This window comes from Notamacropus eugenii, chromosome 3 (assembly GCF_028372415.1).
Source record: "Notamacropus eugenii isolate mMacEug1 chromosome 3, mMacEug1.pri_v2, whole genome shotgun sequence".
In the NCBI taxonomy this organism is placed as follows: Eukaryota; Metazoa; Chordata; class Mammalia; order Diprotodontia; family Macropodidae; genus Notamacropus; species Notamacropus eugenii.
In genome coordinates this window covers 379,130,136-379,274,314 of record NC_092874.1, presented here as the reverse complement: position 1 = coordinate 379,274,314, position 144,179 = coordinate 379,130,136, and the positions used below count along the sequence as shown (strand labels likewise).

The following is a 144,179-nucleotide window of genomic DNA, read 5'->3' as shown; positions in this document are numbered from 1 at the left end:
TCTGTAACAAAAAAAGTCTGGGTAACATATTTTAAGAAATCATAAAAGCCATTCAGCTTTATTAAAACCAGAGGACAAAGTAAAAATAGAAAGTGTCTACTGGTAGCCTAATAAAAGAAACCAAAATATGAAAACTCCCAAGAATGTCATAGCCAAAATCTGGAGCTTCTAGGCCAAGAAAAAATATTGCAAGCAGACAGAAATAAAGAGTTCAATTATAAAGCTACCACAGTCAGTATCACACAAGACTTGGCAGCCCCAAAGATAAAGGAGAGGCAGTCTTGGAATATAATTGCTTTTAAGAGGTAGAAATTAGTAAGGAGTGCATTTCAGATATGGGGAACCACTTGTGCAAAGGCATGAAGGTAGGAGATGGAAGGTGGAACATTGTATATGGGCAACAACTAATTTACTATAGAGGGAATAAGATGTATAGATATGTGGAAAGTTAAATGACGTGAGACAACAGCTCAAGAGATCACCATCAGCCCATGTGTACTCAGTACTAGTGAGCCCAATATGAACCTTAGGGGTTACAAGAATGGGGAATATCTATCTTTATAAGGATCAGAGGATGCTTCTGGGTGCTTCTTAGAGGAAGTAAGACTTGAGATAATCCTTGAAGGATAGGTAGGATTCAAATAAGTGGAAAGGAAAGGTAAAGATATCCCAGGCAGGGAGAATGATGTGAATAAAGGGGCTACAGTTAGGAATGTTCACGGGAGCCTTTGGGGACAAGGCAGTGGGACAGCAAATAGATCAGCCTAATTGAGGGAAGGGGAACAATTGGAGAGGAGGTTATAACAGTATGCTGGGGGGGTAGGCTGAGGAGAGACTTCAGTGCCAGGCTAAGGTAATTTCAAGCTGTTATGGGATTGTGATCTTGAAGGAACCTTAAAGATCATTTAACCCAAGTGTCATGGACCCTTCAGAATCTCAGTGAAGTCTTATGGACCCCTTCGCAGAATGATATTTTTAAATAATTGAAAGAAATGCTCAATTTTTGGTAAGAGGTTAGTGAAAATAAGGTTGCAACTTTTTTTTGTCAAGATATTAAGAGACTCTGTTTTCCAGAGCTAAGGCGCAGCAAGCAAGCTGTGCCCAGAACTTGGCATAACAAAAATCCTTTGCACTTATCTTCTGGAATTGATGGTCCCCGAGTTCAGGCAAGCACCTACAGGCCCAGACATGATGCCCTGCTATGAAAGGACTTTTTGTCACTAGACAACCTTGCCTCACTGTTGCTGGCATGTCTCGCTACTGTTGCTACACTACAGTGTTTGACTCTGTCTAGCCACAAGCACATAAATCAAGGTTCAGCTCCACTGCCTCTGGTCCCCCCAACTGGGGTTGGGGGGGAACCCAGCACATGTGTCTAATCTGCTTCCTTGCTTGCAAGCCTTTCCCTCACTTTGATATTAAACTTCTGTTTGACTCCTGACTCTCCTGTCTCTAGCCTGCTCTGTTCAGCTCTGGTCATCAACAGGTTAGGGGCCTGTTCAGTCTGGCTAACACTTTGTATCCAAGTCCATAGACCCCTTGTAATTTATCTTTGAATCCTTTGGAGGTCTGTGATCCTCAGTTTAGCACCAATTGTGTCCATTGACAGATGAGAAAACAGGTAAGGAGAATTAATGGCTTAAAACACAAGGTGATAAACCTTACCCAAGAAATGGACTCTCCAAAAATTAAAATGAGCCAAGCAGAAATCAATAAGCCCAGGTGTTTTTAACCTTAACCTGGGGAAGAGGACAGGGAAGGACATGTGTGGATGGTGGAGCTGAAATCTCTAGGTTGATAAATGTCCTTCACATTTCCTTCTGCCAGAGACCCCTGTGTTTCCACACAGTCTCCTTGAGCTTGAAAGGGTGAAGTTCATAGGATCATCCACAAAGAATTTGAAAGAAACTTAGAGGTCATCGAATTCAACTCCTTTTTACAGATGAGGAAACAGAAGCTCAAAGACCTCTCGAGTACCCAAGGCTACTCAGGGAACAAATTATAAAACTGGAATTCAAAACCAGGTTTGCCAATTCTAGAACATTCCTGGATTGCCGAGCATTTCTCAGCCACTGATGCTGATGAGCAAAAATTTGGGGCTATTTCTTTTCCAGTTTTTCAGATCTTGAAACCCAGGGAGCCTGAGGCCAGCCAGGGACTAGAGTATTTGACAGCATTTTTTTTTTTAATTTTTGGAACTGAACCTGTGTTTTCATATATGGAAATTCCAAAGAGGAAATTCCCTCCACCAATGCAGACCTATACCTGCTCTGCGACTTAGAGAGTTGACTGGGGGCAGAGGACCTCAGAAGTGAAGTCACTTGTCCAGGGTCATACAACCAGCATGCGCCAGAGGCAAGGCTTGAACCCAGGCCTTCCTGAATCCAAAGATGAGTTTCTGTCCACTGTGCCACATTGTCTCTCACTGCTTTGAGGACAACACGTCAGCTTTTTCACCACACATGCTCTCTACCTACACCCGTGGTCTTCACCATCTGAATGTGTTGGCCTGAACCTATTTCCTATTTAGTGACTGTTAAAGAGGAAACACTGACATTGCCTCAGACAGTCGTGCAGGGATTCTGAGCCATTCAAAGCCTTCTGCCTCCTCTCCATCTCTGCCAGAGCCAAAGCACACAACCGGCAGATTTCTCAACACCTCTATGGGCCCAGCTCTTGATGGTGACAACATCTGAAGGCCTCACCTAGAGAAGAGAGGACTTAATTTTTTTAATCCTAGGACTTTAAAATTCCTCCCCAGGGGATGTTGGTTTCTCTTAGAACTTCTTTCTGGGGAGGGACAATGGGGATTTCCAAAATGGGAGGCTGATCAAAGTTGGCCCTCATATCACACACACACACACACACACACACACACACACACACACACACACACACACACATCTGACTGGCTCAGTCCCCAGCCTGTGACCCCAATTTTAAACCATGCTTTCTTTGCCACTCAGTTACAGAACAACCTACACCACAAGATAGCCCTCATTTGCCTACTGACCTTCCAAATTCCTTGGGACCTTCATTTATAGTCTATGGAAGAGATGGGGCTCTGGAGTAGTGCTTGGGGGAGGCCAAAGGTCTTCAGATGTTACGAATGTCTTCGTCAGAGATAGTCTGGGTACCCTCCACCTCTTTATCACCAACCCTCACTCTCTGGTGCTGACCCCCTCTAAATTCCATGGCGAATGACCATTTCCATAAGTACCTTTTCTTTCTCTCTCTCTCTCTCTCTCTCTCTCTCTCTTTCTCTCTCTCTCTCTCTCTCTCTCTCTCTGTCTCTCTCTGTCTCTCTCTCTTTGTCTCTCTCTCTCTCTCTCTCTCTCTCTCTTTCTCTCTCTCTCTCTCTCTCTCTCTCTCTCTCTCTCTCTCTCTCTCTCTCTCTTATCTTTATATGTATTTATTATCCTTTTTCATCTGAGGCCCCCACTCTCCCTCCTCCCATGATGTGGACATTTTCCCTTTCATGGACCCCTGAGGTTAGATGGTCCAGCTGGGTGATATGGAGGCCCAGTTCAGTGTCCATCCTGTTTAAGTTCCCCCCACACACCCTGCAGCTTAGTTTTCAGACTCATTTCCTTCAGGCATGGGAAGCCCCTTTCCCTCTTACTGGCTTAGCACCTGTTGGTGTCTCACACACACACACACACACATACACACACGCACACACACACCCCTCGCTTTCTATCCTGTGGCTAAGACTTACAGTTTAAAGACTTGCCCAGGGCCCTAAGAACTCAAATTGATGTGGCCATGGGACCTGGACCCCTAAAAGCCCCTGAATTTTCCCACACTGGCATTTCCCCTGACGCATCTAGCGCATCCCACTCTGCCTAGATAATAATAATATTGATAATCCTTTTAACTGGTTTTTCACTGTGGCTCTCCCACCACTTAATTCCTTTCATTGTTGGCACCTGGACCACCTCAAGCAATTTACCACTCCTTAATCCCATCCAGATCTCCTCACTATCTTTTCTTATATATAAGTACCAATCTCACCCCCATTAAATTGCACAGATTTACTAAGAATCCTTGCCTGCTTGGATTGGCAACACAATAGCAGATTTACTACAAATCTTGCGGCCTTACTGGTGTTATAATAAAACCTCACTATTTTGAGCAAAAGAAGGCTTGAATGGCTGAATTCTTTTGAGGCAGACCCCCTGTGCCCTTGTATTTTGGGGTTCCCAGCACTCCAAAATACAGCAGAGTGACTTCCGCAGGGTCACATGGCTAGCAAGTGTCATGGCTGGGCAAGGTCAGTATTTTCTACCTTTGCAGGGTGTGGAGGGATTTAGAATTAAACACTGCCATAAGGGGATAGGATCAAAGCTACCACAATCAGAAACTGAAGTATAAGACTGTGGGAGGAAGAGTAATAGGGTGGAGAAAGCACGCTGAATCAGAGTGAGAGGAGCTAGGTCCCAATTCCACCTCTACCACTTCCCCCCGTATGAACTTGGGCAAATTGCTTAATGTCTCTGGGCCTTCTCTCCCTCTATAAAATGAGGGGCTGGCCTAAATGACCTCCAAGGTCCTTCTCAGCTCTTAATCTTTGATCCTACAAACAATAATCTCTCACATTAGCATGACACTTCATACTTTCAAAGCTGTTCTGCTTATATTATTTCATTTCATTCCCACACCAGCCCTGTAGGGAAAGGAAAGAAGAGATTACCATCCTCATTGGACAGATGAAGAAACTGAAACCCAGAGAAGAGACGTGACTTGCCTGTCCAAAGTCTCAAAATCCTCACTGACTTGTACTCAACAATAACAATAGCTAATTTTATATAATATGTTAAGGTTCGTCAAGTGCTTTCTATGCATCGTTACATTTGAGCCTCATAGCAACATTTCAGGGTAGGTTTGATTATTAACCCCATTTTACAGATGAAGAAACTGAGGCCCAGAGAGGTCAAAGGATTTGCCCATGGTCACACAGCCAGTAAGTGTCGAAGGCAGGATTCAAACCTCCATGTCTTGACTCCTGGGTCAGTGCTCTTTCCATGATGCCACGCTACCTCCCAACCATCACCAACAGCAAAATTCCCTTATTCCACAGGATAGCTTTAAAAACCTACAAAGGGCCTGTTACTCCTTCCTTGTTTATAGACAAAAGTGATTTCCCCTACCCACCCACTTCTGCATAGCCCCATTAAAAGCAGAACTGCTAAAGAGGACCTCAAGTAACACAATTTTTTCTATACTTACTTTTCAGGAAAAATAGGTAAATGACAAGAAAACCAACATACTAACAGTATACTAAAAAAATCTTTAAAAAAGAAACAGCTTCCAGCTATGGAATCAGAATGCAGAAGGAAGCAGAAAATTTTTTCCTGTGTTACGTTTTGTTTTGTTCGGGTTTTTCTCATGGTTTCTCGCATTCATTTTAATTCTTCTATGCAACATGACTAGTGTGAAAATGTGTTTAATAAGAATGTATGTAAGAACCCATATAAGGTTGCATGCTGTCTCAGGGAGGGAGGAGGGGAGGGAAGGGGAGAAAATCTAAGAAATCTAAGAAGTGATTGTAGAAAACTCAAAACAAATTTTAAAAATAAAAATAAATTTAAAAATGTTTAAAAACACCTTCCAGTTTGTGTCCCAGAAACAGCATACAGACAACCCAAGGACCTATACCTTTTCCCATTCTTCTAGAATCTCAGCCAAGGGGCACCTCAGAGGTGAGGTATCTTGGTACAAGCATCCCATCTACATACGACTGGCACAGGCTTTTGGGTGTGACCCCTACAGCAATCCTCCAGGGAAGCAAGCTTTGTGGAGAAGGAACTTGCCACCCCCACTACTGACTGCCACCAATGGGACAGGCAAGCCAGTCTAGCTGAAATAGCAAGGCACCCTGAAGGAGAGTCAGAAGGCAGTATGTGCCAGCTAGGTTAAACCACTGTCACTCCCTTAACCATCTTAGAGAGTTATCTGGGGATGCCTACAGATGAACAGATTTGCCAGATCAGTCAAGATGTAGCAAAGATGGGACTTGTCTCCAAAGGTCTTCCTGATTCCAAGATAAAATCTCTATCTACCAAGTCACACTGCCTTATTGGACCCTAACCCTAACCCTAAATGCTCCAATGTTCCTTTTAAAATATGGCACCCAGAACCAAACACAAAACTACAGATATTATCTGAGTAGGGCAGAATACAGAGAGACTATTCTCATTCTTATTCTGGCTCTTTGAAAATCTAGTCTAATTAGACCATAATCTAATCTATGGTCAAAGATTCCATAAATTTTTTTAGCTACCACTTCACCCTCTTTATTCATGTTGTTTTTGGTCAACTAAACCCACTAGGTCTCCTTCATATCAGCTGCTATTAAGCCAGGTGTCCCTACTACTTCACTTGTCCTGGACAGTGTTCATCCATGTTCAAAACATGAGTCTAAAACTCTGCAAGCCCTGACACTTCCATGTGCTATGCTTACTAAGATAGGAAAGAAGTCTGAGACATTCAATAACATTTTCAACATCAAAGGATTCAAAAGGGAGATGTGGGGAAAAGTCCCGGAGTTAAAAAAAACATTTCGATTAAACAAAATTGACATCATGATGCTTGGGGCAACTAGGTGTTGCAATGGATAGAATACCAGGCTTGGAGTCATTTTCCTGAGTTCAAATCTGGCCTCAGACAGTTCCTAGCTGTGTGACTCTGAGCAAGTCAATTCACTCTGTTTGCCTCAGTTTCCTTATCTGTAAAATTAGCAGGAGCAGGAAATGGTAAACCAGTATCTTTGCCAAGAAAATTCCAAATGGGGTCACAAAGAGTCAGACAGGACTGAACAATAGCAGAAGGAGGGGCAGTGAATAGCACCAGCACTGGAATAAGGAGGACCTGAGTTCAAATCCAGCCTCAGACAAGGCTGGATTGATACTTACTAGCTGTGTGACCTTGGGTAACTCACCTAATTCCAATTGCCTTGCCTTCCCCCCTCCAAAAAAAACAGCAAAGGAAAAAAAAAACCTTGATTCTAGAATAAGATGACTTTGTTTTAAATCTCAGCTTTGCACTACATATGTGACCTTGAGCCTTATTTATTTCATTTGTAAAATGACAGCATTAGACTAGCTAATGTCTTAGGTTCCTTCATGCTTTAAATCCTATGATGTCTTTCTCCTAGTGTATATGTGCACAAAATATTGCATCTTCCTCTATAATTTTGCTTTCAGTCCCAACTAGATGCAGAATTTATAGTGGAGAGAATATTAGATCCAAACATTTCTCTCTGTCTCTCTCTCTCTCTGTCTCCCTCTCTCTATCTCTGTCTCTCTGTCTCTCTCTGTCTCTGTCTCTGTCTCTCTCTCTGTCTTTCTGTCTCTGTCTCTCTCTCTGTCTTGCTCTCTCTCTCTCGCCCATTCCCTCTCTGTGTTTCCCTCTGTCTCTCTTTCTCTCTCATACATGAAGAAAAGGAGAGGAAAATGACTGAACAACTTATGCTATGTGAATGTCATGAATGTTATCCCATTGTATATTCTACGTGATGGAATATTATTGTGTCACAAGAAAAGATGAACACAAGGAATTCAGAAAAACATGGAAAGACTTGTATGAATTGATGCAGAGTGAAGTGAGCAGAACCAGAAAAACAATATACAGTAAGTACAACGATGTAAATTAAAACATCCCTAAAAAACAACTGAAGTCAAATGAAATACAGTGAAAAATCTTGGCTTCAGAGAATTATCACGATAATGGAACACACGTCTCTTCCCCACAGAAAGGTGGGGGACTACAGAAATGGAGTAAGAGATATACAACCAGACCCATTGTGATGTGGGTTGCTTTTGCTTAAACATTTTTCTGTTTTACAAAGATTAGTTTATTTTGGGGTAGGAGGAGGATTTAAGGGCCAGACCATGACTTAAAAACAAAAGACAAAAATAAAACTATTTTTAAAAAGAAGGCAAAGAGACCTAGCCTTCATTCTCTCCCAATCTTTATTTGTTAGGTGGATGAAAAGCAGAGGATGTGGGAGCTTTGTCACCAAGCCACACCCCTCTCCTCCACTTCTCCCTTCACTCACATTCATAGCTGCTCTCCACTCTTTTGCAGATAAGCCTGCCCTGACTCACCCGGATCTGGCTGTATTGAGTCTCTGGACTAAAAATATGGACAGTCCTCTAAGAGGAAACAGGTGGTCTAGGATCCCAGCCCCCATTGTCCAGCTAGAGAAGCCCAAGTTTAGATCAGAAGACCTAAACAAACTGCTAGGAAACCTTTCCAGAGAAGTAGGCATCTGTGCCTGCCCCTTTCTGCCAATAATCTCTCTGTAGACCTGTGCTCTCCTCTCTATAATAAAGGTAGAATTAGAGTCAGGAAGACATGGGCTCAAATCCTACCCTTGGACACGTGTTACTATATCATCCTGGGGGAGTCACTTACACCTCTCTACCTTCAGTGTTCCAATCTCTAAAATGAAGGGTGTTGACCTTGGTAGCCCCTAAAGCCCCATTCACATCTATGATCTATGATCCTTCCAGCTTGGACATTTTATAAGTCTCTCTAACTCTCTAACCCTTCTGAAAATTCAGGCAAAGTATTCATTAGCCAACTGTTGACTTCATCATTTTTTAAATAACTGGATTTCTTCACCAAAAACTTTCTCCAATGCTTTGTAGCGTTGGAGAATACTGGGTTCTTAAAGAATATGCCTTTGGACCCAAGGTCTGGAGGGCCCCATCAGAGAAGGAAAGTCTTAGAGCACAGGAGGGACAATGGGGCTGCTTCTATTATCCAATGACCCAACCCGTCTGGCTAAATTGGGAGAGCCTGGTCCCTAGAATGTTGGCCTCCAAGGGATGAATTTTAAGGTTACAGAAACTCAACCGTCTGCTAAGAGACAGAGGAGATTCCAATATCTCTTCAATGGAGGGAAAAACTAAGCAGAGGAAATCAAGTCTTTTTTAAATATTATAAGGCAATAAAAAGAGCAAAAGTGCAGTCAAGTGGCTCAGCGGATAGAACACTGGTACTGGAGTCAAGAAGACCCAAGTCCAAATATGGCCTCAGACACTTACTAGCTATATGACCCTGGTCAAGTCATTTAACCCCTGTTTGCCTAGAAGGTAGCTAGGTGGCTCAGTGGATAGAGTGCTGGACTCAGAGTCAGAAAGTCGTTATGTTCAGCCATTTCAGCTGTATCTCACTGATTGTGACCCCATTTGGCAAAGATAGTGGCATGGTTTGCCATTTCCTTCTCTAGCTCATTTTTACAAATGAGGAAACTGAGGCAGAGGTTAACTGACTTGTCCAGGGTCACACAGCTAGTTTGTCTGAGGTCAGATATGAATTCAGGAAGATTAGTCAGGAAGACCTGAGTATACATCTGGCCTCAGACTTGACTAGCTCTTTGACCCTTGGCAAGTCATTTAACCTCTGTTTGCCTTATTTTGCTGCAGAAGAAAACGGCAACCCACTCCAGTATTCTTGCCAAGAAAACTCCATATGGGGTCAGGAAGAGTCAGATGACACCAAACTGGACAACAACAACAAAGAAAGAGCAGGAGACTTGGAGTGTGGAGCAGTGTGGGGGGAGTTTGGGATGCTTCTCAGGGATTCACTTCCCTAATCTGTAAAAAGGAAGAAGAGGTTGGAGAAGATGACATTTAAGGTCCCTTCCAGTTCAAATCTATGTTCCTACTGGAGAATAAATTAGTCAAGTTAATCAACTTCATGATTTCTAGTTTTGTAAGAGAAAAGAAGAGTGGCTCTGTGAATCAAACCAGAGGCTTGTGTTATATTTAACGGTGCACTTGAAAGAACACCAGGCATTCACTAGTACCGCTAGTTGGTGCCATAGAGCACAGAGCCCCAGACCAGGAGTCAGGAAGACTCATTTTCCTGAGTTCAAATCTAGCCTCAGACCCTTACTACTCGTGTGACTCTGGGCAAGTCACTTCACCTTGTTGGCCTCAGTTTCCTCATCAGTAAAATGAGCTGGAGAAGGAAATGGCACAAACCACTCCATTGTCTTTGCCAAGAAAACCCCAAATGGGTTCACAAAGAGTCAAACACAAGTGAAAAACGACTGGACTGAATGGAATGAATGAACAGTGAATTTGTAGGGAGAGAACCTGAGTTTGAATCCTGACTTTGCTATTTTCTACCTGTATGATCTGGAGCAAATTACTTAACTTCTAAAGGAAACTGGGATTGGAGTTAAGAAGCCCTGGATTTGATTTCTACCTCAGACACTTACCTAGTAGTTATGTGATCCCTGGGCAAGTCACATTAACTTCCCAAGTTTCTTTTATCTCTAAAATGAGAAAGTTGGATTTAATGGCCTCCAATCTAATGCCAATATCCAAGGAAGTTTTTTGGTTTGGGATATTTCCTAACCCTCAGACTGTACGGGGCTCCTTCCCTTCTCTTCTTTGGTCTACTGTCTCTGCTGCTAAATCCATGGGTGCCTTGGGCAAGTCACTTCTCTGTGTGCCTCAGTTTCCCCCTCTATGAAATGCGGGGGTAAGACTAAATGATCGCTCGGATCCTTTCCAGCTCTGACATTCTGCGTACTCCGAGCCCCGGCAGTAGGGCTTACCTCCCGATGCCCCCTTCTCGGGCTAGTCTTTCCTTCCCCTCCAGCTCCGCCACTCCCACCTGCTGCCAGACTTCCCCTCCCCATAGGACATCGCCCTCCCTCTGCCCTTTGCATGTAAGCCACTTCATGGCCCCAGCTTTTTCTCCCCTCCCCCCGGCCCCCCGTTCTGCTCTATTTCCAATTTGCTAGCTCACTTTCTTGCCTTGCTTTATTTTTAGAGGCAGGAGGGCCCGCTTGCACAAAGAATGATTCACGTTAATTACAGGCCCCGTAACTGAATTACATCCCCAGGCATGGGCTGAGATGCCAGGGAGGCAGGAGCTGTGCAGAGGAACCCAGCCGCGCGCGCACACACGCAGCCCTAGACCGCTGGCCTGGGCTCCAGCCTCCAGACCCCCCGAGGCTCCCAGTGACCCCGGGCCCGCCCTCCCATCCCTGCTGCGGATGGCCACCAGCCCAGGAGCCGGGGCACATACACGCACTGGCACATGGCTGCGGCTGCATGCGCAGCTTGTCTGAAATGTCCCCTCCTAACATCCCCTCTCCTGTCCTCACTTCGCCTCTGTGTCTGATCACTCAGAACTAATCCGATTCTGGGGAACGCTGGCCCTCAGACAAAGCCGGGAACTGGCAGATCGCTGCCCAGCCTTGGCATATTAATGACGGCTCTATTTCCATAGAAGTTTCCTGGGGGCCTCAGGTTACTCAAGTAGATGGAAGGCTAAATTGTTGTGTTTTAATCCCGGCCACTAGCCCCTTCCCTTCCACACCCCTCCGTGCCCTCCCACCCCCACTCCCTGCCCACACACACACACCTACATCTGCAATTTCATCAGTAGAGCCGAGGGCAGGAAACCCTCTCTGCTAATGCAGCTGGGCACCTTCTCTGTGTAGACATAAAGGGGTCAGGTAACTTGCCCAGGGCCACTATGTGTCAAAGGTGGGACTTGAACCCAGACCTTCCTGGTTTTGAGGATAGACATATCACTATGTCACTCTCCCTCCTATTTGCCCTGCCCCAGGCCATAGGAGATGGAACTAATGTTTCCCAGTTTCATAGATTGAGTTGGGGCATCTAGTCTCATCCTCTCAGAACAGGAAAGTGTAGAAGGTTACCAGACTTATCTAAGGTCACATGGGTGGTAAATAAGAAAGGTAAGATCTGATCCTGGGTCTTCTGATTCCAAATCCAGCATTTCCTTATACTGTGCTACCATAGAAGGGAAGTGGTTTTCCCATAATCACTCAGTGACAGAGCTGGGGCTTAGGATCATCAGTTTAGAGCTGAGTGGCACCGTAGAGTCAGTCACGGAGTTCATCTCCACCAAGGTGGCACAGGGAGTTAGCACAAAGCTGGAATCTAGACATAAGGCATCAGACATTTTTTGCTGTTGTTTAGTCATTTTTCAGTCATGTCTGATTCTTCGTGACCCCTTTTGAGGTTTTCTTGGCAAAGATACTGGAGTGGTTTGTGCCATTTACTTCTCTAACTCGTGTTACAGATGAAGAAACTGAGGCAAATAGGGTTAAGTAATCTGTCTAGGATCACACAGCTAGGAAGTGTCTGAGGCCAGATTTGAACTGAGGGAAATGAGTCATGTTGACTCCAGGTCCCACACTCAGATGCCCCATCAGACTCTAGAACCAGTATTCTTTACAACTATACCAAGGACTCCTGAAAACAGAGCCAGGGTTTTTTCCACTAAACCACCCTAATGTTATTTTTTTAATTGTTGTTTTAATTGCCTTTCCTGAAAGGACATAAGCACAGGTCTGAATCTTCCCTTCAACCGGGAAAGAAATCACACCCAACCCCATTTTAGGATCAAGGAAGCTAACCTTGGGCAGAGCTTAGACAAGGCTCTAATCAAATAATCAATGAATATTATTGGATTGTAACTACATGCTCATCCTTTAACTAACTGCTGAGTGGGGAGGGGAATGGGAGGATACAAGGAAGTATAGACATGCTCCCTTCCCCCAAAGGACTTAATTACAGTCTAGTTAGAGACACTGTTGACTAGTGCTAAACTGTGTGGTGTGGATTACATATGCAAATGAGCAAGGAGGAGGGCATTTTGGACTGAAGTAGTCAAGGAAAGACTTGATGGAAAAAGTAGGATCTGAGCTTGACATAAAGGAAGGCATTCCAGAAAGGAGAGCAGAATAGACAAAGGTAGAAATGTGGGAATATGTATGGCGCTTGTCACTAACTCTAAAGAACCAGGGTCTGAGAGGGACAGAGGGCTGGCTATGTAGGGTGGAGCCAGGTCATGAAGATCTTGAAAACTGAGCAGAAAATTTTCATCTTGATTCAAAATGCTATAGGGGACCACTGTGGGTTCTTGAGCAGCGCAGTGACGTGAAGAAAAAGAATATTTGGAAGAAAATTTATCCTGACAGCTGGGCAGCTAGTTGGTGCAGAAAATAGAGTACTGGGTCTGGAGTCAGACTCATCTTCTTGAGTTCAAATCTAGCCTCAGACCCTAGGCAAGTCACTTAACCCTGTTTGCCTCAGTTACCTCATCTGTCAAATGAGCTAGAGAAGGAAGTGGCAAACTACTCCAGTCTCTTTGCCAAGAAAACTCCAAATGGGGTCACAGAGAGTCAGACGTAACTGAACAACAAATTTTAACAGTATCAGATGGATCGATGGGAGAAAAACTCTAGGAACTAGTTAGGGATTAGTTAGGAGGCCACCGCTGTTGCTCTGTTCCAATGGATGGAAAAAGCTTCCCATCATCTTCACAAAGCCCATCGGGGAGTGGCTAGGGAGAAAGGAAGGGTTAAGTCACTTTGAAAAGCACCAGGCCGGTAACATTACATGTGCAGCTCACAGGCTAATAAAATGATGTTCATCTTCTTGATGAAGCCCTGAGGGCTGCTGCATAACCCATTTGTAAGAAGATAAAAACCACAATTAAAAGTCTTCATCTCTGAGTGCCGATCTAGGGAGCCATCTAGCACAGGAGGCTCAGGTCCTGCTGATCCTTAGTCACAGCAGGACTGGACTCCTCCCCCTTGGTCCTGAGGTCATCTCCCAGAACCCAATGGTGGCCTTTGTTCCAGGACGGTCCTAGTGCCTGCATCCAGGCTCCTTCTCCTGGTGTTTCTTTGGATCACTTAATATCTGTGGCAATCAGGGTCTAAGCTTTGGAGTAGGGGGCCCTTCGAACTGTAACTGTGTGACCTCGAGCAAGTCACTTAATTTTCTCATCTGTAAAATAAGAAAATTGGCATGATTCCCAAAGACACATGCTGAAGTCACCTCCTGACAGAAAGGTGACAGACTAAGGGTGCAAAACAAATCAGATTTCTTAGATTTGACCAATATAGAAATTTGTTTTATTTGACTATACATGCTTTGTTTTCTTTTGGGTTTTTTGTTTGTTTGTTTGTTGTTCTTTTTGTTGTTCTAAGGATTGACTTTCTGGGGGAGGGAGAAAATGGATTTTAATTTAAAATAATTTTTTTAATGAAGGGGTGGGCTGCATGGAAGCTAAGGTTCCTTCCGGCTCTACCATTTCAACAAGAAGTTCTAGAATTGACTTCCAGAGGGAGTCTGTTGTTGTTCAGTCATGTCTGACTCTCCATGACCCCATTTGGGGTTTTCTTGGCAAAGATTCTGGAGTGGTTTGCCATTTCCTTCTCCAGTTCATTTTACAGATGAGGAAACTGAGACTAACAGGGTAATACAGCTAGGAAGTATCTGAGACCAGATTTGAACTCAGGAAGATAAGTGTTCCTGATTTCAAGCCCAGCACTCTGTTCACTGTGCCACCTAAATGCCCTAGAGAGGAGTCTAGGAAGCTCTAGAAGCCCATATCCCAGAACCTCACATTTGCCTTTGTTCCAGAATAAGCCTGGTCCTGAATCCAGTCTAGAAAAGCTAGAAATCTATCCATGAGTTCACAAGGTCCAGGGTAGGAAATGGAAGGTATATAGTGAAAGCCACATTAGGGGGTGGGGGGAGAGGGGGGAGACAGAAGAGAGAACCAGAAAGTAGAAATAAAAATTATTATTTACAAGTGAAGCAATCAAAAACCCAGGAAACAAAGACCTCTGTCACTTTCTTCCACTTAACCCAAGGGCTCAACCCCATGGATCTAAGCAGAGCCTTATTTACATTGGTAATGAATCTGCTGAAGGCTGAGGCTGAAAAGGACAGTCAGCCTGGGCTCCAGGCCTCTGGCCTTAGAATTTCTAGCAGGAAACAACCCTCAAGAGTGATCTGGATCCTAGGCTCCTGCTTTTGGCAAAAGGCTATGGAGAATGTGCATCTCTGGACTTTGTGGTTGTGGGAAGGGAGGAACAGGGACTCTCTGTAGAATCATAGTGCTCTGGGTCCCCAGGTCCTGAGATCTCTCATCAGAGCAAGGAGCCTGGAAAGCTGTCAGCCCCACGCAAGCCTTTAGCCCCTAGAGACTGAAGAGCTGGTGTCCCAGGCCCTCCACCGTCCCCCTCTCTCCTTCCAATGTTTGTGTTTCCATAAGGGGGCCATGGGTCAAGCTCCCACAGGACAAACCGTACCCAAAGAACCAGGAATAGGACAGATAGGTGGCCAGCCCCAAAATGGCATTGTATCATGGAAAGAGATTACGGGATCATAGATGTAGAACTTAAAGGGACCTCAGAGGTCACCTAGTTCATTTTATAGATGAAGAAACTGGCGCCCTGAAAAATGAAGTAATGTACATCAGAGGTAAGATTTGAACTCAGATTCTCTGATTTCAAATCCAGTTTTCTTTCTGCTTTTTCATGTTCTCTCCCATTCAGAGGACCCCAGTTTGAACTCTGACTTTGCTAATATATCTGTGGGACTTGGGACAATTTTCTTTGCCTCTCTGGGCTTCAGTTCCCTCCTAGATAAGATGGCAGGTTGGACCAGGGGTGGGGGAACCTGTGGCCTTGAGACCATTCAGTCAAAGGGCTTTTCTTGAGGACCTGGAGAGCCACATGTTCCTTGAGGCCACAGTTTCCCAACCCCTGGGTTGGACTATACAAGGTATACTGAATAAAATATTGGGCTTAGATTTAAGAACACCTGAGTTCAAATCCTGCCTCTTACACTTATCAGCAGAGTGACCACTAGCAAATCACTCTGGTTCCTCATCTGTAAGATGAGGGGTTTAAACTAGATGGCCTCTGGGGTCCCTTTCAGCATTAAACCTATGATTCCATTGTCTTCTGATCTCTAGGGTTACAGGCACAATGAATGGGCCTCCACTGGGCCTGGAGTCAGGAAGACCTGAGTTTGAATCCTACCTTATGCCCTTACTGACAGGATATGGGATCTGAACCCTAAAAACACAGCCCAGCTCCTGAGCCTTCTGACACTGCTCCACCTAGATAATCATAATCCTTTCAATCCTTTCATTGTGGCTCTGACCCAGCCCCAACCTTTAATTCTCTCTTACCTCTGATCCAGTCCAGTCTTTCATTGTCTGCTACTTCCAGACCATCGCAGGCTATTTCCCGCCCTTAATCCCATCTAGACCCCTTCTCTGTTACTTCTGGATCACCCCAAGTTATTAGCCACTCCTTGATCCCATCCAAATCTTCCTACAATCTTTTTCCCTATAAAAAAAGCTGCTCTTGTCCCTACTAAATGCGCAGATTCTTAACACACCCCCTTTTATTGGCCCACAATAAACCTTGTCTCTGACTGAAAGAAGGATCAGATTCTTTCAAGGCAGACTCACTCTCTTTTCCCTTGCATTTTGGGGCGTTTAGCACTTCTAGACTGCTACAAAAACTTACTGGCTCTGAAACCCGAGCAAATCTCTTAACTTCTCTCAATTTCACTTTTGCATTCGCTACACAGGTTTGTTGTGAGGATCCAATGAGGTGATATCAATTTGTGAGGCACTTTGTAAACCTTTTCTGTTTTTGTTCAGTCGTGTCCCACACTTTGTGACTCTGTAGATACTGGAGTGGTTTGCCACCTCTTTATCCTGTAGATTAAGGCAAATAAAGGTTAAGTGACTTGCCCAGGGTCACACAGCTAGTAAGTATGTGAGGCAGGATTTGAACTCCAATCTTGCTGACTCCAGCTTTATACACTGCGCCACCTACCTGAGTCCTTGAGAACCTTAAAGTACTGTATAAGTGATGGTTATTATCTAACAATCTTTTCTAAAAAGCCACGATCTTACGACTAATCTCTGAAATCTTTACGGAAACTAGGGATGAGCTCACTCAACTGAGCTCACTCCCCACCACCATCGTGACCTAGGCCACTGACAAATTCCCACTAGACCAGTGCAAGAGACTGGAGAAGACTGCCGGCAAAGGAAAAAAGCCTTCCTTCTGTTGATGCTGGGACAGCCTGTCCCCATGGTAAGGCCAGGAATAAGAGTCAAAGTCTCACAGGGACCGCTTTGTCTGGGCCCAGATGTTAGACAGAGAAAAAGAATTCCCCCTGAAATACACACACACACACGTTTGTATGTATAAATACATGTACATATGCATACATACATACATACATAGAGATCTAGATAGATATCTATAACTATATAGATTTATATACCTATGTATCTATGTAGATTAGTATATTTATATAATGCGTATTTATTATATACAACTTCATATTATATTATATTGTTATTTTGTATTGTGTTATATTGTGTTACATTGTGTCATGTTGTGTTATGTTTGTTACGTTGTATATTATAATACCATACTATATTCTACTACATAATGCTATGCTACATAATATTATAGTATGCCATATATTTATATATATTTTATAATACATATTTATTTTTATATATTTAGAGCTACATCTTTATATTATCTATATATATTTACATATATATATTTTATTTAGTATACCATGCTGACTTTATAAAAGAGAGACAAAGAGAAAGAGATCCATCTATATATCTAGCTACATCCATATCTCTATGTATATCCATTTCTATCCACGTCTCTATATCTTTATACCTGTTTCTATCGCTACATCTATATGTATCTACACATCTGTAACTATCTATATCTACACATAGCTATTTGTCTATGTATCTCTCTCTCAGGTGAAAATCTAATTAAAGACAACCAGAACCCTGGAGCTGTTTGGAGTCTCTCTGATCAAAGAAGGGGTCAGGGTAGGAGGCAGTAAAGGAAGAGGGGCACAGTGTGAAAGTGCCATTGGCTACCTAGCCTAGGGAAAGGAGTTGAGGGTGAGTCTCTGCCAATATCTGCAGCCTCTTCTTTTAAAAGGGCTACCTCGTGCCTTTACATGAATCCTGGATCTTAGCATCCTAGATCTCAGAGCCATGTAGTCTATCCCTTTCTTTTTTATAGATGAGGAAACGGAGGCCTGAGAGACACGCCTAGTCCCAGCTGCCAGGCCCTCTTGGAAGGAGCCATTGTGTGCTTATAGGATCCTGGGTCTAGAGTTGCGGTTCACTCAACGGACCTCTGTTCAACCGTTTTACGTTTACAGATGGCCTAAAGAGGTTGAGGGAATTGCCCAAAATCACACAAGAGATAAGCACTAATGGCAAGATTTGAACCCAGGTTCTTCGACTAGAGATAGTGCTTTTTCAAGTGTTCCCCTCTGTACCTCACAGCAAGCAGTGGCAATCCTAGAATATATCAATAAGTGCATTAGGTAAGGAGTCAGTAGAGATCTGGATTCCAGGCTAAGCTCTACCACTGTCAGCATGACTTTAATTGGAGCCTCTGTACAACTCCTGATCTCTGAGGTCCCTCCCAGCTCTGGGAGTTGATGAATCTAATCCCTACCCTCCCTGGGCCTCAGTTTCCTTCCTCTTGAGATAAAAATCTCTCTAAGGTAAAAGTGTCAAAACAAGATCTCAAGACACAAAATTGGTGCAAACAGAAAGTTTCAACTGTGAAAAACTCTATGAAATACCTGTGGACAGGTAGGTCTTTCTCTCTTCCCCAGATGCATGCAGGTCAAGCAATCCCACTCATTTCTGAATCCCACAGAAACCAACCCAGAAGCAGCAGAGCAGAGAAGTTGGGGTCATCACCTTTCTCTGGGACCCTGGAAGCTGATTGCTCCTAGAACTAGACAGCGGATCGCAGAAACATAGGGGCATAGATTTATAGAGTTAAAAGGGATCCAACTCCTTCATTATTGCAGTGAGGAAATTGAGACTGATCAAAGTTAAGGTAAGGGTCTGAGGCAGGATTCCAACTCAGGTCTTTCTGACAAAAATCCAGAGCACATTCATCTGTTGACCTGAAAACTTAGTTAAAGAAAGGCAACAGGCTGAATGCATACGTTTTATGACTTAATTAATTAATCAATTCCCTATTAAAGAAAACGGTAACATAATGCATTATGGAGCCAGAAATGTTCTGGCTACCCAGTGCAGAAATCTTCTGGCTTATATACATTTTGCCGTGAGAAAGGAGTTCTCTTAGATAAACACATTGCAAACAAAGTGGTGTCAGTTGGGTTTTATGATCCCAAGCTATGGGCATCTTCTTTCTGTAGCATGTCTCTGTGATTTAAGATAAGGAAAAGGTCCCATCACCCAGATAACAGACATCCTGTCCTAAACAGGCCTTTGAAGTTGTTTATCTTAACAAAGTTTGACAAAGCTGAAGTCACACCCCAAGGTATTTGTGTTTTTCTCTTAACACTAGGATGCTAGAAGAAGGGTCTGATAAGGAAGTCCCATCTGCTCATCAAAAGGCATCCTCTAAGTTAAACAAAGGGGACTATTAGGTCCAGGCTCTTCCTAATTCAAACTTTGGCCCTTATTAAAGTCTAACATTTATACTAAATATTATCACATCGCACCATGCTAAGTTAGACCTCTAAATTCTTCTGAGACTCACACCTTCCCATCTTAAGCAGGCCACCAGGAGGAGGAGGAGCAGATCCATACAATTTGCAGTGTTTCCTGCCCATGGCCGCAATCCAAATCAGCCCTCTCCAGGGCCCTGGTCAAGTAGCAGGAGTTAAGGGCAAGGAGACAAGACCCAGGCCTTACCAGCAGAAATACCTATCCAGAGGCTGTCTCAGGCTCTCTTAGCAGCATTAATTCCTGTAGCATTCTGATCTGCCTGCTGCAATCACATTTCCAATCACCCAGAGAGGCCCTGATGACCCCAGGCTAGGGAAACCTCTTAGAGATGTAAGTGGTGTTGAACAGTTTAACTCTCCTACTCAAAAAGCAATTTACCACCAGAATAGACTATTTGGGGCTGCAGATACGAAAGGAAGTGTTGGGGGAGGTGGAAGGACAATAGTGTCATTTAGGAAACAAGGCCTAGAACAGGGATTTCTGGGTGATTGACCCCATCCCCTCCCTTGGGTATAAACCAGGCTCCATTCTTTTCTTCTCATGGGCCAGATTAAAAATCTCATGTAAGTCAGAGCTCCTCAGCTTTAAGGTTTAGACTCTGTCACCAGCATTTCTATTGCCTGACCTTGGACAGGTCCCTTAACCTTTCTCACCATGCCTGCCTACTTCCCAGGGATGGTGAGGATAAAGCTGAGGTGATGAGTGTGAAACCTTGTTTAAGTACTTAGAAAGACTGTCCTGCAAAGGACCAGAGTCTGGTCATAGATGTAGAGCTGTAGGGGATGGCACAAGCCATCCACTCCAACTCCTCCCATTTTAAAGATAAGAAAACTGAGGCCCAAAGATCGGCACAAAGTCACACAGGATGTAAGTGATGGAAGGGATTTGAACACAGGCCCTTTGACCTAGCCAGGGTCACACTCCCTCTCAAGGGTTCGTTGTCACTCTGAGGTCTTGCACGTAAACATCTGGGCTACCCTTTTGTCAAAGTCTTTCTCATGACATGAAGCACCCAGCTACATCTGCAGGGATTTTTTTCCATTCTCTTGACTAGAAGCCTCCACCCAGGAAATCTGGAGTGACATTTGCATGGTGTACAACCCAGTAAACTGGGGCTAATTCCCCACTTGGAGGCACACAATTCATAGGATTACAAAAAAACTTCATTGTTAGAGTTAACTAATTAGTGCAATGGATAACTTTTTAAAACTAAAAGCATTTATAGAAAAAGACAACTCAGTGTCACACTGGACAGAACATTGTGCATGGAATCAGGTAGACCTGAGTTCAAATCCAGATACTTACTAGTGGTGTGACCCTGGGCAAGTCACTTAACCACTGTCTGCCTCAGTTTCCTCATTTGTAAAATGGGTTTAATAATAGCCTCTACCTTCCAGGGCAATGTAAATGCTAGTTATTACCCTTATTATTTTTTTTTTTATAAATAGTATTTTATTTTTTCCAATTACATGCAGTTAAAAGGAGTGAAATAAAAGAGATTCCTGAATAAGCCATTTGTTCCAGATACATTTATATAAGTATATGTGTATATATGTGCACATATATAAAATATATGTATATTTATACAGATGTATATGTACATGTTCATATATATTACACATACATAGCCATCAAGTAACTTTGAATTCCTCCTCCATAAAATAAAATTAGACCAAGTAGTTGGACATTAAAGTCCTTTCCAGTTCCAACTTTCTAAGTTCTAAATTCTCTTCTAGCCCCAGACTTCTATGTTCTAATATTTTTTTCTTCTCTAACATTGTGTTCTAAGGTTTTGTGTTCTAAGGTTCCTTCTAATTCTAACGTTGTATGGTTTGAGATTATTCGCAGACCCAGCCTTCTATGTTCTAAGCATGGAGCAAGGGAGAGTTCATTGACACTGGAGTCAGAGTGCCCAAGATGGTATTACTGCCTATCTGAACTTGAGTAAGACATTGAATTTCTCTGAGCTTCAGTTTCTTTTTCTGTAAAATGAAGGTATTAGATGACATGGCCTGTGAGATCCCATCCATCTCTAAATATATGGTATCTATAAATTACCAGGAGCATATCTCTCATTCCTGATTTTTATACCACATAAACTCCCAAAGTGGAGGAGGGGATGGAGCTAGAGTCAACAGGCAGAAAGGAACATGTGAGGACCCACCAGGCCAGGTGTACTTTCCCATTCCAATTTTCTACAGTCTAAGGTCTCTCTCAGCTCTTATAGTCTAGGATTCCACGATTGAGTGAAAATATGATTTGTATCATGCCTTTTTGCCAGCAAGACACAAAAATGTCTTTCCTTTGAACAGACCCTGGTACGTCCTGGGTGACCCTGTTCCCTAACCCTCTTCAGAGAATCACTACTCTGGGCTTCAGGCTGCAATGGATATCTCAAGATATCACAAGTTTATAGGAGGTAGAACTGCAAAGAAAAAGAAAGAAGGATGAGCATTCCCTCCATTCAGCAAAAATCTTCTTGCCAGCATTCCTATGATGCATTTCTAAGCCTTATTATTCTCCACTGCACTGATGGAAATTGGAGTCAGTCAATCAAATTGTTGCACGGCTGACGCCTCCTTATTGACCAAAGATAAAAAACATAAATCTTCAGCCATTTACTGAGCAGCCTGTCTCTCAGTCCACTCTCTTCTTAAGAAATGGGAACTTTGGAGGCGAGGTTGGCCCTTAGCTGGCCATGGGAGAGCACTCGGTGGTTCAGTCCAGCCATGAGAATACAGCTGCTTCTGAATGGATTGCTACCTTTAAAGGGGGCAAAGAACTCCCAAAACCAAAAGGAAAGTCTCATTCTTAATATGTGATATGGTAAAAAGAATACTATCCTCTGTGCTTCCCCTCCACCCTCAGGTACATTGAGCCTTACCATGTACCCTACCAATGTACTGTCCACGCTCCCAAGGCCTGGTCATCCACCACTAAGGATCAGTGGGTACTTCCATCCACTTTGCAGCTGAGCCCTCATAAATGTGGTGTCTCCACCACTAGAATGTTCTTTTTGAGAATGAGGACTGCCTTGATTCCCTCTTTGTATCCTCAGCATACATATACATATCTCCATGCTCAACACAGAATGCATACTTCATAAATGGTTTTTTTCATTCATTCATTCATTCACTGGAGGAATACTATTTCTATTATTATAATTATAGCAATAATAATTATTATTGCTATTATTACTATTGAGCAGCTAGAAGGCATAGTGAGTAGAGTGTCAGACTTGGAGTCAGGAAGACCTGAGTTCAAATCTGCCTGCATGACTCTGGGCAAGTCATTTAACCTCTGTCTGCCTCCATATCCCCAATTATAAAATGGGGATAATAATAGTGCCTACCTCCCATGGTTGTTGTGGCACATAGTAGGCATTTCATAAATGCTTGTTTCCTTCCTTCTATCCACTGCGCCACCTAACTGTCTATATTAATACTACTACTTGTATTAGCATTATACTACCAATTATATTACTACTTGGCATTAATTATACTACTAATTAGCATCATATGACTGATTATGTTACTAAATTGTAGTATGCCGCTAATTAGTATTATGCTATTAATATAATACTTCTAATATAATACTACTAGTATTCATGCTAATACTACTATTAATTGACCTTGGTCATTTGTATCTTTCTGAGCCTTGGTTTTCTCATCTATGAAATGAAGAGCTTGAACTAGCTGCTCTCCAAAGTCCCTTTCAGCTCTAAATCCTATGACATCACGCAACTACCACAAAAATCCCCAGGAATCCACTATTCCCTCTACCCTGCAGGCCCACCTCCATAGGGCCAAAACCATCAAGGAGAATTTTCAGGTTCTTGACCAGGGGTGGGGAACCTGCAGCCTGGAGACCACATATGACCTTCGAGGTCCTCAAGGGCCTGAATCCAAACTTCATAGAACAAATCCCCTTAATAAAAGGATTTATTCAAAGGAGACTGATCCTTCAGATGTTTACCATTTAGCATAAGCCTGGGAAACTGAACTCCAGAGAGAAAAACAACAAAAATCCTACCTTGTTTGTACTTACTCTATCAAAAAACATTCGATTTGGCAGAACAAACCATCTTAATAGCTTTCTCCCAACAGGATGTCTCCTACGATCATGTCAATATTATACTATACAAGACTTCTTAAAAGATGTAACATGTCTCATTTGATGATTTTCTTACCATGTGTATTAACAGAAGCCTAAAACAGGGAGCCGTATGCTTATGGCCAATGTCAGTGGCATGGAGGAGATACAATAGAGTCCAAGCTGAGGAGGCATTTACTATACATAACAACATCTTCCAGATGACCCTGTTTAACATAGGGCTTATTGTATCAAGCCTCTGGAACATTCTAGAGCCTTCTGGATAAGAGCTAAGTACTCAAAGGAGTTTGGTCTAATTATAAACATGTTATATTAGGAGTATTATAGTATATTCCCTCTTCTTTCTCATCTTTCAGCATGAATTAGGAAAAAGTGACAAAGCTAGAATTTGATTGGCCCAAGGATGGGGCAAGGTTCAAGCTAAGTTTTTCTTGACTATTTCCTGGTAACCTCTGGCTGTGCTGACCTGGTTTCTTGAAGTACTGACCTAGAGGCATAAAAGCTCCCACCCATGCAGGACCAAGGCCCCTCCAAGTTGATGGATATCTGCAGACCACATGAATCACCATCTCCTGTCCTGATGACCAGATAAAGTTTCATATGGAGCAAGGAGGAAAATATCTATAGAAATTATACTGCTGTAACCTTATCCTTACTATGTTATCATTAAGTAAACCTCCTTTGGTTAACTGTCAAAAAAAAAAAAACAAAGAAAAAAAATAAAATAAAAGGATTTATTCTGTAAAACTTGGACTCAATCAAAAGGCCACACCCAAGGACCTAGAAGGCCACACGTGGCCTGGAGGCCACAGGTTCCTCACCCATGGTTGATCAACTGCTAATTTCAACTTCTTTTTTCATCCTCCAAAACAGAGCAAAGCACCTTCACAGTCTTGGGGATTTCCATCCCAGGAATCTAGTTAGACCCAGGAGAGGGAGACAGGTTAGGATTAGGACAGCAGAAGTTTCTGACATTAAAATATATGCAATTAGAAATGTATATAGGAATATTAAGCTTAGCCCCAAAGAAGTGATAAGAAAACAGATCTTTCCCTCTTCCAGCTAAGGTAGGGGACCATGGATGTGGAACATTAGATATACTGTCAGGTTTGGTTGCTGGAGTGACTAGTATATCTGATTTGTTTTGTCTTTTCCCTCTTTTTTCTTCTTATTAGAAGGGATAGCCTATTGAAAAGAGGAGGAGGAGGAGAAATATTCATAAATGAAGGTGATATAAAAGCAAAAGCTACTAATAAAATTGTATGAGACATTTAGGCGTTCCTGTTAGCATTATATTAATATGAATAGTGTTAGACATGGAGTCAGGAAAGCAGGAGTTCAAATACTACCTCAAACACTTACTAGCTGGGTAACCCCAGACAAGTCATTTTAACTTCACTCAGTCTCAGTTTCCTCATCTGTAAAATGGGGATAATAATAACACCCACAGCACTTTGCATATCTTAAAGTGCTATATGAATGCTAACCATGATATTATAGTCAGTGTGGCTTTTCCTCCATCTGCACAAATTACAATTCATCCATACTTTCTCTTCCTGAACTATAACTTATTCAGGGTGAACAGGATTTTGACTGAGGGTACAGATATCTAGGGATATTCAGGGAAAGGGGCATTATACTTCCTCTCCACACCACCCATCATTGCCACACTTCCATTCAAGGCCCTCTGCTGTCCAGCACCACTACAACTTGTAACCACTTCCACGACCCCATTGGCCCCTTCTCCTAGAATCCATTTTCCCAAGCCTCACAGGGTAAGGGATGATCTCTAGGAGATGGGACCTCACTCCCTTTAATTCATATCCCCCACCTGCCTCCCCTAAATTAAATTTGCCTTGGTTTCAGTTCCAACTCTGATAATTTTCTCCCATGATTTGCCATAAATTGTCCATAGAGAATCTGCCCACCTCGCTGGAAATCTTCCTTTAATTGCTTTCAGGATACTAGCAGGTCCTTTGAGCTGTTTACCCTCCCTGAATCCTTACCACCAATGAAAATACCTGACTATTACCACCTCTCCCCAGGCTCAGTGCCAAGTATCTGTAGCCCTAGGAGGAAACTGCTAATGCCTGACTCCACTGTACAGTGAGCAGTCACTGGAGTGAGCAGAATTCCCCTGGGGGGTTTTCTTCAACTGGGTAATTGTTAAATGTAATGTTATATACATCTCACAAGCTTATGGCACATTTCTTGAAACATATATTATAATAAACACTGGGAAGACAGACCAGGCTTTCTAAAGGGTCTCTGGAAGCTCAGTGCTGGCACCAATCTGGAGAACAGAGTGATTCTATCTGTCCTTACAAGCACAGGATTGATGGGTAACAATTGTTCTTAACCAGAAAGAGAGTAAGAAACCTTTGGGGTTTGATTGGGGAATCTGGGCTTTCTGGTCAACCTAAGTAAGGCCTGACCAGCTCTGTCTCTAGGCAGCATCAAAATTGTCCCCAGGGAAGCAATTTGCTTTTAAACTCCTTAAGGACAAAACTCTCAACATGCTTCACACCCTTTAAGGCTTAGCTTCAATCCCCTCTCTTTGATGAAACTTCCCTCCCTCCCCCCAAACAGAAGTCCTCTTTTCCTGACCTGAAACCTCTGTACTTCTTATAATATATAGTCCCCGTTTCACAAGCACCCAGTTTTGGAAGTAGAAGGGACCTTAGAGGCCACATAATCCAACTCTCTCATTTTGTACACAAAAAAAACTGAGGCCCAGAGAAGTTATATGACTTGCCCAAGGTCATGCAGGTAGTAAGTGAGGCTTCTCCCCTCCTTTTTGGGATAAGGATCATGTCATTCATTTCTGTATACCCCATATGGCTAAACACAGGGCCGTGGCTGAATGAACAATCCTCTACAATCTACCTTTCGTCCATATCCTCTTATATTTCAGTCAAATTTTTTGTCCCCCTAGAAATGTGTTCCGTGCTATTCCGTCTTCAGGCCATTAGGACTCTTAAAAACTATCTAGTGAAGCCAACTCTTTCAATTTACAAATTAAGAAACCAAGTCCAAGAAAGATTACATAAATTTACCAAGATCACAAAGGGAATAAGGAAAAGAAACAGGATTTGAACCTAGGCCTTCTGGCACAATGCTTCTTACAGTAATCTGCACTCAGAGTTGTACCCAAACCAGCTTTACCCAGCGAATCAATTGTTAACTTTTCAGTATCAGCATTTTTGTCTCAAAAATCAGCAATCACTACAAATCAGGACTTGATGTATTGTTTTGTTGATTGTCTGGTCTTAAGAAGTATTGGTAATGCAGATTAAATTTAAAAGCGTTTGGACTTACATTTTCCCCTCAGAGGGCCAGGTTACTAAACATTTAATAGAACATATTGCTCTATAAACATGGCTTGAGCCCAGCAGGAGTGTGATAAAATGGTCATGGAATAAAGTCATTTCCAGACTGGAGGCTTAGTGAGGCTAATAATACAAACTGGTATTCATATAGCCCTTTAAGTTTGCAAAGTGCTTTTCTTCCATTATCTCATTTGAACCTCACAATACCCCTGACTATACTGACCATGCTATGCTCCTTCTTGCCTCCCACCCCTTTTCACTTGTGGAATTCCTGCCCTTTCCTTAAAGTCCAAATCAAATGCTACTTCCTTTGGAAAGCCTTCCCTGTCTTTTCCCTCCAGATCCCCTATGGAACCTTGTACCTCTTTAATTGGCTTATGTATTACCAAGTATCAGGAGTTCCAGTGTGGGAGACAGGGTACTGGAACTGGAGACAGGACAACCCAGGTTCAAGTCCTTGCTCTGTCACCTACTGACCGTGTGACCATGGGCAACCCCTAAGTAGCCCAGGTGACTTTTTTTTCTTTTTGGAGGTAATCAGGGTTGATGACTTGCCCAGGGTAACACAATTAGTAAGTGTCTGAGTTCAGATTTGAACTCAGATTCTCCCAACTCAGGGCTGGTGCTCTATCCACTTCTCTCTTCCCATCCACCCCACCGCACCCCCTAGACTTTCTAAGACAGAGAAGTTACAGAAGAGTTGCTATTGGCATTGTTGGAAGGAGTTTCTATACCAGGGTTTTCCTGCCCAGTTCCAGACCAAAACCAAATCCTTATATGTCTAGTGTAGTTAATACTCTGATCCCACTACTAGACTACTTGTCCATGAGGATAAGATCTATGCTGCATAGGTCCAGACTGTGCAAACACTGGGCATTTTAAAATGATGTTTGACTTGAACTGGAGTGAACCAAGACTTTTTTCCCGTCCCCCTTAGGGCACTGAGGCAGTGCTAGGCTTATGGTAAGCACCCAGTGACCGAGTCCTCAACATTCCATGACCTCTGAAATGTGAGAATTGCTCACAGAGTAGCTGTTACCACCTTCTTTCCTCAGCCACTAGGTTTAAAAAAAGACTAGACAAGTCTCTGGCCTCATCAAGGAACTTTTAACGAATGCGTTTTCCACTTGGGCAGGATCCCTCATCTCTCTGCCTCCCACTTCCCACGGGGGCTGTTGCATTTTTAATGTGACTTGATGTGGCTATTAAGGCTGTAACTGAAACAGAGAGTCCTCACCCAGCTTTGTCAGATTTCAGTCATCCTGAGACACTGATCATTTCCAGCTTCTCTGATATAAGCCCTTCCTGAGGCCCCCTACCACCTCCTCAGTGTCCCTCTGGCTCAAAGCCTGGCAGGGAGATTAGATTTTCCTGTTAGTCTCTGCAGAGGAAGCTGGGGGTGGCAAAGTAGGTGGCTGGGGCCCCTTCCTCCACGGAACCTTCCAGGATTTCCTCCCTTATCTTCACCCCTGTTGAAACTGATGTCTTCTTCCTCACATTTTCTTATATCACTTTGATAAAATACACCCTCTCTCCCTCAAATCCACTTTCAGAAATCCCCAGCCCCCAATCCTCTCATTCTCAGCCTTGGAAGTAGAATAGGGCTATAAGTAGGATAGGGAAGTGGGAAAGTGCTTGATTAGGAGAAAAGAAAGATTCTAGACATAGCCAATCTAGCATGGTTGTTCATCCATTGTGTGACCTCAAGGAAGTCACTGACCTTCTTTGAGTTTCCATGCCATTCACTCATCTGTGAAATGAAGAGTTAAACAAGTCCCTTCCAACTCAGCTGTCCTGTGGTTCTAGGATCTCTCCACCTCTATGTGGGAAAGAACCAAGGGGCTTATCCTGCAGTATCTGGATGGAATCATGGACATGAGCACAGGAACCAGAGCTAGAAGGGACCTCCGAGGTTAACAGGCCCAACCCCACATCTTATAGTTGAGGAAACTCAGGCCTAAGAAGGTGAAATCACTTTGGCTAAGGTCACACAGGTCATACAAATGCATATTCAAGGTCACATAAACATCAGATTGGGGAGGAGAGGGGAAGGGAAGAGGGAAAGGGGAAGAAAGGAAGGAGAGAGACAGAGGGAGAGGGAGAAGAGGTAGAAAGAGAGAGGAGAAGGGGAAAGAGAGAAGAGAGAGATAAAAAGAGAGGGGAGAGGAGAGGGAGAAAGGGGGAGAGAAAGAGGGAAGGGGGAAAAGAGGAAAGAGGAGAGAGACAAGAGGAAGGAGGGGGACGAAGAGGGAAAAAGAGAAGAGAGAAAGAGAAAGGAAGAGAGGGGGAGAGAAAGCATTTAAGTGCTAACTATGTGCCAGATACTGTACTAAACTCTATGAACACAAAAACAGGCAAGTCAGACAATTCCTGCCACCAAAAGCTTTCATTGTAAGAGCTGGGGAATCCAGAGGGCAGAGTAGCTGGAATCAATGAAAATATTTGAACCCAGATTCTCAGACTTAAATCCCACTGTACCATTCTGTCTGCCAAGGTAGAGTAAAATACCCAAGAATCAGTTTCCTTTTCCATCCCATGACTCCTTTGGGTTTGCTTTGGTCTCTGATTTCCTCCTGGTTATTAGATTCCTAAGACAAGTGGGGGGATATTAAGGGCAGAGAATGGGGCATGAGGACTCCAAACCCAGGTCAAGTCAAGCCAATGGGGCTGCCTCCCCTTAGCCTTCCTTCCCTTTAGCTCAAGGAGCCCTGTCCTTTCCACGGACTATGCCACATAGCCTTGAAGATAGATATTGTCATTATGCTTAATTTGCTGAAACCAAATACACTGTCTTTTTTAACTACAAATGACTGTGTATCCCCAAAATTACATTATATCTATTTTGTACCTACTTACACCTCACTTGTACCTACTTACACATGTACATGTTGTTTCCCCTGATAGAATAGAAGTTCCCTAAGGGCAAGGACCTCTTTTTATCTTTGTGATTTTGTTCAGTTGTTTCAGTCAGGTCCCTCTCTTGGTGACCCCCTTTGGGGATTTCTTGGCAAAGATCCTGGAGTGGTTTGCCATTTCCTTCTCCAGATCATTTTACAGATGAAGAAACTGAGACAAACAGGGTGAAGTGACTTGCCCAGGGTCACATAACTTGTATGTATCTGAAGCCAGATTTCAAGAGTCTTCCTGACTCCAGGCCCAGCACTCTATCCACTGTGCTACCTAGCTGCCCTTATCTTTGTGTATCCAGAGTCTAATGCACTTCCTAGACACAATAAATACTTAATAAATGCTTGTTTGTTGATTAACTGAGCTCTGAAAAATAACAGTAGTTCACATTTCTTTGTCACCTTGAGGTTTACAAAAACAACTCCTCAAGCTCAGAGGAAGAGTTCTTTCTAGATTTGGAGTCAGAGAACATGAGCTCCAGTTCCTGGTCAGCAATTTATTAGCTGTGCAACCTCAGGCCAGTGACTTTACTTCTCTGGGCTCCCATTTCCTCGTGCATAAAACGAGGGAGTTGGATTCCATGACATTTCAGCGCTCTTCCAGTCTAAATCTGATGATTTAGAGATGATAATGAGACTCTTTGCCACTGTCTTGAGGAAGAAGCTTTGGCAAAGACTCCAATAACTTGCTCCCCATTCAGTCTTTCCACTTTCTCCCTTGCTGTTGCCAGCCCACACTCTTATCCTAAGCCCTGAAGTCACTAATGATTTCTTTCCAATCTATCTCTGTCCCTTTCCAGGCGTGCTTTCCATCACTGGAACAGAACTGAGGCATGAGAGCTATTTTCAGGGGCTAGAGAGTGTGAAAGCTAAAGGAAAGATGGGGAGGGAGACCCTAATCTAATGAAAACACACCTCAGTTTCTTGAACCAAAAGCTTGTAGCCTAGCCAACATTCTACTACCCCCCCCAAAAAAATTCCTATTCTTCCCACCTACCCAAGGGGGAGGGGGATGCTCCTCCAAACAGTCCTGCCTCCTATTTCCTATAATCCCTTGGAGGTTATTATAGTTCATTTCCTCAAGCTTCAGTCACCCAGACAATGAGGAACTGTCTCTCTAATTACCCAACTTGATGGTTTTGTTCGCACCGTGTTACAGCGACCCCAGCTCAGCAAGCTGGGGATGACTGGCGGCCCTTTGTGCAAACAGTACCAGACACAGCTCCATTTCCCCATCCCCTTCGAATACCAGGTCCCCCACTCACCCCCTGCTTCCAAACCAAAACTCTTCCTAAAGCAAGAAAGGGTCCACAAGGTTTCCTGCCTTACCACTCCTGCTCATACTAGCCTTTCTATGGGGGCCAAGGCAACAGGAGGAAAAGGAGAAACTGATCAAGTCCTAAAGATCCCATTGGGAATCAGAATCTTGGAACCTGAGCCCATATAGCATGTCAAAGCTGGAAGGGACCTTAGGACTTAGAACACAGAAGGTCAAGGCTAGAAGGAGCCTTCGACTATAAATCCTAGAGTTAGAAGAGAACTTAGAACAAAGGGCCATGGAACGTCAGAGTTGGAAGGGACCTTAGCAGTCCACAAGTCAGGAAGCATTTACTCAGCACCTACTATGTGCCAGGCACGGTGATAAGCATACAGGACCCAGAATGTCAGAGCTTGGGAGAAATCTTAGGTTCCTAATGTAACAATAGCTAGCATTTAGATAGCACCTTAAGATTTGCAACATCTCATTTACATATGTATATTGCCTAGACATGTATCTCATTTACATACATATTTCATTTACATATGTGTATCTCACACACATATCTCATTTACACATGTATGTCTCATATACATGTGTTTCATTTATATATCTATATCTCACATGCATGATTTCATCTGCATATGTAGCTCATATATGTGTATTTTACCTACATATGGATATTTCAATACACATATCTCATTTACACATGTATATACCATACACATGTATTTAATGTACACATGCACATCTCACATGCACATTCTCATTTGCATATGTATATCTCATATACATGTATTTCATTTACATATGTATCTCTTGCATGCATATATCTCATACATGCATATCATTTATATATGTGTATCACATGCATAGATCTCATTTACAGGGAGAGTTATTATTATCCCCATTTTACAGATGAGGAAACTGAGCCTGAGTGAGGTTAAGTGACTTGTCACACAATTTTATCTTGCCACTGGCCTCCGGTGACTCTGGAGGACAGAGGGAGGCTCATGACACTGCATAGCTTTGCCTCACTTAAATCCAAGTCAAGACATCACCCTCTCGATGTCACTGGTTCTCTTTGAGGACAAAAAAGCAGCAAAAAGAAGCAGGATTTGAACTCATTATCAGAATTAGAAGAGACTTTAGAGATCATCTAGCCCAGGGGTGGGGACCCTGTGACCCCGTGCCACCTGTGGCCCTCTAGGTCCTCAAGTATGGCCTTTGGACTGAATCCAAACTTCACAGAACTTCACAGAAAGCTTGGATTCAGTCAAAGGGCCACACTTGAGGACCTAGAGGGCCATAGGTGGCTCCAAGGCTGCAGGCTCCCTACCCCGATTTAGCCCAAAGGTTAACTTTTTCTGTGTGTGTCATTGGCCCCTTGGGCAATCTGACGAAGCCTACAGACCCCTTTCTCAGAATGTTTTTAAATGTATAAGATGAAATGCACAGGGATGCAAAGAAAACCAATTATACTGAACTACACTTATCAAAATATTTTTTGAAAGTTCATGAGTCCCCAGGTTTAGAACTGCTGATCTAGTCCAACCCCATTCTTCTCCCCATTTTACAGAGAAGGAAATTGAGGCCCTAAGCGGGAAAATGCCAAATAGTGACAGACCAGGGATCTGAGTCTCTGGATTCTCTTCAGAGTATTTCCTAGGACAAGTACAAAGCCATAGGCAGAGTAGGTAGCTGCCTGTGTGCAATGATATGAGGCACCCTAGGGATACTACTTACATGCCATCTCTACCTATATATTTTTCCCAAACATGAAGCACATTGACTGAAATTGTACCCAAAGTGTCATTCCTTTAACTGGCCTCCTCTTTAATGGTGACACACACACAGCTACTCTCAGACACACAGCCTTTTAGTAAGAATGAATTTATTAAAATACTGCAACAGGAACTTTGGTTAGGTTGGAGAGTAGAGTGAGAACTTTGCAAAGCTGAGGACAGGGCAGCAGAATGAGGGAGGGAGCAGAGAAAGGGGAGCCTGAATAACTCAAGGCAAATTTCTCAGACTTCACAACCAAATTAAACTATGCTCTGTCCCCTCAACGATAGAGCACCAGTGCAGGAGTCAGGAGGACCTGAGTTCAAATCTCACCTCAGACACTTGACACTCACTAGCTGTGTGATCTTGGGCAAGTCACTTAACCCCAATTGCCTCATCCTGGGTCATCTCCAGTCATCCTGAGGAATATCTGGTCACTGGATTCAGATGACTCTGGAGGAGAGGTGAGGCTGGTGACCTGCACAGCCCTCCCTCCCTCAAATCAAAGTCAACTTCAAGTCATGTCATTATTTCTCTGATGGCATGGTCTTCTTTGGCAATGAAGGATGAACACACACAGTTATCCCCTTCACATATGGGGGAGGGAGGTGGTTAATGGTGGGACACCCTGCCATTTGGAAAATTCACATAAAATGTTTTTTCAGTAAGCATTCAGTAAGTACCTACTATGTGCAAAGCACCTACTAAACACTTAAGACAGAAACAGTCTCTGTCCTCAAGAAGCTAACATTCTTATAAGATTCCCCTTATTCAACAGATGAAAAAATTGCTTTAATCACTTGCCAAAGTGCACACAAATAGCATCAGAGGCAAGATGTGAACTCTGGTTCCCCTCGCTCCTGAGTCCACATTCTTTTAATGCTGCCTGTCTTACTCTATAATGGTTGCAGTTGTTCAGTCATTTTCAGTAGTGGCCAACTCTTTGTGACCCCATTTGGAGTTTTCTTGCCGAAGCTACTGGAGTGGTTTGCCATTTCCTTCTGCAGCTCATTTTACAGATGAGGAAACTGAGGCAAACAGGGTGAAGTGACTTGCCCAGGGTCACACAACTAGTAAGTGTCTGAGGCTGGATTTGAACTCAGGAAGAGGAGTTTTCCTGGCTCCAGGACAGGTACTCTGTGCACTATGGTGCCACCTAGCTGACCCATATGTTGTAATACTATGTGTTACAGTTATCTGAGTAGGCACTGTGAGGTCCATGAGGACCTGGCCTATTTTATAAGAACTTTGTGTCTCCCCCAGTATATAAAATGTTGCTTTGAACACATTAGGTACTTATTAAATGTTTAATTAATTTAATAATAGCTAACATTTATTCAATACTTTAAGATTTACAAAACACTTTACAAATATTATCTCATTTGATATTCACAACAACCCTGGGAGGTAGGTGCTATTATTATTCCTATTTTTACAGACAAGGAAATCGAGGCAGACAAGTTCAGAGATTTGCCCAAGATCACACAGTTAAGTCTAAGGTTGGATTTGAACTCAGGTCTTCTTGATTCCAGGTCCATCACTCTACGTATTGCACCACCTATCTGTCCAAAATGCTTCTATAGCCCCCATTCCTCTGTCCAGACTCCTTCAGGAAAGATGCGCCCACCTTGCCCAAATATGATATACAAGTTCCCTCTTCTTTCCTCCTCACTCCCAGCTCCCAACTCTCCCTACCTCCTCTGCTACCACCCCTTTTAAGCAATGAAACTTAATGAAAATTAGGGAACACATAAGGCCATTGATTAGGAGACCCATAAAATATACCATTGCCTACTCCTAGAGCACATTAGTACAAAATCCTGCATAGAAACCCTGGTCTGAAATCTGGGTGTCATGCTCAGATGACAGGAAGGGACTTGGAGAGAGGAAGAACAGGTGATGTCCTTACCCTTTAGCTAAATCACTCACACAAATGTTTTCATCAGACTAACCAGTGGTCACTAGGGAAGCACAGAAGGTCTAGTCTTAATGAACTGGATTATAGGAGAGATGAATTTTAATTTGTGCATTAGGGAAGGATCACCAAGGGGTTAAGTGAATCTTGGTCAGGATTGGGTTAGCCTTGACACTCAGGAAGGACCCTGTGTACTGGCTAACATTACTTAACACTGATAGTCCAACTGAGGCTTTGCCCCCCAAATCCAGCTTCCCTCACCCCTAAAAAGGAAGAGAGAGAGAGAGAGACAGAGACAGAGAGACAGAGGGAAAGAGAGAGAGAGAGAGAGAGAGAGAGAGAGAGAGAGAGAGAGAGAGAGAGAGAGAGAGAGAGAGAGAGAGAGAGAGAGAGAGAGAGAGAGAGAGAGAGAGAGCGCATCATTTTTCCCATAACCCTCTGGTCCTCAATTCCCTCATCTGTAAAAGGGGACTGGTCAATTGCAATTAGCTACATCAGCCCAGGGGTACCAGACAAAAGCTGGCCTCTGCTGCCTCCCAGAGGCAAGAAAGGGAACTTAGCCTAGAGATGTTGATTATGCAAAAACATCTTCCCAATGCATCCCCCAAGACTGATGCAAGACAGCCACTCTAGAGTCTTACACACACACACAGACACACACTCACGCACACACTATTTCACTCACTATTCACGCATGCAAAACATAATATATGCATATCTAAAATCTTGGAGGGCGGGGGGCAGGAGCTGCACCTGCGATTTCATGATTGTAGGGGATTCCCAGGATGGAACCTCACTCTACCCAATGCAGATGCAGAAAATCAACTGCAGCTTAGTTTTAGATTGCCGCCTGGGGCACTCAGAGGTTCATGACTTTCCCAAGGTCATACAGTCAGTCTGTAATTTATAATCTCAAGGAGCTGTCTGGGGCATTGAGTGGTTAAATGGTGACTTTCCTGAGTCACTAGCTAATCAGTAACTTCCAAGCCTTCCAGAGTTACCTGAGGACACTGATAAGAGATATGACCACCCATGATCACACAATAAGAACATGTCTCAGACAAGACTTGAAATTTCTCCTTTCCTCATACTGTATGCATACATGTATCTGCGTATATATGTATGTCTAGCACAAAAAACCTTCCAATCCCTGGAGAATCCCTGGGTCTTTCTGGCTCCAGACTGCTTCTCTAACACACACAAAACCATATCTATAGGTGTGCATATTTGCACGTGCACATAGGCATGTAGGGCAGCAGCTTGAGAGGGACCAAGATTCTAGCTTTGGCACCTGGGGATCCTCCCACATCTGTAATCCTACAAACTGGGGGAGGAGAGGAATATTGTAAATAGATGACTGGTTACAGGAGATAAGCAGCTCCTCTCCCATGTGCTGACATGTCTTGGGTGCTTGGGTCTTGGCCAGAAAAAAAAAAAACCTTCTTTCATCTTTTGCATTCAGTGACTCAGTCCTCCCTCCTTTTCAAACTCACTTTGTGTGAACTTTCTAATAAGTTACATTACCTAGAAGTCATTGTCACCCAACCTGTCCTTTTCACCTCATTTTTTTTTTTTGGCAAGTCAATTGTGGTTAACTGACTCACCCAAGGTCACTCAGCAAGTAAGTGTCAAGTGTATAAGGTCAGAGCAGAACTCCAGGGTCAGTGATCCATCCACTGTGCCACCTAGCTGCCCTGTTCCCCTCATTTTTCCTCACATTTCTGCTTCAAGGCTTAAGGATGAAGAAAGTCGGTTAGCCAACCAACAAGCATTTTTTAAGTATTTACTATGTACTGAGCACCAAGGATTCACAGAAAAGCAAAAATATGATCCCTGTCCTCAAGAAACTCCCATTCTAACAGGAGAACAACATGCAAATGACTGTAAGCATACAAGATACACACAAGGTATTTAGAAGGGAGGTAATCTCAGATAAAAGGCTCTGGTTGGGGTGGGGATGGACCAAGAAAGGCCTCTTGCTGAAAGTGGGATTTGAAATGAGTCTTGAAAGAAGCCAGAGAAGCCAGGAGGCAAAGGTGAAGAGTGAGAGATCCATTTTACAGAGAGTGAAAATGAGGCCCAAGGAAATAAACATTTGGAAACAGAATGACCAATAGAAAAAAATCTCATTAAAAAATACATGTGTGCCTTGTAAGGATATTTAATAACCTGAGAAAAAATTTTGAAATGAAACTGTGAGACCAGAGACAAAAAAAAGGCAAGAATTTTGGAGTTAAGTGGGATGAAGTTTGGAATTATAGTTAGATAACAGGCATAGTTATAGGTTTGGCACTCTTTAGTTTGCAATGATCAGACCTTCCCAAACAAGGGTATGGGGTGGCTGCTCACAAAGATCTCACTTGGACAGGTGAGGAAAAGAGCCTCTTATCTTGGGGAGGAGAGCAGACTGAGGTCAAGAGTTTGGGAAAGGGTGGTGAAGCTAAAGAATGTTGGACCTGAAGCCAATCAATCAATAACATTTATTAAGCACCTACTATGTGCTGGGCACTGTGCTAAGCCCCGGGGATACATAGAGGCAAAAGACAGTCCTTGAGCTTGCACTTACAATCTAATGGAGAAACAAGATGTAAACAAATGTACACAGTCAATATGCATTTAGAAGGTGCCCTACTACGTGCCAGTTACTGTGCTAAGCAGTGGGTTCAGATCTTTTGATCCTTACTAATTGGATGACCAGAGCAGAGGCATGGACTAGTGGCTAGTTTGGAATCAGGAAGACCTGAATCCAAGTCTTGTTTCTTGACAACACACAAACTGTGTGAACAAGGGCAAGACTAAACTTTCAGTGTCAAGCAGTGCTCTAAGTTACAGCCAATTTACATTGATGGGGGGAGACTCCATACCAAGAGTTTCCCCTGGACCAGACCCCTACCCCAAAAAGGGCATCAATGAGGTCATTTAACTTGTTGGAGACTTGATTTATTCATCTATAGTTCTTATCTCACGGGACTGCCATGAGGATCAGATAAGACAACACATGTAATGGACTTTGCAAACCTAGAGGTGCTCTGGGGCTAAACAGGTATCTCATATTCTGACAGAGAAATGCTATTCTCTAAGTCTGGGGCAGAGGGGTAGAATCAAGAACTAGTACCTCTCAAGTCTGAGAAGTCCAGAACTCTCAGAACATGTCAGGGAAATGGATGGATGGATGAGTGGATGGATGTATAGATGGATGGATGGGTGGATCGATGGATGAGTAGATGGATGGATGGATGGATGGATGGATGGATGGATGGATGGATGGGTGGGTGGATGGATAGATGGATGAAGAAACATTTATTAAGTACATAGCTATATGATTAGTGATTAGTGATAACCAGGCACACTAAGCTCTGGGAGATACAAAAACAAGCCATACACTCCTTGTTCTCAAGGAACTTCTAATATGAGAACACAGTACTTAAGTGCTTCAGCTGCAAGCCAGGTGGCACAGTCTTCAGGGCATATCTTCTTTAATGTCACCATATTTGCTCCTGATGTTGGCTCATTTGGCAGTGCCAAGGCCAAAGGTATTAAGAACATTTTTTCCCCCAGAGTACGTGCAGAAACATTTGGCATGTCACATCTCCATAAAGGTTCCTTTTCTGGATAAGGCTTCTTGGAAACAGGTTGCGAGCAGGGATGGTGGTTTAGGGGACATTGCTATTCACAGGGCTCTTTGACTCAAGGTTCCAGGCTGCCTCCATCAGGGTCTGAGGGGAAGGGGTACTGAAGGTGATGGTAGTTTGACATGTCTGACAACATGCTGCCTCCTGTGCCTTCCTCAGGGTGCTCTTCTCCAACTACCTTGGCCTTCCTGTCCCATTAGTGGCAGTTGGTCGGGGGAGAATAAAACATATATATGGGAATGGTAACCAGGGAAGAATGTTTTGAATAAGGAAGCCCTGATAGGGCCCTGATAGCAACTAAAGTCATAGGATAGTGATTGGCATATCCTTTCTGAGGCTGGAGTAGTAGGGGTGGAAACAGGAGGTACCATGGCACAAAGACAGGCCAGAAGTAGTACAGTGTGTCTGAGACTGGGCAAGATAAGGTGAATGCTCACCCATCAAAGTCCAAGGTCATAAATCACAAATGATGATTTTGCAAGTTAGGTTGTAGTATGGAGTGAAGCAACAGGAAGAGCCTTAGTACTGCAGAAAGTGCACTGGAATTGGGAGAAGACCCGGGTTCAAATCCTTAATTAACCTATTAGTATTCCATAATTTGAGCACTACGTGAAGCAAACAGAATTCTCGTTTGGGATTTCAGAAGTTTGAGACCCTCCTTATAACATTTCCTAGCTGTGTGGCCCAGAGTAAACCAGCTAACTTCTGTTTAAATTGTGTAAAAAATCCTATGTAAAATGGAAGGAGGATGGGATGGGCTCTAATCCAAGTTTTTTTCCAATTCCACATCTATGAACCACTGAAATAGTTAGGAATCCTACATCCAAATCTCCCCTCTGACACCTAATCAGTTGTGTGACCCTGGAGAAGTCCCTTAACCAGGGATATTTCCATATCTGTAAAAGAGGAATGGAGCAGCTAGGTGGCCCAGTGGATAGAGTGCCACGACTGGAATCAGGAAGATGTGAGTTCAAATCCAGCTTCAGAAACTAGCTATATGACCCTGGGCAAGTCACTTAACTCTGCCTCAGTTTCCTCATCTGTAAAATGAGTTGGAGAAGGAAATAGCAAACCACTCCAGCATCTTTGCCAAAGAAACCCCAAATGGGGTCACAATGAGTTGGACACAATTTACATTGCCTAACACAAGTGTGTTGTGAGGGAGTCCCACTGCAAACTTTTTAAGTGCCACAGGATTGTGAGCTAACATTATGACGTCTCTCCTGAGGCCCTAGACCACTTAGCTTCCAAATGGAAACCTACATGCACAGAAGAGCATTCTGCTCCCAGTACCTGAAAGCCCCCGGGGAATATGGTGGAAGGGGGTGGGAGCAGAGAATTGGGACCTCATCTCTAAAATAAAAGGCTGGACTAGCTAGTCACAAAGGCCCCTTCCAGCTCCAGCAGCCTATCATCTTTTGTCTTCTCCCAACAGTATTAACTCCCTTGAAAGGGATGGCACTAAAGGGAAATTCTCAGGTTGTTTTTCCAAATAAGTATACCATCCCAAGGCCTTACAAGGATGTAGTTTTTCTGTGACAACCCCTGAAGAAAAGAAAATATTCATCCATTGTAGTGGTTAAAGACATATGCACACACAGCCTTGTTCCTTTTTTTTTTTTTTCATTTTTATTGAAAACAGCAACCAGGTTCTAACCAGTTCCCTCTCAGGAAACAGAGAGGCAGGGACCAAGGCAGTGGGATGGCTTTACCTCTTTAGTGGGACAGGTATTTTCAAAATTCTGCCTTTTTTTTTACCTTTTCCCCCTTAATTTTTTCTTTTAAAAAAATGTTTTTAACAATCCACAAAGCAAATTATCCACAGTGACAGAATACATCCCTTGATAGTCCATGGCACCTCTCCCACCAGCATCCACAGGGCAGGAGCTGGGTGTTAATGGGCAGGGATTCATCTGCCCCTCACTCTAGCCCCAACCTCCTCTTTGAACAGAGGCCTTGGGGGCTCGGTGATGTCCCCATCTATCCCCATATCACTGCCAACAGGCAGCCAGACACTGCCATGGGGCAATGCCTTGTAACTGAGTGGGCTAACACCCCTGGTGGGGAGTGGAAGGCATCTAATCCATGCAAGAAAAAAATTGCCAAACCCTCAAAGCAAGAAAAAAACAAAACTCCAGATAAATTAAAAAAAAAAATTAAAACTCAAAACAACCAGGCAAGTTAATAAAGTTTACGGCCAGACTTCACTTGTTAGTGCAGGTGGCTATCAGCAAGATACCTACACATATTTCAAAGAGTCAGGATGGTTTGCACATTTACTCTTTTTTCTTGGGGGAGAGGGGGAAGGAAGGAAGAATATGGAGACAAAAAAAAAAAGGCCTCTGTTCCATTCCCAGGACCACTGGAAACATTCAAACCTAGCTCAGATGGGGAAGTTCCTGCAGCTGCAACGATTGGACTACATTCCTCTCCAATGAGTCACTTAAAATATTCCTCTGGATCACATAATCCCTAGAGACAAGGTGACCCCCTACCCTTGAAGAGAGGGCAAAAGACTTCGCTTTAAATGAGGGAGGGGAGAGAGGAAGGGGAAGGAGGGAGGCTTGTGGCAAGACTTGAGTCTATTTGTTGGGAAGTAGGTCCAAAAAGAGTGACAGACCCAAAGAATTAGGGATATCCCACCCCCACCCTGAGGTAGCCATCTAAATCTTTTCAACTACCATGTGAACATCAGCTTTTTGACCAAGAGCTCAAGCCAACTTTACAGCATCCATACTATACCTCTCCCCATCTCCACCCCCAGCAGCTTCAAAGATAGTTAGATATTTCCTCAAAGAAAATCACTGGTCCTAATGTTTACTTCCACCCCCACTCCCCTTGAAAACTATAGGCAACCTGCAATAATTCTGGCTGGACAGTTCCTCCTGGAGCAGACCCCTCCTCCTGCTCTTTCTCACCCCCCAAGGGAAGTTCTCAGCAGGGAAATGAGGAAAGACTTCATGTAGAAGGCTGTCCTTGAACTAACCCTTGAGGAAAGTTAGGGTATCTAAGAGATGGAGGGACCAGGAAAGGGGATGGGAACAACCCTCTGGTATTCACAGTAATCAGGCATGACCCCCCAGAGCCCATCCCCCCAGGAGGGGGGGACTATATCTGTCACCACAAGGAAATGGTTTTAAAAGTTCATTATATATAGATATTAAAAATATAATACAACCTATGTTCTGCCTCCCCTATACATTTACTGTTTACATAGGCTCATAACACACTTGGGTTATCAGGACAAAAACCCAAAAGAACCTGATCGGATCCCCAAGGCTGGTATGGAAGAGATGGTTTGGGAGCGGATCCTGGAGCAGCTGAGCAAGTCCTTGGGCCATGATGGAGAAATTATAAGATCTTTGAAAAAGCACTAGAGCCTGGCACCTTGTACATGAGGGGGCCAGGATCAAATCCTCACCTCCCATACCCATTACCCCTTGTGACACATCCACACCCTTGGGCTCTAGGAAATGACGTGTGCTAGAGGGAAAAGGACAGTGGCATCAACTGGCCATCAAGGATGACACATCGTTGTTCAAGGGCCCTCTCTCTCCCGAGATAGTAAGCTAGGACGGGTTTCTTCCCATAGCCTTATTAGAGACATCAAAGGCCTCTCAGCCAACGCCATCCCTAATAACTCAAAGCCCTCCCCTCCGAGGGTAGGAAGACCAGAAACAAAGCAGATTTAGGGGAGGGAAGGGAAAATGGAGAGTGCTAGTACAGAGACAGGAGCTGCTACCACCTTATGGATAAGAGATATCAGGAGGAGGACAGATTTCTGCAAGACTGAAAGAAAAAGGTCTAGGGGAAGTACTGAATGAACGAATAAATGAACCAAAAAAATTGCAGAGCTGGTAGTCCCAGAAACTCACTCTACTGAAAACATTGGGCAGCTCTGCTTACTGGGTCAGTGTTCTTGGCACTTGGGAAATGGCACATTACAAGACCTGAAGGACCTGCCCTCTTTCCTTCAGAACCCACCCCCCCTCACCCCAACATCTTAACTCCTCAGGCCTCAGTTCCTGGCTAAGCAAAGGACTGTTTTTTCAGGCCCCAGAAGTCATGGCTATCTCTCAGAGAGTCTTGCCAGTGGAGAAATTCCACATGCCCAACGCTTCTGTGGGAATAGTGACCGAACATTGTCCTTGGCCTAGGATTTCCATGGTGTTGGCTAGGTAGCTCTTTTAGGTCAAAGATACACAGGATGACATGAGGATACACTAACACCGTGCTCCAGGTTGGAGGTGGACAGGGCTGGGGACTACGTGATCTGTGCAAACCACCAAGAACGTCGTTCCTCATTTCTGTTTTCCAGGGAGAGGGGAAGAGGGCACTCCACAGGGCAGTAATGTCCTTCTCCTATGAGTCCTCACCCAGGATCTCCTTCACAAAGGCAGCGATATCTGTCTCTTTGGTTTTGTGCAAAGTAAAGAAAGGATGCTCCTGTCAGAGATGAAAGAGAAACCAGGCTGGGTTATTTCATTACTGAACAACATCCTCCTTCCTCCAAATCTTACCATCCTTCACAAACCTTCCTCAATGGCTCCCACCAATGATGGTTCCTCTTCCTGATGGCTCACTGTACTTACTCTCTAAAACATACGTTCTAACAAGGACATCACTCTACTGAAAAACAGCGTAGAGAAAAGAATTCATCTTGGAATCAAGAAGACTTGGGTTCGATTCCCACTTCTGACACATACTGGATATGAGACCCCAGGTGACTTTCTTCATTTATCAGGGCTCCAGGCAACTCCTCAAAACCGTAAGTTTCAGAGAAGATACTAACTGAGAGAGGGAGGCTTCTCCTCCCTACATTAAAGAAATCTAGTTCCTATCCTCATCTTGTATTTGTATTATTCCAGAAGAGCAGTGATATAAAAAATCTCTGGGTTCCAATGGTGGACCTCAAGGCAAAATGCCTTCCACACTCAGAGAGAGAAATATGGAAGTCACTCACATAATGTAGCAGATCATGTTTGTGTATGTGTTTGTGTATCATGTTCTGATTTGTTATACGGATTCTTTCATTTATCTTAGTCTGACTACATAGCATGACTATAGTGAAAATATACTCAATAGGAAAGTATATGTAGAATCTATACAGAATTGTATGCAGTCGTGGGGAGGGAGGGAGGTAGTGGAGGGTGGGTGGGGAGGGATAAAATCGCAATTGTATGGCAGTGATTGTTAAACATTAAAAAAATAAAAAAATTAAAAAAAAAAAATCTCTGGGTTCAAGAGCATGTTGGGGAAGCCTTCATCAGCAAAATATGTCTAATAAATAATACATGTGCTACTGGGTTCTTGTCAGAATCTCCTTATGCAGCATTCCGTCTCCTACCTACATCTGACCTTGGTACGGGCTGACCCTCCATGTCTGGAAGACTCCCTCCTTCCTTATCTCTCACTCTTAGCTTCCTTCAAGGCTGAGTTTGGTAGCCCTACTTACAAGAGATCTTTCCTGATTTCTGCTCCCACCCAAATTACTTAGTATTTGTGGGTGTATGTGTATGTGTATGCATCCCCCCACGCTGTTAGTATTCTGCTCCCACCCAAATTTGTGTGTGTATGTGCGTGCGCGCATGTGCATGTATGTGTGTAAGTCCAGATTACCTGACTAGAGTGTAAAGTCCTTGAGGGCAGGTATGCTTTCCTTTGTATCTCCCAAAAGCAGGTGGGACACTATGCTGACTAAATTAAATAGCCAAGTCCCTTTTCCATTCCCACTTCCTCACAGCTCTACAAAGCCAAGAGAGCAGGAACTGTCCCCTGACAGACATCTCGGGAGCTCCTACTCTTCCCCTTCCTCTGACTGCAATTACTCTTGCCCATCAGTCTGTGCAGCATAGGGGATCTCCCAGGCCCTGGAGAAGCAGCAGCCAATTCCAGTTCTAGGACCCTCCAGGTAGGAGTGGAGAGCCGTCAAGGCTGCCTCTCCAGCAGACTCAGAGACGTATTTGCTCTCAGAAAACAAAAACTAGCTGTTGGCAGTTCCCATTTCCTAAGTGCTTTCAAGAACCCTTTCCTCACAATAACCTCATAAAGAAAGGGAGCTTGAGTATGATTCTTTCCACTTTACAATAAAGAAAACTGAGGTTCAGAGATGTCACATGACTTGCTCAGTTATATGGAAGAGCTAAGGAGGAACTGAACAAGTTCTGCCGCTAAGATCAGCCTTCTTTCCTATTCTTGAGAAGATGACCCAGGCCTAGGCTGTTCTTAGGGTTTCTGCAGATCAAACTAATCCCCTTACACATGGCTAAAATTTCAGTCCCTTGAATTAAACAAAACTTAAATGGGACAAGCCTTCTGAGAAGGCAGGAGTCAGTTCCCTCAGTGAGTTCTCCTACCTATGGCACCATCAATTCAAGGCCCCATAACCCACAAACTAAGCTCTGACAGTAGGAAAAAAGCTAATATCCACCATTTTCCAAGCTGCAACCATTTTAGAGTATGGCTCCAGCTGGCATCATTCTAGCTGTGGCACCACTGATCCCAGGAACACTGGCTCAATGGATAACCCATCTCTGGTGCTCAGCTATATCAAAAGTAGACCAGGTGGGAGGGTTTTGTTTTATCCTGTTCCCAAAGCCAGAACTGAATCCAGTCCTGGTGCTGGCTCATGCCAGGAGGCAACCAGGTAGTCAACCAACTACTCCTGAGGTCCAGGCTGTAGCATACGAATTTTTCCCTCAAGCTTATGTAATCTCCACATGGACTTGAGGAAAGTCACTGAGTCACTAAGCATGCCTCCTCCTGTCCCAGGCCACTTCCTCCCAGAGCTAATTAAAGCTTTGGGCTTTCCAGACCAGTGCCTGCTGACTTCCCACTGCTAGCTAAATCAACAGTCAAATTTTCCCAACAGGAATTCTGAGGAACACCTAGGAAAGAGGTATGCCCCTGATACCTACAGCAGAGGTTGCTTTTATCTAAAGAAACCCACCTCTTGGAAAGGGAAAAGCAGAGGTATATACTTGGACATGAAGGTGAAAGAAAAACAAGTCACTGATAAAAACATATTCAAGGAAAATAAAAGAAATCTGCTCTCTGGCCCACATTCTACCCCACCCCCACCCTAGGCTAAATAGTTCATTTAAACACATTCTGAGTTGGCTGGTATTCCTACAACTCCCCAACCGGATCTTGACCTGCCTTGCAGGGCAATCATTGCCTTTGATATCCAGGGTGATACCATCTGCAGCGTTCTTTACCCTTCCAAAGTATTGCTTTTGCATCTTCCAAGTTGATTCCTGGGTACTCACCATTAGCTGCAGGTAGCTCATTCGCTCTGCAGGATTCTTCCTCAAGCTACAATGAAAAAGCAGGACAGACATGAACCCTGAGCAGGGGATGGAGAGCAGTAGATCATACATTCATTTCCCAGCTCTTCACTGCCCACCTCAACTACCCTAAGAGCCCAGAGTGATTTTGCCTGCCACAGCAGGCAAAGAAGAAGGTAGCCTTAGGTAGGTAGTAGGTAGAACAGATGCTGGAGCATCCAGGAAGCTCAGTACTCACCAAACCAGACATGCATTATGGGATATCCCCTGTAGAGGACATATCTCCAGATAACCAACAAGGCTGACCTCACTATTCATTGGCTAACATTTGAAGACACTGGATCTTCACCTAATCTAACCTAAAACTAGGCTTCCACACCATTGTCTCATACATCATGTGTAACCCACTTCTCAACTCTCCTTTATGTCTTGTCTTAAAATATAAGCTACTTAAGGGCAGGGGCTATCTTGTTTATTTGTATTCCTATCACTTAGACCGGTGCCTCACATATTGGAATGCTATATTACTATCTGTCTGCAAATATAGGAAAGACTGTCAAGCAGAAGAAAGTACAGATTTATTTTATGGCTTCAGGGGCCTAAGATAAAGGAGCTCCCTCAAGGAGGGAGATTTCCATAGGATCAGATTTAAAGCAGAAGGGACCATAACTACCATTCATCAAGTCCATTCCCACCTCCATCCTCATTTTATAGATAAGGAATCTCAGGCCAGAAACATCAAATGACTTGCCCTGGGTCAAACTGGTAGTAAGTGTGCATGGCAGGATTGAAACAAGGTCTCCAAGACTCCAAGGCTTGTACCCTGTTCATTATGCCAGCGCTTCCCATTTCAAGGTCTGAAAAATGCCTTGGAGATTCAAGCTAAAAATTCTTTAATAGCATCTTAAGCAGTAAATCATTTCAGACTATATGAGTAGTTATTAAATTACCCTTTTCTGAAGGGGGTTTACAGAACAAAATAACGAGAACCACTGTACTATGTCATGTTGCCTGAATACAAAGTCTTAAAGGCAGAAATAGACTAGGCTGCCTTGGGTTTAATCAATGGCAGGGTTTAGTAAGTACAGTCTGGCTGGTCACCTAGTCTTCTACTGAGTCAGAGGTTGGACCAGATAGGGGACCTCTAAGAGCCTTTCCAAGAGCTATCCCTGAACCTTCAATGATAGTGGTCAGAAAGGAGGCCCTTTGCCCACTTTCACCTCCAAGACCACCACCACCCTAAGACAGGTATGTGGCCTAAAGGATGATAGCCCCCCCATCCTTGCCGGAAGAGTACTGGGCACATGGCTAAAAGGTTCTGAAAATTTAGCCAGCCCCACTGGGAAAGGGGAAAGACCTCTCTTTCTCCAAGAGAATGATTTTACCTAAAACCTCAACTCACAAAAAGTCATTACCATCACCACCACCAAGGCAACCATCAGAAAAGACTCACCATTGAGCTGTAAAGTCCACAAACTCAGGAGAGAAGCGGTCAGCAGGGAGCTGAGGAGATGGCTCTTCTACCACCTGTTTCAGCTGCTGGAATGGGGTACCCCATGACTCATATGGAAACCGGAGGATGGCCATCTCAATCTGTAGCCCAGGAAATAAGGCCTTTCATTAATCACTTCCCCCTCACCCTTCCACAATCCCACACAGGCCACACCTCACCCAGGCCTGAACCCATGAGATGGGACAAAGTCAAAACATAAGTATCACTCTACAAAATGATGGTATCACTCTACTGGGCTCTCAGAGAAAAACTTAGGCCCCCAAGACCAAGACTGTTGAAGCAGAAGAAAAGGTCAGGCTTTCCATTTCTCTCTTGACTACATTCAGTCTTATGAGCTGGATTCTCCTGCTGGGACTTAGAGTTAAGCTGGTAAACATTCTTTGTAGAGTATGGGGGTAATTCTCTCATCCCAAGAAGAGAGAAGGTCACCAGTTTCACATACACAAATACCACACAGTCAGGTCCCTGGTCACAGCAGGATCTTGTCTTTATATCCCAAACTGATGGGATAGATTCCTATATGGTCAGGAGGATCTAGAGACAATATGTTCAACTTGAGATGGAAATCAGAGGGCAGAAAAGAAACTCAAATGGGGACCTAGTACTTGGTCATTAAGTCGGTGAGGTCCAACAAGGAGTATCTAGGTAAGGCAGATTTCATCTAGGAATGGTTTCAAGTTGATTAGCTATCTTTTACCAAGTCTGGTACTCCATCAGGCGGAACAGATAGAGAGGGCAGGTCATTTAATCTATTTTGTTAAAATCCTCAACAAAAAAGAAAAAAAAAGTGAGGGGAGGAGAGAAAATCTTTGGATTCCGTGTCGTGTGCTGGGTTTTTGTTGTCTGGTTTTTTTGGGGGGGGGGATAGTTTTTGACTTCAGTAATAAATAGGAATTAGGGGAGTTTTCCCAGTCCTGATATAATCCTGTGATCAGCATCCCAACCCTACTCATACTCACTACATGCCATAAAGACACACATGAAATGGAGATTATTTTCAAGAGTCTCTTGAATTATTTTTTAAACTTAAGAAGCAACAGCATCTTCAGTAAGTAAAGGTCATCTGTGTCAAAGGGCAACTGTTCATTAATTTAAGCCTTTGACTTCAACCACCATTAATGTGAAAACATCAAATTGTCCTTGAACCATGGTAGAAGATGCAGGAATATGGAAGTCAGAGGATTTTTAAAATTCAACTGCAGCTGTTACTGAAAGGTACAAGTGAATGAATAATGGGCTCAGGAGCCTGTAGTTCAAACAAATGATTAGAAGTGGAAATAAAAGAGTAAACATGCTCTTAATTAGTGAATTTGCTGATTCCTCACTCATCAGTTCAAGCTCCATGTTCAAATAAGACACATAATATTATGCATGTTTATAATTTGTGCAGATCTAGAATGGAATGTGTACACTTCACGATATGTATGTGTAATTGTACGATGCAATGTATATTATGTGTATACATAGGCTTATACTTACATACACGCATGTGTGCACATCTATTATATACATACCTATACACATATGTACATGCATCTCTTTCATACAACAAAATCTAATTCAGATAGACTATTCTGGAAATGGAGGTCATTCCACATACTAAGGTGAAGCTTGCCTCTGCAGAGGCTGAACTAGAAAAGGTCTGCTCATAAATCAATAGCGTAAACAAGCAAAATGCCAAAACCATTCAAAAACACATAGTAGGTACTCAATAAATACACGCTGATTGATCAAGGACCCAAAGAAGGTTCTGAAGAAACTGAACATTTCTGCAGTCACAAAAATCTTGCTCATCAAAATACAAACACACAACACACACACACACACACACACACACACACACACACACACACACACACACACACACACACACACACACACCCCTACCTCTGCACCTAACATTTCAGTAACTTGGTCTTTCACCAGAAGAACAAGGAGGTTGACTCTCTCTAAGGTCCCCTTCTAATACTCAATCCCAGATCCTATACATACAGTACTTATTTTAAGAAAGCAGACTGAGCAGTTTCCCTCTTTACACCACTGGTTATGGTCTCTCGCCTCTCTTCCTCACTCAAGGTCGCAGGAGGTGGGGAGGGGGGGGGAAGCTAGACTAAGACATATGTGACACCCACCCTAGCACGTGCATTTGAGAAAACCTAGAAAAAGGCTCAGAACAGCCACACGAGGGCAACCTTAAGTAGTGGCTTTCCTTGTTCCACAACAGGAACCAGTAGGGGTTCCTACAAGGCAATCTGGTTGGCCTGGTTCTTCAGCGACCAGTGTTAAAGCACTTCCTGTACTGAGGGAGGGCAGAGGGGAAGGTGCCCATGAGCTCACTGTTTTGGACTGAAAGCAGTCATGAGGGTGGAGAAATTCTGGAGAACTCAGCCAGAGGGCAAGAAAACTTTGGGAGAGATGGTGATCCCAGCAAACAATGCTAGGGAAGGGTCTGGGGGAAATCCACTAGACAAATGAAATCTCTTCCTGAAAGGCCTTTGGGGGAAGTATAAATTCATTCCCTCTTTCTTAGCTCAACAAAGTAGAGGAAAGGGGAAGTGAGTCAATGCAAAGGTCTGAGAATCTCCCTAAATGCCATATTAATTAATGCATGCCCAGAACTTCCCTTGAACAACAGTGCACCACCAAAGTTCTATTTTTAAATATGGGGAAACGCCCAAGTTACCCTAAGCTAGCAAAAAAATCTTCCCCAAAAACACTGGTGTGAGAAAATTCGGGGGACTAGCAACCAGAGACATCCTTAGAGTTCAAAATGAGGGTGATCACCCCCAGGCATCTGCTGCAAAAGTAAGGAGCAGGTGGAAAGACGGGATTTAGATTTCAAAGAGACCTCAGAGATCATGTAATGCAACCCTATCATTTTACAAGGAAACAGTCAAAAGTAGTGATTTGCCCAGGGTCACAAAGGGCAACAAGCTGCTGAGTCAACATCTGAATCCACGTCCTCTGATTGCAAATCCAATAACATTCATTTCCACTACGTGGTGCGCCATGTCCTATGCTGAGGGCACAGGACAGTGACTCAGGAGTTGGAGGGTGGAGGGAAGAAACAGTTCCACCAACTGATACTATGAAAAGATCTGAGGCCCATACACACAATCACTCCATAAAACCTCCCCCTGAGGGAAAAATCTCCCTCGATGCTAGCACAGGCACCCACCCAACTGCGTACAGCTACCTACTACCCTTGCGGTCATTTCTTTTAAGGCTAACCTCAGCGTTCCTTTTAACCTGATTTCCCCTGGATAAAATTACAAGCTCACAGATTTGGAGCTGCAAGGGACCTTAGAGGTCATCTAGTTAACCCTGCCACCCTTCCAGCCCCACTTCACAGATGAGGATGACTGAGGCCCACAGAAACCAAAGTGGCTTGATCAATTTCACACAACAGCCAGGCTTCAAACCCAAGTTCTCTGACTACAAATTCAGTGCTCCTACTGTACCAAGCTGCCTCCTCTCCCCTTTCCCTGGCTCCCAGGTATATTCATCAGCCCCATCCCTACACCTCCCTTCCCCCCAGTATACCTGACACAATCAAATATTTCTGATTTCTCCATGTGTACAATGGAGTATTTTTCACTTGACTTCTAGAGGAATGATGGAGACCAGGGGGAACTCCCAAAGCTTTCTTCCTCCACCTCCCTCCCCAGCCCCAGCCGACTGACAGGAGGAAGCTTTAGTCTTTACCATAGTGATTCCCAGACTCCAGACGTCTGACTTGACGTTGTAGCCTTTTTGGTTCAGCTCCGGGTTGATTCTCTCTGGCTATAAGAATGAGGGGTGAGATATTAAGGCAGTCAGTTATGTTTGAGACGCCCAAGGAGGATTCATACCCCAGAGTCCATTTAAAGACGACAGCCCCACAGAAAACACTCAGCAGGCTAATGATGCAGGCCAGGCTGCCCTCTCTGGAGAGCTACGGGGCATTTGAGGGTAGAGGAAAGACGATCAGAAGCTGAGGGCCAGCTCTGAATGGCCTTCAATAACAATATGGCCTTCAATGACAGTAACTGTCTTCAGTAACAACAGTCAGTATCTGTACAGCTCTTTACGGTTTGCAAAGCACTTTACCTGGAACGCCTCATTTGATCCACAAGGCGACCCTGCGAGGAAGGGTGTTAGTATTATCCCCATCTTACAGAGGTTTCACGAAGGCTCATTCCACTTACTCAAAGAATCAAACCTAAGACCTGACAGAAACCTCAGAAAGATCGAGTTCAATACCCTCATTCTACAGAGAAAACTTTGGCCCAAATGGGAAAAAAAAAGGCTTGATCAATGTCATAGTGAGTAGAAGGGGACCAGAACCCAGTTTCCCCACACTGTGTGGTCTATTTCCCTTTCCATCATACCACATTGCCATCCCCTTTCCCCCGCTATGGCCTAAGGCTTCCATAGCTTGTCAGGAGCAGCTGTCCTAGTGGGTAGTGTTTATTTTAAAAAATAAATAAATAAAAGGACTCTGTTTATACCCAGGAGATACTAGAAAAAGTGTCACCACTTGGTGCCAATAAAAATGTCCCTCTCATTGTGAAGAATCATGTAGTCTGAACTGTATGTATTTAGCAACTTTCATTCACCTGTGCCAATGCAGGGAATCAGACGCAGCACAGAGTGGATGATTCAGAAATCTTTCTGTGATAAAAACTTTCTTTGCACTCCCCCCAAAATCTGATTCCTAATTACATTTTAGTTTGGTGCATGCAGACCCTGAGAAGACACAACCTTCAGAAGGGTGAGGGAAGCTAGAAGCCCATCTGGTGGAAGGGTGGAAGCTGATCGAAGGTTAAAAATTAGCGGTGGGCAATCCTCCCAGCAAATAACCTACACAGAGCAATTCCCAATTTAGTGTCTCATCTTCAGGGCTTTTTCAGAAGCTCTCTCTCCAAGGCAGCCACACAGTTTAGCCCAAGGCCCCAGGACCCAAGAGTGTCACAATTACAGTGAAAAATAAGAAAGAAAAAACCCACCACCACACAGCATGAGGCTTTTCTTGGTTCAGCAACTTTCACTCTCTCCATTTAACAGACGTGAAAACAATTTATATGCTCAGAGCCTTACACCTGGTCCCAGTTGCCCAAAGTTACTGCTTTTATCAGCAGAAGCTTCTGCTGGGAGGCCGCTATCCTGTTCTAAGAAAGGAGAGGAGAGTAAACTAGGCCCTCCCTCTGATCTAGACTGCGCCCTCACTTACCGCCATATAGGGCTTGCAACCAGCATCCATGGTCTTGGCAACTGAGTCCACCAAATAGCCACTGATCCCAAAGTCACACATTTTTACATGGCCTTCCTTGTTGATAAGAACATTGGATGGTTTGACATCTAACAGGAGCGAGACAGGGAAACAGAAACGTGGTCAAATATGTTAAAAGGCAAAAACAAATTTAAATGGCATAAGGTGAAGTACAAGTGTAGGAAATAAGGCCAGAGAAAATTTCAGGACTAATGGCCTGAAGAAGAGAAGGCCAGGGAAAGAAAATGGTTTTCCAGATTATTATTTGCCCCAGATCCCACAGTTAGTGACAGAGTCAAAGCTAAAACCCAGATTTCCTGCCTCCCAGATAGATCACTACCATGACACATGGTTAGGCCACACTTGATGTCAAGTCTGGGTGCCATAGGGACTTTGACAAACTTGAGTGTGTGCAAAGGAGGTGTGTTCAGAATCACATCCTATAATGGACAGTTAATGGAAATGAAGCTGTTTACCTTGGAGAAGTAAGTACTTTAGCAAGTAATGTGAATAGGGCAGCTAGGTGGAACAATGGATAGAGTGCCAGGTCTGGACTTAGGAAGACTCATCTTCCTGAGCTCAAATTTGGCCTTAGACACCTACCAGCTGTGTGACCCTGTGTAAGTCACTTCACCCTGTTTGCCTCAGTTTCCTTATCTGCAGAACAAGCTGGAGAAAGAAATGGCAAACCCCTCCCATATCTCTGCCAAAAAAAAAACCCCAAATGAGGTCATGAAGAGTTGGAAACCCACAAAAAGTCCATTTGGGGGACTAAGGGAAAATAAGGCAGAGTGAAAAAGGAGAGCATTGCAGGCATGGAACAGTCTGCAAAAAATGGGACATGGAGAGTCATATGCAAAGAACAGCAAGAGCTCAGAGTGACAAGTATAGAAATAAAAGGAGGGGAGAAAATCTCAGAAAAGACTGGGAAGGTAGGAAGAGGTGGTAAAGAGGACTTTCATTTTGATCCCAGAGGTAATAGGGAGCCATTGAAGCTCCTGGAGGGGAGGGGAAGGAGGGAAGGTACACTATTACAAAGAGGTCAGTTCTAAAATCACCTCAATGTCCTTCTCATTGTATCACAGCACCCCCTCTTTACCCCTTTGCTAAGAGAGGTCCAGGGATACTTCCTAAAAGTGACTTAGAAGGAAGAAAGGTCAACAAGCCTACACTGATAATAGGCATTACACTATTCTACAGGGGATGCAAAAAGGAGAGTGTTAAAGTCATTACTGTGGGCTTTAACATCAAAAATGATATTTACATAACACTCTAAGGTTTGGGGTGCAATTATATTTTAATCTGGCTGGGACACACTGGGAGTCTTATGAGCCTGACTGGTCCCTCAGGGAGCATGTTTGACAACTCTACATTAGATCATGCTGCCATGTTTCACAGAAAGGAAACTGAGGCCTGATGAAGGGAAATGGCTTGCTCAACATTCATTGGCTGGTTAAGAAGCAGGGCCAGTATTCAAAATTCAGGTTCTATTACTTTAAATACAATGCTTTTTCCACTTCATTTAATCCAATCCCTGAATCTCAGAAAAGAAGAAACTCAAGCCCATCAAAACAGATAAAGTCCCTTACTCAAGATCACACAGCTAGTAGAAGACCAGGACCAAGCCATCCTAACACCCAACTGCTTGTCCATCATCCATAGTAAAAGGAAGGTTATGCCAGATACACTTTATTCTGGTATCCTCAGGTCTGGTGCACAGTAAATTCTTTAAAATGCTTGTTTAATTGAATAAGTGGCATAAGCTTTTCTAAATGCTTCCTTTTTAATATGTCATTTATTTTTAGCATTCTTTTTTAAAATTTTGAGTTCCAAATTCTTTCCTTCACTCCCACCCCTTCCCAATCCAGTGAAAAGGCAAGCAATATGATATTAATTATACATATGCAATCACGCAAAATATATTTCCATATGATTCATATCACACATAGAAGCAGAACAAAAAGTGAGAAAACTGCACTTCAATTTGCACTCAGAGTTCATCAGTTCTTTGTCTGGAGGTGGATAGCACTTTTTATCATGACTTCTTTGGAACTGTCTTGGAACATTGTATCAATTAGAGCAGCCAAGCCTTTCATAGTTGATAATCATTATAACATTGTTCTTATGTAATAACAATGTAACAATGTGTACAATGATCTCGGTTCTGCTCACTTCACCTTGCTTCACTTCATATAAGTCTTCCCATGTCTTTCTGAAACCATTCCTTCCATTATTTCTTATAGCACAATAGTATTCCATCACAATCATATGCCACAATTTGTTCACTTGGAATGGCTAATTGATGGGCATCCCCTCAAGAAGAGTTGCTATAAGTATTTTTGTACGTATAGCTTCTTTTCCTTTTTCTTTAACCTTTTTAGGATGCAGTCCTAGTAGGGGTATTGCTGAGTCAAAGGGTATACAGTTTTATAGTCCTTTATGCAGTTTCAGAATGTTCTTCAGAATGGTTGGACCAGTTCACAACTCCACCAACAGTTCATTAGTGTACCTATTTTCCTTCATCCCTTCCAGCATTTGTTATTTCAGATGAGAATAAGGTGATACTTCAGAGTTATTTTAATTTGCATTTCTCTAATCAATAGAGATTTAGAGCATTTTTTTTCATAACTATAGCTTTGATTTCTTCTTCTGAAAACTGCCTGTTTATATCCCTTGATATATATTAGTTGGGGAATGGCTCTTATTTTTGTAAATTTCACTCAGTTCCCAATATATTTGAGAAAAGAGGTCTTCTATCAGAGAAATCTGCTGTAAACATTTTTGATATTACTTCACAGTCTTTGGTATCTTTTAACAACATGTGGTTTTCCTGGTTATCCCTCTTAACTAGGTCTATTTTTGCTTTTGCTTTGTCTGAGGTGATTACTACCCCTGCTTCTTTCTGCTTCAGCTAAAGCATAATAGATTCTGTTACATCTTCTTATTTTAACTCTGTGTATGTTTCCACTTCAAGTGTGTCTCTTGTAAATATATTGTTGGATTCTGGTTTCTAATCCTATTCTCTTCTGTTTGGTCTTCTCTCACTTTTTATCCTATCCCTACTTAAGTCTGTTTTGCTTCTAATCACTGCATCCCTTAATCTGACCTCCCTTTTATCATTTCTCTCCCAGCTTCTCTTATCCCCTTCCCCCATTCCTATTGCCCTGCTGGATAAGACAGACTTCTATACACAACTGATTGTGTGTTTGTGTGTGTGTATATACACAAACACATATATAATATATATACATATATATACACATTTTCCCCTACTGAACCAATTCAATGAGCTTCTAATCAAGCATTACCTACCTCATGCCCCTCTCATTTTCCTCTCCATTGTAAAAGCTCTTCCATGTGCACCTCTTTTAATAATTTTCCCTATTCTACCTCTCCTTCCTCACTTCTCCTGGTACATCTTTCTCTTTCACTCCTTCATTCTTTTGGGACATCATCACAACATAACAGATTCACACCCAAGCCCTCTAAATAGACTGGTTCTATTGTTGTTTGGTAATTTCAGTTCTGTCCAACTCTGTGACCCCATCTGGGATTTTCTTGGCAGAGATAGCAGAGTGGTTCACCATTTCCTTCTCCAAGATGGTTCTAAGTGGCCCAACAATGATAAAGTTCTAAGCAATTACATGCGTCACCTTCCCATGAAGAATGTAAAGAGTTTAGATTTATTGAGTCTCATGATTTCTTTCATGTTTGTTTGGTTTTTTTAATTCTTCTCTAGAATCTTGTGTTAGAATGTTAAAATTTCTACTCAGCTCTGGTCTTGAATACCTGAAAGTTCTCAATTTCATTAAATGTCCATTTTCCCCTTGAAGAATTATACTCTGTTTTGCTGGAAAAGTTATTCTTGGCTGCAATCCTAGTGCCTTTGCCTTCAATAATATCGTATCTAAGTCCTCTGCTCCATTAATGTAGAAGTCACTAAATCTTGTATGATCCTGACTGTGGCTCCATGATATTTGAACTGTTTCTTTTTGGCTATTTGCGGTATCTTCTTGACCTGAGAAGTCTAATTCTGGGATCTCTTTCACCAGGCAATCAGTGAATTTTTTCAATTTCTATTTTGCCCTCTGGATCTAAGATACTAGGGTGGTTTTCCTTGATAATTTCATAAAGTATGATGTCCAGGCCCTTTTTTTGATAATGGTTTTCAGTTGGTCTAATAATTCTTAAGTTATCTCTTCTCAATCTATTTTCCAGGTCAGTTGTTTTTCTGATGAGGTATTACTTCACATATTCTTCTATTTTTTTCATTCTGTTGGCTGTTTTATTTTTTCTTGATGTCTCATGGAGTCGTTAGCTTGCACTTTGCAAATTCTAATTTTTGTGCCTCTTTTACCAATTGCTCAATTCTGTTTTTCTTCAATGATTTTGTGTCTATTGCCAAGCTATTAATCCTCTTTTCACAGTTTTCTTGCATTAATTCTCATTTCTTTTCTAAAGTTTTCCTCTACTACTAATGTCTTTAACTTTTCCGGGAATTGTTGTTGGGTTTTTATCCAATTAACATTTTTCTTTTGAGGCTTTGGTTGTCAGAATTTTCACAATGTCTCCCAAGTTTGTGTCTTGTCTTTCCTGCTACCCTAGTAGCTTTTTATGGTCAAGTTCTTTTCTGTTGTTTGCTCATTTTTCCAGCCTATGTCCCGACTTGGAAATTTATGTTAAAGTTGAGTTCTGCTCATCTGGAAATGGAAGGTGCTATCCCAAGCTTCAGACTTTTTTTGTGCTGCTGTTTTCAGAGCTAATTCTGAGGTTCTGCAAGTTTCTAAGATGGTGTGATCTGAGCAGAGATATGGTCACTGTTTTCCTAGTATATGCTCTAATCATTACCCAGGAAGGGCTCCTGCTTCTCTGAAGCCATGAGCTCTAGTGCTCCTCTTGGTCCTAGAACTGTGACCAGGTCCCCTGTTCCCTTACAGCTACATATGCTAGTGCTCCTTTCTGCCTTGGAACCGCAATGAAGGCTCCTGGCTCCCTTGTGACCAACTGATCACAAGCTCTCCTCTCCACCCTAGAACTACAACCCAGAACTATATATGAGCAAGAGTTGTCAATCAGTGCCAGTTATACACAGTGCCAATAAAAGGTCCCCTATAATCTTCTCCTGACCAATTATCCAACACCTCCACTCCCACCCCTTACTGTCTCTGGGCTGAGAGCTCCTGAAACTACTGCCACAGTCACCTCCAAGGCCCACCCCTGGTGTTGTGAGCATTCCAGGCCAACCCTCCATCCCAGTGTTACAGGCCATCCACAGTAAGTTCATTCAATATTGCAGAACATGAATGAATGAATGAGTACAAAGGCAGCACTTACCTCTGTGAATCACAGACAGTTTACTATGTAAGTGCTCCAGGGCTCGAACAATCTTGAGATGCCATGGTGAAAGAAAGAGGAAGGAAGAAAGGGAGGTGTGAGTTATTCAAGCATAAAAAGACTTACCAGGTTACTTAAAAGGGAGGAGGGGCAACACATGTCACATTTAAGGGGGAAGGAAAAAAGTGTGTCTGTTCACCATCTACACATGACAGCTCAGCAGTCAAGTTCAAACAATAAGGTACTGGGCAATTCTGAGACTAAAATAATGGGAATCTTAAGTGAGCTAGAAAATTACAGTGAAGGAGGTCAGGAGCTCATTGGTTTCAAAGACTTTTCAAAGTTGTCAAGCACCCCAACTACATATCCCCAAGTTCCCACAATGCCAGGACTACCATGTCACCTATCAGTACACCTCCCAAGCCAAGAAGACTTTCATTCGAGAGCCAAAAAACCTAGAACCCATGGGAACCAATGGGGGACTGAGAAATTGACCAGTCTAACTGCTTAGCAGGCTGTATCAAGCAGACCCAGATCTCCCAGGAACATTCTTCCCAGGCTGGGATTCTCACACTCCCTCATCACAAGGTTATTTCTTGAGAGGAGTCTTGTGTTAAGATGGCAAGCACCATCTTAACATGCCTTAAGAAGCTTCCCCCTCCCTTTCAGCACCCCAAATCCAAAAGGTTAAAGAGGGCAACTCAGCTACTTACAGACACTGCTATTTCGCCTAGAATATCCTCGGGTATGGTCATCTCCTTTTCCAGAACCTTCTTGTAAAATTTGTCCAAGGAGGTATCCATCAGTTCCATACAGATCCATACATCACCCTGGTGGCAGAAGATAACAAGGGAATCAACAGGAAAACCTTAATATTCCCTCCCCATCCCCAGCACTCCCCTACCTCCGTGCTCAGTGCTAGAGGCCTGGCAGAAGTGACAATCATTCCAAGAAAAAAAAGAGGGAGCTGGACTAGGAGTCATGAAAACCTGCGATTAAATCCCACCTCAGACGCTTAGTGGTTATTTGATCCTAGGCCTCTCTGTGCCCACGTTAACTCATCTGAAAAGTGAGGGGATTAGACTCAATGACCCCTAAGAACCCTTCCAATTCTAAATCTATTAACCTATGATCCAAGGGCTAGATCCTATGCAGTTTTATACAGACTGATCAAGCTGTCCACTGGATCTGATCACAGGGGAAGAAAAGACTCCAATTTGTGACATGTGCATATATTACATTATGTGTGTATGTATGTATGCATACATTTATATTCATATTTATTTCACACACACATCTTGTTTGTACATAGTTGTTTGCATGTTGTATGCTCTCATCAGACAAGAGGACTGTTTTTGCCTTTCCCTAGCACTTAATAAATGCCTGCTGACTTGATGCGAGTTTTTGTTCCTCTGAAATCCTTTTTGCACCATCCATTGATACTCAGCACAGGGGAAAGACATGGTTAAGTCATATCTGTCTGTGCCCTCCTTGTTACCTCTCTGAAAAGGGCTCCATAAAAGGTGACAGTATAGAAGCAGTCGACAGTCCGCATGGAGATATCCAGATCCATGAGAAGCCTCTTCTGTTCCTGAGTGTTCACAGTCGCTCGGATCCTCTGGAAAGGGAAGAGATAACTTGAAATAACCCCTGAGTGAATCCTATTCTTGGATCCCAATGCACATCCTCTTAATGAGGTAGAGGAAGGGAGAAAGCATGGCCACAGGCACTATCAGATAGCTGTGATTATAGGTGGGAAGGAATACCAGAAAGCAAAAGCATCTCTTCCGGAAGCCATCAATAGAAGAGAGTCTCACCCGGTCTAAGAGAGTTTACAGCTATCTCACCCAAAGGCCAATCAATGAACAAATGAATTCTTAAGGTCCTTTTCAGACTTGTGAGTCTTTCCAAGAGTAGGATCCCATTTTCTTACTATTTTTTAAGATGACAACCCTTCTCCTTCAGTGCATTCCACCCTCTGGGCAAGGTTCATCTTAGAGCAGTAATAATCGGTGTCAGGTTAGGCAATAGGGCTTAATGAGCACACACCACCACTCACAACCATTTATCTCACTCCAGGGATTCACTTATTACCTTGACAGCCATGATGGTTCCACTCTGGGCATGTCGGACTTTCTCCACTACTCCATAGGCACCCCGACCCAGCTCTGAAATGGACACTAAATCATCAGCTGCCACTTCAAAGTTCTTGAGGGACAGAAAAGAGAAAGTTGATAAGGTCCAAGACCTGAACAATGCCCATACCCTAGGAATACATGTGAGCATTGTCAGCTCCCTCTCCTCTCATAGACACACATCAAGAGCTGCCTTCAGGCATGGATATAGCACAGGAGAATTTTAGCAGCTTAACCTTCTATGGACACAGCCTAAGCCCTCATATGATCTCAAGGAGCCAGCTGGAACATAGCTTCTTCACAAGTGCTGAGACATTATCCTTGGGTCAATGGAAAAGTCCTCAAACCTCCTAGGAAATCAATGACCTAGAAATCTAGTTGGTCTCATTAACTCCATCCTGCCCATGGCACGTGCCATCATACTACCTTCGTCACACAAAGATTCAGGAATTTTTAAATGACAATGAGTCAAACGATGACCACCAACTATCCTGATTTAACACATGCCAAGGTTGGTGAGTGTGTGTGCGTGCGTGTGTGTGTGTGTGTGTGTGTGCGTGCGTGCGTGTGTGTGTGTGTGTGTGTGTTTTCCCAGCACTTAGCAGCGTTTAACACAAAGTAGGTGGGGGTTTGGGGGTTTTGTTCTTTTATTTAGTATTTAATTTTTCCCAGTTGTTTTTTTGAAATTTATTTAGGATTTCATTTTTCCCAGTTGTTTTTTTGAAATTTTTTCAGGATTTCATTTTTCCCAGTTACATGAAAATAGGTATTTAATAAATGCTTACTGAATGAATAAAAAAAAAATCTGATGTATTACAAGCAGAGAAAGCCTGATTTGAAGAAAAACCCCAAGGAAGAAAGCCAAACTCAGGAGCCGGTACAAACCTGCCAACTATTCTCACACTGTATCTGAGGGTGAGGAGCCACAGCAGGCCCCGCTGGGAGAAGAAGAGTCACCCTCCATTCTCTAGACCAGTAAACAGTTTAAGAAGCGCTGTAGGGGTGGAGAGTGGAAAAAGTTTAAGAAGCTCTGCTCTAGACCTCCCATTCCCCCTCATTCCATTGCCTCCAGGGAAACTCAGAAGGAAGCCTGGATGTTAGCAGTCACCAGCTAGGATCTTGACTTGACTTCTGTCAGAGTGAGAGTGTGAATAGGGGAAACTGAGCAACAATTCATCTCACCCCTGATATTTCTTCCTCCCCACTTAAAGCATCTATCTACAAATTTATAGTCTCAATAAAGAGTTCAGTCTGTAAAGGACCAGTAGGCTAACATGTCAAGGGAACTGATAATGGTACAAAACTATCACCAAACCAAAAAGGTTTCTTCTTTTTACTCTTAGGAACAGCTGCACCCCCCTTAAAAAAAATCATTAAATGGTAGGCCATTTGGAAGAGTTTTTATAATCAAATTGGCACTACTGGTCCAAAGGACCTTAGAGTACCAGGAAACCTTACTGCCCCAAACACCTAGATATCTCCTTTGTCACAAAACAAATGCCACCTCATTAAACTTCCTTCTCACATCCTGGCGGCAGCAAAATGCTCAGGGACTGGAAGAATCCCTCTGGGCCCTCTCATAAACGATATCTATCAAGATCCATAGGAAACTGGGGAGGCCCATTAGAAGAGATCCTCCAACATGACTCGAACATACATACACACAGTTTGAAGCGTTTAAAGCGTAAGCCCTGGAGTCAGAAGGACTTGAGTTCAATCCTGCCTTCAGACACTTACTAACTATATAACCGGGGCAAATCTCTTAACCTCAATTGCCTCCAGAAAAATAAATAAAATAAAATAAATAAATTTGAAGGTTTTCCAAAAGGCTACTGTTCTGCTCCAATCAAACCCATCCTAAATCTGATTTTATTTACATCTCTTGGAAAGGAAAAAAAAAAAGTCATTTATTTTCACAATAGGATGATACACAGGGATAGGAGATAGACATGATTTCATGGGCTTAGGAGGCTCCAAGAGGGCTACTTCTTCTACTAATGCAGGTTGGCATCTTTTCTGAAATTTATAATCTTAGGCTATAGTCTTAGTCTCCCTAGAGTTGAGAGTTTAAATGCCCTAGCCATGTCATGGGCCAGCTTTCTATCCACTGTGCCACACTGCCTTCCATACACATTTAGTTTTGAAGATTTAGAGTCAAAAGAGACCTGGAAGCTGATTCTGTTTAATTCCCTCTTTTTACAAATTGGAAAACTGAGGTTGAAAGAGTGGTTTGCCTAAGGCCCATATGGGGAGTAATTGGCAGAACCAGGACTTGAATCCAGATCCTTTGACTCCAAAGCCAGTGGTTCTTTTCCAACACACAACTCTGGCCTCCTCCCCTCTACCAGACCAGACCAGGTAGAAAGAGTTAAGCTTTCTGAAAAGAAAGAGGCCAGAAGCTTAATGACCCTCCACTACTGAGGTACAAGAATTAAGAACAGTAACCTGTCCCGTTAGTAAGGTTTCTCTCTAAAGCTGATTTCCTAACAATCAGAGCCATGATTAGAAATTAATTTTCCCTTGGCAGGCAACATTTAACTTGGTGTACAAGGGACTGTTAGGTGGCCAGTTTGACTGGAATGGAGAACATCTCCCATATTCTCTCTTTTCCGTCTCTGTGTCTTTCTCTCCCCCTCTATCTCTGTCTCTCTGTGTCTGTCTCTCTCTTTTACATAAATAATTGTTTGCATGGCGTCTCTCCCGTTAAAATGTAAGCATCTTGAGGGGAGGGGTCATATTTTTGCCTTTCTTTCTGTCCCCAGTACTTAGCACATTGTAAGTACTTAATAACTGCTTGTTGATGTTAATGAAAGGGAATAAAGTGAAATAACCCCAGAAGAGGGTATCAAGGTAGTAAAGTGGATAAGAGTGCTAGGCCTGGAGTCAGGAAGACTCAGACACTCACCTCACACACTTCCTAGTTGTGTGACCTTGGGCAAGTCACTTCACCCCGTTTGCCTCAGTTTCCTCATCTGTAAAATGAGCTGGAGAAGAAAATGGCACAAACCCCAGTATCTTTGCCAAAAGAAAATCCCAAGTTGGGTCACAAAGAGTCAGACATGACTGAAAATGACTGAACAACAACAAACACCAGAAGGGTAGGTGGGAACCAGATTGTGTAGGGCTTTAACCATCATGCTAAGAAGTTTGTGTTCTAATCCTAGACGCAATAAAGAATCGGCCAAGATTTCTGAGGAACAGTGTCACGGCCAGCTCCGCTTTAGGAATGTCAGTTTGGCAGGCACTGGGCTGCAGCTATTTGGGACAAACACCCAATATGCTAATTACAAACAATTTTTTCTTTCTTTTCATGGGAGAAAACTGGAATAGAAAAGAAAGTGGACTGGTCTGAGTAGCACAGAAGTGCTGGATGAACTCAGGAGATTACACATACTTTTGGCCAAAGCAATCAGGGCAGGCTTCTGTCCCACAAGTGACAGCTGCAAAAAGTTGCACATGCATACACATGAACTAACAAAGTTCTAGGCACAGGCACTTTACTTTGCACAGAGGAAATAGGCTCTTCCAGCAGGCTTTCTTTAGTAAAAACAATTTACTAAATCTATTTCTGCAAAGTGGTTGCAGGAAGGTGGGTTCTCTCTCTCTCTCTCTCTCTCTCTCTCTCCCTCCCTCCCTCCTCCCTCCTTCCCTCCCTCCCTCTCAGAGATGAACCATACTACCAGGGAGCTTAGAAGGTGCATAGCAAGACCAGACCACCCAAGGGTGATCACAGCCTCAGGAAGAAGCCAAGATCCCACTGGTTCAAGGTGTTCTACTCTCATGACTATAGGAAACAGGCTGAGGAAAAGGGGACTCTGCCTTCCCCTAGAATGTATGGCTTTGATGGGTGTTTGTTCAACACAGTAAAGGAAAACCCTTTAAAAGACTTCAGAACTCTGATCAACCCAAAGACCAGCCACAATTCCAGGAAACCACAGAAGAAACATGCTCCACGCCTCTTGATAGAGAGGTGATGGACTTGGGGTTCAAAACAAGACACATTTTTTGAACATGACTAATTTAGGAATTTGTTTTGCTTGACTATGCATACTTATTACAAAAGTTTTGTTTTTCTTTTCTAATGGGAGGTAGGAGAGAGAGAAAATAGATTCTTTGCTTATTGGAAAAATTAAAATTTTTAAAAGGGTGGTTTGGATTTTTGTTTTTCCAGTTCTGACTAATGTTTTATTTTGGGAATATCCAGTAGCCCAGGCTTGCCAAAACCTTAACAGTAAATCAGCAGTTCCCTCCCCAAGCAGAGAGATGGGCATTATCCTCCTACAGAATAGATACACTCTCTCCATTCTACCACTGCGCTTCCAGATCCCAAGCTGCATACATAGACACACCTTCACCTTCATCTAAGTCTTTATTATCCTCAACATTCTGTAGTGTAGCTGAGAATTCATAAATAGATTTTAGAGGGATCCATGAACTTGGATAGGGAAAAATATGACATCTTTGTTTTAACAGAATTGGTTTCTTTTGTAATCCCATGTATTTTACTTTATACATTTAAAAGATTCATTCTGAGAAATGGGTCTAAGGGCTTCACCAGACTTCCAAAGGGGTCAATGACACAAAAAAGAACTTCTTATTTGGTCACAAGCGAGGCCATGGGTGCACTGGTTTCAGGTGTAATAGACCCTGAACAGCTAGTTTTGTAGCCAGTTGGGGGTTCAATCAGAATTTCTCATTCAAAATCTTGCCAAGCAGGCAAATACAGAAGCATGTTCTGGCACACAAGTTCTATTATAATCCCTGGTACTCTGAGTTCTCTCCCAAGTCTCAGGTGCCCCACTTGGAGGTTTCTGAGGAGAACAGCAAAAAGAGACAGACCTCCAGCAAGTACAATGGAGGGATTTCCAAGATGCCAGACCAGTGAAAAGAGTTGCTGGTACCTTTCTCCCAATTCTGGCTCTAGCCCTCCCAAAAGAATCATATAGAAAGTATAAGCCACTGATAGTAATAGCACCAGCTAGCATTTATATAGTCGCTTAAGGTTTACAAAGCACTTCTCGTTTTTTATTTCAGCCCCAAAACCCTGTGAAATAGGTAGCAAATAGGTACAGAAGATAAAAGTGAGCTTTGAGAGAGAAGGAGTGATTTGCTCACAAGTGAGATTCTGACCTGGGTCTAGCCTGACTCCCAAGTTCAGTGTTTTGGTTTTTTCCCCTTAGGACATCATACTGCCTCTCTAAGAAGTAACCCCACAGGTCACTGGCAAATGCCCAAATGCCATTTAAGACTTAAGGTCTTAGGGACAGAAGGTAAATACCTCAAAAACCTATTCCTCCGTCCTCCAATAGAGCTATTTAAAAGGTGCACCCACATACCAGAAAGGCTATGTTAGTAACTGTCGACCTGGGGGTAATCTAAGTAAGGAAAGCAATGTTCTCTCCCCCTTTTCCCCACCACCACCAAGTCAGGAGAGTCCAAATTCTATCCAATTTAGCACCTGCCCATGGGAAGGTAAGCAGTCAGATATAACTCTGATCCCAGGCATAAGAAGGTCTATATATAGTCTCCCCGTACACAGACTCATGCAGTCCCTAGAGGATGCTGAACAGGGAGAACAAAACCCAGAAGCTATTTCTAGCCAGTACATCAGGCCTCCTGGAGCTAGGCAGAAGCTGCCCAGAGACTCAGCCAAGTACTCACTGACCCACCCTCCCTGCCCTGACTTCTCCTTGAGACGGGTAACAAGGCAGACTCTTGAGGTCCTGGGGTTTGGATCCAGTTTTTTCAGAAGGGCATGGGGGGAAGGATGAGAGAGTTACAATGATGGACTTATGTCTCCAAGAGCTAAGAGGGCAGTCCTTTCAGCCCCTAGCCACAAGCTGGGTGGGGAGAACCGGAGAAGGTCCCTGACCTTTCGTATACAGTACTCTGCAGAGCAGAAGCCCAGACACTGCTTGGACAAGCTTCCCCAGAAAACCTCAAACACCCTTTAGTATTTGCTTACAGGGTCTCCACACACGTCCTAGACGAAGTCCACCAGTCAAAGCCCTGGATAAATGGCTCATTCACTTCGAGACAGGGCCCTCGCCCTGCAACATGAATCACACCCAAGCATGGAACACAAAAGCTCCTTCTTTTCTGCCCACCACACCAGGGGTCAGGCAAGCAGGGCCCCAGCACAACTAAGAAGGAGAAGGGAAGGATGCTAATATTGTGCCCTTCCCTGACAAAGAACCAGTTCCAACAGATAGACTAAGGGAACCTAGATGGGGGTGCCTTTGGCCTGATAGAGATCTATGGGTGCACACACAAAAATTTCTCTTTGGGGAAGCAATTTTTCCAACACTCCAGTGATTAAGTCCCAGGGGAGGGCAAAGGAAGAAGTTATAAATGTCCATGGAGATCATTGTTTGGAGGAGTATATTTTCGTCTTGTTTCTTTAAAGCTTTTCCAAAGGTTAAATCCCAAGAAGACAATAAACAGATATCTTTACAGATGAAGAGAGAGGAAATGTCAACTGGCTTCACATACCTTGTCACCAATTGTAATGAAGGTCCTAGAGTCCAGATTCCTGGGAGGCCTGGAAAGAAAAAAGAGAATCCCATGAGTCTTTTCACAGGGGCTCCAAATGCTCAGCTGTGTCTGGGCATCACAAGCAATATAACAGAATGAGCACTGGGTGAAGATCTAAGTTCCCCTCCCTGCTCTAACTCCCAGTAGTTATGTGGTCCTAAGTAATTCACTTCATATTTCTGACCTCATTCTCCTCTTCTGGAAAATGGTGATACCTACCTACTTCACAAGGTCATTGTAAGCCTCAAACAAAATGATGCACGTGAAAACACTTTATAATTATAGAACATCAGCCAATAGTCACAATCACCAGAAAGGCCTACCTGTTCACTCTGAAAACTGACACCAATATTTTACTCACAAGGGAATGATCTCAGCCTGAATCACAAAAGTTCTACCCCACAGTAAGGTGTCAAGTGGACGGGCACCTCACTGACTCAAAGAATTCAAAGTCCTCCTCCCCTTCCTCCCCACACTGGCTTGTTTCAGAGTGGATAAAAGACAAACTCATCTATCTTTTTACATTCTAGTTCCAGACTATCCTTCCAGACTGTTCACATATTACTCCTCCTCTCACACATTCGGTGTACCTGCCAAACTGGCCAATTTGCTGTTCTCCATAAAGAACATTCCCTCTGCCTCCACTAGGCCTTTCTGTCCCCCATGCCTAAAATGCTTTCCCTCCTCAGCTTCACCTCAAAGAATCTCTAGATTTCCTTCAAAGACAGCTCAAGGTGCCAATTTCTCCAAGAGCATTTAATGCTCTCCTAACCACTCCCCCCCCAAAAAAACTACTTTGTATTAATGTCTAGGTTTTGTAAATTTTTATCTATACACATGGTGTTCCCTTCTCCTCTTCCAAGTAGAACATAAGCTCTTTGGGGGCAAAGAGTATTGACCTTTGTCTTTGTAACTCCAGCATCTAGTATGGTGCCACTGAGCACCTGTTGAAATAACTACGAGCCAAGGTGAGTGAGGGCCCTGGAATTGAGTATTTTATAAGGCGTAACAAGTATGGCAAAGCCTGACCAAATGGCCCTGTTTTCCAACACCCACTCCCCCATGGCAACAGAATAGGTCCATCACAGAGTGTTGGTGGGAGAAGGTCAGACTTCCTTACAAGCCTGAATTAAAGAGTCTGCTTCTGATTTCACAAAATTACATTTAAATTTTCTCAGGAAGAGGGGACTCACTGCCTATCAGGTCTCATATTCCCAAAAAAAGCAAAGTGGCCATTTATCACTGAGTTTAGTCAATCCCACTCCCCATAATCCTCCACAAAAAATCCCTGACCAACTACAACACTGGATGAGATAAGCTTCAGGATCTCAAGTTACCCCATAAAAAGGCACACTTAGGGTTAACTGTGATGGCCTAAAAACATTTTGTTGGAGCAAAAGATATGAGGTTGAAAAAGTTGCAGACAAAGTCTCATTCCAAAGGGCAGGGTCAGGCGCATTTGCAGATCTCTTCCATTCTTCTTCCTGTCCATGCAAAGGGCTATAAAAAAAATGGCTCTTTGGACCTCAGACAGCACCCTACTATTTTCTTTTTTTCTTACTTAGTATTTTATTTTTCCCCAGTTACATGTAAAAACAATTTTAACATTTGTTTTTAAAACTCTGACCTACTTACTATTTTCTGATGGGATATATCAAGGACTAGCTTTTTCACATTGTAGATTATCTGTAGCTATCTCACATGCCCCAACCAGATCAGAAGCTTCCTGAGGGAAAGAGCCGTCCAAGCTTTGCATCTCCTCTCACCAAGTACAGAACCACACAAGCAGTGGGGCCTGACGGGTGCTGAACTGTAAGGGCCCTCCCCACTGACACTGCCACCTGGAAAAGCTCACGATGGAGTATGTGGGAAAAGCCAGCAGCAAACTTACGTTGGGTTGGGGACGGGCGGCTTGTTGGAGACACATGATATTTTTAAATCCTTCCTGTTCTTGATTTTTCCTGGAAAACAGAAAAAATAGATATTCCTTAAAGTTCACAGAGATCAGAAACTCTTAAGTTGGGGTCTGTATTTCAAAGTAATTGGTTTCTTTTCTAATCCTACATATTTTATTATCCTGTAAAGGGATTCATAGGTTTCCCCAGACTGCAAAAAAGGTTCAGGATACCAAAAAAAAAAGATTAAGAACCCCTGAACAGACATATGCAATAATAATGATGATTGTTGGCATTTATATAGCACTTTTGAGGGCTGAGAAGCACGTCATCCATCTTATTTCACTTGAGTCTCATAACCCTGCCAGGCAGGTACAAAAGCCTTGTCCTCATTTTACAGGAGGTTTAGAATTAGGAAGTGACTTGCTCCATGGTCATACAGCAAACAGATGTCCAGAAGAAGAATTTGAATTCAGGTCTTGCTGACTCAAAGCCTAGCATTCCCTACATTATATGCCTGTTAATATTAGACAACCTTTTTAAGTTTCCGCTGTCAAATTCTGGTAGTATCCCAAATTTCGCACTTCCACTAATTATATCCCAGAGGACTTCAGGTGTTCCTCCCCTTCTTCCTCTCCTCCTAGCCAAAACCTCTCTTCCTCTCCTTCCCTCCTCTCCCCTACCTCAGTAGGGCCCATCTGCTGGCAACAATTGGGAAACTGAAGTATAAAGGTGAAATGACTCAAGGTCAATCTCAGAAGCTGGTGTGACCTCCTGAGTCTCTGTCTCCCCACTCAGACGACCAGCCCATGTCTGAAGCATGAAGTAACTGCAGACCCACAGCCCCTGTCAATCAGCTCCTCCACCTGGTCTGGTATTCTGGCCAGGCCAGGCAGCTGTCAACCTCCCTCCACCGAGTTTGCCACAGAGACCCAGGACATGACCAGACAGGCACAAGAAAAGACGATCTGGCAGCCTGACTGATAAGGGGGAACTACAACATCACAGTCTTATGAGATGATCCCATCTCTTCCAAAAAGTAGGAGAACTAAGGAGATGACATTTCCTTTTCAGTTACCAAAGGTCAGAGCAGGCTTCTATGAAGAGTCTACATTAACGTGGAGTCACCCCCAAGTGACATTTACCAGCAATACAGGGCTGCCTTAAAGTAAGAAGATCATAGGTCTAGTGCTAGAAGAGTCGTCAGGGCTACTATAGCTAATTCAGAAACTGAGGCCGAGGGAGGTTAAGTAATTTACCCAAAGTTACCACAAAAGTTTGTATTTACTGAGATTTAAACCCAGGTCCTCTGGTGGGACAGCCAGCTCTTTCTATTATACCATACTTACTGCCTCCATCCATGATTCCTTTAACCCAGCCTTGGTTCTCCATTTCAGGGAACCCTCAGCCCAGCATCAACCACAATATATACACCCCCAGTCCCTCCCTCAGATCGAAATGTTTAGACCATCTTTGATCAAAAACAACTCCACCTAACATCAAGAAAGTTGAGTTCTCTTTTCTGAGGCAAGTGCTGGTTTACATCATATTAACCTATCTTCCCATCCTGCCATCCCCCCACCTCTCTAACAACCTGATCACCAACATGAAGACTATTCTCTCCCAAGCAGGAGCTCTCTTCTGGAAATGAATTTTGAGAAGAGACCACCTCTGAATTCCTGGAACTTGCTACCCAACAAAAGCTTCAAGTTCAAAAGCTTTTGAGAGATAAATCTGATAAAAACACAGGTTTGTTAGACAAGCAACAATGGAACTGAAAATTAAAACTCTAACCTAAGAGACACAAATCTACCATTTCTATTCCCAGTTGAGTTAGTGACTTGGTAACAGACAACTATCTCGGTGCTTGTTTTCCCCATGTGTGAAAAAAGGGTCCCCATTTACCCAAAAATGACCTCATTGAAGTGAGATGGGGAAGAGTAAAGAGAATGAATGAGTCAAAGAATGAATGACTCAGGGTTTGTGATTCAGGCCCTCAGAAGAAAGGTACTGAAAAGTACACTTTTTTCAAGAAAAAAGTGGAAGGGGACAGAGTTTCAGTAACCCAACCACCATACAGACAGACCACATCCTCCTAGGGCAGATCTAGACACAATCACTTCTATGCAGCACCAGAATGAAAGGAGACACTGATGCTGAAAAGAAAAAGGCCATTGTTGTAGTAAAAGAAAGGCCAGGACCTTTTAGTTTGGAGACCCAGGTCTTAAACATGGCTTATTATATGTTAGGAAAAAGAGGCTGATCTCCCATTCTCCACTGGGAACAGCCATGGGTGGAGACATTTTGGGGCCAGAAAACAAAGCTTTCTGCTCTCTTCTCTAATGAAGTCCTAAATACAGTCACACCTAATTATTCTACTGGGCTCTGCAGTCTCTATTAGGTATGTGCGTGCTGCAAGGCTAAGCAGGATATACAGGGTAACACAGAGGGAAAAAGGAGGGAGGCAAGGCCAGAGTGGAAAAGATAACAATAAGAAAAGATAGCTCCTATAATCAAGCTATTAGACTGACTCACAGCAACAATTCATTCTGACTCAACAAGCACCTACTGTGTGCCTGGCACCAAGCTACGTGCTAGTCACATAAAGACAAAAATGAAGAGTCTCTGGACCCAAGAAGCCTACAAATGAGTCTCTTTGCCAGGCTTCTCTGACTATGAGAAATCTACAGATTCTAATACGGAGAGAAAAAATGGCTCTGTTTAAATCCTCCAGGTCTACCATCCCAAATGACCACGGTTTTCACTTGCCTAGAGATGATTATCTTAAAATCCATTTTTTCCATGAAACTTTGAGACAAAGCAACTTGCCCCAAGGCTACAAAGCTGGCCAATGGCAATGTCCACTGTACCAACGTGTGGATCCCGGTCATCTCCCCAACGACTATCAGTTTATTGAGGATCAGGATTCCATGGTATAATTTGTTCTCTCAAGGTGCTGCAAGCAATTAAATTCATTCTGAGGGGCTCCCCAGGCAGAGGTCTCATTCAGGGACACTGTTCCTGTAGACACAGTTCTAATCGTCAAACATTCGCTTAATGTTCGTGCTAAGGTGTAGAGATGTTCAAAGTTCTGGGATCTTGCCGACCCATGACTGACAGTCAGATAGATCCAGGCAGGGAATTTTGCCAGAGGCTTGAAGCAACATGTCCCTTACCAGGTACCTGTCTCTCTCAGTCTGGGACACTAGAGGTCGCCATGGCCTTGGAATGGGCCCCTTGTGTTCCCCTGGCACTTGGGGACAGGAGAACCAGGGCTCGGTCTACAGGTTCATCCTCCTCAGCTCCTTTAGGTAAAGTGCACACCAAAAAAAAGGTCTAGCCAGAGCATCAGTATTGGAATCTGGACTGTCAAGGTAAACTCTCATAAGGAATAGAAAATTACAGAGAGAACGGATCAGCAGTCCAATTCAGGTCAACAAATATTCATCAAGCATCTACTACATTCAAATGAGCACTGACCCCCAGAACTCTGGAAAGCCCTGTGGCTTTCGAATCAATGGTTTTCTATCACCTCCAGGTCCAAACAAAACCCTTTGGCTTTTGTTGTTGTTTCATCATTTCAGTCGTGTCCGATTCTTCGTGACTCTATTTGGGGTGGAGTGATTTGCCATTTTTATAGATAGGGAAACTGAGGCAAATGGGGTAAAGTGCCCAGAGTTACAAATTTAGTAAGTGTCTGAGACAGGATTTGAACTCAAGAAGAGTCGTCTTGACTCCAGGCCAAGCACTCTATCCACTGAGCCACCTAGTTGCCCTTTTAAAGTCCTCCATAACTTAGCCCCTTCCTACCTTTCCAGTCTTCTTATACCTTAATCCCCTACACTTACTGTTTCATCTCCTGGTCCTCCAATCTGACACCCCATCTCCCTCCTGACTCCAGACATTTTCACTGGCTATCCCCCAAGTCTGGAATCCTTTCCCTCATCATCTCCATCTCTTGGCTTCCAGCAAGTCCCAGCTAAAATTCCACCTTCTGGGAGAGGCCTTTTCCAGGTCTCCTTAATCTTACTGCCTTCCCTCTGAGATTATTCCCAATTTATCCCCTACATATCTTGTTTATCCATAGTTGTTTACGTATTGTCTCCTCCATTAGAGTGAGTCCCATAAAAGTAGGAACTATTTTTTGCCTTTCTATGGATCCCCAAAGATTAGCATAGAGCTTGGCACATAGTAGGTGCTATATAAATGCTTGCTGACTGACTGGATTCAAATGTCAACTCTGCTACCTACCACCTATCCAATCTCATCCAAGTTACTTAACCTCTTACCAAGAGAAGTTCTTTAACTATAAAATAAGGAGGTTGGGACCACATGGCCTCTGAGGCTCCCTCCAGCTCTATATCTATGACTCCATGATGATGGAGAGGTACATGATAGGTGTGCCCATTCTGGAACACATTACAAACAAGGAACTAAAAATTGGCACAGGATTGTCAAAGAAAAGTCCAAATGAAAAAGATGAGTAGGTTACATAGGAGAGGGAGAGTTTACTGCTAAGCAGCCTGGAGTACTCCTCAGCTATCCTCTCCAGGTCAAGAAATCAAGGAAAGCCCCTAGAACACTGAGAGAACTCAGCCTTTTGTGGGGAATCTAAGGAAGGAAACAGACAACAGTTACATAGGATGGGCAGCCATGCATGGCTGTGATGTCAGCAGAATAGCCCCATCAATGAGATCCCAGAGAATAATAACGGCAGTTTAAAAACATAGATAGCATTTATTAATATGTGCCAGGCACTGAGCTAAGTGCATTACATTTATTATCTCATTTGGTCCTCCTGGGAGGTAGGTGCTACTATTATCCCCATTTTACAAATGTGGAAACTCAAGCAGAGGTTAAATAGCTTGCCCAGAATCACACAGCTAGTGAGGGGCCGAGGTCAGATTTGAACTCAGGTCTTCCTGATTCCAGGATCAGTGTTTTATCTACTGTACCCCTCAGCTACCCTTATGCCACCTAGCTGCCCCCAGTTCTATTTGAGTATCTAAGTATGTGCAGGACATTGACCTAGGCACAAAAAGCATAAAACCTGACCCGAAGGAAGCAGTGTAGTAAAGAACAACCCTCAGTGAGTGAGAAGTCCTGGGTTCAAATTCTAGCTCTCCTATTCTCTAGCTCTGTGGGCAAATCACTTAACTTCTTAGCCTCAGTTTCCTAATCTATAAAAATGGGGATAATATTGCTAGATGGATCCACAAGTTAAGACAAACAAACTTACTGATATCATGTATTATTTAAATATACTACATTACACAGCATTGTTCTATGCTTCTTATATGGATAGTGTAATGCTGATAAGAAGAGCTCAGGTTCCAAGTGAAGCAAGGTCAAACACACAGTGAATCCTTCCTGAGAATCCAGGATGCTGAAAGGATCAGGTCAGAAATCAGGCAACATGTGAAAGGTGAGACTCTCCACTAAAAACTTTAATGATTCACTGGAGAGCCATCAGATTGCACTGTAATGACACTCTACGTGAGATTGGGCTCCACTGTTTTGGGTTCAGTCATTTCAGTCGTGTCTAACTCTTGGTGACCCCACTTGGAGTTTTGGCAAAGATACAAGAGTTGTTTGTCCTTCTCCAGCACATTTTGCAGAGGAGAAAACTGAGACAAACAGAGTTAAGTGGCTTGTCCAACGTCACACAATTAGCGTCTGAGACCAGATTTGAACTCATAATGCGTTTTCCTGATTCTAAATCCAGGGCTACCTAGCTGCCCCTGGATTCTACTGTAACTGATAGGAACCCCCAGGGGATACAGTGCCATCTATTTCAACCCATACCCACACACACACACAGCATACTTAACCACCCCTAGGCTTTGTCTTGGGCTATCCTCTCTCTAGGATCTCATCAGCTTCCATGGGTTCAGGGATCACCTTTATGCAGATGACCCCCAGAACTGGTCTCTCTTCTGAGCTCCAGTTATCAGTTATCAGTCAGTCAGCTAGTATTTATCAAGCACCTACTATGTGCCCAGGCACCATGCTAAGTGCTGGGAATAGAAAGGAAAAAAAACTCAACAGTTCCTGCTCTCAAGGAACTCACAAGATCTATATGGAACAAAATATATACAGGATAAATTGAGCAAAGGCACCTTAGGATGAAAAGGACTAGGAAATGCTTCTTGGAAAAGGTAGGATCTTAGCTGAAATTTTAAGGAAGCCAGGAGGCGGCAAAGAGGAGAGAGCATTCAAGGCATGGGGGAACAGTCAGAGAACACATCTGGAGTCAGGAGACACAGTGTCCTGTCTGAGGAACAGCAAGGAAGCCAGGGTCACTGGATCACACAGTAAGTGGGAAAGACTTTAAGGTCTAAGAAGATGGCAAGGCAGGAAGAAGCCAGGTCCCAAGGGCTTCATTAACCAGAGGATTACACATTTGATCTCAGGGGTGATAAGGAGCCACCATCAGATATTTCCAACTGGATGTCCCATAGGTGTGTCTCATTATCTTTTCCCCCCCAAGTCACTTCCAAATCTCTCTTATTTTTGTCAAAGGCATCATTGTCCTTTCAGTTACTTATTTTGCAACCTTGGAATCATTTTCAAATTTTCACTTTCAGCATGGTGAAGTGAGCACCTTCAGAGGTCCAGGGGTCAAATCCTGCCTCAGAAGCTTATTACCTAGGTAACCACAGGCAAATCCCATATAAGCCTGCTTCTTATCTGTAAAATGAGGAGGATGGACTAGAAGTCCTTGGAGATCCTTTTCAGCTGGAGATCTTTGATCCTAGGATTCTCACCTCCCATATCCATCCAACTGGGATGTTTTGTTCTTTCTCCCTCTACAACTCATCTTGCATCTGTCACAACTATCCAGCACAGGCCCACCTGGCTGGAACTCTTGCAATCAGGGTTAAGGTGACTTGCCCAGGGTCACACAGCTAATAAGTGTCTGAGACTGGATTTGAACTCCAGGCCTGCCGCTCTATCCACTGCACCATCTAACGACCCCCGAACTCTTGCAATAGCCTAGCCTCCTTAATCTCCATATCATCTTTCCCTTCTCCAAAGCATCCTCCACCCTGTTGTCACTGAAAGCATAGCTTAGACTACTACTGAACATACAATGCAAGTGATAACAGATAACACAAATATGCAATGTTATACAACAAACATACAGTTGTATATTTGTGATGCTATAAAACAGATGATATGACACACAGAAGAAATACAAAGTTATAATGGGTGGGGGAGAGGGGCTCTCGATCACAGAAGGCTTCTTGAAGGAATAGCTAGAAGTGGTCACAGTTCAAAAGTCTCTACACCTAGACTTCTCCCCTTTTGGCTAAGCACACTCCTCTTTTAAAAGGCCCAGAGAAATGGGGCAGCTGGGTGACACCATGGATAGAGCACCAGCTCTGGAGTCAGGAGGACCTGAGTTCAAATCCAGCTTTCAGACACTTACTAGCTGTGTGACCCCGGGCAAGTCACTTAACCCCAACTGCCTCAAAAAAAGAGGGGACAGGCCAAGAGAGCCCTACAAGTATAAGGAAAGGGCAGTGGCAAAGGCAAGGGGCCAGGAAAGCATTCACACAATCAAAAGATCACAGAGCTAGATCAGAAAGGCATCTAAGAGGACACCTGGTGAATTCTGGGAACATTTTACAGCCGAGATAAATATGGTCCACAATGGTTACATGTATGGCCAAGGCCACAGTGAAACTAAGCATCAATGGCAGGATTTGAACCCACGTTCTCCATCTCTAAATTTAATGCTCTTTCCCTGGCACCGTGCTGGGAACTGACTTAAATTGAATACGTAACAACAGGGCAGAATTCTTCCTTTCCACCTGTGACTTGAAGGGGAGAAGAGGCTGAGAGCAGAGCATGAAGAAGAGTCCCTTGGGCTGAGATAACCTGCTGTCCTGAGGTGGCCAATTTGGACCAAGCACAAGAAAACAAGGAACAGCTCTGGCTGAGCACAGCATTCCAAGCCCTTCTGGGCTCACAGAATTAGACCTTGTGCTCTGTCCTCAGAAACAATAGTTGCTAAGCACCCAGCCCTCTGCAGTGTTGTGACCCCTTTCATCTCCTTAACATTAACATCATATTATATATATATATATATATATACATATATATATATATATATATACAAAAAACATTATATTATAACATTAATATTATATTATATATAATATATATAAAAACATTGCATTATTGTAACATCAACATTATATTAAATATATAAAACACTATATTATAACATTAACATTATATATAAAACATCACATATATATGTGTGTGTGTATATGTATATATACATTATTCTCCATTCTCTGCCTTTTCCTCCTGGACCAAGGATCACCCAGAAAGGACCTGCTCACCAGCGCTGTCTTGACTCAGCTGCAAGAGGGAGAGGCCTAAATCTAGAGGAAGTCTAACCATGCCAACACATCTGCAGATATAAGGCATGGGTTCCAATTTGGAAGGGAGTGGGGGAGTGGTCTGTTCCCTACTTCCTGCCCAGCCCAGAAAGGATACGCATCCTTTCTTCTGCAGGAAGCCAAGAAGTTCTCCCAGTAAGTATAACGGATCCCTCTGTAACAGTGAGCTGGGGAAGCCATACAATAGGGAGAAAGGGAGCCAGAGTCCAAGCTCCTCCTTGGCCACCGCTTTGTGACCTTCCGGGGCTTCAGTCTCTCTGGGCCTCACTTTCCTCCTCTACAAAATGGGCACGTAATTATTCCTGCCATGCCTGTGCTAGGGTTGATTCAATAATGCATATTCTGAAGTGTCAAGGACAGAAGTGCTGATATAAACACGGCTTTAAGGTTATACAAAGTAGTCGCCACACCTCTGCCTCCTTAGAGTCTCACAACAACCCTGTGAAGGCGCTGGTTCCATTTTACAGATGGGGAAATGAGCTCCGAGTGATAGTGACAGGTTCTCCACCATTCCATGGCTAGTAAGTGTCAGGACCAGATAGGAATGCAAGTTTCTCCAGCAGAGGAATACAAAGCTCCCTGACAGCAGAGATCATTTTGTTTTTGTCCCTGGGCCCCTAAGGCCTATCCCAGTGCATTACGCAGAACAGGGGTTTAAAGGAAAGGGCTGCAGAGCTGAACCGAATTAACTCCACGTCCAGAGTCTCCGCTATTACACTGCAATGCCTCAAATATCTCTGTCACTCCATGTACAACTGGCTAGCTAGCTCCTGTTTCAAGAATAACCCACAGAATCAGGCCTCTCGGGCTACCATCTCCTAGCCCCTCGGTGCCTGAGAAGCCATCTGAGTGGGGAGTAGCCAAGGGCCCAGCTGTCCCAGGGCCACTCTTGCCAACAAGCCAAGATTCCCCTGCTAGGAGCCACTAGCCTCCAGGTCCCACTAACGAGGAAGCTATAAATAGGGCGAGAAGAATGCTGCTCAGCTGACCTGGAGTGGAGATCAATTCAGCTTTCAATGACCCAAGAGAAGAAATTCCCAGACTAATTTGTATTGCTTTTTAAAGTTCTTTCTTTTACAAAATTCAAGATACAAGCAGCCTGGCAAAAAGTAGATATAAAAGACTATAGGATGCCTGGCACAGCAGAGCCGGAGGGCACTCTCCTCGGCCTTGGGCCACCTCCCAATCCTCCTCTCCACTTCATTCATTTACGAAGCAAGTTTTATTGAACACCTATGTGCCTAGCACTGGGTCTCTGCCCTCAAGGAACTTATATTCTTAAGAGGGGGCAGGGCAGAGAAACAATATCTACCCAGATAAATGAACAGAAAATATTTACAAAATAAATAAGAGGTAATCTGGAGAGGAAGACACTAACAAGTGAAGATTTCAGGAAGAATTTCATGTGGGGGTGGCACTGGAGCTAAGCCTACAAGAAGACTAGTTAGGCATTTCCGGAAGGAACTTGCAGGATTCAAATCCAGCCCCAGCCTCCTCACTGGAGAGAGGTGTGGTAAAATGGAGGGTATGACCTTCCAGCTCCAAGTGGATGCTTTCGTGAATGCATGCCAGCCTTTCCAAAGGCACGGGGCTGGAATGTGGCGTGCCAAGGACAGTCAGTTTGGCTAGAACTTAAAAGCAGGTGAGAAAATGAGGAGGTAAGCTGGAGCCACATGCTAAAGGGCTTTAAATACCCAAAGGGAAAAAAAAGAGGAAAGTCCCCGAGGCAAGAGAGAACCACTAGACTTTGCAAAGCTGAGGGACAAGTGTCTGAGCTGTGCAAGGTAACTCGTCTCATTAAAAGTTAAGTCATCTCAACTCCAAGGGACTCAGGATGGAAAATGCTCTCCACATCCAGAGAGCTCTGGCGTCTGAATGCAGATGGAAGCACATTATTGGCTCTGCTTTTCCTTTGTGGTTTTGTTTCTTCTTTCTTGTGGCTCCTCCCTTTAATTCTAATTCTTCTTTACATCATGACTAATGTGAAAATATGTTTAATATAAATGTCTAAGTAGAGCCTATGGATTGCATGCCATTTTGGGGAGGGGGAGAAAATTTAAAATTCAAAATCTTATGGAAGTGAAGGTTGAAGACTAAAGATAAAATTATTATTTAAAAAAAGTTAAGTCATCACACAACCCTGAAAACAAACCAAAACAAGACCCTCCTCTCAGTGATTCTGAGGGAGGAAGAGAAGTGCTCTGATTGGATCAAGTGGCACTGAAGAGCCTGCTCCCCAGGGTATCTCAGTAATGTGCCTCTCCTGCCTCTCTCTTCACAGCCTGTGCCCTAAAACCCTGTGGGCTATGCCTTCCAAAGGCATCAAGACCCCAAAGAAACTGCCTCAAGTTAGAATTAGGAGCCAGACCTAGAGTTTTCCTGGTGGACCTAGAAGTCCGAGAGTCATTGCAGTCATCACCACCAGCAGGCACAGCATCCCAAGGACACACCAACATGGTGTGTGTGGCTTTCTAGGACAGGAGAGCCTAGCTCCTATTAAAGCTTAAGATTGCATTAAAATTTGAGGGGTACTTTGTATGTGTGTACATGTGTACCAGGTGTATATGTGTACATACATAGATATACAAAATCTATTTTTTATAAGTCACATTTTAAATGCATTAGGAAGCTCACTATTTCATGCATCATTCAGGAAATCTTCTTCCCAAGAAGTCTTTTGTAATGCTGTTGGGTAACAGAAAGACACTAGATTTGTAATCAGAAGACGAGTGTGTGAATCTCAGCCCTGCCACTTACTTACAGGCTATGGGATGCTGGACAACTCATTTAATCTCTTCTGGGCATCAGCCACCTCATCGTTAAAATGGGGGTGCATAACTTGCATAACTTACCTTATAAGAGATCCAAAGATATCACATATGTGAGGTACTATGTCTGCTATGAGAGTCACCACCTAAACAATCAATTTGGTGGTTTCAGGTTTTCACATGCAGAACTCTGCCTGTGTTTTGTTTTGGGGGTTTCCCTCCCCTCCAAACAGGGCACTTGAGTTATAGACGGGAACAGTGGAGGCACAGTGAGCAACAACACGTCGGTTCCTGAATCGAACCACACCTTAAATCAGTGACCAAACCTGGGTTAAAACTCAAGACCAACAGAAGAGCACGAAAGCCTCCCCAATGGCCTTTCCCTCCTCCCAATCCCTATCTTCTATGGAAGTTATCAGATGACCATCACTCTCTCAGTGGCAGTGTTTGGTGTAACCACATAGCCAAAAAAGTAGCCACATGGAGAATGCACAAACATAAAGGCTAATTTCTCTAAGAGATCACTTCCAAGACTCACGTGAACCGATGCTGAGTGAAGTGAGAAGAACCAGGGGATCATTGGATACAGGAATAGCAACATTGTACAATGATCAACTATCACAGACTTGGCTCTTATCAGCAATACAATGAGCCAAGACAATTCCATGGCCATCCACACCCAGAGAAAGAACTGTGGAGTCTGAATGCAGATCAAAGCAAACACTACTTTCACTTGTTTTTTGTGTGTTTCTCTTTTGTTCTGTTTATTCTTTCATAACATGACTAATGTGAAATATGTTTACATGACTGCACATGTACAACTTCTATCAGATTGCTTCCACCTTGGGGTGGGGGAGGATGAAAGGGAGGCAGGAAGAAAAAAATTTGAAACTCAAACTCATAAAAAATGAATGTCAAAAATTATCTTTACATGTAATTAGAAAAAGCAAAATACTATACCAAAAACCCCAAATTTCATCCTAGCATAAATATTTTAAAAGATAAATTCTAGAAAATAAATGTTTATAATTAAAATACTAACCAATAAATATTACTTTTGGAGTCTTTGGCTCTGGTGCCAATTTAAAAAAAAGAGATACAACTTCCAAATTAAAAAAAAATTTTTTTAAAGCAATACATTACCACCAAAAAAAAAAAAAAACTAGGGTAAATAAAGTATAACATAAAAACGTTTTTAAAAAAGAGAGAGACCACTTTTAGTCTAACAGACAGTCATTAGCTAACCAGTTTTAAAATCATGCTAGTCCACTGTAGGTTTACTGACCCCACCCAAATCTGATAGTACTTTGTAACCATCTGCACTGACAACTCTTAGATTAAGTTAAAAATTGCTCACAGGTTGCTGTATAAGTGATACACCATTTTACATATATATATATTTCAGCTTTCTAACTAGACTATAAACCCCTCCAAGGCAGGGCCAATCTTCTACTTCTTTTGATAGCATCCAACAATACCTCACGCAGAGCTTTGCACAACAAATGCATAATATCCCTAAGCATCATCATCCAAGAATAGAGGACATTAATACAGATGGACTGACATACACTTCCATATTATTCCTCAATTTTAGAGATAAGAAAAATGAAGTCAATAAAGGCTAAGTGACTAGCCCGGGGTCACACTGCTAGTGAGTTCCTGAGATTGTATTCCAGCCTGGTTCTTCCTGACTCCAAGTCCCGCACGTTACCCATGAAATGCTACTGTGTGGCAGGGGTCCTGTTTTCAAGTTTTTGTTGATGTTGTTCAGTTGTTTCCACTGTGTCTGGCTCTCTGGGGTTTTCTTGGCAGAGACGTTGCAGTGGTTTGCCATTTCCTTCTCCAGCTCATTTTACAGACGTAGAAACTGAGGCAAAGAGGGTTAAGTGACTTTTCCAGGGTCACACAACTGGTAAATGTCCAAAGTCAAATTTGAACTCAGGAAGATGAGTCCTCTGGACTCCAGGACCAGTGCCACCTAGCCGCCCTAAAATTTAAAATTTAAAATCCCCATAATTTGCCAGGATCTAAAGTAGTATCTTCCTAAGGATGCAAAGGGATGTAACAGAAACCCTTATTTCATTCAGTGGAGTTAAAATCCTGACAGAGAGGTCCCCTGTCTAAATTAACTTGGAGGACTCCATATTTATAATGGCAAGCCACCCAACCCCACCCTGCAGTTGCAGAGGTAACCTGCAGTGACTCCAGGTATTATCGTGGTGATAAAGGGGAAACAGAGAGCGTGAAAACCCGCCTCTAAGCAGAGGCCACTTAATGAAGTTTGACCCAGTGGGGCAATTTGGAGTCAGAAGGCCTGGTTCTGAATTCCAGCTTTGCTACTTAATACCTGTCCCTTGAGTAAATCATGGGGTCTCTCTGGACTTCAGTTTCCCTTTCTGTAATAAGAGGCTGAACTCAGTCCCTTCTCATTCTAATGTAAGTATGTGTACGTCTAAGGCAATTCACAAATCAGAAAAACCAAATTTTTTTTTCCCCAGTTCTATGGCAAAATGTCCTCTAGAGCAATGACCAAGTCACCACCCCTACTTGGTAAATTATATTAGCTCCCTATTACCTCTAGAATCAAACAGAAACCTTTGGGGGTTTTTCTGCCTTTAAAGTTCTTCACCATTTGGGTCCCAACCTGCCTTTCCAGTCTTTTCCAACACTACATCCTTCCCTCACTCTGACCTTACTGCCCAACTTGCTACTGCTCACACACCAGGATCCATCTCCCCTCTTTTCTGTCTCTCATGATTACAATGGTCTGAGCATCCTTTCATGTCCTTCCCCACCCTGCCTTCCCCTCAAAGGTTACCATGTATCTCTCTGCTTTGTTAGACACTCATATAGCATATGTTGTCTCCTTTATAACATGAACTTCTTGAGGCCAGAACATATTATTTTGTTTTTGTCTTCATATATCCAGCTCCTCGCACAAGGACACACATTAGGCACTTTGTAAGTGCTAGCCGACTGACTGGATCCTGGGAATCCATGACCCTAGAGGGTCAGCTGTCCATACATACGGAGAATCCATCCTTTGCAGGGCAAGATACAAAATGGAGGTAAAATATGCTATAATTCCTGGTCTCACGGAGCTTAGAGTCTGGGAGAGGGGATAAAAGACAAACAGATACCAAGGATACACAATAATAATACATGATAAGTACATTAGAAATCTATGAAATACAGTCACACGGCTCAAAAGGATGTGTCAAACTGGGAGTGATGCCAGTTTCCCACAGTCACTGCTCTTTCCAATACATCATCCCACCCATTAACCTACGAGCTCATCTCTGCATCTCAGGAGGATAGGGCCCCTTAAAGGAGATGAACAAAAGAACTGCAAATGATTACTAATCACATGAGATCATGCTCCTAATCACCAACAAGAGAAAAACACAAATCAAAGCAGGCCTAAATCCTCACATCCAGCAAATACGACAAAAGATGGGAACGGTCAATGTCGTAGGGGTTGTGTAAGAAGAGAATCCCACCGGTGTACCGTTGGTGGAGCTGTGAATCATAACTTTGGAACTGTGAAAATAAAGTGAGTACTAGGCATATGTCTGGGGAAGGGGGTGTCATTGATAAGAAGCTTAAATGAACTGATGAAGAGTGAAGTAAGCAAATCCAGAAAACAATACGCACAATGACTACAACGTTAATGGAAAGAACCAACATAAAACAAAAGTGAACGTTGTAAGTTAACAAAGAACCAGCAAAGCCCCAAGAAGAACTGTGAAAAGCCGTCCCTGTCCTATTCCTTTGCAGAGGTCAGAGGTCCATGGGTGTAGAACACTACATACATTTCTGACTTTTTTGATATAGTGACCAGTTTTGCTGATTTTTTCCTCTTCTTTCTCTTTCCTTTTCTTTGAAAAATATTATTTGTTATATGGGATGGTTCTCTGGGAGAAGGGAGGAATACTGGGAGAAATTTTGGTAATGTGAAAAACAAAAACTATCAATAAATTTTTATTTTAAAAAAGGAGAATGAGGTCATGCAGTTAAAATATAATGATCAAAAGCTTAGCCTCAAAAAAAAGACTTGAGAATTTGCCTGTTTTTTGCACTGCAGACATTGCGTTGCAGTACAGGTACAGAATACTACATACGGTTTTGGATTTGGTTGGTGTGTTGGTTAGTTTGGTAAGATTTACTTTTTTTCCCTCCTTTTTAAAATTCTTTGTTTAAAAGGATGACCCTTTGGTAGTAGGGAGGAAGGAGAGAAATATTAGGAAATACATCAGTAAAAACAAAAGGTATCCATTTTTAAAAGTTTTAAGAGGGGATGGGGCCAGGTGATTAAGAGAGTCTCTAGCCCAGATAGGAACATCCCTGATTGAATTCAGCCTAGAACTTAGCACAGTGCTTGGCACAAGGCATTCTTAATAAATGCTGGTTGATTGAATGTTGGTTCTCTTTTAGGATTAAATTGGGGTGGATGGAAGGGTATACAATTTCTTCCCTCGAGTCACAGTTTCCTCCAAGTCAGGGGCTTTCCCTGCTGCTCAAGGGTTCAGGTTAGGAAAAAGAAACCTGGATACCCGTATGTAGTTGCCCTGGGCCATGAGCCCAAGCCTGGCGCCTAAGAGGTGGGTGGGCAGGCTCTGTCTGACAGCTGGCCAGACTCCCACTCAACACATCTCAGCAGTGTGTGATGAGCACTTGGGAGTGTGATATCAAGGCCATCCCAGCAGCTGCAGGCCTTTACCTTTGGAGAAGGGAACCAGACTAAAGGAGGCTACCCCTCCCCCTTCCACCTGCTCCCTGTCCCCCCATGACTCACCAAGGAGGCCTGCAGGGAAGGAAGGGAAGTGTGAGGTCTTGGCCCTCTCCCAGAGGTAACATGGTACAGTAGAAAGAGCCAGCCCTGGGTTTGAATTCTGTCTCCGAGACTTCCTGGGTGACTTTAGACAAGTCCCTTAACCTGCCAGGGCCACAGTCTCCTAATCTTTAAAAAGGAAGGGTTGGTCTAGCCAGCCTCTGAGGTTCACTGGTACAGTGAAGAGAGATCTGGGCTTGGAATTAGGAAAACATGGGCTCAGGTCCCACCTTTACCACTTGACTACCTGTATGACCATGGGTAAGTCACAACTTCTCAGGGCCTCAATTTGCTCATCTGTAAAATGGGGAGTTGGATTAAATGATCTCTTAGGTCTAGATCTGGATGCATATATAATCTCCTATAATCCTCCTTCTTTGACACCTCCCTCACCAAAAAAAAAAAAAAAAAGCAGCAAGCAACAATGATTTAAAAGTCATTCTGCTGTGCTTCCTACTTCCTCCTTCTAGGCTCCTTCTCAGAGGCCTCTCTGCAGCCTTGGGCCTTAACATATCTATTAACTTCCTCAACTGACAGGTCAGTCATACTTACCATCATCCAAACTACCTCACATACTTCCCCTCTCTGTCTTGTATCCCAGGTTTCTTGGCATGGGCAATGCACCTCATTGATTCCACCTGGCCCCAATGCATCAAGCAGAAGAAAGCCAGGAGATACAACATCAGAAAATGCAATTGTTTGACTGAACTGACCTTTGAAACAGCACCTCCTCCCCAGTGCCCAGGCCACCTGCAGGTAAGACTAGGGGAAGCCCCACCCCTACCCCCCAGGACCCAAACACACCAGGTGCAGAACAAAGCCGACAGCTTCCAACCTTCGGATTTCCAGCAACTCTCCTGCCCCATCAATCACCTGCCATCAATTCATCTCTTGCACAAGCAAAAAACCACTAAATGCAAGGAGCTGGATTGCAAGAAAAAGGATAAAGAAGAGAAGTAGGTGTACATTTAGAGAAGAGGGAAGGAAGGAGGCCAGGCACCCTAGTGCCCCCGGAGACACAAGAACAGGATCTAGGTCACCAGGGATAAACTGAGCGACTTCAAAACAGCTTTAACTAAGGAAACACTGCAATGAAGCTAAAAGGGGAGTTTGCTGTCACAGGTTCCTGTAATTGACTTGAGAAAAACTGACAATACCACAGCCCAGAAATGAGTAAATCAGTGTGGTTAAGGGAATAGGAATGCTAGTGAATAACTGGTGTTGGAGCAAAGTCTTTCAGACAAATTACCTGATCTTGCTAGGGACAAAAAAAAATTGTTATGCACACATAAATGGCTAATCACATGAGAAAGTAGGAGAAACAGCACTATTGGTGGGGGGACGCAGGAATATACATTCTACAGACACATGCACATCCCATGTGCATTCAAAACCGGGAGGCAGAAAAGTAATCTTTATAAAAGAGCTCCGCCACCACCATTGTGCTCATCACCTGTTCCACCTCTGCTGAATCAGGCTAGTCAACTGCAAAGTCTGCACGTCCCTTCATCCATGCTGGGCCTGCCCCATTCAAGGGAGGGAGGTGGGGAGAGGGAGGGACTTTGGCTGTTCAGGAAACACCCAAGCTAGCACCCACCCTGGCCCACCGAGCTCCACTTAAAACAAACAAACAAACCAAAAATACACCCACTCAATCTTGCAACCAGGCAAACGGTAGTTTTGATGTTGGGTTTTTCCCCTGAAACCATCCCAGTCAACTCTCTACCTACCTACCAACGCTGGCTTTCCAAGCAAATCACTGTCAATACGCATTTGCATTTTCCATTTGGGGGACCCTCTAGGGAAAGGGAAAAAGCAAGCAACCAATGCACAGTTAAAGCACAGGTGAAAATACCACCAAATTAGATTAAATGATCCTTGTTTCAATAACTAAACTACACTTGAGCTCTCCCGCTCCCACCCCTCATCACCCTACCCCCATTTCCACAGGTTTCTGACATTGCAACATATACCTTGCCTTTTGTCCATGACTTCCCAGAAAAGAAGTAGAGAAGCAAGTTCGTTGGGGGCAGGAGAGGTGGGAAGCGGAGCCTAGGAGCTGAACTCAAAAGCCCTTCCAGCAAAACATCCTGAAGGCTTACTTCCCAGACTGGCACAACAAACAAAAAAGGTAGGTGCACCCGAAAGGTTGATGACCTTTTGCAAGTGACCTGGGGTTTCTGGCCCGCTGCCCTGATTCCCTTCTCTCTCCCGACCCAAAGCGATCTGATCGTTGCAGGATTCCTAATCCTGCAGCCTGGAGTGGAAGGGGCAGAAGGGCAGAATCAGAAAGCTGGGAAAGGTAGATAGAGGGGAGGTTCAGAGCTCCGTCTCGCAGGCAGGAGCCGTGGCAGCTGAATTTGGGCAGTTCCAGCTCAGATTACACTTGAAAGCACAGTTGTAAAAAGCTGCAGCAGTTAACTAGCAAGTGACGTAAAACAGGAAACTGAACAGGAGCCAGAAAACATGGAGGCGCTGAAGCACAGGATTGTTTAAAAAAAAAAAAAAAAAGGGAACACACACAGCGAGAGAAAACCTTTCTGGATCGGGACACGTGTTATGGAGACTACACTGGGTGCTTTTTATTTTAAATGTTCTTTTTTACAAGGTCTTTTTCTGGAAAGGAGACGAATGTTGCAAACGTCCTGTTTCTAAAGTGGCTTGAGTTTGAATTCTCAACACCTAAGCCAACTTTTGCAATTCGTCTACCCTGTGAAATCCCCCTTTCTGGCACCCTGGGAAATGTCCCTCCTAGGCTCCAGGTGCTATGAGAAGCTGCTTAGGTCTATTGCACACAAGCCTACGCCAATTCGATCATACCCCTCTCACTCCCCCACTAGTTTCAGTAGGACTAAAACATCTGTAAAAAAACAACAACACAGCCTCCCCAAACCCAGTTTGTAAGAGTTCTGGGAAAGCTGGCTAGGTCCCCAGGAAAAATGCTTCAGGAGCAGAATTCTTTATTTCTTAAAGTGCATGATCCAACATGACTTTCTTTAGCATAATACGTAGGTGCATGAACAGCAGTCGGCTGCATGTTAATTCAGCGTTGGACAGCAGGCACCCACCTCTAAAATGGGATTTAAATTTGGAGAGATGATGAGGCCAGCCAGGTCAAGCAGTAACTGCCCCTTTTCTAAACTGTGCAGGTATCCTCCCTCCCTCCCCCCAACCAGTGCTGCTTTCGGAGTATCTCCAGAAACAGAGAAGTCATTGGGAGCCTGTTCTGCAAGAGAAATTGTGTTTATTTCCCCCTCCTGATGATTCACCTCCCCTATCAGTTTCGGGGCAGCCAGCAGTCCAACCCACAGCACTGCAACCTGCGTCAAGAGTGAAACTAGAGCCCTTTGGAGGCTGAGAGTACCAGCTGCCAGCGTGAAGTACAGGCTGCCATGCCAATTTAACAGCTTTGAAAAATAAAATTAAAAAAAAAAAAACATCAGCCTTGTTTAAAGTGAATAAGAGGCAGGGAGCACTAGACCACACATTATTTATTCTGGGGAACACAGATGTCAAAGGGCCCTGACCACCCTTGAAGTTTATTTGTCCTGAGGGTTCTGTGCAGATCCCAGATCCTAACAACAGACCAGAACAAACAACGGAAACATCCTGCTGTAGACTGCAAGGGCATAGGGCTCCCCAAAACCAATCTGTAGACTAGGGCAGTTGCAGAAAAGAAATAATGGGGGGCTGGCACACAACTGACACTGGTTAGGGTATGATACGTTTCAGCCCCAGGTGTCTCCTGGTCACTCCAGTCAAATTCTGTTCAAGCATCCCCAGTCCTCAAATCGGGCTTCCCTGCAAAAACTTACTGGGAACAAACCTGGCATGCACATTCCTTGCCAACCATGTACTCCTGTTTCAAAAGCCAGTAAAATGGAGCATATGGGGTACACAGATGAAAAGTCAAGAGAAAAAATCCAGGAGCAGAGAGAGCCAGATAATAAGCAGAGAATCAGCTAGAAAAAGGGACAGTTTAAAACATGGGACTCTTAACTTTGCGTCTGTGAACTTGTGTGTGTGTGTGTGTGTTAAAATAAGTATACTGATATTTTTATTTCAGTATAATTGGCTTCCTTTTGCTTTTAATCTTGTGTTTTATGCATTTAAAAACATTATTCTGCGAGAGTCCACAGGCCTCACCAGACTGCTAAAGGGGGTCCCGTGGCACACACACACAAAAATTAAGAACCCCTGATACATATACACCGAAGCTCTCTCTCAAGTTTCTCTAAAAATCAGCCTGTTTGCATTTAATTTTAGTCATTGCCCACAATTAGGTAGAATTTAAGTTCTGGGGGAAGGAACTGGTTTTTAGTCTTTGCATATCTAGAGGCAGCTAGGCAGCAGCAGCAAAGTGCTGGGTCTAGAGTCAAGAAGACCTGAATTCAACCTCAAATTCAACCTCAGACACTTACTAGCTGTGTGATCGTGGTCAGAAAAATGTAACCTGTTTGCCTCAGTTTCCTCATCTATAAAATGGGAATAAAAACAGAATCTACCTTCCAGGGTGGTTTACAAATGAGACATTTGTAAAAAGTACTTAGTTCAGTGCCTAAAACAAGTGTGTTCATCCTTTATTGCCGAAGAAGACCATGCCATCAGAGAAGTAATGACATGACTTTCACTTGACTTTGTTTTGAGTGAGGGAGGGCTGTGCAAGTCACCAGCCTCACTTCTCCAGAGACATCTGAATCCAGTGACCAGATATTCATCAGGATGACTGGAGATGACCCAGGATGAGGCATTTAGGGTTAAGTGACTTGCCCAAGGTCACACAGCTAGTGAGTGTCAAGTGTCTGCGGTGACATTTGCCTCCTGCACCACCTAGCTGCCCCCTGGAACATAGCAGGCACTAAATAAAATAAAAATTTATTCCCTTCCCCTCTTCTCTCTCCCCATCCCCATACCTGGCAGGGTGCTAGAAAAATGCTTGTTCGATGAATAGTGAAATGAATGCACTGAGGCCTGTAAGCCAGAGACTCTTAACATTCAGTTGCATATGGTTAAGGACACAGCCTACTCCTCCAGAAGACCCATGAGAGTCTAATCTCTTAAGGGAAGAAGTCTTTGGAAAGGCAGTCCATTAGAATGAGCTGAGGACAACATAAAAAGTCCTGGAGACAGTCTACACCAGAGGTGTCAAACAAGCTGAGTGCTGCCTAAACCAGGTTAAAAATGTACTTGGGAAATATTTAACAAAATGAATAAAAATATAATAGAACATAGATAATGTTAATATGTGGTTTTCTAAGTCCACATGTGGCTGCAGAGATTCTTGTGTACAATTTAATGGCCCATTTCTACCTGAGTTTGACCCCACTGGTCTACATAGATTGTCTATCTGCCAGATTTGTCTCAAAGAGAGTTTCTCGTATACTGTCAGACAAGGAAGTGGGAAAGATAGCATATACATCAGAACACAGAAAAGGTAAGAGAAAATTCTGCAGCTCCCAGACCTAGCCTGTCTTGGAGGCACTTGACCCACCCTCCAGGCTCTCTTTTCTTTGATATAGTCAGCCCTTCTACCAGGTAGAAAAGTAACTAAACCTACTATCCCCAATATCAGCAGAAGAGGGAAAGCTCCAGGAGGCAATGAACACGTGGTGCGATCATCATAATTATCATTTGTACAGCACTTTGGGGTTTAGAAAGTACTTTACGAGTAATATTTCAATGTTTCTTCATAACAAGCCTGGGAAGCAGGTACGGTTATTATCTCTACTTTTTGTTCAGTCATTACAGTCATATATCTGACTCTTTGTGACCCCTTTGGGGGTTTTCTTGGCAAAGATACTAGAATAGTTTGCCATTTCTATTTCCAGTTCATTTTACAGATGAGGAAACTGAGGCCAACAAGGTTAAGTGACTTGCCCAGGGTCACACAGCTAGTGTCTAAGGCCACATCTGAACTTTCTCTGGATCCAGTCCTGGTGCTCTAGCCACTGTGTAACCTGGCTGCCCTGTCTCCACTTTACAGATAAGAGAGGTTAAGTGACCTGCTCAGTCACACAGCTTGTGAGGATTTGAACTCAGATCTTCCTGAATCCAGGTCCAGTGCTTTCTCTATCTTTAGCTGCTCATCTACACACACACACACACACACACACACACACACACACACACACACACACACACACACACACACACACTATACATACTACGTGCCAGATGCTGTGGAGATTCAAAAGAATGGCCATCAGTTTCAGCCTACGTAGAAATTCAACCTGAGAGATGATCTAGTCCCATCTGCACACTCTGCAGACGGGGAAACTGAGGCCTAGGTAAAGTGACCTATTCTCAGCTACACAGAGTTATTGGCAGAACCAGAAGAACTCAAGAATCCTGGCTCTCAGAGGAGGGTTTTTTGCCACTAGACTGCATACTAGCCTCTAAAAGAAAAGACTTGGGGACAAAAAAACCATGGAAGGAATCACTGAATCTCAGAATGGACAGGACCAGACAACCAGTACCTGAACAGGAATCCCCCACTATGGACATTTGGGTTTCTCTGCTCAAAAATCTTCAGCAATGAGACACTCATTTCCTATGCCAGCACACTCTACTTCTGGACAGCTCTATCTCCCTTCCATTAGAATGTCAGTTTCTTGCTAACAGAGATTATTTTGTTCAAGGTTCCCATCACCTAGCATGCTGTTTATCCTTCATTTTCAAAGATGACCAGTGACATCACAAGTGGGTGAACTGGATTTAAGTGAGGCAGAGCGGCATAAAGTCATCAGCCTCACTCTCTCTTCCAGAGTCATTTAAGTCGAGTGGCAACAAAAGTCAGGACAACTGGCCGTGGCCCAGGGTGCAGTGGATGACCTTGGTGTCTTGCATGTCTGCCCAAGCTCTAAGTGTTCCACAGCACCTGCTTGAGTTTCCATCATGCCTCTTGGAACAAATTGTTCTCATCCGTCCATTCTGCCAGAGGAAGTCTTCACATGTTTAGGGGAGAGATCCCCATAACTCAACAACTGGACTGAGGCCCATTTGTTACCCTCAACCTGGCTTAGCCGCTCAGTGGAGATGGTTTTACCCAGGTACGGCCACTGCACATACTACAGCTTCCTGAAGCCACAGGTGAGAAGTGGGCAAGGAGGACATGAAAGGTAGATGAGCAGTCCTGAAAAGGACTCAGCAAGACCTCACCCCAGAGGTACCAGTCCTCCCTGAGCACTCCACATACCCCAAAAGATATGAGGCAGGAGCTTAATAAATGCCTTTGACTGAGTTGATTTTTTCCCCTTATTTCTAGATGAAACCTGTCTCTCAGTGCCTTCCCCCATGGTTCCCCCTTCTTCCCTCTAGGGCATGAAAGAGAAACAAAATGGAACCCCTGCTCCACTTCACTCCAGTTCACTCCAGAAAGGCAGTATGTCATAACAGATTTGGAGTCAGGAAGACCCGAGATCAAATCCCACCTCAGACATTTGATAGCTGCAGGATCCTAAACAGGTCATTCAGACTCACTGGGCCTCAGTTTCCTCATCTAAAGAAATTAGGATAATAAAAGCCTCTACTTCAGAAGGTTGGTGCTTTCTAAATGCTGAATTCCTATGGAAGATGAGCTCTTATTTATTTACAACATCCTCCTGGTGCTGCCCCAAACTGAAAACATCACGGCAGGTAAGGTCTGACCCTGACAGAGCACACCAAGACCGTTACCTCCCTCATTCCAAATTCACTACTTCCACGGTCATTTCTTGGCTGCCTATGCTGGGGCTGTCCTCAGCATCTCATCCCCATTCTCAATACTCAGCCTTGGGTCCCCTGATTCTGATCAGTGAACTTTCACCTTACCTGGACCAGAACCAGGCCTTTAGAACAATTCACCACTTCTATATGGCAGGCGTGTGTTGTCTCCCTCCCCACCCCCTCTCCAGCTCCCTTTTAAGTGCAGTCTTCTTCATTAGAATGTCAACCCTCCTTGCAGGCAGACTGTCATATTTGCCTCGGTTACTGTCCACCATAATTAGGGCCGCTAGGTGGTGCCATAGTGCACAGAGTGACTGGAGTCAGGAAGACTCATCTTCCTGAGTGTGAATATGGCCTTACTAGCTGTGTGACCTTGGGCAAGTCACTTAACTTTATTTGCCTCAGTTTCTTCATCTGTAAAATGAGATAGAGCAGGAAATGGCAAACCCCTCCAGTATCTTTGCCAAAAGACCCCAAACAGGGTCACAAAGAGTGGAACACAACTGAAACTCAACAATAACAAACACCTAGTATGGTGCTTTGCAACAGTAAATACGTTAACAAATGCTTCCTCCATCTCCCTAAGATGCTGCATTTAGGTTCACATCTCAGCTCTGGCACTTAATTACCTCAAACAAGAATCTGTGCAAAAAGCTTCCCCAAACTTAGAAGCACTATATGTAAATGCAAACTATTCTGTATTACCTACGACACTGGGTAAGCCACTCCTTCTCTGGGCCTCAGTTTTCTCATATATAAAATGAGGAGAATTAGACCTTCTGTTCCCTTCTGGCTCTAACTCCTATGACCTGCCTGCCTCACAATGTTGTCATATAAGGAAACTGTTCCATAAATCAAGCTATTAAGAATTTTGTAATAATAGCCAGAATTTAATTTCCTGTTTAAATAGGAAAGAAAATGAAGCAACAATAAGAAAAGGTGTTTTCCCAGGCTCAGGGAACCCAAGACTCACCTGAGGACAGAGGTCTCTCTCCCTCCCAGAAGCCACTGCTCATTTAACTGATTTACCCAAAGGCAAATGAAAATCCCTTGTAAATGATGCCCAAACCAATCATTGCCCCAGCCTAACCCCTAAACCAATCCCTGATGATGAGGTGGCAAAAACTGACAGAACGGCACAGGATTGGAAATTAGGAGACCTGAGTTTGACTGCTGGCTTCTCAACTAATTCATTGCTAAGACCTTAGGAAAACGACAGGGCCTGCCCAGCATCGCCCAGGCAGTGACAGAGGCCACATCTAAACTCGGGTTTTCATTCCAGATCTTTCCTTCTTTCTGTGATATCATCCTCCTTTTACTCTTTCTCCATCACTCTCAATCAACAAGTATTTAGTAAGCACTTACTAAGCAGTGAGGATGCAACGGAAGGCAAAAACACAGTTCCCACTATCATGGGGCTCACATTGTGCCAACGGAGAGTGATCTCAAAGGGAAGATGCTAGCACTTGCAAGAAGAGGGAGGGCCTAGGAAAGGCATCCTAAAGAAGGTGGGATTTGAACTGAATCCAATCAAGGTGAAGTGACTTATCCAGGGTCACACAGCTAGTAAGTATCTGAGGTCATATTTGAATGATGGTCCTCCTGACTCCAGGGCTGGTGCTTTTTTCACTATGCCATCCAGCTGCCCAGGATTTGAACTGAATCTTTTTTTTTTTAATTTTCACATTAGTCACATTGTAAAGAAGAATTGTAGCCAATGGAATGAAACCACAAGAGAGAAAATACAAAAGAAAACAAAAGAGAACAAATAGGATGCTTCGACCTGCATTCAGACTGTAATTCTTTGTCTGGATGTAGAGAGCAGTTTCCATCTTGAGTCTTTTGGAGTTGGCTCAGATCCTTGCATTGCTGAGAAGAGCCAAGCCCCTGATGATGAGGTGGCAAAGTTAACTATCAAAGTTAGTTATTAAACAACAGAGTCGTCGCCGTGTACAATGTTCTGGTTCTGCTCCTTTCACTCAGCATCATCATATAAGTCTTTCCAGGCTTTTCTGAAGTCTTCCTGCTCATCATTTCTTATAGCACTTATATAGTATTCCCTTCCCCGAACCTTGAGCCTACTGCACTCTAAAGCTCAGACACCATGGGCCCCTGCCCTCTGCTGAAAGGTTCTCTTCTGGACCCTCCTGCCTTCAGAGTGATTATCAATAGTAGCTCTTGCTGTTTCCCTCCCAGCCTGAGGTCTTTCTTTTCCTTGCCTCATTAAAGGGGCTCTGCCCTAGCTATACTTAAACAGGCCTGTTCAATGAATGAGTGTTACCTCACCCTAAGTGAGTACCTGTAAAGACCTTGGCCTAAAGGGGCCAAGGTCTCCCAGTGAATCCTGGGTCATCTCCAGTCATCCTGATGAATATCTGGTCACTGGATTCAGATGGCTCTGGAGGAGAAGTGAGGCTGGTGACCTGCACAGCCCTCCCTCACTCAAAACAAAGTCAAGTGCAAGTCATGTTATTGTTTCTCTGATGGCATAGTCTTCTTTGGCAACAAAGGACGAGCACAATTCCATTGTTTAGTCATTCCCAAACTGATCAGCATCTCCTCGATTTCGAGTTCTTGGCTACCACAAAAAGCTGCTGTAAATATTTTTGTATATATGGGTCCCTTTCCCATTTCTATGATCTCTTTGGGATACAGATCTAGAAGCAGTATTTCTGGGTCAAAGGATATGCACAGTTTTATAGCCCTATGAGTCAGATTCAAATTGAATCTTAAAGGAGTCTAAGGAAGGTTAGAGGTAGAAATGAAGAGGGAGACCGTTCCAGGCCCAAGAAGCACCGTGAAAATGCACTCTTTTGCGGGGTGGAGTGTCATTTTCAAGAAAGAGCAAGAAGACTGTCTGTATATGATTTGTTGATGATTCATGATCAGTAAGAAGACTGGAAAGATAGGTGAAGGCATATTGTGAAGTGTTTTAAAAACTAAACCAAATATTTTATAACTGATCCTTGAAGTAACTGGGAGCCAGTGGAATTTATTAAGGATGTGACATGGTTTGGACCTGTGTTGTAGGCAAATCACCTGGGCAATTGCATAGAGGATGGACAGAGTGAGGAGGGATTGCTACCATAGTCCAGCTGATAGGTAACGATCAAGGAGGTTACTGTGTTAGTAGAGAGAAGATGTATAAAAAGAATGCCCAAAAGGAAGAAACAACCATTCTTGGCAACAGACTGGGGTGAGTATGAATGAGGAGCTAAGGAAGACATGGAAGTTGCAAGCTTGGGTAACTAGGTCTCCACCACTGCATCTAGAGCCATCTCTAGTCACCCCGACCTATGTCCTGCCACTGGACTGAGAAGACTCTAGGGAAGAGAGTGAGGCTAGTGACTTTGCACAGCCCTGCCTCACTTAAATCCAATTCACTTCCAAATCATGACATCACTTTCCTGATGTCATTGGTCCTCTTCGAGAACGAAGAACAAATAGCAACAGGAAAGTCTGGCAGAAGGAAGGGTTGGGGGGGAGAGGTGGGAGATAATGAACTGTGATTTGGACATGTTGAGTTTGTGCTATCTGTGGGACATCTAGTTCAAGATGGCCAAGAGGCAGCTGGTGATGTGAGGCTGGAGCTCAGAAGAGAAGCTGTCAGAAAAGACAGAAAGAAAAGAAAAGCACTTAATCTCCATGGACCTCCTTTTCCTTTTCTATAAAACAAGGACTGGATGATTTCAGAAGTTCCTTCCCAAGTCTAACAGCCCTATGATTCTAGGGTTTAATCCTCAACTGAGGAATACTTCCACTATATGGGGGCATAAGTTACCTAACCATTTATACCAGACTCAAGGTTGGATCTGGTACCCACATCCCCAAATAGTTTGATTCTGGTAACAAATTTAGCTCCGGATGATAAGATAGCTTCCTACCTCTATTCGACTGTGAGCTCCTTGAGAGTGGGGACCATCTTTTTGTCTTTCTTTGTATCCCCAGCACTTAGAACAGTGCTGGGCACATAGTAGGAGCTTATAAATGTTTGCTAATTGACTAGCAAAGACTAGCCCCTCCATAAAAGGAGACGTTGGACTCATGAACCCATCCACCTAAGAAACTAGGAGGCAGTGGGTCTGATACAACTATAACAACAGCTGGCATTTACAGAAACTTTTAAGGCATCACACAGTGTTCATTTTTATTTTTTAAATAATATCTTTTTTTCCCCACTTACATGTAAAAATAATTTTTAACTTATTTTTAAGTTTTGAGTTCCAAATTCTATCCCCACCCCCAGACAGTAAGCAATCTGATATAGTTTATACACGTGCAATTATTTACAGAGTGTTTTAATATCAGTTTCTCATTTGATCCTCACAGCAACCTGTGAAGGAGATCATACAAAAATGTTATCTATTTTACTGAAGAGTAAACTGAGGTTACAAGGGGAACAGTGACTTGCCCCCAGTTACATAATTACTACCTGATGGGGCTAGGGATTCAGACTCATGTCATCATACCCCAAGTCCAGACCATACCACTGTCCATTCTTAATAATTCGTTCAACAAACACTTACCAAATACAAAGACCAAAAGGAGAAAGTTTATGTCCTTGAATAGCTGATGTCTCCTAGCTGCCCAAGGAATATAGCAAGTATACCCACAGCATCCAAACTTGGCCTGTGTGAGACTACTCTCCCTGTAACCTCTAAGAATCCCTAATTGCCTTCATCTCAAGTCCTATTTATGACTCTTCTTCCTTCTCCTTTGGCAATCAGGGTTAAGTGACTTGCCCAGGGTCACACAGCTAGTAAGTGTCTGAGGCTCAAATTTGAATTCATATCCTCCTGACTCCAGGGCCAGTGCTCTATCCACTGTGCCACCTTGCTTCCCCTATATGGCCTTTCTTGATACCCCTTCCAGGTACTAGTGCCTCTTTCCAAAATATACAGCTCCATCCAGGAGCCAGGAAGAGCTAAGTTCAAGTTCAAGTTCAGCCTGCGTGATCCAAGACAAGTCCCTCTGCCTCTCAGTGCAATAGCTGCGTCATGTCCAACTCAAAAAAGAAAAGGGGAAGGGGGATCACTGACCCATACAGAAGGATTCCTGGAGGACACATAATAACTTTATGTTCAAATGTATTCTGTTTATTTAATTACTATTATTTGTTTGCTTCTCAAGTACATTCTAATCTGGCTCCAGATCACTCAGGAGTTTACTCTTAGACAAGGGGACAACCTTCACTGGTAGAGGGAGTTACCTCAACTAAGAGTAACCTATACCAACAAAACTCTAGAACTAGTCCCTACCTCCTGTATACAAAATGTCCTGGAAGTATTTCATGCAGTTTTAAGCTTTAATAACTTTAAGAGTTTCAGTACTACAAACTTATCCAAAAAAAAATTGAAAGTTTATTTAAATTTATTTCACAGGGGGCAATTAAATGGTACAGGGGATAGAGCCCTGGAATCAGGAGGACCTGAGTTTAAATCTGACCTTATACACTTACTAGCTGTGTGACCCTGGGCAAGGCATTCAGCTCTGACTGTCACCCCAAAAAATTATTTTACACTTAATTATGTGAATTTTGAAATGAATTTTTAAGTTTAACAGGATGTCATTATATATTATTGCTATTTTTGTTAACTGTCAATATTATATTATTATATCATCAGATGAATATTATTGTTCATTGTTAATATTATTATATTATATTATGAGTGTGATAGATTTCTAGATAACACTTTCTCAGACTGATGGGTCAATAGAGAAGGTTCTCCAGCATCAAGACTTTTCCTTGTAGGGTTACATCAAACCTCTCATGCACACACCCAAACTTCATTCTTTGGATGATCTTAAGGGTAGGGTTACAAATGCAATCCTTTCAGTCATTGAGAAGCAACTGATGAAAGTTTTTACAAAGTTCAAAAATCAACTGGAGTAAAACAAAGCACAAGATGGTGGTTGTGTTGAATTTAATAAGAAATATATCAATATATTATTATATCAATTTATATTTTATAAATGTATAAGTTCTATATTTATTATATCAATTATTTATTGATAATAAATATTAATTAATAAAACAAATAATAATTATGTTATATATTATACCATATAATATGTTATGTTATATATATCACATACATAACACATAAAACAAATAGCATCAATTATTTATTAATAATAAATATCAATATTTATATAAATTTATTGTGTCAATTATATCAATATTTTTAAATATAAATCATTAATCTTTCATGGTTTTTTGAAAATTGGTAGCATTTATACTTGTGAAGTAATTACATCTTTAAACTGCACTAAGACTTTTGGGACATCCTGTAATTTAGTGTATATTTAAATGTGTATGCTTTTGCTGGAGGGCAATCATATGAAAGAAGTATGAAAAGGCAGTTTGGAGCAACTGGGTAGAGAAAACTCCTCGGCCTGGCATTTAAAGCTGAGGAGTTTGTATTTTACCCTGGAAGGAACAGAAAGTCCCTCAAGACTTCACTGAACTTCAGGTTATCCATACTCTTGTCCTATCATTAGGCGTGTACTTCAGGAATTGATGAAAATAATGGGGAAATTCAGAAGTTGCTAAATGAAAAACAAGAACAAGACAGCAAGAACATGGAGTAAAACAGGGCTGTGTGCTTGCTCCCATGCTTTTTAGCATGATGTTTTCAGCCACGTTAACAAATGCCTTCAATGACGATGAACACGGCATCAAGGTCAACTACTGTACTGATGATAAGTTCTTCAATTTAAAAAGGCTACAAGCCAAGACCAAAGTTAAGGAGTGTTGGTGCATGATTTTCTGTTTGTAGATGATTGTGCCTCTGAAGCTGAGAAGCAACAAAGTATGGACCAATTCTCTGCTGCCTGTGCTAATTCTGGCCCAGTAATTAACACCAAGGAAACACAGGTCTCCATCAGCCACCACCACACCATCCTTACATGGAACCATCGATTACAGCAAATGAGATGTTTTGAATGCTGTGGAATAGTTCACTTACCTTGGTAGTGTACTTTCCAGGGATATACACATTGACAATGAGGTTGATGCATGCATTGCCAGACCTAGCTCAGTGTTTGGGAGGCTCCAAAGAAAAGTTTGGGAAAGAAGAGGTATTAGACTGACGACCAAACTGAAGCTCTACAGAGCCATTATGCTGACCTCATTGTTGTATGTTTGTGAAACATGGACAGTCTACCAGCGCCATGCCAGGAAACTGAATCACTTCCATTTGAACTGTCTTAGGAAGATTCTGAGGATCACCTGGCAGCATAAAGTACCAGACACTGAAGTCCTTGCTCAAGCTGAACTGCCAAGTATTCAAACTATGCTTCAGAGAGCACAACTCTGATGGGCTGGCCACGTTGTTCGAATGCAAAATGTACACTTGCCAAAAAGACTATTTCATGAAGAACTCACATACAGGCAGGTGATCACACGGTGGTCAGAAGAAACTATACAAGGACATTCTCAAGGCCTCTCTGAAGAACTTTGTATTTGACTGTGCAACATGGGAGACACTGGCACAGGACTGCTCAGCATGGTGAGCCCACATCAGAAAGGGTGCTGTGCTCTTTGAGCAAAGCAGAATTGAGACAGCACAAAGTAAACGCAGGATACACAAATTTGAGATATCCACCCCAAATATTCACATGGACTATCTGTGCCCAAACTGTGGTACAGCATTCCAAACTCATATTGGTCAGATCAGCCACAGTCGGACACACTGAGATTTCACTATATCATGGTGATGCCATTTTGGCCCTCTCTGAAGACGAACAACAACCAACTTAGGGAATACAATCAAATTCTCACACAGACTTAAGCCAAACACAAGAATAGAAGGCAAATTAATTAAATAAAAGTCAGATATATGTTGACAGATATCAATATAAACATATTCTGAGGTCACCAAAATTATTTTGTTCCATAGTTTCAAAAGGTAGTTATATACTCTCCATCTCCCTTCTGCTTTCTTTTGATCAATTTTCAAGGAAGTCTGTATTTCAGAGGGGAGTGGGGACTATAAACATGTTTGCTGTATTCCAGTGGGATCAAATCAAATAGAAAACGGAGCCACTAATTCATATAGAAGGATCCCTGCTCCACATATAGGCTTAGTTTTAAAATGTTAACGCTCTCTATGTTTTATTGTATTTCTATTTATTTTGCTAAAGATTTCCCAATTAAATTTGAATCTGGTCTAGTGGCACTCAGGGACGCCTGAGTGTCTGACACCTCTGCTGGAGACAAAAGTTCAAGTTCTCTCAACCTACTGACCTGGGGAGCGGTAGAAGCAGTAAAAAGTGATAAGGGGGGGGGGGTAAATGCCACAAGAAAAATTTTGCAGCCTAATGATTTCTGAAAACTATTTAGACTAGACCAGACAGAAATCTGGAAACACAAGTGCCACCCAGGCAGAACAGTAAGAACTAACAGATGTCTGTTTAGCAGCATCAACAACCTCTAGGAAACAAAACTACCCTGGCAACCTAAAATCTTATAATAGCTCCCATTGATCAAGCACCTTCTGTACAGTTTTACTTCCACGTTATAAATGAGGCTGCTGAAGCTAAGAGAGGGGTTAGGTGACTTGTCCCAGCTCACAGCAAGCTCACAAGGGGCAGAGCTGCAGATCCAAACCAGGTAGAGTCTTTTCACCTCCCCACTCCTCTCCAAATCTGAGTGGGGGGAAGGGTTACCTTCACCAGGAAGGCTGTTCAACAGATGGGCAAACAAAAGGCCTTCTGTACAAGTGCAAGGAATTCTTAAGTTACTGCACAGACCTCAGAGGGAACGGTCTGTCAGCATACAAGAACAAGGCTCTGGGTAGGATCAAGATTTTCCTATGAGAACACTGCATACATTCCCCTTGGTCAGGGCCCAGCTTGCTCCAGCAGAAATTCCACTCCCCATCTGCATTCCAGGCTGCAGGGTACCCCAATAAGCCAGCTCCTCTACATAGTACAAGAGGGAGTGTGTGCATGCATGTGCCCACACATGTACATGTATTGTCTATGTGCACGTGTGTGTACATGTGTTTTGCATGCATGTGCATGTATTGTGCGTGCACAATGTTTCACCAGTTTTGAAATGGAAACCACAGCTCTCTCACAAGGGAACTGAAAAATGTCCTAGCTTTGGATTGCACTTAGAAACATGGGTCTCCCTCTGCAGGGTTTAGGCCTCCTGCATGGCTGGAGAGCTGGGGAGCGGGACCCAAGACAAACCCCAGGGTAACCAAAGGATAACTAAACACTCTGCTGTGTCAGGTCTGAAGCTCTTTCTCCTCCCCACCTCCCCTTGCTACCGTCAAGGCCTGCACTTAAAACCCAGGCTCTCAGAAAGGTGGTTTGACTGCCTGCCCAAGGCTAGAGCTGAAAAGCAATGCCCCAGAATCCTCCTGCCAGCTGCCTCCACCCCGCTTCGGTGGTCACAAAATGGAACATTCCTGGAAAAGGACTGTAAGCAAAACAAAACCCCAAACTCCCAGGCATATGCAAGACAGCAGGCCCCATTGCCTCTAACTAGAACTGGTAGGAAAACAGCTGTCTCTGGACAAGGCTGCAGACAGCTTCATAAGGAGTTTGCACAAGCAAGCAGAAGAGCTAGGTGTGTGGTTTTACCAGATAACACAACATCTTGAGTGCATGAAGCCTGGCCGGGGGCAGGGAGCCAAACACAGCAGCTATCCAGTGGAACCACTCTCCCCAAATATCACTTTCTGAAAGGCTACAAAGCCTTCTCCCAGGGGACCCTCCCAGAATTCCTCTGATGGGCTACATTCTTCCGATTTAATTAGAATCCTAGCGTATTAGAACTGTCAGACACAGGGCAGGCCCTGCCCATTCCAGGCAGGCTGCTAAGAGGGAAATTATTTATTCAGTCAGAACCTTCAAGTGCTGTTTCCTTGGGCTTGCAGCAGAAAAGCACATTTGCATCTAAGATAACAGAAATAAAAGCTGCAAATTGATCTCACTTTGTTTTCCAAGGAACATAATTATGCAACTACTAGTAAGGAAAATCGGACTCTGGAATGGGCTCTTGAGAAGATCTTGGGGAGATCTAGTTTCTTCCAGCTAGTGGCTTCACGGTACAGACCTGACCCAAAGCAGTTCTAGCAAAGAAAGGCAAACTCTCCTTCCTTAAGTGCAATTGGGCATAATGTACCTTTACCTACTAGAAAGGGAAGGAAAGCTTTTCTCTACATGTAGTTCTTCTTGCACAGGACAGCACTTCTAAAAGCGGGTCTGTTGCTCTGACCAATGCGACAACCAGCCATTATTCCAAAGGACAGACTGTGAGCGATGCTGCTCCTGACAGAGAGGCAATGGACCCAAGGTACAGAAGGAGAAGGACATTTATGGACACAGACAAAATGGGAATTTGTTTTCCTTGGCCACGCTTATCTGTCGTAAGGATTTGTTTTCCTTTTTTTTTTTTCTTTCAAATGTGCAGGGAAAGCCAATTACTGCTCGTTAACTGAAAAACATAATAAAATAAAAAGATTTTAAAAACCTGGATCTGTTCAAATCAGCACTGCAGTACATTTCTGTCACTTTATTAGTTGTATGACCTTTAGCAAACACTTATCAGAGCTTCAGTTTCCTCATTCGTAGAACAGGGTTAACATCTCTCCTTCCTACCAGCTCACACGCTTGTTCTATGGACCAAAGGAGATAACATCTAAACAGGGGAAAGTACTTTGAACAACAAACTGCCAGCAAAGGTAACTGGTACCACGAATCAATCCATTCACAAGTATTCACTCAGCATTAGGGTGCCTGAAACTGTGCTGGTGCTTGGGATACAAAGACAGAAGAGAGATAATGCCTGCCTAGAAGGAATTTACACTCCATTCATAATTTACATTTTGGAATTATCTAGCAGATACCAAAGAGAGGATATGGGAACCAATCACAGAATTTATTTTAAATGGGAAGGAACCTAATTACCTCATCTTAGAGGTGAGAAAACACTTTATAGGCCCAGAAAGTTTCTGAGGTGGGGAACCTTTGGCCTCAAGGACACATGTGGCCCTGTAGGTCCTCAAGTGCATTCCTTTGACTGAATCCAAACTTCACAGAACAAATCCCCTTAATAAAAGAACGGTTTATCCAAGATGACAAGTAGTAGCAGGGGAGGGACTAAAACCAGGCCAGAGTTTTAGCTAGCACAGCATGCCGCACACTGAATCCCAAGAGAGTCTCACCTAAGGAACTCTGAGTTGCAGAATTCTGCTTTCCCCATATTTCTGATATACCTGGGTTTCTTGCTCCTTCCACTCTGATTTAGAAACAGGGATGAAAAGGGGATCTCTTTGTTCTAATGCCACCAATTGCAGACACCTGGTCCCCAGAAAAATGGCAGCTCTTGGGGATCTACAATTTTCTCATCATATCTTGTGGCTAGTATCCCTGCGAAATACAATATAGGTACCCAGCTGGGCTGCTTAAGCCCTTAAACCACAGGAGGGGAAAAAGGAGAGTCCCTACATAGTCTCACTCTGACTCAGCTCCCCGGACTCACAGGCTGACATTCTACCACACAGCTTCAAATGAGTATTTGGAGGCAAATCCAATACAGCTCCCATGCACATATAAACCTAATGTTATTCCAAATGTCTTCATCCCAAAAAGATTGGATTTGGAGGGCTAGCAAAAATTATCAACCAGATATAAATGTATAACATCAAAACATAAATCTATTCACCTTTCACCACTAAAAAACAAAGCTTTTTTTTTTAAACCCAGGAAGGTACAAACTCATGTGGATAGGGCCTTCCAGGTGACATGTTTTGACCAACACATGCTCATATCCCAGCCTTTCTGAGTCACACACTTGCTTGTGAAATGTGGTTCTCTGAAACAAGCAAAACTACCTTGTAACAACAAAATAAAAGCCTGTCACCCCAAAGACCATCCACCAAACACACACATGGGTACTAGACTGAGTTCCTAGTAGACCGGGCATTCCCCGGACAATCACAATGTCTTTACTGAGCAAGAACAGTGAGTAACTTTCTCTCTAACCAAAGGTAATGGGGAGGGTGGAGGGGGGAGAGAGGGGAGAGAAGAGTTGGAGAAATTTCTGGAGAAACCCTGACTTCTCTTTTTGCAGAAAGGGTCCCTAGATTTCATAAAAGCTCCCAAATGGCAGAATAACACTCTCCCCACTCTCTACGCCCTGTACATCTACAAAGAAGGCCACCTGGCAAATACACACATACAACACCATATATCTATTTGTCTGTTTGCTTAAATGTTTTCATCTAATCCTGGACCCTCTGGGATAGAAGAGCTGGGAGAGAGCCCATAAGGAGGACTCACTCAGCAAGCGCTCACACCCATTGGGATTACTGCCAAGGACCATACTCAAAGAGAGCAAACAACTACCTAGGCCTGGTTCTTTTGTCCTTCCATTTTAAACCAGGGAGGCCAATTCCCTGTTTCAAGGGGAGAAGGGCATTGTTCATTCCCTACTGCTGGGCTTCAGAGTAAAAACTCCAGCAGTGGGCTAAAACAGCAAAGAGGAGTGGGGGGAGATGACCTGCCCTTCCACATACCCCTTATGAAAGCCACTAATCCAGCAGTTTGGAGCTTATTGTATTTGCTTCTATTCAGATCTTGCCTTTGGAAAGGAATAAAGAATAAATCTTTATTTGCAAGGATCTGACCTCCACTCCCTTTATTTCCTCTCTCTATAAGAACCTAAGCTCCTATAGTTTGACTATCATGTAAAAGAATGAGAGGTTTCTTTTAGCCCACCTCTTTCCTGGGACCTTTAAGAAATATTATCTTTTTTTCCCCAATTATAAAAAAATCTATTTTCTTTCCATCTCACATTCCACCCTCTGCCAAATTGAGAAATGTATTTTCTCATTCTCTTAATAAAATTTATGAAGCCATTTTTTATACTTGTATGTATTTCTTTGTTACACTGATAGGTAAAACATCAGTAACAGTTACTTTGCTTTAAAAAAAAATTGTAAGGAAGAAAACATTCAGTTCCAAATCTCTTGATAACATGAATGCAGCAGAATATTCTCATCAGGACAAAAGGCGTTCCCTGCATGTGCTCCACGTGCACACACACTCATGCACACAGACATATACATACACCATCTAGCTAACAGCCCTGACCACTGTCACCTACACCCCTGGTCCTGGTTATTCCAGCCCAATGGCTCATGGCACCAGGCCATAACTCAGAAACCAGCAGGAAACATGGTGCCTCTAAGGAGAGATCACTGAGTTCCTGATCCCTGGAAATCCCTGGGAATTGGTATCTGGCTACCATGTCCTGAACCTGATTTCTTCTTGTATGTGGCCCCTATGTCCCACTGTGTGACTACCTACCAATGGCCCACCTGCCTAGAGAAAAAAAAAATCTCTTGCTTAAAAAGTTAGGATTTCAAAGGCTACACACAGGGGCCCTGGCAGCTCCTTAACCTAAGGGAGGGAGATCAGATTCTTGCCAAGAACAGGACTTGGCACCTTCAACTGAGATGACCTCCTTCCATATGTGTGCCTCACCCTGTAAATCATTAAAGAAATCTCTCCAAAGCAGCCAGGAACGGGACAGGGAGCTCTGCTGAAGGTCCCAAGTCCTACTCTTGGCAAACATCTGGTTTCCATGGTGTGAGAGAAGGGAGGGTAAAACATTCCTTGACAAGATCTTAAGATCTAGCCTGAGGTGCTAGGGGTAGTCCTACTCTCACTCTTTCTGGTCCTAAGACAGGCCAGGACTTTGGAGCATGGGCTACCAGACATGGAACTTCTAAACATACCTCCTGCAGCAGCCAGCCTCTCATCTGTCACTGAGCTCTGATGAGCTGTAGTCACACTATCTGAATTGGGAGCTGAGGATATCATTTTGCAGGGCCAGCAGTCATCCGGACTCTGATCAGCCTTCAAGCAGCTGCCTAGCCAAGCTTGCAGGTGCAATACAATATCTTGCCTCTGTCAGACAAAGGTCCCACGCAGAACATGCTCCCTGATGCAAAGTCCTCACTTCAAAAGGCTAGTCCTAGCATGTCTGGCTTACACTTCTGGTCAATCCTTGGCAGGCTGCAAGTCGGCCCCCAATTTGTTAAGCTGCAGGATGTTGGCCAAACCTGAGCACCCAGAGCTACGGAATGCTGGAAAACTCTGGTCCCAGAAAGGAGCACAAGAGCAGGACAGAAACCAGAATGACAGAAATAAAGGATAAAGGAAAGCTGCATCTCAAAGACACAAGCACAAAACGAAAGGAATTTCTTTCTAGCACCCATCCCCAAAGCTCCCATCCAGGAATTCCATCCTTAATGGGCTATTTACTTAAAATAAGCTCAATGAGTCAACACTACGATGTGGTTACCAAAAAAAGCTGATACAATCCTATGCATAAAGAGAAATATAACACCCAGAAACAAGTAGGTGAGAATTTGTCCAGATTCTTCTGGTCAGGCTACAAATGGAACGTGGCATCTTTTCTGGAGCATCATAAGGATACTGACAAATAGTAGTGAAAAAAAGAGGATGGTCCCTGGTGAAGAGCCTGGGAAACATGCTTACCCAGACAAGTGAAGGATGATATTGTCAAGAAAGACAGCTTAAGGACTCTGAAGTGCCCAGTCCTGCCTTCAGAAGACAGACAAGGAAGCCTGCCTCCCACCTCTTAGCAGAGAGGAGATAGACCACCAAGAGCACAGTGAAACACATCTGTAGACATAGCCAATGTTGTGCTTGAATACACTTGCTACAATGATTGCACATGTATAGCATATATCAGATTGCTTGCCATCTTGGGGAGCAGGGAGGGAGAAAAATTTAGAATTCAAAGTCTTAGAAAAAATGAATGTTGAAAGCTATATGTAACTGGAAAAAAATAAAATACTATTTACAAAAGAAAAGAATATACTTGTTAGAAGGGAGGACTTCTATGGGTATGGGAGAGGAGTTAATGGTCAGTAACAGGAATGCAAAAAAATAAGCAGCTACAATGAAATATTTTTTAAAATACGAAGCAGACAACAATAGAAAAGTCAGGAAGGGACAGAGACAAGCAGGGCAGTGACTAGATTGTTAAAGCTAATATATGTCGTTTAAAACATAAACCGTATGTTACAGAAACTTACAGCTTCATATCCTATTCTCTTGTTTTTTTAATTGACATGTTCATGTTTAAGTTCATAATAAGAAAGAATATTTATATTTTAAAGAGCAGATGAAACAAATCAAGCTGTTTAACTCAGAGCACAAAATATTCTGATCCCCACCCCCACCCCAGAGACAAATATGTCAAATTTGTCTTCAAATATGTGAAGAACTATCACCTGAAAGAGGAAGTGAGTTAATTCTACGCAGCAACAAGGGAGAACTAGGACAAAGCGGTAGAAAGTACAAAGATGAGATGAATCTAAGCTGAGAGACAGAGATGAAGACAGAAAGGGAAAGAGAGACAGAAATTACAGGAGAAAACAAAACACCAAAATTTTTCAATGAGCAACAAGAGTGAAAATGATTCAATTTAAATGCGCAGTAGAACAAATGAATCTGTTAATGTACCAGGAGCAAAGGAGATGTAAAAACAAATTAAACAGATAAACTGAGATTGGATAAATAACACACCCAAAGAAATTAAGTCACAAATGAGAATGCTACAAAATGATCACTGGGATTTTTGTTGTTCTACAGTTGTTTCAGTCACATCCAACTCTTCATGACCCCATTTGAGGAGCATTTGGGGTTTTCTTGGCAAAGACACTGGAGTGGTTTGTCATTTCCTTCTCCAGCTCATTTCACAGATGAGGAGACAAACAGGGTGAAGTGACTTGCCCAGGGTCACACAGCCGCTAAGTGTCTGAGGCTGGATTTGGACTCGGGTCCTCCTGACTCTAGGCCCCAGGCTCTATCCATTATGACCCCCTACCTGCCCTGAGAAAATCATAAAATCTAATAAAAGAAAAACTTGAAGCACCTTTTTAAAATCATGCAAGGATTAGGGAATGTGAAAAAGTTCCAAGGAGAGAGATTTCAGCTCTGTACAAGGACAAAGCCCCTAAATGTTTGCAGCAATGGAACATTGGAATAGAATGCCTCAGATAGAGGGAATTCTTTCAATCACAGAAAGCACTGGAGCAAAGGTTGGATGACCACTGACCAGGGATACTGCAGTGGGCAAGTAGGATTTCAGTGTTATATCAGATGAGTTCAGATGTCCTTTGAACTCTGGCATTGTGTGATTCTGTGAACCTGCATGCAACGCCCTACCTTAGGCCCCTTCAGACCCTGACCAAAAATGGTTCATATCCTAACTAATCCATCATAGTAGAACAGCACTGTAAAATCATGAAACTCCATGGTAACATCCTCGGACCAAATGCTTACCTATAACACTGACAAGGTTTCCTTAAAGATTTGACTGTCCCTATAACATCGTTTCAAAAACATCCGATTTCCTTAAAACCAGTTAAGGATCTTTCGTGGGATATGCCCAAAGAACATCCAGTCCTCAAAGCAATTATGACCTACAGCAGTGAAGGAGGTAAAACATACATGCATGATACAAATAGGGAACACCTGCAAAGCAGCATGTGAGTAAAGGTAAGACATGATAATGCAAGTGATGCCTAAGTGTGTATTGGGGGGAGGGGAGGAAGAGTAAAAGTAGAGTAGAATTAGTCAAAGAAAGGCTTCTTTCAGGTCTCGGAGGGAATCATGACCATTATTTTTCAGCAGTTGGGTTGGCTGACCTGCGAACAAAGGAGGGAGAAGGGCATTCTAAGAGGAAGGAAGAAGTGAGTTAAGGTGCTAGGACATGAGACTTAGTGAGTTCTATGCAGACAACCTTGGCTGAATGGAGAAGCCATGCTGGGAAATGGTCCATGATGACATTAGAGGGAAGCACCCAATAATGTGCCTCCAATACAAGGAAGAAGAAAGAATAATGGACTATGAAGCAAGAGTTCTACTCTTACCATCATAGACTACTTCATGACCTTGGATAAGGTTAGACCTGCCACTCTATAAGCCCCATTTCACACTCATTCTAAGGGAAGTCTATGATTTTTGCTAATATAAAATCCCTCCTGGAATGAAAGAATCCCTTGGTGATAGCATGCCTTGTGGAAACAGCTCTGACCCTGGAGTAAGACAACATGAATTCAAATTCTGCTTCTGATGCTCCCTGTGTAATCTTAGACAAGTCATTTAATTTCTGGACCTCAGTTTCATCATATATAAAATGAGGAGGTTGAACTAGATGGCATCTGAGGTCGCTTCTAGTTCTAGTCTAGAGCTATGATTCTATGGTATCTCCACCCTGAGGCAAGGCACTGGTCAAGCCCTGGTCTAAAGTGGCCATTTCACGAGGTGCCCAGGTCATGCTCATTTCCACTCCTCCTACCTCCAGACTTCCCTACCTCCTTCTCAGACAACAACCACAACGGCTCAAGTGCAGGCACCTCCCTATCCCTGCTTTACAAAAAGTCCCTTTTAAGTGTTGTCTTTCCCTATCCCAACATGCAAGTTATAGCATCAGAATATATATGTTCTTTGAGATTAGGGACTGGCCTTTTTGCTTATATTTTTATCCCCAGCACTTAGCACAGTGCCAGGAACTATCTATGAAAATACAATACAAATGACCAAATCATGTGATTTCTTACACACACATCATACTTCTCAGAGGTGAGATACATATGTATATGTTTGTATTTAAAATATTTAGAAGCTTGTATATTATGTACTTGCTTATTCTACCCTATTATTTTATTCCATACACTTACTTGTATTTACATAATTTATGCACTTATATTTATATCCTACACATATATTACACATAATATATTAAATTCTTGTCTTTTATATTCTGTTTTATTTATTTAAAAAATCACTTTTGAGTACTCAGAAGAGTAAGTGTTGACCACTTAAAAGCCATCATCAAGGGTTCATAAAGAACGGTCATGCCAGACTAAGCTAATTTCCTTATTTTTTTTAAATGTTTACCAGCCTAAATGAGGGAAATACTGCAGACATCACATACCAGCATTTCAGCAAGAGAGCTGACAAAAGGTCTCACAATGTCATCAGGGATAAGAGAGAGATGTAGGTTAGATAACAGCTTGGTTAGGTGGCTTTGAATTATGCTGAGTGACTAAACCCCAAAAATCACAATCAATATCAACACATTGCAGAATTCAGAATTGGAAGACAGCTCAGTAGTCAGTTAGCTCAACCTGCACTGAAAACTGCAACATGCCTGACATGTGCTTATCCCACCTCTGCCTGGGGACCTCCAGTGAGCAGGAACTCTGCACCTCCCAAAGCAACTGATTCTCTAACGGAAGAAAGACGCCAAGGCAGTGCCCCAGGAATCTGTCCTCAGCTCTTTAACACTGTTATCAATGACCTGGATAAAAGCATAGACAGCAAACTTATACGATTAACACAGGTTCAAAAAATAAGGTCAATCAATTGAATATGTATGGTGAGGAGAACAGTATGACAAAATAATGTGTATAAAAGGTATGGAAGGAGGGAAGTAGGGGTAGGTTTGTGGCCTGGAAGTTTGATATGAGTGATATGACGCGGTAATGCAGTCAAATAAGCTAGCAGGTGGCCTTGGGCTAAATGAAGAGAGACCTCCAAGACAGCCAATCAAAGGAAGTGAGTTGAGCACCTATCCTACACCTTTGTCAGTCAAGCCAGACCTAGAGTCAGTTTGGGGTGACATGTTTTGGACAGGACACCTACAAAGTGGAATACATCCAGATAATGAAAGAACTGGAGGCTATATTACATGCGAATCAGTTGAAGGAAGTAGGGAGCTCTAGAACAGAAAAGAGATGACTTCAGTGGGATGTTACTGCTGTCTTTAACTACCTAAAAGGCTGTCAGGAGCAAGAGATTTTACTTGTTTTTCTAGGCCCCTAAAAGACAAAATCCAAACCAATGGGTACACATTGGCAGAGGTGGCTTTCAGCTCAACATAAGGCAACATTTCTGAACAATTAGAACTGCCTTAAGAAGTAGTGAGCTCCTCATCAATGGAAGTGTTCAAGTAGAGGATGAATGGCAAAGGTGTAAAGGGAATTAGTTAGATGTTGGTCTAGATCAGGAATTCTTCATCTTTTTTGAGTCACATACCCCTCTTTCAGGCTGGTGGAGGTCTATAGACCCCTTCTCAGAATAAAGCTTTTAAATGCATAAAATAAAATACACAGGATTACAAAGGAAACCAATTATACTGAAACAAAATGTCATTTTTATCCATCCAAATTCATGGACTCCCTGAAATCTATCCATGGAACCCCCCAATCAAGAAGTCCTTTCCAACTCCAATTCTGAGAGTCTGATGTTTTGGTGTAATGCCCTGGGTCAGGGGTCAAGTCAGGGTCTAAGAGAAAGGGCAACAAGTTAACAACACCTGCTTTTCTCCTGCTAACCCTCTCAAAACAGCAGAGCTGGGAAAACTGTCACAAATGGCTGGGAGTAAGTAGAGAGCAACAAACAGTCTTTGTACCACAGAGGGCTGTATGTCGCTTTTATACTTGGACTCCAGGATACTGGCTCCTGTGACAGCTTATAATTGTAGTATCTCAAAAAGCAAAGTGACACATAAAAATAATGTTTGCATTGGTCTATTTGGTGGCCGGGGCCTCTTCAATGACAAGTGTCACAGGCTTCTCATGGGGGCAACTAGGATTCCATACATAATGCCATATCCTGCAGGCTGAATGCAAATATACCTGGGGAAACCAACAGGAGGAGAAAAAAACAGGAACTCATACAATCCTAAGCTAAAGACTCCAAAGCTAAAAATGCACTTGGCATCTGGGGATGGAGCAACAATAAAACAGACCATCTTAAATGAAGGCATAGTATCCTTGAAAGTGGTGAATTTGGGGCAGCTAGGTAGTGCAGTGGATAGAGCACTGACCTTGGAGTCAGGAGGACCTGAGTTCAAATCCAGCCCCAGACGCTAGCTGTGTGACGCTAGGCAAGTCACTTAACCCTAACTGCCTCCAAAAAAGAAAAGAAAGCATTGAATTTGGAGTCAAATATTCTAGATTCAAATCCTGGCTGTGTTCCTTATTACCTATGCAACCTGGGCCAAATTAATCTCTTTGGATCAATCTCTCTATCAGGACACACTTAATAAGTCCTATATACCAGGCACTATGTACAAATGCAAAAAAAAAAAACTGCCTTCAAGAAACTTGTATTCTATTGGAGGATACAACTCGTTATCAGAAAGGGATCTGCAATTTGGTGTGGTTAAACTACAAGAGCTTCTGAAATCTACAATTCTATAATAAGATCTATAATCCAAATGCAAATCCTTCCCCCTCACAGTAACCTAAGCAAAAAGATTCCAAGAACAAGAGGAGGGAGTGAGTGGAAGAGGGGAGGGAGTCAAATTAACCCAATCCTGGACTTTGATCTTCTTAACTACCAGATGCACCAAGCCAAATGGGAGCAACCAACTAGGTTAGTCTATTACATGGGCTGCCAAGGGCATGAACTGCGGCATCCCTATGCCCTGTACATAGCTTTCTGCTACGGGTTACAAAGTATACTATGTGGCCCTTGCCCTCCAGAACATTACACCAGCACTTAGGACAAGACATACTCCAGTTAAACAACAACTCAGAGCAGTGTAACACTAAATGCAGAATGAGCATGGCCAAGTCCCATGAACCAAATCCAAGCCTTAGCTTCAGTAAGGACTATAGGAGTTCAGAGAAGAAGGGAGCTATCCCAGTGGGATTTGAAGATCAGGCACAGTTCCATGGGGAAAAGTAAAACTTCAAAGATCAGTCTAGGACTTACTTACCAGTCAAAGAAAAGGAAAAGAGGCAAGTCCAGTGGGGCAAATAGCATGAGCCAAGGTATGGAGGTAGAAATGATGTTGTATGAGGTAGTATGTTGGGTATGTTATGAGGAAACCCAGGCTGGTTAGAATAAGACTTGGTCTGGGAAACAGCCAGCAAAGGCTAAAAAGATACATCAGAACCAAAGTGTGGTTTGTTGACTAAATAGCAGCCCCTAATAAATCATATAATCATAGACTTCTTCGCTTGACAAATGAGGAAACTGAGGTCCAGAAACATGAAGTGACTTGTCCAAAGTAACAGAGTTAAGATCTTAACTCAGATCTCCTCATTTCAAATCTACTATATACCAAATGTCTCCTGACAATGGAGGGTCCTGAATGTTCAGAGTTTGGACTTTCTCCCATAAGCAATGGAGTCTTCAGGAGGGGTATAAAGTGGTGTTTTAGGAATCCCTACCTAACAGTGTCCAAGAGCACAGACATCTGGGGAGTCAGGAGACTGACCACATAAGCCAGGTGTGAACTGGCATATGAAATGGAAAGAACTCAATGAGAGACAGGGGGAAAGTTACTGGAACTCAACTCAGCCATAAGCACTGTAATCTGGAAATGATACAGCACCTCCCATCAGGAATCAAAATCCAGACACACATCATTAACTAAACACAAGGAGACATGGCTGACCACAGCAGCACTAGGGAATGAAGCTTTCCAAAGAAACATATCTACCGAGACAAAGTCAAGAACTATCATCTAGCTCACACTGGGGCTTTTAAAAGAGCCTGCAACCCTGTGCCATCCTATCCTTGATCCTGCTCATATCCTCCTTTTATACCATTGCTTTTGGGGGGGCTTCCATGATTACTGCTAGTTAAGACCAAAGAGGAAGGAGTCAGCAACAGAAAAGAGTAAGAACAGATTGGGTCTGACTTAGACAAGGCCAGGGGACAGATGGGCCAGTGGGAGAGGCCTCCAAGGTACGGTGGAGATTCTGTATACCTGCATTCTTGGCTTCTGTAGGTCCTTTCCGTTTCCCATGTTCACTCCCATATAACATTGCCCTAGGTTGTATAACCTAGTTATCTCAATAAAGGCAAAGCAGAAGGCTGCCCTGCTGCCTTGACAATCCTTGTGTTAAGGCAAAGGTTTTCGCATGTACACATAGCAATAGCTCATCCAAGAGTGAAGTAATCAGACACAAAGATTTAGACCACAGGACTGCATGCCTGGAGTTTGGGGATCAGGCAAGGAAAGCAGGAATCCTAAAAACAATCCCTTTTGGAGTTTCTTTTAATGGAGTCTGTTCATAGCCAAAAAAAGATTTAGGTTATGAAATCCCAAAATATTTTTCTTACGCACTTGGAAAAAGGCAGTGTGGTACAATGACAACAAGACAGTCAGTAGATATGGGTTCGAATTCCACTTCTGCTACCTTATGCATACCATATGCAAGTTCATTAACTTCTCAGGGCCTCACTTTCCTCATCTAGTTCTAAAGCTTTGATGCCACAATGATGACCTAATAGGAAGATATTTCATCATCATTTTTCTGCACTTACAGAAGGCTTCTGGGCTAAAAAACATTGGCTGTGCAAATACATATTAGTAATCAGTTGATTCAGAGAGCAAAGGACCACACATTAGCTGGAATGCCTTGGGACAGAGCGAGGTAAAGATGTCACTGTTTTCTGCCCAAATGAGGGGAACATGTGCAAGATGAAACCAGCAATCACTCTTTTCAATTCGGGGAAGCTCTCCCAAAGAAGGCAGAGGCTCAGCCCACAGAAGAAGACTTCCTGGACTATCGAATGGCATCAGGGATATTGAAATGGGAAGGGAGAGACTGCTCAAGGGAAAAGCAAGGGCTCTAGCCAGATGGAGTCAGCAAACAGGAGTCCTAGAAAGGGAATCTATGGGGAAGTGGGGGCGAGGGGCCGGGAGGGATGAAACATCGCCCTTTTAAGCAGCCAATCCAACCCTGTTGTGTCAAGAGGCTGGTTCCAACATGCATGTTCTGCCTGTGAGTCAGCAACCCCATTCAGTAGCATTTTATTGCTGCTGATTCATACCTTGGCTACACAGGAAGCTGGAGTCCACTCTTTCCCACTTGAAAAAAAAAACGCAGTTTAAGAACTCTGCTCAATGAAAACCCCAAGTCACAGGCACCCTGATATAGCGCTTCCTGTGCGTCACTCAAAAGGAGGGGGAAGTCCCCCTCAGTGTTACCTTCACCACCTCCTTAACTGCCATCAAGGAAAAAAAGCAGCAGAGTTGAAGTGCCCTGTATTTCCGGGTCTATGACACACGCTTATGTCAGGCAGAGCCCAAGGCAAAAAAAAGGTAAAGATAGACAGACATAGTGGTAAGCCTGCTGGTCATCAGCCTAGAAACTGAGAAACAGGTTCAGGTCCCTAGAAAAGGGCTCTCACAGGAGGACCTTGAAGGGAGATATAAGGTTTTATTTTCACTTTATGTATTTGACTTGAAGGTGATACGGTACTCTACCAGGGCCATACTCAGAAGGAACATACAAATCGGCTAAACTGTGACAGATTTTTCTTTTGCAAATACAACAGCTCTTGACTTGACTACTGAAGTTGTAACATTTAAAGAGAAAGAGTATCAAACAAACCACATGTTAAAACACAGTTGCTAAGCAGGCTGGGCTGCACTTTTGCAGAAAAACTTTCAAAATGCACTTAAACCCATAGAGCTACCTCTTCCCCCCTCACCCCCCCCCCAAAAAAAAAGGTGTGCCCTGTCTTTAGTTGCAAAGGAGGAAGCTCAAGGACTTAAAACCAAAGAAAAGCCTTAAGGTCAAGCGACAACCACTCCCTATTTTGTTCAAATTCCTTGGAGTCCACGGAGAGGGGAGCTCCACACTCCCAAAGCAAAATTGGAAAGCCAGCTGTGCAGCAGCCTGTTTCAAGGTTTATTTTGCTGCTCTTTTGCATCCCTCCCATCTGTGAAGAGATGCCAAAGAACTGGTCTGGAATCAATTCCCAACGGGGGTAAGAATCAGAAGAGGTCACAGTGCCATTCATAGGTTCAAGCTGATGACACACACTCTTATGTCAGGAAAAGGTAGATCTCCTCAGACCTAACATCTTAGAGCTTTTTATTAGACAGGAAAAGAACAAAGCCGAAGTAAGATCGGGATGACAGATTAACTTGGGCTACTTTCAAAAGATCCCTTGAAAAGCTTAGCACATCAGTAGGAATGCCAGAGTTAATTTTATCTCCAGACAGAGAAACCTGTTTATAATACCTTAGTGATGGGCAAAGCAAGCGTCCTAGTCCTCTAAACATGCTCTTGGGACAACCAGGTATTAAATCATCTCTCTCTCTCTCTCTTTTTCGAAGACACCAAAACATCATAACCTGTTTACTTCTCTCCCTAGGCAACCATAATCATCATTTAAAGCCAGTTGCTCTCATCAAACCCTAATTACAAAAGACTTGAACCTCAGCTGGGTTATGGAGTTGATCTTCTATGCTAAACAACTTGCCTTCTAAGAAACAAATTCATTCATTTGTCCAATGACCACTTACAAAGAGTGTTCAGAGAAGTCTCTTATTTAACATCTTTGAAATACCTTCAGAACTATGAGAAGCATGTTATTCTCTGGCACACGTGCTGGCTCCTTCATGCTCCTTCACCAACTATTTCGATTGTTACTCATGAACAGTTGGGCAACGGTCAGGTATCTGGCATCCCCATTTATGTAAGATGTAATTACACTTTAAAATCTTGCTGACCTCAATAATGTACAGCCCCCAGCCAATCCATACTTCAGTGCTCAAGTCACGGAAACCTAAGGTGGCAGAAATCTAAATGATGACACATCCATCCCACCCGACTGATGACCAACACAGACTACAGTGCATATTTTCCCCTACTGTGTATTTTCCTATGAAGGATCAAATGAGAAACCTGCTTGCCAGGGCTTCCCCCCCTTTCACAATCTTCAGGAAGCAAACCCAAACAGCGCCAGGTACTTGTTGCTGTCTCCCCAAGATCCTAATTTACTGGGCTAGTAGGCCTACGAAGTTGCTATTCTGCAACAGGTCCCATCCATCCCTATCTCTCCACTCCCCAAGCTACAATGAGTGAATTAAGAAAAGAAAAACCTGTTAGCAAGGCAACATCAATCTACTGTTCTGTCAGGTTAGGAATTAAAGAGACTCCACATTCATACAAGTTACTGACATGCTGCATCATCATCGTCCCTTACCACGAAAGAACTCCCTTTCTTCCCTCCTAGCCCCTTCCCTTGCTTCTCCCACAGGCCTGAGTTCCCCTCAGAATGACAAATCCTTCTCTGTTGTTATTGCCTTTTCTAAATTTCCAGGAAGGAGCCAGGAGGGGGTGGGGGAGAACAGTACAGTCCTTACCCTTCCCAGAAAGCTTCTGCCAGCCTGGGAGCAATGCAAGGCAGCCGAGCTCTTCACGAGCCGGATCCCAAGATTCAGGAACACCAAAAAATGCTCCCCAACACCCCCTAACTCGTTGCTTCTCCCAATACAATTCAAGAAATCAAGGGATTGTTGCACACTTCCCAGAGTGCGACCAAGGTTTAATGATAAACGATGATGAGGAGAAATTGAACATGAAAGACTTAGATAAGATAGGTTACCCTCCCCAACCCAAGCTTAGAAAGGACAGCAAGGCAACCGGAGCGCATAGAGGCCTGGAAAAGACAGGAGGGGCTCGGTGCAAATTGGGAAGCAAAGGAAGGAGAGTTGGGGGGTAGCAGGAGGTACAGACATTGTCATTTCCAGATAAGTTTGCAGCTATGAAGGAGGTGGGGGGAGGGTTCAGCGTAGCAGGAAGGAAGGGCAGGGAAAGCCAGGAGGACTTCTCTGCAGATGTAAAAGCCAGGAGTGCCAAGGTCCGTTTGGGGGGGCAGGGATGGGGAGATGGGGTGCAAGGGAGCCGGCGGTAAGCCGGGCCGGAGCAGAGCCCGGGCAGCCAGGGAGCGGCCGGAGGCCTTGCACCTACCTCTGGGGAGGGACATGCTGAGGCCGGCGGCGCGGGGCTGGGTTCCGCTGCGGGCGGAGGCTGGAGGCTGGAGGCTGGAGGCCGGAGGCCGGCGGCCGGCGGGGGCTGCGACGGACAAGCGCGGCTGCGGGGGCGGCTAGTCCCGGGGGCGGCAGGTGGCGGCGGCGGCACCGCGAGGAAGGGTCATGCCTCTCCTCCCCCCGGACAGGCGGAGCGGAGCAGGTTCCTCTCAACACATTCCCACCTCGGCCCCCAGGGGCTGCCGGGGTTCGGACAGAGAGCGGCGGGCGAAGGGGCTGCGGGTCAGCGGACAGACGAGCGGGAGCGTCCGCTGAGGGCGGCGCCGGAGCCAGACTGAGCAGCGGAGGGGAGGGAGGCTGGGGAGCGGGACAGCACCGCGGGAGGCAAAGCCCCGCCTCCTGTCCACTCACCCAATGGAGAGCCCACTCTCAGCACGTTCCCCGAAGCCCCGCCCCTGCCCTTAAAAGCGAGGCCCCTCCTCCTGAATGTAACACACGCCCTACTGGCCCTCGGAGCAGGAGGTAGGTATGTATGGCTAATAATAGCTTGCCTGTCCGTCGCGCTCTAACGTGGGCCAAGCGCTTTCCTTAACCGAGGGTGGAAGTGGATGGTGCAAGGATTATGACCTCTTTGCAAGAATGTGCTGACAAATACTTAACAACCGGCTCTCCAGGGGGGAAAGGGGGAATATGATGAGCACAACACATTTTTAAAGTTTAATCTGCATTGTTTTCTCCATCAGTTTCTTCAAGTCTATACAGTCAACAAACCAGTAAACCAAGTCCCGATTCACAGCTTTCACAAATATCCGGTGTAAATGCTCACAAGGAAAATTTAACAATGGGATCTCCTGAGACAGCACACCCTCTTTCCCATTGGTCAGAGGATGGAGACTCCAGTTTAAAGAAGGGAAAGGACTTGGAGAGATCTGACAGTTAGTAGGTGTCAGAGTGGGTAAGTATACCCCGCTCGTGTGACTCTGATAAATTTTAATAGTTTTAATAAGAAGTTTTAATAAATTATTTATTTAATAAAGTTATTTAATAAGTTAAATAACAATTTGAATGATGACATTTATACAGCGGTCTCCACGTAAATATCATTATTCCCATTTTACAGATAAGGAAAAAAGCAAAGATGTTAAATGACTTGCCCACCCAAGTGTCCACAGACATTGTCCTTTGAAGCCAGTCACGGGTGAAACTGGGAGTCATAATGAAGTCTTAAGACCCCAAAAACCAGGCTCTTCCCATTACACTGTATATAGAAGGCATGACTCACATACACATACACAAATACAGATTCAAAATAAACATACTTAATAATATATAAACAGGCCTGCAAATTCAATCAATAGGTGTTTAAGTACCTGTGTGTCTGTTCATTTGTCCTTCCTTGCTGAAGAAGACCATGCCATCAGAGAAATGATGACATGACTTGCACTTGACTTTGTTTTGAGTGAGGGAAGGCTGTGCAGGTCACCAGTTGAATAGGGACCCAGCTAGCTGGGTAACTCAACTCCTCCTCTCCTGTCTGCCTCCCCTTCCCCTTCCTTCTCCTCTCCAAAGGAAGGTAAATTTGGATGGCCAAAAGATGCCCAGTTGAGTTGGTTTTACTGGCTCTTTTCCTTTTCTTCCTTTCCTTTCCTGTCCTGTCCTGTCCTGTCCTAAAACCTTAAACCTACTGCACTCTGAAACTGGGACTCCAATGGGCCGTGCCTCAGGGCTCCTAGCTTTACAGTGATTATCAATAGTAACTGTTGCTGGTTTCCTCCCAGCCTTATGTCTTTCTTTCTCTTGACCTCATTAAAGGGGCCATGCCCAGGCTACTTCTTAAACAAGCCTATTCAGTGAATGGGTGTTGCCTCACCCTAAGTGAGTCCCTGCAAAGACCTTTGCCTAAAGGGCCCAAGGCCTCCCACTGCATCCTGGGCCATCTCCAGTCATCCTGAGGAATATCAGGTCACTGGATTCAGATGGCTCTAGAGGAAAAGTGAGGCTGGTGACCAGCACAGCCCTCCCTCACTCAAAACAAAGTCAAGTGCAAGTCATGTCATCATTTCTCTGATGGCGTGGTCTTCTTAGGCAACGAAGGACAAACATAATCCTAGAGGAGATAGGACTTGTTCTAGGCCTTAAAAAATATGAATAGCTTTGAGAGATAGAGCTTAGATACCTGAGCCAAGGTAGGGAGATGAATAATGATTAAGAGACACACTCAGATACTCCTAGGTATACTCAAAGAATTGACTTCACTCTTAAAGGGAGTATTAGAGTATGTGGGCTGTGGGTTCGGAGCCAGCGTATGTGTGTGTTTCTACTCCACCATCTTGGCTCCGCCCCCCGAGTATTAGAGTATGTTATCTTAAGATTCCCGTCTCTCTAACATTCTGTCAATCAACAATGGACCTATACACACAGACCTGCCAATGTCCAACCACACAGGAACCCTGTCTGTTTTCTTTTCTTTTTGTCTTCTCCTTGCTTACTGGTCTACCAGTTCAAGCTGGCATGTGCTCATTCATTCATTCTCTAACCTATGTGTGTTTGTCCTTTGTTGCCAAAGAAGACCATGCAACTAATATTCATTAAGCACTTTCTGACTTCAATGTCCTGTGCTAATCTCTAGGAGAATAAAGCTAAATAAAAGAAACCCTTTGACCTCAAGCATCTTGTTCAAAGGAGAGATGACTGGATATTAGTAACAACAGCAACTAAGATTTATATGGCATTTCCTATGTGCCAGGCTCTGTACTAAGCACTTTGCAACCATTATCTCATTTGCTACTCATAATAACCCTGGGAAATAGGTGCTACTATTATCACCATTTCACAGATGAGGAAACTGAGGCAGAGGCTAAATAACTTGCTATACACACATAAATATAATACAGTTGGTATATAGTAAGTATATACAAAGTGCTATGAAATTAGAGAGGGTTTATTTGGGGGCACTAATGAGAAGAGGGCCCACTATCCAAAATACTACATGCCCCACCAGCTAGCTGATGGCTAAAAGTCCACCATTAGGGCCCTCCTTGCTTTAGCTTAAAAAATTGTCACCTTTTAAAATCCTTCACTCACACATTAAGCTTCATGTCTCTCTCATTCATTTCCTTAGTTCTTTTCTTAAAGAAAGTCTTGATCAGTAAAAGGAGGAACCACTACAGTATAGTAATACTAATAAAGTTTTATATAGTGTTTACTATGTCCCAGGCACTGGGCTAAGTATTTTCCAAATATTATATCATTTTGATCCTCACAATAGCCCTGAGAGTTGTGTCATTATTATCCCCATTTTACAGGTGAGGAAAGTGGAGACAACAAAAGTGAAGCTGTTTGGTTGATTGTTGTCCTTGGGTCTCAAGGAGGACCAAAATGACATCGCTATGTTGGGGTCAAGGTACAGCATGTCCGACTGTGACCGATCAGACCAATACAAGCCCAGAAGTGCTCTATCACAGAGGTTAAGTAACTGGGGAGAACACAGAATAGTAGAAGATACCTAACCAGGTAAGGGGGAGCCAGTGCCATTAAAAGGGGGGAAACCCTGAAAGCAATTACCTAATTCACAGTTCTATATAGGGTCAACCTTTTATATGGCAACCCCATAAGGAAAAACTGAATTGTCCAGTACAAAAGTACCAAGGGGCTTGGAATCAAGAGGCCTAAGTCCTGACTCTAACCATGGGAAAGTCATTTAACACCTCTAAGCCTCAGTTTGCTGATCTGTAAAATGGCAGTGAGATTAATACTGCCACTAAGCTATCTACCTCACAAATTGATAAGAAAGTACTTTGTAAACCTTAAAATACTCTGTAAAAATGAACGATTAGGGAATCAGAAAGAGACCTTAGAAATCATTTAATCTAACTTTCTTATTTTATTAATGAAGAAACTGAGACCCAGAGATGAGAGATTTGCCTAAGACAGAATCATTATCTCATACTGCCTTCCAAACTTTACCCATTAGACAATCCTAGCTGAGCCCATCCAGCCTTTATCTTAGATGACAGAATTCTAGAGCTAGAGATGGAAGGAACCTCAGACACTATCAGTTTCAACCCCTTTGTTTTATAGGCAGGGAAACAGAAGTCTGGGGTGATGAAGTAGGTGATGATTAAGTAGAGGAGAGAGTGCCATTTTTGGAGTCAGAAACACCAGAGTTCAAATCTGCCCTCAGACACTTATTAGCAGTGTGACCCTGGGCAAGTCACATAACAGCTGGCTGCCTCAGTTTCCCTATCTGTAAAATTGGAATAATAGTAGCAGAGGTACTTCCCAGTGTTCTTGTAAGGATTAAATGAGATAGTAATTATAAAGAGCTTAGCACATTACCTGGCACATAGTAAGTGCTATATAAATATTTTATGTATTATTATTATTATTATTTTGTGACTTACTCAAGGTCACACAGAGAGTTAAGTATCAGAAGTAACATCTGAACCTAAGTTCTGGGGTTCCAGGCCAGTCGCCTCTCCACTAATACTCTTCCACCTCCCACAACATCACTCTGGTTTTAGACAAAATATTGACAGGAGAGATCTTTGTTTCAGCTACCTAAATATGACTTGCTGCCCCAGGACCCACGTCAGAGCACCCCAGAATGCTTTAGAGCTAGGCTAGCATATAAGACAACATGTACAACAGACTGATAAGAGGAATCTCTACCCGCTGTGCCAGGGACATCTTCACCTAGTTTCACCCACCTTCAACATGAGGTATAGTCAGTGTTGTAACTACAGGCACACTAAAATACAAAACAAAACAAAAAAACAAAACAAAACTCAGTCTAATTGCTACTTGCTAGCCATATATTATTAATCAAGTCTCTTCCCCTCTCTAGGTCTCAGTTTCCTCCTTTGAAACTATAGAATATTCTTACTGCAGTTGACCTTAGAACTCATTGAGTCCAATGGCTTCATTTTACAGAGAAGGAAACTGACGCTCAAGGAAGAGAAGTAATTTGCCCAAGGATACTTAGCTAGTAAGTAGCAAACTCAGAATTTGAACCCAGGACTGCTTCTTCTAAGGCCAGTGCTCTTTCCATTCCATTTGTAAAAATGAGAATAGCACCTACCCTACTGAATCATTTATTTCAAAAATGGAATGACAATGTACATGAAAATACCTTGTCAGTTATGAACATGCCCTATACCCTTGTGCAGTCCTTGGCCAGGGTAGAGATGGTATATCAAACCGGTTTAATCCAGCTGAATAAACATTTACTGAGCACCTAGAATATTCCTATCTCAGTTCCCTTAAGCCGCAAGGGGCCTGGTGATCCCCATTAGCAAATGACAAATTAGGTCCCAGCATCTGGTGACTCCAGATAATTAGACCATAGGATCATAAAATCTAGAGCTAAAAAGGATCTCAGGGATAATCATATTTAGCCCATATATTTTACAGACAAGCAAACAGAGACTTACAGAGGGAAAATTACTTGCCCTAAGTCACTGAGGCAGAGGAGAGATTAGAACCCAGGCCATAAAGCCCTTTGCTGACTTCAAAGCACTATGTAGTCCTCTTTAGTCCAGACATGTGGGAAACTCCCTTTGTGGTGACTCTGTCCATAATAGCTACCGGTCTATAATTTATAGACAATTGCCTAGGGGATACTGAGAAGTTAAGTTAGTTAGGTGCGGTCACAGAGCTAGTATGTCTCTGAGGCCAGTTCTCTGTCCATTACTATGGTGCCTATATAAATGCCAGTTGCTGAAGCAAAAAGAATCACAAGGGTAGGACCCAATGCTCTATCCACTGCACCACCAAGTTTTCTTCCAAAACTAAAAATCCTTTGACTTGATTGCAAAAAAGGCTACGTTTGACAGGAATGAAGTGTTACCTTGAGAAACAATGAGAAATAAGCTTAGAGAGAGGGGCTCTATTAGGCAGGGCTCTCAAAGGCAAAAAGATCATTTGCCGGCAACAATGAATAGCCATTGTAGCTTTGTAATCAAAGGAGAAACAGGAATCCTTCTGCTTCCTGAACAGTAGCCTAGCAACAGTTGCAGAATGGACTACTGGCCAGGGAGAATCCAGAGGCAGGAGGAGAAACTAAGGGGATAATTTAAGCCTTGACTATAGCCACACTCTTGGTCCTCAGGTAAGAGAGTATAAAAGAATGAGAGTTGAACTTGAAGTCTGGAAAACAGTTCAAACCCCTATGTGACCCTGAGGAAATCATATAATTCCCTAAGCCTCAGTTCCCTCATTTGTAAAATGGGCATACCAATACTTTATCTTCTTCACAAGGGAATCACTTTATAAACCTTAAATACTCAAATTCTCAAAAGGAAAGACCTATGATCTCATTGATCTGGACATTCCCTCCAAAAGTGAAGATAGCAGCCCATCCCTAAAAGGGACTCTCTTGTCCTCCATCCATTGGGGGAGGGAGAAATCTACTCAAAATTGTGGGTACCCTCCTCAATTTTTCTTGATATCTATATAAATGCTAGTAGTAGTAGTAGTAGTAGTAGTAGTAGTAGCAGTCAATGTTGTTGTTATAGCCTGATCAGCAGATCCTCACCTGGAAGATGTTCACCCCCTCATCCCATCCTCACTTCCAAGAACAAACTAACTCCAGGGAGAGAGAGAAAAAGCTTCTTCTGGACTGAAAGGAGATTCTTAGAAGTTTCAATTGCTGGGACACTGCCACCTAGTGGCCAGACTCTGTGGAACTCTAAATCAAGATAACTATCTCCCCCCACTCCCCCTTCTCACTCCCTTAGTCATCTCCTATCCCAGCTTACAAAGATTCCCTGTGCATCTGAAATTCTCACCGTGTATATCCTTGAGCCTCATCTGTTAACTGAAAGGGTTGAACCAGATGATTTCTGAGGTCCCTTCCAACTCTAAATCATGATTGACCCCAGATAGTTTTAGTAACTTGCCCAAGATCACTCGGATAATATGCATCCAAGGTGGGATTTAAGCCCAGGTCCTCTGACTCCAGAACCAACGTTCTTTCCACTGTACCTTTCTGCCTCCTTAACAGATGGTCTTCAGAAACCATTATGGCTACCTTTAAAAGCCCTGCCTGATAGAAAAACGTCTCATAATAAACCTTTTTGAATACGTCTAGGCTAGTCCAAAGACTTGATTTGGAAGGCCTGATTGGCCAGGGCATAGTCTTTGAGAGCCCCAGGTTACTTCTGATGGGACATTAGAAGAAGACTTTAGTGGAAATTTGTAGTACTTAAGGAATCTCTCATTTCATCTATCTGGGTATCCCCTCTGCTGATGAAATCCAAACCCCAATATAATTTACTAGATAGTCCACTATGGTCAAAAAAAGTCCATTTCCATTGGCGCTAACATGGATTGATGAACCTCCCCAAAATTACCAAGGCTGGTACTGAGAACGTAGACTTAGAGGTAGAAAAAACTGCAGAGGCCATTGAGTCCAATTTCCACATTTTGCAGATGAGGAAACTGAGTCACACAAGCTAACTGACTTGTAGGGGTGAAGAGGGTGGGGTTCACATAGCTGATGGGACTAAGGCAGGACTTGAACTCAAGTCTTCCTGATTTCCAAGTTCAGTGCTCTATCCACTCTCCCACTTAGCCTCTGACAAGAAGTCTGATAGGACTGTAGTGGAAACTTTTCTAAGTGTTTTTTTTAAACCTTCAGGACTTGTTCCCCAACCTTTGGTATAGAAAATCATACTTCTTCCAAAGTGATTTCATCAGTGTGAATTTTCCCTCCCTCAACAAAGACGTTCAACCCTCCTTACTTTAATAGATGGTTTTCAGAAGTTGCTAGGGCCAAAAATATTCATCACCTAAGTAAGTGATGAGCCCCTCTGAAATTAGCTACCTACCTCACCAAGCTGTGGTGAAGAAAGTTATTTGTAAACTTTGAAATGCTATATAAATATGAGCTAATATTAGTATTATTAGCCAGGCTGGTCCTTAAATGACATACCCAGTCTGTCACCAAGCCTGAGCTGGAGGCCTTTCAGCCGGCAGATGCTGGCTGATCTAGCCTTCCAGAACTTGTACCATCTTGGCATGGTCTTCAAGAACTCACTCAGGGTCACCTACAGGCCACCATAAGGCAGCAAGAGAAATCTTTAATGGAAGGGAAATATCATATATTTAAAACACACATATTTCATTGATTTTGAGCTGAAAGAGACTCAGAGATCACCTGATATTAGTCTCATATTTTATAAGTGAAGAAACTGAAATCCAAAGTCACTCTGTCAGCAAGTATTTATGAAGCATTTACTATATGCCAGGCACTTGTGTATTCCTGGGGATATAAATCAGGGTTTAAAAAAAAAAAAGCCTTTCCTTTAAAGAGCTTATAATCTAATGTAAATCTAATCTAATAGATAGCAAGGTATTTATAGAAGCTAACTTTAGAAGAAAAGACTGTAGCATCTGAGGGGACTGGGAAGACCTGTCTTAGAAAGGGGAACTTGAGCTGAGTCTTAAAAGAAGCCAGGACTTCCAGTGCCATCCTTCCAAGATGAGGAGGGAGGGCATTCCAGGCATGGGGAACAGCCAGGGCAAAGGCATGGAAAAAGTAGATGGAATCTTCTATTCAAGGAACAGTAAATAGACAAGTGTCATTGGATTATATAGTATGGAGGGGAACAGTATAAGAAGACTGGAAAGATAGGAAGGGAAGAGGTTATAAAGAACTTTAAATGTCAAACAAAGGATATTTGATCCTGAAGGTAATAAGGAGCCTCTTTGGCATGGGAATGACAGTCAGACCTATGCTTTAGGAAAATCATCTTGGAAGGTAGAGTAAAAGATAGGTTAGAGCACAGAGAGAGTAAAGGCAGGGAAACCAGTTAGATTATTACAAGTCTCTAAGGAGTTGAAGACCTAAGGTGGGGACTATATAAGTAGAAAGATGTTATCAAGGTAGAAATGACAAGATTTGGCAACAGATTCAGTGGAGATGTGGGGTGAGAATGGAGTAGAGGTTGAAGGACTGAAATGTAGGTGGTGCTCTCAAAAGTAATAGGGAAGTTCGGAAGAAGGGAGGGTTTAGGGGTAATGATTATCAATTCACCGAAGACCATGCAGGAAGCAAGTAGCAGAGGTGAGATTTGAACTCACATCTTCTCACCAGCCCCCCCCCCCCCTCATCTTCCATATTCAAGATTCTTTCCATTGACTCTTGAAATTGTAGTCAGGCAAGATCTAAGTTCAAACTCTGCTTCTGACACTTTCTAGCTTCTCAAGCAAGGTCAAATCATTTAACTCCTCTAAGTCTCCGTTTTCTTATCTACAAAATGGGGGTAATTATGGTACCTGCCTCACAGAGTTGTTATAAATATCCATGGAGATAATGTGTGGAACAAGATTGGTAAAATGTAGTATTTTATGTAGGCTATTACTATTTTTATACCATATTGCCTCAGTCATTTTTATCAGCTAACTCTCACTTCTCTGCACTAATGAATAATTATAGGGGTCATGGACAATCTAAAATGGAAAAGTAGCATGGTATTTTGGAGAGTATACTGCCCTTGTAGTCATCAGACCTGGATTCAAATCCTGGATCTGTTAGTTGTTACATGTAACACTTTAGGAAAATTCCTTTTGCTTTCTGAGCCTCAGTTTCCCTATTTGTAAAATAAGGGGGTTGACAATTTTGAAAGACTTAAGAACCTTTTACTCTGCTTCCAAGAACTTTAAAACTTAAGATCAACACGATGATCCACAATGATTCTCAAGTACTTATGATAAAGTATAATATCCACCTCTTGATATAGAAGTAATAGACTTTATATGTAGGCTGAGAAATAATTTTTGGACATAGTGTTGTCAAGAATTTACTTTGTTTGACTATGTGTATTTATTACAAGAATCTTGTTTTCCTTTTTTTTCTCTCCCTCATTGGGGACTGAGAGAAAACAAATTTTTATTAATTGAAAAGCAAAACTAATTCTCTTTAAAATAAAAGCTTTGAATTTGGGTGATCTCTGAGTTACCTTTTAATTCTGAATCCTAAGATCTCAACAAATAATTAAAATTATACTTGTTTGGTAAATTGCATAAGACAAGAAGATGATGCATTCAAGTTCCAGTTCTGTCACTTATTAACTGAGCAAGTTATTTAACCTATCTACAAAATTAACATATAAAAAATGGGGATAACAATTTCCGCTCTGACTACCTTAGAAGGCTCTTGGGAATATGAAGTAAGGTAACAGATGAGAAGGCACTTTATATAAACATACCAATATCAAAGATTATGGAATGTGCACAGAAGAGAAAAGAAGGTAGTTCATAAGGAAGCCCAGATAAGCAGGACAGTTCTGAAAGTAATATATGGGATTTATTATATAGTTTTTTCTTTTAAAAAAAGCAACATATATAACCTATATCAAATTTCTTGCCTTCTCAATGGGAAGGAGAGGGAGGGGAGAGGAGGAGAAAATTTGGAACCCAAAATGTGAAGAAAAAAAATGTTAAAATTGTTTTTACATGTAATTGGAGGGGGAAATAAAATATTAATTTTTAAAGAAAAAAACAAGCAGTAGGAAATGAAGTTTTCTGGGGTTTGTATGCAACCTTTTTTTTTATATTCTCCTGTGAATATGTAAATGCTCTTTTTTGATGTTTAAATTCTGAATTTAAAAAAGTAAGTGGTTATGATGTAAGCTGCATTTGGCTTTAGGATTCTTCAAAAAGTCAGTTCAGAAGGTATGGTGAAATAAATGGATTTTAATAGTCCAGAGAAGGGGTGATTGAGTGTCTGAACTCAGATGATGACTGTGAGTGGAGGGTAGAGTAGGCATGTGAGAGATATTCTGAAGATTAACTCAGCAGGATGGAGGAAGGGGTTGAAGAAGAATCAGAAATTACTTTCACATTCTGAGTGATTGGAAGGACAGTGAGGCCATTAACAGAGAGAAGGTCAAGGATAAGGGAGCACGTTTGGACCAACAGGGAAAAATTAGCCATGTTGTTAGCCCGCTGTACAAGCAGGTAGTCATCTGAACAGTTTGAGCTGAAGGGTTAGGCAGCTCCTTGTTTCCCCATGTCCCCATCTGGGTACTATAAATCATTTAGTATATTGCCTAGCTGGTAGTAAGTGCTATCGAAATATTAACTATTATTATTGTTATTTGACCAGCAAGCAATCAGACTGTGACTTAGCCATCTATGTCCCTACAACAACTAACACAGGGCCTTATGCTTAATTAAGGCACAATAAATGTGTGGGGGTTTTATAAACATGAATGGATGCGGCCCAAGGCTTGGGACCCCTAACTCTGGGCTCCCACAGACTGGGTTCAATATTGAGAGGTGGGTGGCAATACCTCATTGATTTTTTACCTCCACTCAGAATTTACTATAGGAAAATCTCCAGATATAGATTGCTTAGGTCTAGGTTTCCACAGATCCTATATAAAAGTTCAAATTAACAAATGTATATTGGGTACAGGACAGTCTTTATTCTCTCCCCCTCCCCCACTGACAATACAGATGATATAAAGGACTCACAGGAGCCCATAAACAAATATAGAAACGCATAAAGTACCAATATGACCCATAAGTAAACATCATAATTGTCTTCTCCAATGAGTCATTTCCATTTCCACCAGGGTCATGAGATCTTTCTAATTCCATGACACACCATTGTTTGGACTCCCCTAACAAATGATCTGCACTTGGTATTGTCAGGAAGTCAATACAACAACAACATTCTGGTGTTTTGGAATGTGCTAGGAAATCCCCCTTTTCTAACTGGGAGATGGGAGTTCAGGGATGACATCATCCCTGGACTCCTCTCCAGGGTGTATTGGAGAACACACCGAGCTTCTTCACACATTTCCACCATATTCCATCATTCCTTAACTGCTGCTAACTCTCATACCCGAAAAATCTACTCTTGGGTTTTTGGTCTCTGATCTGTACTCAGAAAAGCACAGGAAAAGCAGGGAAAGAAAATCCAAGTCAGCCAGGCAAGCTCTTCTCGTGCCTTTGGACAAAGAAACGCAGTGCCATGTGCTTCTGCATTGGCAGGAATTTGGTTTTGCTTTTAGCTCCGCTGTGCTCTCAAGATCTCGAAAACAGGGCAAAAAGGAGTCTGAAAGGACTGAGCATGTCTGTTAGCTCATTTTTGTTCTCTAGGAAAAAGCAGATGGTTCCTCCCACAAAATTCGATCCTTCCAAGCCCTCAGTGCTAAGAGGAAGCGTAGCCAAGCTAGCTGATAAGGACTTGGACTTTGAGGTAGGAAGCCCTGAGTTTAAATCCCACCTCATGTTTTACACGACTGCACACATGTATAGTCTAAATCAAACTGCTTACCTACTCAAGGGGGAGGGGAGGGGAGAAAACTCAAAAAATGTTAAAAGAATGGTTGAAAGGTTAGTTTACATGTAATTGAGAAAAATAAGTTTTAAAGGAAAAGAAAAAAGGGGGAACTGAGAAGACTTATATGAGCTCATGCACAGTAAAGTGAGCAAAACCCAGAGAACATTATACACAGTCACAGCGATATTGTAAGGACTGTTGTCTCATTCTCAAAGAGAACCAGTGACATCAGGAGCCAGTACTTCCTTAGGATAGTAAGACCATGGATTTAGAGCTAAAAGGGAGCATTTATGCATATATACTAATATAGATTATAATCTACTGTTGTAGGCACTCATATGTGCTTATTATGTATACTTATATATGCATATGTATCTATGTCACAAAACCATGTAACTTACATGTAGATAATCAAGAGTCTGACTATATGTGCGAATATATACATATACATACATGTATACTAATATATTGGTATACTATTATGTCTACTTATATGTAAGTAGATATAAAAAAACATAATTTGATGCAGAAAATCAAGAATTTGACTTTCTTCCTCTCTCTCTCTCTCTGTCTATATATATATATATATATATGTATATATATGTATATACAATTATCCCTTTCACATAGTGACTTTCTCCATTGTAGTTCTGCTATATGGTGGGTGGGAATAATAAATTAAATGGAAATTTGGGGGGAGTTTCACAGAAGACGCTGACCACACATAAAGGCCAGCAGACAACACAGAAAAAAGTTTAGAAACTCAGAAATGCAGAAATTATATGCTATAGTATTATATTATACTACAGTACTATAATATAGTATAGTAAAATATATGACATAGTACTGCATAACATCAACATATTTTATCTTTTAGTACCATTAGTTCTCTTCTCTGGTACAAAGGGAGAACCAAAAAATTTTATGGGAATTTTCTAGATCAAGGGGGTGCCACACCCCTAACTCCTGTGATAGGGAAGGGATAATTATGTGTGTGTATGTGTGTGTGTGTGTGTGTGTGTGTGTGTGTGTGTGTGTGTGTGTGTGTATGTAAAGGGTAGGGCCATTGAGGCCACATCAAGAAGGCAAAAGAACATTAAACTCTTAGAATTATGAGAACTGAGTTTGAGTCCAAGTTGTGCCACTAACTTTTATGACTTTGGACCACTCCCTATCCCTGGGCCTCAGTTTTACTCATCTGTAAAATGAAAGGGGGACAGTAGGTGGCTAGAGGTCCAGGCCTGGAGGCAGGAAGACCCATCTTCCTGAGTTCAAATCTAGCCTCAGACACTTCCTATTGTGTGACCCGGGACAAGTCACTTAACCCTGTTTGCCTCAATTTCCTCATCTATAAAATGAAAGGGAGAAGAAAATGGCAAACCACTCTAGTATCTTTGCCAAGAAACCCCCAAATGGGGTCATGAAGAGTCAGAGACGACTGAAACAACTGAACCACAACAAAATGAGGGAGTTGGCTGTTATGACCTCTAAGGCCCCTTCCAGCTCTAACAGTTTACAGTCATAATTCTATAGAGCAAAAGGTGCGGAATAGAACCAAAGGTGCTCTTTCCTCTTCTTAATAGTCTTCTTAGGCACCCTCGGATCCCCTGTCCCAGGATATTGATCCTAAAGCACATAGCCAAGAGGTTCTTCTTCCAGTCCTAACCAAGATCCCTCCTGATACAATTTCCCTATACAGCTAAAGCAGATGTCTGGGAGTGGGGGAATCCTGGCTCCTAATCCTGGTTCTGGTCTCCACCCTTAACCAAAATCATAGCTGGTCCTCCAATCAGGTTCAGTCTTCCCCAAATACTTTGGAGCAATTAAGAGAATCCAGGAGACTCAGCTGGAATGAGCATCCCTCTAGGCAGAAAGGTGTGTTGGGCCTCTCTGAGATAACCAGAAACAAATGAAGCCCAAAGAATCCCAGGAAAAAGTGAGCAGGTTCAGCTCCTTAGTGAGCCTTAACGGCTCTGTAATTATCCTGCTGTGGCAGGCTTGTGTGCCTATAAAAAGTTTACGTGGTCCTGTCCTGTACAAAACAAATTGGGCTTGTATATGTCTCAGCAACTTAATGAAAGGAATGCTTTAATTGCCTCCGAAAGAGCCCAGGTATCTCCCAAACTCTCCATGTTCTTAAACTCTATTCTAATTAAGCAAAGAATGAAAGCATTTTTCCCCCAGCTGCCCCTTTTGCTGAGGTGAGCACCCAGGGAAGTCCAAATTAAAACTTTAAACATCATTCAGTGCATTGCTGGAGATCCAGTCCAGATATCGGCTCCAGTTAAGTAGATGTCCCTATGAAGATCATAGATCCAGAGATGGGAAAGGATTTTAGAGGTCATCTGGTCCACCCTCTTCTTTTATAGAAGGTACTGAAGAAATGAGAAGCCAAGTGACTTTCCTAAAGTCACAAGATGAGTAAATGGAAGAGCCAGGGTTGAAACCCATCTTCTGACTCCAAATTGAGTGTTCTATCCACTGTCCCACACTACCTGATTTCTGAGTAATGGCTGGCATGACTATATTACAACATTCAAGGAGAGTTCTATGAGCCGGGTTCATAATAATCACTCTTTATCCCTTGGACTTTTACAAAGAACCTTTCCAACAGCAAACCTATAGAGAAGTATGGAGTATGTTATCATCCAGAGAGAATTAAAATGAAGTCATTTAAATGAATCAGTAATAATACAATGAAACCCATCAAATAAGTATCAGAGGCTGAATTGGAATCTAGATCTCCTGACTCATAAATAAATGAATGAATTTATTATGTGAATAATGAATAAATTTATTATGTCAATAATGAATAATATGAAAAAGTGAATAAATAAATAAATCATGAATGTCCTGACAATGCTCTAATTACAATGCTGCTGATTCTGCCTCTGCTAATTCTCCTAATCAATTGTGTGATTGATGGCAAGCCATTTTACCACTATGGGCCTCAGTTTCCTCTTCAGTCATCCTAGGATTTAAATGTAAGCCATCAGATGTGACTCTATCCTATTCCCAAATACTCAAAGCCTAATAATAAATAATCCTTATCTCCAAAGAATACATATTTATTATCTTATTTGGTTTCATACCAAGTTCATGAGCTCAGGAGATACAGGCAATGACTAACTCCATTTCACAGATGAAAAAGCTGAGACCCCTGGGAGGCAAAATGATTTAAACAGTCATGCACAGTGCCCTGGGAAAAGTCAGCAAAAGAACTGGGGCCTCCTGACTTCCTTGTTTGGGAGAAGCTAATTAGGTCTCCACCTGATCAAATAGGACCAAGAGAGTGTGCACACACCTGAGAAGGACTATTAGCTGGTTTTTAGTCCTACCTTATTCACTGGATTATCTGCACTTTCTTAGGCAAATCAGATGTTCTGATCTGGGTCTCAGTTACTCAAGTGGATGAAGGGAGAACAGGCTGTAGTTGCTTCCTTCTTAAATACTAGTTTGGGATAGGTCAATCATGAGTGCAGGAAGCAGATGGAAAATTACAATATGGCACATATCATCCGTGGACCATGGCCACTAGATGGCAGGTCAAAAATCTAAGTGCTACAGGTGTGTAGAATGACCCTTAGAGGAGGAAATATGATCATTTCTGCCTCCTAGAAATCCTGTGAAGTTTCCTCTTTTTGGTTTGTGTTTGAGAGGTACAGTCTTTATAAGTGGCTTTTCTAAACATGTTATGAATGTTGAAACAAGTCTCCCTGTCCAGGATATGTAGGTGTTCAAGAAACCGAAAGGTTCAGGCTGATCTCATCCAAGCAACAGGCCGATCTGATAACAGAATCACAGGATGTCCGAGCTGGAAAGGGGCCTTACTGTAATCGCTCCATTTGTACTGAGAAGGAAGCTGAGACCCTAAGGAACTAAGTGATTTATCCCTGGCCAGGAAATAGGAAAGCCTGAAGGCTAAGGATTCAAACCTAGCTCTTCTGACTCTTTAGTCATAGGTACCAGGGATGGGATTTCATCAATATAGATTGCTCCTGGGGGAGAAAATTCCTTTTACCAATGAAGGTAGGTACCTTCCTGCAACCTGTACAAGGGTGTCTAAGAACACTGAGTGGTCATGGAACTTGTCAGGTCAGGGTCCCACAAGGCTGAACATGTCAGTCACAACCTGAACCAGTCTTTCTGACTCTAAAGTCAGTTGTCTGGAGACTCTACCATTAAAACACAGTGTTTCTGGCTCCATATGCAGTGATTTTTCTGGGCTTCCTGACTAGATCTCTTCTACCTCTAAAAAATCCTGCCACGTTCATCTTCTTAAAGTATTCCTTCTGTGCATGGCTAATATGTTTATACATATTTGTAATAGGTTTTATTTTTCTTGCCTTATCAATGAATGGAGGAGGGGAAGGAGGAAAGGAGGAGAATTTGTAAGTGAAAATAAAATAAAATTAGACTTTTTTGAAAAAGTACCACTTTCATCTTGTCACTGCCTTACTTTAGGAAACCTACAAATACCTCCCAAGGGATGATAGAGATAAAGGTAGAGATAGAAATAGAGAGATGTGACTCTATCTACAACTGTTTCTTTCTGTCTATAGACACTGAGAGCTCTATATGTCTAAATCTAACCGTATCTATTTATAGATATCTATCTATATATCTATAGATCTGTCTATAGGTATCCATAGAAATAGAGATTTTATATATCTGTAGAGATCCATTTTTATTTATCTATAACTATATCCGTCTAATGTCTATAGATATCTATTGATCGATAGATATCTATATATAAGCATATCTATTTAGAGATCTATTTATATAGATCTCTATATATCTGTAGGCATATATTTCTATATCTGTCTATAGAAATAGAGATAGCGATATCTCCATATCTGTAGAAAGATAAATGTCTCTCTCTACAATTATACATATATCTATGGATGTATATCTGTATATCTATAAATGTTGATAAGTGTCTATAGAAATGAGAGAGAGATGTCTCTATATCTGTAGAAAGATAAATATCTCTCTTTACAACTATACATATATCTAGATAGATAGATAGATAGATAGATAGATAGATAGATAGATAGATAGATGTATATATGTATGTGTATCTATAGATGTCCATAGATGTCTGTAGAAATAGAGATAGACAGACTCCTAACCAGCACTTGTTGGTCAAGTGCTTTCACCATCAGACTCTACTAGGGGTATATTGGTAAATGTTTAACAACTAGCTTGGGGGGAGGGGGAGGGGAGATGTATACAGGACATACTTTTAAATTTAATCTGCTTCATTAACATTTTCTTAAGTCTAGATAATCAATAAAATGCTAAATTAATCCCTAACATATAGCATTTACTATTTCCAAGGTGTAAATGCTCACATTGAAAATCTGATAATCAGCCTAAGAGCTGGTAAAATCCAGCTCCAGTACACCCCTGGACCACACTGCCTATCCAATCTGAACTGTCCCTTACCAAACCCAACCCCCAAAGGAAGCCTGAAATCCATTCAGGAAAGGCTCCTTATTACTCTGCCTACTCTCTGCCTATTCCAGCCTCACATATCTTTCCATATTCACACAATCCCCTTTCCTGTTATGCCCTCCATGCCTCTCTGACTAAGTAGATCCTACCCATCCTTTTGGGACCACTTCAAATCCCACCTTCCCCATGAAACCTCATTAGCACTCTTAGCCTAGTGCCCAGTCCACAAGGCTCTTGCCTTTCTCTGAACTCTGCCTACCCTTACTGTCTGGATCTCTTCCTGGGCCAAAGTCAGTCTGAATCTCTCAGATTCAGCTTCCTCATTGGTAAAATGGGGATGACGTAGTATCTACCTCACAAATTAGTGTGAGGATTAAATGAGATGACACTTGTAAAGTGCTTTCCAAGCTTTCAGGTACTGTATAAATGCTAGCTAGTAACAGCAATAGTTTTATCTCTCACTTGTAGCTATAAGTTACTTCAAGTCAGGAATTGTGACTTAAGTAAGGAAGGTAGTTCTTCCACTCAAAAGTCTTCAGTACCTTCCTGTAAAGTTCAAACTTCTTTGCCTACCGTTCAAGGTCTTCTGTGGTCTCATGCTACAGAACATTTCAGACTTCTGTTATACCCTCTATACATTCCAGAAGTGGAATTCCAAAATGGAATATTCCCTGCCAAAGTAGGACATACCCTGTGCTCTTCTGCCCCAATGCCTTTGTTTTGCCCTTCCCTTTCACCCTTTTAAATTCTTGCCCATCCTTTAGAGCCCAACTCAGATATCATTTCCTCCAGGAAGTCTCCCTTGATGTCTCCATGGTAAAGAACTTCTCCTTTAGATTTATTTAACTCCTTTTTTTACACATCATTAATGCATTTTATATTTATATATGTTACCTGTGAATTTATCCCTTATTAAATTGTAAGTTTCATAACTGTACTTTTGACATAATATGACACTTTTGTGTCTCCTCCAGTGCCTAGCATTGTGCTCTCCTCCATTAGTAGTCCCTGGGAGCAGAGTATAATCTACTGCATGGGGGGCGGGGGGGGGGGGGAGAAGGATAAGGGTGGTCTGATAAATTTTGGGGGAAAAGGAAGAAGGTGGATCAGAAAAGACTTCATGAAGGAATTAGATTTTGAAGGATTTTTAAATGTAGAGAGAAGACCAAGAACCAGTGAGAGAAAGAAAATCAGTAAGTCAAAGGACAAAGGAGGAAATTTCAAAGCCTTTCTAGGGAGGTGGGGAGAGCAGTGCATCTCTGGCTTCCAGAAGGGATTGGGCCATCTTGAAGGAGTCAGAAGATCCCAGGTCTAGTCTTGGCCTTGTCACTGACACTGTATTATTTTGGTCATGTTATTTACATTCTCTATAACTCATTTTCCTGTTTATAAAATGACGTCTTATTTATTCAATTAGATGGTAAGTTCTTTGAGATCAAGTGCTTCTTTTATATTATTAATAATGATGATAACAATCACTTCTACTTACGTAGCACTTTTTACCCCAGAAAGCACCTAGGACAGTGCCGTGTTCTTATACTTACTGAAATGAATTTATATGTATTAAAAACATCAGTATTCAATAGTAACACAGATATCAATGCATCTGATCCATCTAGAATAACCAAATGAATAAAGCCCCAGACCTTGAATGATCCTCCCCAGAATGTCTTTTCACGTTGTTGCAGCGGGCAGTACCTTTCCCCTGCTCAGTCTCATGTAGGGCTTTCAGTATACAGGCATATGTTTAACTCAGACATTCTAGAGTCTGTCTTCAACATCAAATATATGTGTAAATAAATGGGGCAGAACTGGACTTGTCATTTCAGTGGTACAGGGAATTCCCAGATGAAGAAATGCCTTCTACCAAAGCAATTTCTAACCGGCTTTGTATTGCACAGAATTGACTGGGGGCACCAAGAGGTTAATTGACTTGCCTAGGGTTGCACAGCCACTGTGAGCCAAGCTACTATGCATGTATAAATGCATATGTGTCCAAAAATAGATATACCTAACATACAAGATAAATTGTTTTTATACTAACTATGCATACATTTACTCTAATACTCTAACAAACTATATTTACATGGTTTCCTTAAATATGTTTAATATTGTAGATATGAGCATATTTGATATAAAACATCAAACTACACATTATTCAGGATACCCCCAAAGTCTTAGTGTCGTCTTAAGCTATTATCAGATTTGGGGGCACTTTGCATATTCAACATATGTGTGTGTTTTTAAATGAATGTGCGAAGCAGGACAGTCTTGGAGTCAAGAACTGCTTTCTTTGATTCATCCTGGCTGGATGACCCTGGGCAAGTCACTTGAGCTCTCAGTGGGCCCAGAAAGCCCTCTAAGGCTGGAAGGTGAAGGAAAAAGTTCTGCAACATGTTGGCAGAGAGACTTTCCCCATTGGGAGTTCCTTACAACCAGGAAAGCATAGATCCAGCCCCAAAATAAACAAACAAGTAAATGGACAGTTGAAGAGTAAATAGATGCAGGTAAGCATATGTAGATTTTAGATTTTATTTATTAAATATATGTATATGCGTGTGATATGCCTATATTGTATCTGATCATTTGTAGATATATATCTATGTGTATATTAAATATATGTATAGACATGTGATGTGTAATATACATATTATGTGAGCATTTATAAATATATATGTATGTATTGTAATATAGTTATATTGTTTGCAAGCATTTATAGATTATATATCTGGGTGTATATATTAAATGCATGTGTACTGTGTATATGTAATATAGTGTATGGACATTATAAATACACGTAATGTATATATTAATATTTGTATACATATGTATATGGACATATATTGTCTTGTTATTTCTAAACATTTGTGTGTTATATATGTTAATTACATATATGTATAATTTTTTGCTTGTGAACATTTAGAGAAATTCTTATCTAGGTTTATGTATTGTGTGTATACTATATGTATATATGTATACTATATGTGTGTATTGTATGCGTATGACATATGAGAATTTACAAATATATATTAATATAATCATATATATGTGTTGTATGTGAGCATTTATAAATACAAGCATATTTACTTGTGTTAAATATGTGTGTGTGTTCATCCTTCGTTGCCAAAGAAGACCATGGCATCAGAGAAATGATGGCATGACTTGCACTTGACTTTGTTTTGAGGGAGGGAGGGCTGTGCAGGTCACCAGCCTCACTTCTCCTCCAGAGCCATCTGAATCCAGTGACCAGATATTCATCAGGGTGATCGGAGATGACCCAAGATGAGGCAGTTGGAGTTAAGTGACTTGCTCAAGGTCACACAGCTAGTGAGTGTCAAGTGTCTGAGGTGAGGTTTGAACTCAGGTCCTCCTGACTCCTGCACCGGTGCTCTATCCACTGCACCACCTAGCTGCCCCTATGTTAAATATATGTATAGATGGAATACGCATATATGTCAGCATTGATATATTTATATGTAATTAATACACTATATACATCTATATAAATATGTGTCTACATGTAAATTGTTATCTATTTGTATATATTTTTATATCCTTACATATACCCATACAGTCATATAAATGCTATGTAAAACTGAGACCAGAACAAGTCCTTAAGGACTCTGGCCAGGCGACGAGAGCAGTCCTTTAAGGAGAGCTATTTCAAGTCCCCTGGGGCATTAAGGATGCTTTAGAAGAGCATTGGTAGCAATACAAGCTTCAATGTATTTGATCCCCCTAGAATCAACAAAATCCTAGAGCCTTTTGAAGGCACTTGCCAGAGGCAGGGTTTGACAACTCAGCTCTGTTGACTCTGACAAGCCCTTGACCAGGGTCCATCTGTCATGTATAGATAGGCTTGTCTGTTGGTCCACAGCTTGGGTTTTTGGATAGGAGTCAAAACACAGAATTAGAGCTGAAAGGGACTTCAGAGATCACCTTTGTCCAATTCCCTCATTTTATACAAAGAGAAACTGGAGTCCAAGGGAAGTGAAATGCCTTAGCTAAAGGGTCACATATAGAGCTAATAATCCCTCCCAGACCAGTGGTTTGTGATGGGAAGCAAATCTGTGCTTGTTTGCTGAATGATTTACTACTGGAAGGAAGAAGCAGTAAATAAAAGAGATAAGGCTCATTTTTCTAAATTCCATGGCTATTTGTCACCCATGGATTCTCGGAGACTTTGGGCAGGGGAAAGATTTAAAGAATAACAAAAATAAATAAAACCTCAATTGATCATGGTTCCAATTAGTCAGATGAATTTGAATCCCTAAGTCATAGCTACTTGTACCTTAGCCCACCACTCAAGAGCAAAGGTTCCAAGAGAGTAAGGTCTCTGCTCCTTTAATGAAACTCCTCTCCTCCAGACCTCCAGACCTGAGTACAAGGCCTGCCAGAAATACATTATCGCGGATAAATATCTTTTGAATAGATGGACAAAAGTTGCTAATAAATGTTTTTTGAATGAATGAATTCCTGGGTGACCTAAAGCCAATCGCTTCACCCCTTTGGTTTTCCTTCTCTATAAAATGTGGGAATTGGTTAGATGATTTCTAAAGTTTCTTCCAGGGCAGCTAGCTAGGTGGTAAAGTCGGTAAGAGTGTCAGGCCTTGAATTCAGGAGGACTCATCTTCCTGAGTTCAAACCCAGCCTCCGATACTTAGTAGTTCTGCGACCCTGAGCAGGTCACTTCACCCTGTTTGCTTCAGTTTCCTCCTCTGTAAAATGAGCTGGAGAAGGAAATGGCCAACCACTTCAATATCTCTGCCAAGAAAACCTCAAATGGGCTCATGAAAGGTCAACAACAGGGTCTCTTCCAGTGCTCAATTCTGTGTTCTTTATTCAATTCAGAAGTAATGTGTTAGGCACAAAATACCCTTTAGTTGCAGTTACAGTCCTGGAAGAGCTGAGATTCCAGTAAGAGGGCCATTAAATACAATACAATTTGAGTAAGGAGAGAGCACTAAAGACCAGGCTAATCCAGGATGGCTTCCCATAGGAGGTGTTACCTGAGCTGGACCCTGGAGGAAGCTCTAGGGATCTCAAGAGGCCAGGGTGATAAGGGAGGCAGTGCCTTCTAGTCACTGGGAAAGGTCAATGCAAAGAAAGGAGATGAAATGTCCTTTTCCAGAAGCACCTAATAGCCCAGTTTGCCCCTAGTCAAACATTCTAAGTTCTAACTGTACCTTGGGAGGTGAAGGGTGAGGGGGAAGGGCAGCTACTTGGCAGCTAGGTGGGGCCACAGTGCACAAAGCAGCCCATCAAGAAAGACAACAATTGAGAAAAGGCTCTTGGATTTAACACTTAAGAGATGATCACTAATCTTGCAGATTGTAGCTTCTGTAAAATAAGGGACCAAAATATGATTGGGAAGTGAGGAAACAGAATCAATGAATATTAATGACTTATTAACACTAGCTCATTTCAAGGTAGGGAAAAAAGGGAAAAAAAGATATGAGATGATAGGTTGAGGGGATAACAGGGACAAATGAAAATTTCTAAGTTTCCAAGGTTGGGAGAGAGCTAGGTGTTTTTATAGGCAAGGCCAACTTGCCTATATTCTTTAAGAATGGGGGAACCTAGATGTATTTATAGGCTTGAGAAAGAATCGATAGGTAAGAAAATGAAAATGGAGAGGGAAAGGGAGATTGTGAAGGGAGAGATAAAGAGGAAGGGAAAGGGCAAAGCTGCCAAAGAAAATGGAAGATGAGAGAGAGGAGAATCACAGACCCAAATGGAGGAATTGGCTTTGGCCAAAAGAACCACCTTGGAGCAAAGAAAGAGAGTGAGTGTGGCAGCAAAGGGATTTTGAGGTGTAGAGTAAGGAGGAAACTCATACGAGATGACCTCTCTTTTCTCAGTAAAGTAGGGGATGTGCCAAGAGGGACAAGAGACAAGGTGACTTGAGAAAAAAGAGAAAGTTTGGAATAGAATCTGTAAGAAACATGATAGAGTCTATGGGGAAGAATGAATACCTTGTCCTACAAGCAGCAAAGGCCCTACTGAGATCAGATAACATACATTTGTAAAGGATCCTGTCAACATGGTCATGGGATTTTCTTCACCACTGTTCAGCCACATTTGAGTAGGAGTAGAGAAGGTGGATGGTAGGGCAACCAGGGTTGGAGTTTGGCAAGGCAAGAATGGTTATGGTACAAGGGGTCCAGTGATTCAAGGAGAGAGGATAGTGAATAGTTGAATTGATCAAACATAAAGTCAAAACCCTAAAATAATAACAGTTCACATTTGTATAGTTTTAAAGGTTGAGAAGTAGTTTGCATTTATTATAAATGTGAGATATGGCCTGGGCGTCAGGGAGGGGCAAGTTGTTGCCATTTGTCCTTCATTTTGGAGGAGGACTATGATATCAGGAGGGTGATGCCATGACTTGCAAATTAATTGGATTTAAGTGAGGGAGGGCTGTTCAAAGTCACCAGCCTCACTTTTTCCTCCAGATCCATCTGGGTCCAGTGGCAAAATATAGATCAGGATAACTGGAGATGTCCCTGCTCAGAAGAAAATGTTGGACCTAAAAAAGCCACTCCTTTTTCAATGAAAAACATTAAATGATCACAAGCTGAAAAAGAGTTGAGGGCCTGGACAGAGGAAGAGATAGAAGAATAGGAAGTTATGATTAGAGAGAGAAACTTCCAAGTTCAAGACCATGGAGGCAACACAGTTATGGGCGATAGTGAAAACTAAGTAGAAAATAAGAATTGAAGAAGCCATACACTGGAAGTCCATCACATTTAAGGACATATATGGGCATACTGAAATCCCAGAGAAGTCTTCATCAAATATTGGGGTAGAGGAAAAGACTGTGAACTATCCAGTTCGCACTGAATATGAATACGTTTCAGACATCGACAATGTGCTGATTTCTCTTTCTGGACTACACATATGTGTTACAGGAGAGGAATTCCACTAGCGGGCAGAGTGGGTTAGTGAATAGTAATGATTCACCAAAAAAAAGGACATCAATAAAACATTTTTAAATTCACAGACGACAAAGAGTAGTGAGGAAACAGTGCTATTTCATTTTCTTATTAAATTAAAAATATATATAGTAATTTAGTTTTTATTTCATAATCATAAGCTTAAACTCTATAGCCAGACTTGTGGAACAAAGAACAAAAATTTAAAGGGAATTGTAGCAACTGAGAACACAAGAATTACAGGGTATGAGAGCAGTCTGGAGTGGAGGGTAGAGGTGAGGGTGCTCTAGCTTAGAACGGTTTGGTGGTTAAGACAAAAAAAATTGGGCAAGCTGCCTGCAGTCAGTGATGGTGATCCTTTGCTAGTCTTGCCATCATGGGATCTAAAGCTCTACATGGCTTCTACAATATGCATACCTTCTTTCACCAGATCAAAAACTCCATGTTTTCCATCCAACCAATCAGTGTGGGACCCATTTGTATTGACAGCATTTCCAGGAGCAGCTAGGTGGTGAAGTGGCTAGAGTGTTGGACCTGGAGTCAGAAGACTCATTGTCCTGAGTTCAAATCTGGATTCAGATTCTTACTAGCTGTGTGAACCTGGGCAAGTTACTTCACCCTGCTTGCCTCAACTCTTCATCCATAAAATGAGCTGGAGAACGAAATGGCAAACCACTCTGGTATCTTTGCCAAGACAGCCCCAAATGGAGTCGGAAAGATTCAAATACAACTGAAAAACAACAGCATTTCCCAAGGACAAAATGCCAAGATCAGTATGCTTCAGGATTAAGTTTCCATCAACAAATTTCTCCCCATAGATGGACTTGCTCCCAAGGCCATTATGGCACAGAAATCCAGGGATCATTCTGTGAAAGCAGGATCTCTTGTAACCAAAACCCTGTTTTCCGGCGCTCAGAGCATGGAAGTTTTCTGCTATCTTTAGAAACTTGTCTACAAATAGCTCAAAAGGAACTGAGCCCAAAGACTCACCAGTTTGAGATGTACACAATGGAACTGGTACTGGCCACAGATGGTTCATTGGGGAAAAGCAGTGGATAAACACCAAGGAGGTCACAGTGTCAAACAGCTAAGTAAAGTGGTGGGCACTGGGTGGTGAAATAGATAGACTAACAGACAGACAGACAAATAGACAGACAGATAGAAAGATAGGAGACCAACAGACAGACTGACAGAGATAGATACATAGATAGGTAGACAGACAGACAGATAGATAGATAGATGATAGATAGATAGATAGATAGAAAGAAAGAAATATAAAGATATGGTATGTAGTTTTAAAAAAACTGACTATTCATGAGAATTCATTATTTCTTATGTGGTCCTCTTTCTTGTTCTTTTTACATTGAAATGTTTATTTGTTGATGACTAAGTTCACAATAAAAAAGAAGAAAATTTTAAAAGCAAGAAAAAGAAGGGAGAATGGTATGGTCATCAGATGAATGGGACAAGGATGTGGACCAGGTAATATATATGTGGAACCTCAAAGCCTTGAGTTCAAAGGATTGAACCTCAGAGATTGCTGGGTGATGGTGGCAAAGTGAAAATATGAAAATGCCATAGAAGAGTAAGGAGGATGACCACTCGTCTTCCTGTTGGTGTCTTTGAAGAGAGTGTCTAGGGAAGCAGTGTTTCCCTGTCTTCCCTGAATGTAAGAAGACGGAAATAGCACAAGAAGGGATCTAGAAATGAAGGG

At 42.7% G+C, this 144,179-nt stretch overlaps 1 protein-coding gene across 2 annotated transcripts; it reads right to left on the bottom strand.

Moving 5' to 3' along the window:
- Positions 1-39,913: 39,913 nt before the first annotated feature.
- Positions 39,914-117,911, bottom strand: MAP2K3 (mitogen-activated protein kinase kinase 3). Of its 2 annotated transcripts, none has more exons than XM_072597617.1 (12): positions 117,759-117,911; positions 68,248-68,317; positions 66,315-66,363; positions 59,782-59,895; positions 59,186-59,305; positions 58,401-58,517; positions 57,688-57,739; positions 52,315-52,442; positions 50,808-50,885; positions 47,043-47,182; positions 45,572-45,617; positions 39,914-42,749 (listed from the first exon to the last, which is right to left on the bottom strand). In XM_072597617.1, exons 1-12 carry the CDS (start codon positions 117,772-117,774, stop codon positions 42,666-42,668), a joined length of 1,014 nt encoding a protein of 337 aa, XP_072453718.1. In that variant the 5' UTR covers positions 117,775-117,911; the 3' UTR covers positions 39,914-42,665. The 2 variants fall into 2 exon arrangements, with proteins under 2 accessions (XP_072453718.1, XP_072453719.1); XM_072597618.1 differs by lacking the exon at positions 117,759-117,911 and adding an exon at positions 86,238-86,359.
- Between the last annotated feature and the right edge of the window lie 26,268 nt (positions 117,912-144,179).

What these genes read in the sequence shown, in the direction of transcription:
- MAP2K3 (XM_072597617.1), bottom strand. An exon ending in TCATTACAATTGGTGACAAG is followed by an intron (nt 59,896 to 66,314) that starts GTATGTGAAGCC and finishes CTGTCCCTCAAG; the next exon opens with AACTTTGAAGTGGCAGCTGA. An exon ending in TGAGCTACCTGCAGCTAATG is followed by an intron (nt 42,750 to 45,571) that starts GTGAGTACCCAG and finishes CATCTCTGACAG; the next exon opens with GAGCATCCTTTCTTTACTTT.